The sequence below is a fragment of the Archocentrus centrarchus genome, chromosome 14 (assembly GCF_007364275.1).
Source record: "Archocentrus centrarchus isolate MPI-CPG fArcCen1 chromosome 14, fArcCen1, whole genome shotgun sequence".
Classification (NCBI taxonomy): domain Eukaryota; kingdom Metazoa; phylum Chordata; class Actinopteri; order Cichliformes; family Cichlidae; genus Archocentrus; species Archocentrus centrarchus.
In genome coordinates, this window is record NC_044359.1 from 23399781 (window position 1) to 23522711 (window position 122931).

General features: G+C 40.0%; 3 protein-coding genes and 1 pseudogene across 4 annotated transcripts; 3 read left to right on the forward strand and 1 right to left on the reverse strand.

The window, feature by feature from the left end:
- Positions 1–64447: 64447 nt before the first annotated feature.
- LOC115792406 (uncharacterized) lies at positions 64448–69509 on the forward strand. Of its 2 annotated transcripts, XM_030746928.1 has the most exons (3): positions 64494–64562; positions 64799–64931; positions 66244–69509. In XM_030746928.1, exon 3 carries the CDS (start codon positions 66397–66399, stop codon positions 68167–68169), a length of 1773 nt encoding a protein of 590 aa, XP_030602788.1. In that variant the 5' UTR covers positions 64494–64562; positions 64799–64931; positions 66244–66396; the 3' UTR covers positions 68170–69509. The 2 variants fall into 2 exon arrangements, with proteins under 2 accessions (XP_030602787.1, XP_030602788.1); XM_030746927.1 differs by having other exon boundaries at positions 64448–64931.
- A 3307-nt stretch (positions 69510–72816) lies between these two features.
- On the forward strand, positions 72817–83794 carry LOC115791618 (PAX3- and PAX7-binding protein 1-like). The gene is made up of 18 exons (XM_030745761.1): positions 72817–73244; positions 73511–73633; positions 74015–74227; positions 74534–74755; positions 74858–74958; positions 76556–76779; positions 77043–77232; positions 78249–78372; positions 79018–79120; positions 79250–79365; positions 80541–80740; positions 80838–80985; positions 81098–81219; positions 81325–81401; positions 81512–81578; positions 81844–81990; positions 82879–83033; positions 83151–83794. The coding sequence occupies exons 1-18, from the start codon at positions 72947–72949 to the stop codon at positions 83269–83271; spliced, it is 2751 nt and encodes a 916-aa protein (XP_030601621.1). The 5' UTR covers positions 72817–72946; the 3' UTR covers positions 83272–83794.
- Positions 83795–84181: 387 nt separating this feature from the next.
- Positions 84182–117975, forward strand: LOC115791619 (high affinity cationic amino acid transporter 1-like; annotated as a pseudogene).
- On the reverse strand, positions 87539–104442 carry LOC115791454 (homeodomain-interacting protein kinase 3-like). Its single transcript, XM_030745541.1, has 9 exons — positions 104035–104442; positions 90897–91116; positions 90570–90761; positions 90271–90452; positions 89968–90091; positions 89468–89587; positions 89224–89310; positions 88947–89134; positions 87539–88823 (listed from the first exon to the last, which is right to left on the reverse strand). Exons 1-9 carry the CDS (start codon positions 104118–104120, stop codon positions 87539–87541), a joined length of 2484 nt encoding a protein of 827 aa, XP_030601401.1. The 5' UTR covers positions 104121–104442.
- Positions 117976–122931: the final 4956 nt, after the last annotated feature.

Genomic DNA, 122931 nt, shown 5'->3' on the forward strand with positions numbered 1-122931 from the left:
TAAGGAAAGTTTCACCTTCCCTACATGGAAGAATGGAAAATACAGGTGGTGTGAACATTGTCATAATCAGAGATATTTTTTTTTTAGTTTACTTTAGCGTGTGATAGACGTCAAATTATAGACGTGGATAAGAAAAAGCTCCACATCCATTAAAAGCGTCTCATGATTTTGGAGACGTCTGTGCGCTCTTCACACAAAATGTGTGTCTTGTGCTATTAAGATACTGCTATTTAAGGTACAGCACCAGTCAAAGGTTAGGACACATTTACCCATTCATATAAATGGATGAGTGTGTCCAAACTTTTGACTGGTGCTGTATTTTCTAAAATAATTCTATTTTTCAGTGAGCTGTGTGGTGAAAGATTTCCGGTTCTGTTCCAAGAGGAGACACAAATCCCTCGGGGTTGCATCAGGAAGGGCATCTGGTGTAAAAATCTGCCAAATCAAACATGCGGAACTACCTGCTGTGGCGACCCCTTGTGAATAAGGGAACAGCTAAAAGTAGCTTTAGCAAACTGAGTCTTTTACAGAAATGACAAAGGCATGTTCAGACTTGCTCTGTGTTGAAAGCGATACAAAGATGTTACTTGGTCCAACTGTTACAGAAAAGTTACTAGGGTACTCATTCTGACATACAACCATGCTCAAGTAATAGATTTAAAAAGAGGAGTGTAGTGCTGAAAGCAGCTATGTAGTTCATATTTCCAATACGTATCAATATTTTTATTGATTCATTCATCGTAGCAGCTTGATCCGCAGTGCTCCCATTAGATTTATCTTTTTTTTTTTTATTTCTGCTGGGGACATTGTTTGATTACACTGGAATTTAATAATGACATGATATTTGCACAACGTGGAGAGTATCCGGCGTGCTTATTAAGGGATTTGTGCTTTTATGAGTAACATACAGACATATGAGTCTGATATGTGACCTGCTATTCTTGAAGGTCAACATGCTAATGACCATTTAATTCAAAGAGCCTACATACTGTACAAAGAGCTCCATAACGGTTTCAATTCTTTTGGGATGCGTCTGTGGTTAAGAGACATTTTTCTTTATATAAGTGACATGTACAGATCTGATGTGGTACGCTTTCTCTTTTTTCCTTCATTTAATTAATTCACAGTGGTACATGGCGACACATAGGCAGACTGGTGGGGGGATACTCTAGAGAAATTCCAACCCGCTACGAAATAACTTTTCATCACACATTTAATAAATGATTTGCACATTGTTGTCATGAGACCACGCTGTTTTCATATTTCCATTTTTAGCAAACTACAAGAGCACAATCAGGATTTTACTCATGAAGCCAAATGTGTTTATGTAGCTGTGAAAACTTAACGTACTAAAGGGTTTATTTAGTAACTGCTTTAGATATTTCAGCTGTGGTCTTTGTTAGATGGTGGAAATTGTAATTGAAAAAAAATATACATTTTGATGTTTAAGTTTTCATGTTTTTTGACCACTTTTTGTTGTCCTAAGATTGGTGTCTAACAATATTTACTTTCCCACAGTCACCCCTAGTTTGCATGTAACATGCCAACTTGTCTGCAAACACTCACCAGCTACTCTCCAAGTGAAACTATGAATAATAGCAGAAAACCAGAAAGGGAGACCATATGCCTTCAAAGTAAAGTTGGCTACAGTGCTGAGACGCAACATTTATTTTGAAGGCAGACTTACTCCATTCCCAGTTTGCCTTGCAGTTTTACTTCCACTCGTCTAGTAAGTTAGCAAGCAGTGTAACTGGTTTAACTCGACCCAACTGGTCAAGTAATTTAGCATACATGCTAATCTGAAAATGCTGTTGAACTCGCCTGTTTGATCAAACCTGACACGGCCGGACTTGACTGTCCCTCTCTTCATTATCTAAATCATCTCTGTGAAGGCTGTTTTTGTTAATGTGCCAAAGGAGTTATTAAAAGTTTCTTCACACTAAACTCTAACTCCTCTGCATCACACATCTTGGCCAAAGTGATTAGCAAGAGACAATGCGTCTGCTGAAAAGATAAATCACGAGTAATTTGCTCATTCACTTGCCCCCTCTGTTTCAGCACATATCTACACGTGTGTATAAAAACATGCAGATCGAAACTGATTTCAGAACAGTGAAAGCAGAGCCAGAAATATTGTCTTGCAGGCTGCTTATAGATCAGTCTCACATCTTTTATCCACAATGCATAAATAAAGAAAAGTTGCTGACCTCTCAGCTTCACAAGCTTCACCCATGGACATGCCTGTGAAATAAGGCCTGCAGTCAAGCAGCTTCCTCAGAAACAGTAGCCAACTAGGGTGCTTTCACTTTAGTATGTTTTAACTGGTGTCTCTTTTTAGATTTCACCGGGCTAGCGCTGCTTGTTGTTGTTGAATTAGCATGCATGACCATCTCTTTCAGAGAATCACTTGTCCCAGTATTCAAATAACTGAGACCCACTGTTACCTTCATTTTTAACAGCTGTCTCACTAAGACAGAAAGGGGCCAAAAACAGAACAGTCTAATCTGTATTGTCATATCAAAGCACAGCCTTGAGCAGAATGAAGCAGTAACTTTGTGGGCACATAATAATTATGCTTGTTTTAACTTCTTTGTGGTTTTCTTTTTTTGTTGTTATTTCTTTGTAGACCTAAGATCTCTTTGCTATTTCTGTTTCACCATCGCATTGTTCTTAATGCCACTAAATGTGATTTAGTTTCCAATTAATTAGCCTTGTGTGTTTTTCACAAAAAAGATTGTTAATGAGAGATGTTAGAAGACTTCTGTTAAATGAAAAAAAAAAAAAAAAAAAAAAAAAAAAAAAATATATATATATATATATATATATATATATATATATATATATATATATATATATATATATATATATATATATAAACTCCAAACAAAATATCTTTTTTGTCTTTGGGTCCAGATTTAGATCATGTTTATACAATGAGAATTGGAAACTGGACTCCATGTTGCATTTTTAATAGTTGCCTAATATTGTCATCTTTCTCCCTGTCTCATTTACACTTTGTGGTGCCGACGGCAGATATGTGTTTGTTTTTCCTCAGGCCTGACTGTTTATCCCATATTCAGACATGAAATATTAGGCATGAAGTTGTACAAAAAGGAAAAGTCTGTGGTTTGAAATTTTATTTTACAAATTATACAATCACTGTCACCAAATAGAACAACTTATCTTTGGGCGCGCACACACACACACACACACACACACACATACCAGGACCTCTATTTTTCTCTCCCATTGCTTAATTCAGTTGTTTTGGCTCTATTGAAGATCTAAAGAGACTGACTGAGCCACCTAGACTTCAAGGGATCACCGTGCTGCTGGATGTGGTTCTCAGTCACGCCTCCAGTAACACTGCTGATGGACTTAATCAATTAGATGGGCCAGATGCGTATTTCTTCCACCTTGGATCCAGAGGAGCACAGTAGGGATTCCATCTCTTCTTCTTCCAAGGTGAGACACACACAGACCCATAAGCACTGACTTACATATCTGACATAACAAGGGCTCTAGTGAGTTAAAGTATTCTGAAGCCCATAGTTTTTTTTTTTATTTTATTTTATTTTATTTTTTCATTCCATCAGCACCCTCCAGTTCAGTTTTAAAGTTAAACCCTGGAATTGTTTATTAGCTAACAAGCTACGAGCCAGCAAAAGCACAGGCACACCACATACCAAAACCTAGCATGGCTCCATGAAGATGCGACGCTCATTCATTTAGATATGCAAATACTAGTGCAAAAATAGTCTCTGAAAACCGGTGGACCACAATAACAGGCTGCGAATAATGGAGATGTGTTCAAAGCCCTGTCAATATTTGTTCATACATTTAATTTGCTATTCCTGTTCGAATTTATTAATTGCTGCATTCAGTGTGCGTGGAGGCTTTGTTATTGTTGTTGTCCTTTGGCTGTTTGTCTGGACCAATTATGGTTGATCCTCCCGGGAGTAGACTGGACTCTTCAGATGTCTGCTATAATCTATTGATTCCTTTCATCTCTGGTTGCTGTTGCTGGTGTTCGTGTGTGTAGCTGTGTGTGCACATGTGCTTGTGTGTGTATGAGGGCATGTTTGTCAAAGACAGATGGGGGTGGGTGCTTGTGTCTATGTGTTGGAAATGAGTCGATCTCATTTACACTGGTCTCACCCGACAAGAGAGGGAGGGTGCCTTGTTCATGCATTTGTTGCCTCTCTGTTTCCTTCCTCTTCCTTTCTCTCTCTGTTTTCTCACATATGCTTGTAGCATTCTGTCATTACCGTTCTCTGTCCCTTTTGTTGCTGTGGCTTTCTTTGCCTGCTATCTTTACATTGTAACCCTCTACGCCTGAAGATCTCTGCCTAACCATTCCCCATTCATTTTGATTTCTCATTATTTTCTATTATTCTGTCTATTTTTGTTTTACAATCCCTGAGTCAGAACCTCTTTGAATGTCTGATTCACTCACTCTTTCTGGATAGTCAGCCTTCATCGTTTCTTCTACTGCCTGTTAGATATCATTCACAGAGAAGCACCCTTTCCAAAAGCATGAGATAAAAAGGAAAATATCTTAATTTAAGACTTTACACATCAGGGTAATTCTTCAAATCAACACTGGGCATTTATATAATTAATTTTTCTAACTATATTGGCTCTGTCTAAGAAGAAGCTGGATAAATCATTCAAACAACAACAGAGCAGCTCCAGTGGAAATTAATCCACTGGAAATATGAATTAGCTTCAAAGCTCATCAAGCCTTCACTGCAATGGCTTCGCTTTGTTGTCACAATGAAGGTCAGCCGCGCAACACGATGAACTGCTGTTGAGGGGAATATGTGGATTTGTCAGGGGTTATGTGAGTCTTAAAATATGAGGATGAATTTTCAATGTCACATATTTTCTGGCTCGGTTGTCAAAGTAGAGTTGCTTTTCTTACTTGTTATGGATGTAAGATGTAAAGTTTGAGGTAAAGATTAAAGAAGTTCAAAAAAAGTAAAACAAATTACAGCACTTCATGAAGTTTAATGACCCGCAATCGTATAGCTATCAGTAACAAATGCAGCAAAGCTTCTGTGCTGATTGTAACCAAACCTAAATGCACTTCCTGTCTATTTATATTCTATTTTAGTTAGTTTTGTAAGTGCACAATACTGTGTTAAATGCTAGAAAAAAAAGCAGAAATTATTTGCTTTCAGTTAACTAAAACCTTAACGCTGGTGTGATAACCTTGGTGTATGTGAGGATTGTCTGCATCTGTCTTTGCTTAACCATAATATGAAATATTATTGTGCGCAGGAAGCTTGCCTCACATAAAAGATCTCTTAATCTTGTAATAATTCTGCAACTGATTCTCAGGAAATAAGCAGAAGGATTACAACAATGTTCTCCAGCCTCAGATGCTGTAATGATACAACCAACCGTAACCATTTTTAACACCTTTTTTGTGATTCCACCTAATCATTCAGTCATGATTTCTTTTTTCCTTGTAAGACACACACAAGGTCACACAGATAATACATAAACATCAAAATATGGTGACGTTAAACACATGACACAGTGTCACTGTGTTTGATATTAAGAAGGATATTAGCAGCTGTGGTAAATTAGCACACTGTATATGTACACAAATGCACATGCTCAATTTGTGCTCTTTGTTTGTATGTGTGTGAGTGGGCGTAGGTTTGTGCTTGCGTGTCTGCCTGTCTGTCTCCTTCTTGTCTCCATCAGTTTGAGTGATTGGATGCGAGTGGACAGGTTTCGTCGCTACAGCAGATGATATGACTTTAAGTGATAAGCTCCCAGAGTAGAAAATCAAGCACTGTCTGGTCTCTTTATCATGGTCATGATCCCATCACCTCACACTCATTATACAATTTAGAACAGCTATTTCGATCAATCACCACCCATTGTAGCATCACTGTAGCAACCCTGAGCTTTGAAAAGCCTTGGATCCTCTTTCTAAATGCAGTAACCACCTTAAAGAGAAAGAATAGAAACACAGTGATTCTCTGTCTCTCTGTCCCTGTGGCTAGTTTTGTCTCTCAGGCAAAGGTGGTTTGAGCAGTAGGTATTTATGTGCATGATTGCTTGCTCCTATTTGGACAGTTTGCATAGGCTTGGCACCTTCATGTTCAAATGAAAGGCTTTCTTTGTGACAAACACAGATAGAAATAAAAGGCAGTGCATTGCGTGGTCGGGGTTTCTTCTCATTTTTAGGCCGTTTTCATTTTGTCTACAGCCTTCTGACTTGAATTTCCCTCAGAACGTTTCCTTGTTTCATGAAGAACTTGTAAAATTCAAAGGAGCTGCCACCTTAGATTTTGACTTCTGACCTTTTATGTTGAGATAAGGTGTTGCTGTTGGATACAATACTGCATTAGCAGTAATTGCGTAGTGCTGCCTTTAAAAAAAAAACTGCATGTACAAATGTTTTCTTTCATTACATTTTAAGGCAAACATAGAGAGAGGGAACCAAACACCTCGGGGCAAAACTTGCTTCTTCAGCATTAATGTTAAAAAAAAGCTTTGTGGCAAAGCAAAGCACCATTTTTAGACTGTAATTAGAGATACTTTAATCACTTCTGCCTCCTCACACCATTTGTTTTTGAATGTGTGTGTGTGTGTGTGTGTGTGTGTGTGTGTGTGTGTGTGTGTGTGTGTGTGTGTGTGTGTGTGTGTGTGTGTGTGTGTGTGTGTGTGTGTGTGTGTGATTCTTTTCCACCTTATGAAAATCAGCAGATAAGTTGTATCCTGCCTTTTGGGCAACAGCGTCTCAATATGCATGAAACTGTACTGTGTGCACACTATTTCTAAATGGCATCCTTATATGTACTTGTAGCTTGCTGGAACCTTAGGACTGTAAGCGGTTTAGTGTAAGCCTTTGAGAAAAAAAGAAAGAAAAGAAAAAAGGTACAGGAGAAAGACTAATACAAAACTGAGGCAATGAAGAACTAAGGTATATGACCACAGGGCTGCTCTCAATAAATGGAGATTGGGTCCTATTTCAAGCTAAGCCAGTGTTGCAATAAATGTAAGAGATGATGAGGAAAGGGGGGTTTTCATAAATCAGGTAATATGATATTGTTGTGATCCAGTGAGCGCTTGTCCCTCAGTTTTTCTATAGCCTGTGCAATGCTTTATTTTTTGATGACCAAAATTTTGCCAATGAGAAGTAAAAGGGGGTAGAGGAGAAAGAAGTGTGCAAAAGGGGGATATATTATTAAAGCTATAGTTGACTTTGGCACATGAATACCCCAGAGAGTTCCTTGAGTGTCCTACTTAACAAGGTCAGGTTCACTACTGATTACATTCCCCTCATGGATCTTCTCTTAGTGATACACAGTGGTGGCAAGGCACCACTTGGACAAAGTCAGTTACTGAGTCAGTTTCTCCAGAGTGTCAACTTTGGCAGTCAGTTAAAACCCCTCAGGTAAAAAAAAAATGAGAAGAGCAGCAGCAACAGCCTGAGACAAGTTACAAAGTACAAGCAGCCATTTGGTAACCATATGACTGTCACCCCATGCACATCTCCTAAGAGGTTAGATTAATTTGTGAGTTTGGGCTTCCTCCTTGTTAGCCAGCACCCCAACCAGACCATTACCACCCTATGGCAAAAAGCAACCACCAGGTCTCAGGCTGTCTGAAGGAATAAACCATGATTACTCCTAGTTCAGAAGCACATCTTCATGAACTCTCCACATACACAAATATACTCTATATTTTTTAAATTTCATGTATCTAATAAGGGTGCTTGCAGTTAACTGTCACCTGTTTGGTTTTAATTTGGACAACAGCATCTCGGTTAATGGAGTAAGCAGATGTAGTAATGCAAGGCTTGGTTCTTAGAACCTGTCCATATTCTCACTTATGGCAGTTTTTATTTTTATTTTTTGTTACTACTGTATTTATGTATCTGTTTCATTGTTCATGTGCTACTGAGTGCAGAATAAATACCTTTGCTGCTCACATTACCTGCATCACATGTGAAGAAAAGGCTCCACAATTCTGAAAAAGTATGGCCACATTTGATTAACTCCTGTGATTCCAGGCTGGACTCATGGCCAATATGCTCAGTTATGTCACTTTTCCACTAGTACCTACTCGGCTTGACTCAACTCAACTCAACTCTACTTGGTTTTGTTTGGTTTCCATTACAACTGAGTGCTGCCTCAGCAAGGTGGACCGAAAGTCCTGTGACGTTGTTTGTATGCGACACAAACAGTCACTCCATCTAGCCTCCTCTGGATTCTGTTGTCAGTCACCAAGCACTAAAACGTCTATGTTGGTTAGTGTGTAGACATTTCCCCAGTTCCCAGGTTTCAAAAACGGCAGGTTTGATTCTTGTGAAAAAGCTGCTCTCAGTAGCTCATCTGGTGACATGACTGCCTGGCCAATCAGTGACATGCATTCTGTTGAAGTCACATTTTTGGCTCAACTCCGTCCGCTTGGAACTGCGGCTGAGTAGGTACTAAAAAAGTACCTGGAACCAGGTACTAGCACCTAATGGAAAACCCTATAAATGGAGTTGAGTTGAGCTGAGTAGGTACTAGTGGAAAAGCAGCATTAGATTTAATTTTAGGATTTTACAAAACTTTAGTAACTGAGATCAGATCTGCCTTTAAAGTCTGCAAAAAAAAAAAGTACATGTTACAAAAAGATTAGAGAGAATATAAAAAGTCTGTGAACTCAGTTTTAGAACAGCGGAGTGAGATCCTCAGTTGTGCTCAGGTTTTAATGAGTGAGTTGGAATCACAACACTAAATCGCTGTGTTGTCGCCAAGCATCCTGAGCATGATCCACTATCTTAACAAATAACACTATAAATACTAAAAGTAGCAGATCACCTGCTAAATCTAAAGTTAGCTAGATAGCTATGTCTTCATCCTGCAACTGGTCTTCCCTGGATGCAGCACAGCTAGGGCTCCTTACTGAAATTTTCTAAAAATGGTCAGCTGAAGAAGAGATGAATTAATTTTGGGAACAACCTTATAGTATGGTTGATGACTCCTGTGCAACTGATGTTTACTGCACTGTTGTTGGTGTCAGTATGGAGGCTAATGAGTGTAAGTTGGCAACTTCGTCCGCAATAATTGCTGCTTATGTGCCTCAATTTACAATATGAGTAAGATTACCTCATTAGATAGGGATAGGGATTTTACATTAATAGCTGATCTTTCAAATGTGGACGGTTTTTACTGGATTTTTCCAGGCATACTGTATGTAGCAAGGGTTCTCAGCTGACTGCACCAGAGACATAGCTGCTAAGTGACAATAATATGATTTATCTACAGTGCAAGCTGTATTCCCCAATAACCTGTGTGGTTCAGTTAAAACAAGATGAGCTCTGTTTTCCTTCAGCAGACATGCCCCCAGCACTTTGCAGCAGAGAATTCTGGTCATTTTTTCATGATTTTGAAACCTAACTTTTTTGGTTTGGTTTTTTCATGAAAATATAGCTGGTGGTTTGGTGTGACAAACCCAAAATACATATTTATGTCTAACCATTGCAGTATTTCTACAAGTTTGCTCATTTAGAAGTACTGTACAGCAGGAAGCCCTAAGCAATACAAGCAATTCTTTCCCTATAATTACGTCAAAGGGAAGGGGTATCCTACCTCTGTGCTGTAGTAGGCAGAGAATATTGAAAAACTTCTTATATTAATGCTGGTAATTGTGTAGAGTCGTACTTTCCCGGTAATTCAATGGTTATGTTTAGTTAATAAATGTAGCAGGGTATTGAATATGTCACAGTGATTGCATTCAGGCAGCTAGAGTGCATCTTTTCAATTCTTGCATGTTCTTACATCTCTGCTTCCATCACTCTCTTCTCCCTTATTATCCATCCCCTTCATTTCTTCCCAGACTCTTTTTTTTCCCCTCACTGTTGTCTTTGATAGTTCTTCTCTGTGATTCTGTTGCTCCCTGTATCCCTTTTCTGTCGAAGATAGCTTGAGCTCAGATCTCTGCTTTGGGATAACTTCATTACAAAGCAACCAGGGGAATCGAGGGAGGGTGAAAGCGAGGAAAAGGAGGAGAAGAGAGATGAGGGAGATAAGTAGCAGTGTTGTTATAAAACTGTCTGCCTTTTATGCCTTCATCTCGTCTCTCTGCTCTTGTCCTTCACTAATAGAGAGATAGTCTGGTATTAAATGAAGAAACATTCACCTTCTCCAGAGTACTACAACAACAGAAACCTCTGTTCACTATAAAAATGGAAGTTGCAGTGATGTGGAGGCAGTGATATATTGTAATTAATGCAATGGAGGGTACAAGAGATTTTTATGCCTTTAACAGTATTAACAGCTAATGCAAGTTACACTTTGATACTCGGAGCTATTTTGCAGTGTCGTATTAGCAATAATGTGTGCATCTGTAAATGTGCATGTATGCATTTTGTGTTTGATGTTTTCCCTTTTGTCTGCGTTTTTACAATCACAGTTGCCTTCAGGCAGATTAGGTCACGCAGTAACCAATCAACAAATCTCGTTCACTTCAAGTATTTTTGTTTTTGTTCCGGAGCCAGTTAATCATTTTCTTCAGTGTTTGCTTTTCAACATGTTTTCTCCTTTGCCTGCCCGCTGTCTGTTTTCTTCTATGCATCCCTTTGTTCCACTCCAGTCCCCCCTCTTAAGGCAATGCTTAATTAATGAAATATAACAGGGAAGAAGAGGACACGTGTGAAGCCCAGCCCGTTTGGATATGAAGCAGTCATCCCAGTATCATTTAAGTTACTTTAATTGAATCCCAACAGGCAGAAACAACTCTATGAAGGCAGACTCTGGTCTGTGTGTTTGAGTGTGTGCAGGCATATGTGTACATGTGTGTGGAGAAAGCTCTCAAATGTGTTTGTGGGCATACATATCAGTGTTTGCCTTGCAGCTCAGTGTGATAAGTTTCTACAGCTGAAAAGCTTTTTCTCCCAAAATGTTTTTTTGTAAACAAGAGAAATTTGAGAACACTTTGCCACAATATAGTTAGACAGTTATCTCCAAGACTTATGTATAGATTCTTCTTATGGAGTTTACCAGGGGTGACAGGGATGGAATGTTAAAATGTAATAGTATCAGCCCTACATAAAAAGGTTAATTCTATTAAGAGGAGGTCTCCACCCAAAGTCCTGTACCCTACAACTCTATGAGCAACAGAAAGACTGAGGGCAAGGATTTGTGAGTGTCCGAGCCACAGTCCAGGAGGAAACACTGAGCATCTATGATGACATCAGGAAGATGGGCCCCTGTGATGAGATGCTCCAAGAGTGCCTCAGGCAGCTGAAGATAGGTGGTCATGAGGAACAGGAGGAGAAACTATCATGGAAGACCAAGTCCCTGCATGGGATGTACCATCGACAGAAATCCTACCAGTGGCTAGAAAAGGACAGCACAGAGAAGAGGCTCTAAGCACCATAGAAGCAGGAGTTTATTACAGTGGACAGGTCCCAAGTTGCAGACTGTGCAAAGGTGTCCCTGAGATTATCCACATAGTATGTAAGATGTAAATGTTACAGCACAGTGAGAGGCACAACCAAGTGACTGAGATACTGCACAGGAACATCTTTGCCACATATAGAACAGAAGTCCCCAATTCCCAATGGGAGACGTGAGTCCTGTGGGATTTCTAGTTCCAGACATGCAAGTAACTGTTTGCCAGCAAATCAGACATAGTGGTGGTCGACAAGAAGCAGAAGACTGCAGTTGAAACAGATGTGGCAATCGTAGCACACACAAAATCATAAAGAAGGAGGACAGGAAAATAGGGAGGTTCCAGGGGTTGAAAGAACAAAGTGGTCCCAGGAGTTGAGAGCTGTAAGAATGGCTCCAGGAGACTTCAGGCACAACATCACAGGTCTTTCTCCAGAAGAGTGCAGTCCTAGGAACAGCTGAGATAATGCCCAGAACCCTCAAACTCCAAAGCCTCTGGTAGAGGACCTGAACTTAAGGTTTTTACATCAAGTTTTATTTTATTTGCTATTTAGCATTCATTTTGATATTATTTTTAAACATGCATATGTTTTCTTTTATAGTTTATAGTTTTCACTTGCTCTTTAGCTTGAGTTTATTTGACTTAGAATGTACAGATTCAAGCTCTTCAGCCAGGTTTAGGATCATGAATACAGACAAAAATCACAATTCACAGCCTTTATTGTAAAAATACAAAATTTAGTTCAGTGGACCATCATCATCATAGTCCCTCCTGTCCTCCAGCATCAACCTGCCTTTCTGTCTTTCCCTCTCATTTTTTTAACTCTTTTGTTCTCTCTCTCTTTCCCCATTCACCTTGTGCTTAACTTTTAGTAAAGGCGTGGCCTTATCCTGGTTCCTACTCTCTGCCATCTCACACACCTGCAATCAATCTCCATTCACCTCCTGCTTCTAAGCACCAGCTCATCCTCCCGTTCTCCGGCAGATTGTTCCGTCAGCTCATGTGGTAGTGACGCTGAGACTCTCAGTTGTACTTAGTAATTCTAGATCTCGTTAACCCTGATGATCCTACCAACGGCTTATCTTGTTCCTCTTATCCTCTGTCGTGGATTCCTCATTTCTGTGTCAGCCAGCAGTTCTTGTTCTCTGTTGTCCCTTTTTTGATTCTGAATCTACTAAGAAACCTCCAGAATTTCTGTATACTGGTTGTCTGAGTTCCTCTGAGTGTGTCCTTCAATCTTATTTACTTTGCACAATGAAGAAGACTTGCTGCGTACCTAGTGAGCCACAAATGTTTTGTGAGATTAAACCAGTTACGAAAATGAAAAAAAAGGATATCCAAGCCACATCTTTATGAGTATAGCTACATAAATAATTATAAATAAAACAAATTTCAGTTATTACATAAATCCATTATTTGATAAATAATCAATGTTTTTGAGCAACTCGACACATTAAAAATGACAAAACTGGTCACATTTCATTGCTGATGGCCTCCCTTTGAAGAGCAGTTCTAGAGAGAGGGTAGGAAGAGTTTGATAGACAGATGACACCAAAAGAGCTACTTGAGAGGTGAAGAAGAGGAGAGTATCAAATAGATAAGACACAGAGTTTGTCACAGTTCAGATTTTTTAAGTTTAAAAAGGAGCCCTTGTCACAGAATGAAAGCAGAAGCTAGGAGAGCAGGGTCATTTTTCAAAAGTTTTGACATCACACAAACTGAGTGTTTAATCGATGTCAGGGCTCTTATTCTTTTCTGGGGTTTTAATCTGCTGCTGAAAATACAAATAATAAAGTAAAATGAAAAGATCTGACTGCACTCATTTTGTTTCTTTCAGTTTCACATTGTAAAAGTCAGCCCACCCACCAAAGCAAACCTATTTGGTAGAACACATATATTTGTCTTAACTTTGAAATAACTTGAAACTTGTGCAGTTTTCTAAAGATTTCTGAGCTGAGCTAAGGCTTCCATGTTTCAAGATCCTAACAACACTTCATATGTTTACTACAAAAAAGAAAGAAAAGAAAAGATTTCATGCTTACTATTGTAGATTGTCTCTGAAGGAGGTTTTTACCCGCCTCAATTGTAAGGTTTTACATGCATATGTGGTCCTGGTCATACCTACTGCAGCAGGGAACATGCTGTTCTGTCTGTCTATGGACAGATTTTTTGAGGTAATGAAACTTTGCAGACGTGTACAGATGTGTACTTGACCATAAAACAAAGGCTAATCCGACTATGGGTGTGGTCCAAGAACTCTTTGCCTTGTAGCGGCAAAAGATCTCTTTTGTTTGTTTGTTTGTTTGTCTGTCTGTTTACCTGGAGGTGCTCCAGCTAAATATTTCAACATGGCATTCATGAGTAACTAAGTGCAATATTCCATTGCAACACCTTGTAGATGTGCGCATACACACGCATGCAGCTGAACTACGAGGGGTGTCGAGCCTGGAGAAGAAAAGCAAACGAGATGTTGGTGATGGCATTGTGTAAGAGACCTTGAGAGCAGTAATGAAACAGACAATGTGAACTAGGAGTACAAACATTTCATTAAAGCGAGTGTACTATTCCAGGTTCTACTGTTATTTGTGTCCTTGTCTCAATCTCCCTGCTGTCACTCATGAGCCATAAAGGCACGTACCAAATGGCTCATGGCTGCTTAATAAAAGTAAAATCAGAATCTTATTTTAATGCCCTGTCCTACACTTAGACGTTGAACTTTTAGTAAAAATGAATAAATATAAAAAAATAAGTAAGCAAAGTCACTATGAAGTTATTTCACAGGCGATAAACTGCCGTTCACAACTTTTCTTTAGTTTTGTGTCTTTGTTTCTCTGTGTATCATGCTCTTAGCTGCCTGAGACTGACTGACCTGTGAAATAGGAAGAAAAGCAGAATATGAGACATAGTTATCAAATATGGATAATTGAGGTATTCTAGCAGAGAAGGGATGTTTGCAAAGTCCATTACAGCTACGTCTTGGTACAACAGGGTTCAGCCTAATTTTTCTTCTTACTTCTAAAACTCTCCGTGACATCTTCCGCAATTTATTAGTGGCTCTTTCCCCCATATTGTTTAAAGACTGTGCAGTCTTCGAAAGGAGTGCAAAAAAGGTCCTGAAATTGCCATCTGTTGGTGCTGAGATTGTTTTGTGTGTGTGTGTGTGTGTGTGTGTGTGTGTGTGTGTGTGTGTGTGTGTGTGTGTGTGTGTGTGTGTGTGTGTGTGTGTGTGTGTGTGTGTGTGTGTGTGTCAGTTGTTTTTTTTATACCATAGGCCTGAAAAAGCTAATCAGGAGAAGGATGGACACATATTTCGTAATTTTGCTCTTTTATGAAAGAAATAGTCTAAATCTGATGGTTCTGTAACAGCAAAACAGATGATTAAAGTTTGAACCATCCATCCATCATCCCGCATTTCTTGCCATTTTTTTTACCATTTTAATGAAATAAAATTAAAGGTGTTAATGATATGTCAAGATATTATTCACTGTGATTTGCACAGGTGCAAAGAGCAGTGGTTTCTTCACTTTGCCCTAAAAATCTCTGTCCAATATGGCTATGTACTGAGAGAGTTTAAGTGTTGTGTTCCTTCTGTGGCCATGCAGAGGCTGTTGAAAGGCAGAGCCACTTGAAAACCAACAGGGCCATTAAGGTGCTTTCATCGTCTCCACAACCATTATTTGGCCAATGCATATTCAGCTGCAGAACAGCACTGACTGGGCTAATTCACTTAAGATAATTAAGTGAAGTGGGTTTGTGGTGCCATTTCACCCGTCCCTTGTCTTCTCCATCCCCTGCTTTATTTATTTATTTATTTTACATTTCTTTTTGGCACAACCCTCCAGAGTAACAATTAAGCCGCTGATCCACTGAACAATACAGACAGCATCTATCCCCTCACACACACACACACACCCCCACCCCCCACATCTTCATTAGGAGAAATTTATGTTGCAGTTGCTTTTAAAAGGGCTGGAGAAAAACTTACAGGGTTACCATGGAGATAAAAGCTGCACATGCTCCACAGCAGCCATAGGTCTTCTGATCATGACAATGTGGTGTAGTATAGCATGTGACATTCCAGCCTTACTTACTGTAAGAACACCTTGTTATGTAGCCAGGTACATTTTTCCACCCATTCCTCTTCCCTGGATAGTTTCTCCTGGACTAATTCTGCCCCCTACTGGGTCTCATCATGTTTTTATTTTTTAAATGTTATTCCAGTATTTCACTTACAGCACAATAAGCAGCTGTTGAGTACAGCTTTAAATATGCAACCTTGTCTTTAACAAGATCTCATGTCCTCTTTCGGGGGAAGCGTAGATGAGCAGCAGTATGTGCAGCTCATCTTTATAGCGTCCTTTCCTGTGTGATATTCTGTGAGGACATAGCGGTAGTAGCCATCTGTTGTGACTTCACATGCAATGCGATTTCACAGGCTGTTTTTATTGCCTGAAACTATCCTCAGTCTGCCTTTATGAGGCACAGCAAGGACAACTAGCTAGTAAAGTGTGTTTGTGAATATGTGCGTGTGCTTTTTTCAGAGAGCGAGAAAGACAGAGAGAGGGGTGGGGGGGGGGTATACCATGAAACAGAGGCTGCTCCTGTTAAATCACCCAGCTGAATACTTATAAACACTGAAATGCATCATTTGCAGAGATAGGTAGAAACATGCCACCATTATTTCGTTCCAGATACTTGACAACATTTTTCAAATATTTGTCCTCTTAACAGCTTCATAAAATAATTATTTAAAAAAAAAAAAAAAAAAAAAAAAAAAAATATATATATATATATATATATATATATATATATATATATATATATATATATATATATATTGCTTTACTTATTTTTGCCTTTGCATTTGATTTGTGGAAATAATATATGTGGATACAACAGGATGAAGTCTCACTCCCTCTCCGTGGGTTGTAATCTGAGGTATCACATAGGAAGTGGCATGTGCTGAGCTCTGAAACCCATTCCTTTAATTGCTTGTGCCACACAATAACACTTTCCCGCTGCATCAAGCAAAGAGCAGTGCAAGCACACTGGCCCAGGAGCACTTGCGTGTGCTGCGGTCAGGATTGTGGTGTGGTGGGATGTACATTCACACAACCAGCAAAAATGCAGAATAACATAGCATACATGAAGACCCTGTGCAAAGAATGTAGTATATGCACAGCACTTTTGCCGACTCAACACAAATTTTGGGCACTTCGTTTAACCTGGTGGTCAACACAGCACATGCTGCTTCCTTTGTGAAATGGCCTACAGTTCAAACAGATTAAGTGGCAATTGTATTAAGTGGCATTCAAACTCACATGTTTGAATGTGAGTGTGAATTGTCTCTATGTCTCTATGTGTTAGCCCTGGGATCGACGATCCAGGGTGTACGCTACATCTCACCCCGTCACAGTTAGGGATTAGGTATACTCCAATCCCACCACAAATGGATGGATGGATGGATAACCTCTGGTTGCCAATCAAACACAAAAGTCTGGCCAATCATTTCTGCTTTTTGTGTTCTGTGTTTTTTCAGATGTTAAAATTGTCGTCCCATGATATCAAATATTGCTGTTTTGTTAGATGACACTGGTGTTTCAGAGATGCAGACAAGGTGTCCTTTGATATCAGTCCCTTGATGCATCAACCACACCAATAAAAACAGCTGAAAACTGACAGTCCTCTATTTAGCAGCATTAAAGTCTGGAGGCTGCAGGGGTGGTGGTGGAGGAAGTCGCAAATTTGTGAGCCAGGACACCACAGTAAATGCCCTGTTTGTAAGCATTGTGTTTTGTATATCCTTTACGTTGTTTCAGTTTCATTTTAGCACAAAAAAATGACTTGCTTATGTTTAGGAAAATATTGTGTTTTGTTCCCCTTCAAAACATAAGGCCTGCATGTCAAAAAGAGACATTTACCCAGTGTATCTAAAATGTGATGCCAAGGGGTCCTTTATAAGTTTCAGCATGCTTATAAATGTAATAAAAACAGTCATTTTATTGCCATACCCCCAATGCATCATGCCACAGCACTAAAAAACACTTTCTGCATATCTCTGAGATGCCAGGGGCTTCGCCCTGAGATTGACAACAGGTTAGAAATCCAGCTGTTCTGACAGGTGCATATAAAACTTTTAAATGTGTTTAAAAAAATGTTTTTTAAATGTTCTTAGTTTTCAGTTCACAGGCCCATCTTCATTCTACAAACAGATAAGAAATCTCATGTTGGTCATTAGTCCTTATCGCTACTAAGCTTATACCTGTTAAGCTCCTAATGCAAATAGCATCTTAGAAGTATGCTCCTTTTGTCTTTCGATATTTTGATGCAAAGAGGGATCTTTTTTTTTAGCCTCAGCAGCAGGCTAAAATAGCATCTGTAATTGACATAGGGTTGTCAGTACTTAAAAATCCTGAAGCACATTACATCCTAAAAATCCCATTAAGAGCTGAACTGAATTGAAGGAACCTGGCATAAGAGTATGCTCTCTGCTGACATCTTCACTCTGATGTTAATACTGTGTTTATGTCATATCAAATTTACCATAAATATGAGTAGCCAACTGGGGGAAAATGGCCATGTCAGCCTCCTAGTGCTAATTACAAGCAGGATTTGTGGGGAACTTTGGTTAGATCTGATATTTCATTACAAGTTGCAAAGAGCTTGTCAGGTGTCAGAAAGCAAAAGACTTACTGATATCAGCGGTCTAATGTAATACAATTAAAATTATCAATTACAATCACAGGAAATTAATCAACCCTGATGTGAAAAAGTCAGTAAGGTAATTTGGGTTACACTTAACCACCACCACCCACTGCCACCCAACCTCGGTACAGACATGGAGCAGGTATAACTTATGCATTAGTTATTGATTTGAGTTGAGTTTACTGCTTTGGGAAATTTCACTTTGTAATTGTTCCCATTTCTGAAATCCTCACTGCTTGCTGATGCAAACCTGTGTCCTAAAAAATTCATTTTGACAGTATGAAGTTCAATAGCAAGCATGTTTTGAAGGAACTAGATTAGATTTCCTATTAAAATAATGAGGAAACATTATCTGACCAGTTATAAATACTCATATAAGGTTTCTCAGCAATTCTGCTCTGAACAAGGTTCAGCATTGTGACAGCTCAATTACAAAAAAAAAAAAAACTATATCATTTGCACGTACACTGACCAGCCACTTTGTTAGGTACACCTGTTCATCTGCTCATTAATGCAAATGTCCATCCATCCATCCATCCATCCATCCATAGTTAGGAGTCTATCCCAGCTGTCATAGGATGAGAGGTGGAGTACACCCTGGACAGGTTGCCAATCTTGCAAATATTCAAATCAGTTTAGTTCAATTCAATTCAAGTTGTTTTCATGCAGCGCCAGTTTACAGCAATATTCGCTTCGAGGTGAAGTATCAATTCAGTTAATTACATGGCAGCATCTTGATGCATGTAGGTATGTAGATATGGTCAAGACAACCTGCTGAAGATCAACATAAACATCAGAATGGGGAAGAAAGGAGATTCAACTGACTTTAAACTTGGCATAGTTGCTGATCCCAGATGGGTTAATCTGAGTAGTTCAGAAACAGCTGATGTTACTGGGATTTTCCTAAACAGCCATCTTTAGGGTTTACAGAGAATGATCCAAAAAACAGAAAATATCCCATCAGTGGCAACAGTAACTCAAATAACCACTTATTACAACCAAAATATGCAGAAGATCATCATTGAATGTACAGCCTTGAAGCAGATGGGCTACAGCAGCAGAAGACCACACTGAGTGCCACTTCTGTCAACTAAGAACAGGAAACTGAAGGTACAATTCCTATAGGCTCACCTTAATTGTAAGAAGATTGGAAAAATGTTACCTGGTCTGACAAGTCTCAGTTTCTACTGTGACATTTTGGATAGCTCCTCCGTGAATTGACACCTAATCATGGTGGAAGGGTTTATGTGTCCCAGTGATCCCAGGAGCTATGTTGTAAGATGCTAGACAGACCTGGCACACCTAAACATAAAGTGAGAGCACACCGGGAATGCATGGCAGATACACCAGTCCATGAGATCTTCAATTCCCACCACCAGCAGAACTTGGACAGCATTCTGAGGGAGGCTGAGAACATTGAGTCTGAATGGACCATGTTTCGCATCTCCATAGTTGAGGCTGCTGTTCAGAGCTGCGCTTGCAAGGTGGTTTGTGCCTGTCATGGTGGTAATACTCGAACCAGATGGTGGACTGGAGGTGAAGGGAGCCATCAAACTGAAGAAGGAGTCCTTGATTAGCCTGTGGGACTCCGGAGGCAGCTGACAGGTACTGGCAGACAAGCGGTGCACAGCTCGGGCGGTGGCCAAAGTAAAAACTTGATGTGAGAGGAGTTTGGTGAGGCCATGGAAAAAAGACTTTTGGATGGCCTGGAAGTGACTGAGGCAAACCGTCAGGTGACTCAGGACAGAAAAGCGGTGCTCTACTCACACAGTATATCGTGCAGATGGGGCACTGCTGACTGCAAGACTACAGTCGGACGGTGGAAGTAATACTTCGAGGACCTCCTTAATCCCACTGACATGCCTTTTTTAGCAAAAGCAGAGTCTGGGGACTGGGGGACGACTAGCCCATCATTGGGGTGAGGTCACTGAATTGGTTAAACAACTCCTTGGTAGCAGGGTCCCTGCAGTGGACAAGATTTGCCCTGTGTGTCTGAAGGCTCTGGATGTTGTAGGGCTGTCTTGGTTGATACACCCCTGCAACATTGCGTAGAGATCTGGGGCGGTGTCACTGGATTGGCAGACTGGGGTGGTGGTCCCCATCTTCAAGAAAGGGGACCTGAGAGTGTGCTCCAGCTATCGGGGGATCACACTCCCTAGCCTCCCCAGGAAGGTCAATGCCTGGGTGCTGGGAAGGAGGGTCCATCTGCTAGTCGAACCTCAGATCCAAGAGTAAAAATGCGTTTTTTGTCCTGGTTGTGGAACACTGGACCAGCTCTTCATCCTTTCGAGAATATTTGAGTGTGCATGGGAGTTTGCCCATTCCGTCTACATGTGTTCTGTGGACTTGGAGAAAGCATCGGGGTGTCCTGTAGAGGTGCTGCTGCTGTTGCGGGCCATTCGGTCCCTACAGTCCATATAAATCAATAAGTCTGACTCGTTTCCTGTCGGTGTTGGACTCTGCCAGAGCTGCTCTTTGTCTCTGATTCTGCTCATAATTTTTATGGACAGATTTTCTAAGCATAGCCAAGTGGAGGAAGGCTCAAATCTCAAATCATCTCATAGTGGTTACCTGAACATAACAGTGATTTCACCGAACTCAGATGGTCTCCACAGTCACCATTATTGCAATTCAGTAAAGCACCTTTGGGATGTGGTGGAACAAGACATTTGCATCGTGGATGTTAAGCTGACATTGTGTCACTATGGACCAGAGTCTATGAGGAATGTTTCCAGCACCTTGTTGAATCTACACCAAGCAATTCTGAATGCAAAATCCAATCAGGTACTAGCAGGTAGCCAGTGAGTCTGGATCATTTCCCTGGACAGCATTTAAAACATCCAGTTGTTCTAATAGCACCCTGCCTGAGCTCTTGCTCACATGAAACCATTTTTACTCATCATCTGCGTGTGTTTCATTACTACCACTGCATTTGTTTTGATGTTGTTTACTTCTCAGTGCTGAGTTTCCTTTACAATAATTCACAGTCAGGTAAATGGTGGCTTGTTTTTTGACCGTTACCCAAATCGCACGATGTCCAGCTGGCTGGTCGAGAATTTAATGAAAGCATATCATTGTCAAGGACACTGCAGCACTAATACACAGATAAGTTTTCCATTGCTGTAAGAGTATCATTAATTGCACTTGGGCTGACAGACAAACATGGCATTATGTCAAAAAATGTTTTTTAGTATCGTATTCACAGTAAAAAGCATTTTTGTGAGAAGTTACTGTAAGTTGTAAGTTCATAAACACACCATTTATTTGTCGTGCTTGAATGCTGATAGATGTAATCATTGCTGAAGTGAATAATAAACAGACACTACTTGTAATGAATTGCAGTGCATTACAGGAAGATAATAGGCTTTTTAGTGGCTCAATCAACACAATTAAGTCACAAAATATCAGGAAAATTTCAGTTAATAAAATATCAGCCTCTAATTAACCACATACTGTAACTGCTTTGTTTTATTCATGAACGCTATATAGTGAAGAATTACACAACTTTTCAGCCAGCAGACCAAAAAAGAAGCAATCCATATTTTAAAAAGGAACATGTAAATGTTAATAAATCAATTGCCATTAAATCTTGGAAATTAAATTAAATTAAATCAAATATGTATATTTGATGTAATTTTTGGGGGATGAATAGACATATACAAAAAGCTGTGGTGTCTGATCTCATGGCTCCTGACCGGGGCCTTCAGCTTCACAAGACGATTCAGCTCATCACACACACTTCAGGAGGGGAAGGCTACCTCAGCTTCATTCGTGAATCAGAGTCTGTGTGTGTGTGTGTGCGTGTGTGTGTGTGTGTGTGTGTGTGTGTGTGTGTGTGTGTGTGTGCGTGTGTGTGCATGCAGGCATTTATGTCTGAAACCCAGCGGGTAAGTATTTATTTGTCCTTTTCTTTGTGTGACTACTTCCACCTTTCATTGCTTACAAAAGCCCAGACTTGGTGCGTCTGTTTGGGTGGTTCTGCTTTGTATTTGTGTGTCTGATCTGTCTGGCTCATAGGAGTGAAAAGGTTTTTTTTTTTCTTTTTTCTTTTTTCTTCTTCTGCTTCGGTTTTTTTTCTGAAATGCTGTCTGTACTGAGGTCTCCTTAAACACACAATACCAAAAAGAAGTCAGGCTTTTTTTCTCTTCTCTCTCCCACATCCATTTGGTTGGTCTCTGTAAATATCTGTTCGGTCTGACTGTACTTCCTGACCTTGATGGTGAACTCTCCAGCACTGACTGAGAATTACAGGTGGCTGAGGAAAAAGGGAAGCCAAAAGCAGCTGAATGCTAAGCTGCACACATTTAACCAAGGCGAGTGAAGAATTTTGTTTCCAGATATTCTCTCTGCAATAATCCAACAAGCACATAATGGAGCATACAAACACCAAATAAGATTTCCTTGGAGGCAGGAAGAGACGCTTTGAAAGACTTCTGTGATCTAAACTGGGATTCTGCTGAACAATGGCAGTGCCCACTGCTTGTTAAAGATAAATCTTTTGAATGACAAGCATGGCAAGTTCATACTTGTAATCTGTGTTTCACTAAAGATAAAAAGAGAAGCAACTGACAACTCGGTACCAAAAGAACTGCAACATTATGTCAGTTTGTTAGTCAACCAGTTAACAATGTTCTAATTCACTGAAGCTCACTCAAGTGATGCTGCCAAAAGACTTAATAAGATTTGATCTTATAGACAAAGGGGCTTAAGAAAACGACTGCTGAGATGTTGTTATAGATACATCAGCCTCGGTTCTATATCATTACTGTTGTCAACTATGAAAAATATATATATATTTTTTTTTTTGTAAATGTCTGCATAGAGGTCTCCTACGCACATAGCATATGTTAAAATAAAAGCAAATCAAACAACCACTTTGTTGCAGGTGATAATGTCTTAAAAACATCTCACTTCTGTCAACACATCAACAGACAATATATCTGATCAGATAGATAGTTAATGTAATGTCTGTCTATCTATCTAACTCAACATTGGTGCATTAAAGTTTTCTCCTCATCGCTAAACTCTTCCTGACATTGTTGAAGAAAGTTTGAAGGCTTTCAGTGAAGTGGAGGTAAGGAAAAAGATCTTTTTTCTTAAATTTTCTTAGTGTGCATCTTTGTTTTAGGTATAAATGGAAATAAGTCACACGGTCAGCCTGTCTTCTTTTGCTTCATTAGCAAGTTATTTAATTTGTTATTTATCTGACTTTAGTGTTTTGTAGTTGCTTCTCTGTCAATCGTTATTTCTCTCACTCTCACACTGTTTCTGGCACGCACACACATGCACATACACAGCTGTCTATGAGTCCCTGGAGACCAATTTGCTCCTGCAGCTGGCATACTGTAGGTGGTACAGGCCATGGGGCATTTACCCATTTACCAAAGTAATGAGGCTTACTACTATTCATGGGTCTCTTCCTCCTCTGCTTTAAAAAAAAGCTGAAAGCTCCTCCATTTTCTCCCACACAGTGAAGTAAGAGTGTCTCTCTCTCTCTCTCTCTCTCTCTCTCTCTCTCTCTCTCTCTCTCTCTTCTTCTTTTTCTTTTTTTCTGGCCCAAACTTACTGGAGCAATTTCTATACTGAGCTGAAGTGAAATTTAGCACCCTTCTAAAGCACAATAAGAAATAGAAACAGTTCATCAAACAAGGCTGTAACGGGGCAAGAACAATAACACCCCTGCAGTCTTGGTCACCACAGAAGCACAACTGTGTGTAACCTGAAGGAAAAAAAAACATAGAAAATAGGTAGAGCAGCACATATTTTACCTCAGGAAAACAACAACTTTTGCCAAAAGCAGGGCAAGAATAGAGAAGAAGAAGAATGTAAGTATTTTAGTCATTTTTATCATTGCTAAAGTAGTTTAGCTTCAGACCAAAACTGCAGCCAGTTAGTAGGATCCCACTTCTCTGATTTTTAGCTTTTTCTCATTGCAGCACCTGACAGTAAATAAAAATTGTTCTTTGCTGGAGCTGGTAATAACAATTGCTTGTATCCAGACCTATGATTATGGGCAGGCCCAGACCTGGTGGGCAGGACTAGCCATCCTCTGCAGCTGTGAACAGTGTCAGAAGGACTGTCACTCCAGTGTGTGTGTGTGTGTGTGTGTGTGTGTGTGTGTGTGTGTGTGTGTGTGTGTGTGTGTGTGTGTGTGTGGCATTACAGTGACAAGAGGTGCTGCTCCAGTATTACAATGAGCAACAGCTCTGCTCCACTGGTACTGCGGGACTGCAGGATGTCTCTTTTATTATTTTATTTGGTTGTGGTTTTCTAATATAATAATAATAATTATTATTATTTGTTATCAGGGATATTCATGCTTTGCCATGTGTCTTGTGTTTTCACCTCCCAGCGTTAGTGGTGGAGCAGTGGTTAACACTTTCACCTCACATCAAGAAGGTAAGACGGTTTGGTCTTTAAACCTGAGGCCTTTCTTGACTGCATGTTCATGCCTGTGTGGGTTTCCTCAGGGTGCTCAGTCACATGCATGCCAGGTTAATGTGTGACTGTAAATTGGCCAGAGATATGGTTGTGAGTCTGTCTCTCTGTTAGCCCTTTGATAGACGGATGCCCAGTCGAGTGGACACCCCGCCTCTCGCCTCTTGTTTTTCTACTCTGAAGAAAACAAAAATAGTTCACCAACAAGGTCCCCTAATGAGGATGGCCACTCAGCAGGAACAACACTAGAATCCCCCCCCCATCCTACCCCCACACTTCCCACCCAATAAGCAGTGTTTTAGATCGCAGTAATGAAATAGCAACAAGTGTTGATGCTACCACAAACCTAAAAAATACATCACAAAGAAAGTGCAGCCACTATCTCACCATTTCTTTCTCCGCTCCACTCTCATGTTCACCACCTCCTGTAGCTGTTTGAACTCATCGTGCTCTTCTGGCTGTGTTTTTCATGTAATTGGATTTTATCTTAGCACAATGTAAAAATAAAATACCCCACCAGAGTTTCTTTTTTTTTTTTTTTTTAACTCTGGTATCAAACTACTATTTATGTTGTGGCTTCTGAGCTGGGTGGTAACACATGCATCTTACCTACCCAGTCAAAAGTTAAGACAAATCTTTTGCTGTTGTTTAGAAAATGTGAGTGTGCGTGTGTGTGTGTGGGGGGGGGGGGGGGGGCATAGCTCCACAATGCAGCTATTAGAATGTTGCTGATGTTGTTGTTTGTTTGTTTTGGTGAATTTGTTTGGTACCAGGAGCAGCATGGGTGAGCCTTGGAACGTATGCGCATCTTCGCAAATGCTCATCTTCGTGTTGTAGCTGTTTACTATCACCAGGGGGCAGTGTCACAAACAACCGGTCAGTGGGATACTGTTCGTCCTTCAACCAGTCGTGGAGGAGATTAAAGTTATAAAAAAGAGACCTGAAGTGAAACCAATTGTTAAAAACAATGAAAACTGTTTACACCAGCTACTTTCTTCCTGATGTCTTTTGTGCTTCTCCGCTCAGCTGAACTCCCTTTGCTGTCCAACCCCATTTTTTAAGCAGTCACCACGCAGCAACATCCCAGTCGGGGCTATGCACTGTTGGCTTTCTTTGGAGGACTGCACACAAACACGTTTGCATAGATTGCACACCTGGAGTTTGCTCTGCATAGATTAATACCTACACAATCGGACTCAAATTTGATACCATGAATTGAACATAACGTTTCAAACTGATTGTGTATGAGCTGAAAGGTTCATACACAGCTTTCAGAGCTTTTAGCTCAGAATGAACTATTTCAACCAGAAGAGAACCAGAAAACTTAAATACAATTTAATTATACACTCATCTGACACATTATGTGAACTGTAGCCTCAGTTTCATGTTCTTAGCTGACAGGAGTAGCACCCAGTGTGGTTTTGTGCTGCTGTAGCCCATCTTCTTCAAGGTTCAATGTGTTGTGGGTTCAGGGATGCTCTTCTGCATACCTTGGCTGTAGCGAGTGGCTGTTTGAGTTATTGTTGCCTTCCTATCGCCTTTAAGCAGTCTGACCACTGACCTTTGGCATCAACAAGGCATTTGTGCCCAGACACCTGCCACTCACTGTATATTCTTTTTACATAAAACCTAGAGATGATTTCATGAATGGTTGTGTGGGGAAAATCCCAATAGATCAGCCTATGTCATGAATCAGCTGTGTGGCAGGCAGGAAGGAGGACCCCAACGCAGGATACGCCGGAAAGGTAGGAAACAACTCAGCTTTATTAGGCAGGGCTAACAAAGGCACAAACAAAATCCAACTCCAAACCACAGGGAAAACAGACAGAGGCACACAGCACAGGGAAACGAAGAGTAAGGGGAGGATAAGACGACGACGCGACAGGGACTGACTGGAACACAGACAATATAAACACACTAGGTAATGAGGGGATAAGGAACACCTGGGAGAGAGACACAGGAAGGAAAGCTAAACACACTACACTAGAAATCAGACAGTACCAAAATAAGAGAGGAACTACATGAATGAACAAAACCCAATACAAACTGGAAAACATAACAAGGACTCAATGAAAACAGAAACCAAAAGAACTAAACACAAAATACTGGGCACATGGCTCAGGATCATGACAGCCTATCTGGCACCAACAACCATGCCACAATCAGAGTCACTTACATCACCTTTCCTCCCCATTCTGATGTTTAGGTTGAACTTCAGCAGGTAATCCTGACCACATCTGCATACCTATGTTAAAACACTGAGTTGCTGCCATGCGATATTTGTGTTAAACATCAGTTCAACAGGTGTACCTGTTGAACTGAAGCTGTTCTATTAAATTTAACATAAATGGCTTTGATTTTCAGGCCCCCCCCCCCATAAAAATAAAATGCCCATCGACTTTTTCCTTTGGCTGTGGGACTGCTTGTATCCATTCTGGCAAAGCATCCACTGTAGAAACTATTAATGAGCCCCTGACATAAGACGAGCCGGCAAGATAGAGGGTCCTTTATCTTGTCTCTTTATTGTAGTGACAAGTATAGAGACAGTGATGTTTACACTAGAGCAAGTGTTCCACAGCTGTTAAGCTTATTGTTTGACAGACAGACAATTTAACTGGATGACAACTAGGAGATGGAGACTTGGCATAATGAGAATTTTAGAATCTTTATTTATAAAATGTTTATTCTTTGTTTTTTTGTTTTAATCAACATGCCAATTGCTGTAAACTCATTTGTGTTGATTTTTACCCAAGAAATGCAAAAGCTGGGACAGAAAAAGACCAATAAGAAAGAAACACAACCAGCACTAAAAATAATGATCTAAAGAGACAGTCCATAAGAGGAAAGATGCATCGTATGGCACAATAACAACTAGAAACAGTGATGGTTATGGAAACACCCACATCCTGACTCTCATGCCCAGGAGACCCATAGGCATCAGCACAAATGAGCTTCTGTAGCTATTAGTCATAATAGTGGACACTATAAAAAAGGAACCAGTAGTAGGAACTGAAATCTATGCTGATGTCAGGAAGAATTTATTATTGAGTAGGTGCATGCTAAGACAGCTACGAGAGAAAAGGGACTAGAAGATTCAAGCAGAGAAATGAAAGCAGCCTGCAGTCCCACAAGAGACTGTCAGCAGCAGTCTAAGGTCTGAATCTAAATAACAGTTCAACACTCAGCCGTTTGTTTACTTGGTAGAACTCACCCTGCTATGAGAGGAATGGTGGATGAGGGCACAGTAACCTTTGTGGATTTGTAAGCTACATGTAGATGAGTTTGGAGATTTGCAGACAGGTCCAGAAAGGGCAAGCAGTGACCCAGACGGAAAGAAAAGAATATGAGCTGGATTCAGAAATGTGAAATTATACAGTAGGTTATAATTCCGTGCTGCAGTGGCAAAGTTATGTTCATAAATTGGCAGGTATCTATATGACTTATTGACTACTGTAATCAGATTCTGTTTCAAAAATGCAATTAAAGTCAATGCTTGCAGACTGACCTTTTTTTTGTATCTGTGGTGAACTGTGACAGAAAAGTGAAATTTGAGGGATAAGATAAATATTGCAGGCTTCTGTGTTTGTGTAGTGAAGGCTAGAGGATAATGAGTGATATCTTCTCTTGATCAGATCTTCTCCATTATGCATTTTTTTCCTAACTCTTCCTGATTGAACTATTAAAGCTTGTACAAATTATGATTCATTCTAACATGCTGCAAAGTTTGTGGAATATTAAATGATTGAGAGTGATACAAGAAAATATTAAAACACAATTAGACGTAAATGTCTTATACACTTTTATCCACTCCCTGGACTTAAACTAAGCTCTATCTCATTTGCATCCCAAACATTCAGTATTGCACCGCTCCCGTGGCAGTACCACAAGTCCTGTAGGATTCTGATTTAATGCCAACCAGTTCTCTATTGTAGGTTATTAAAAATCTGATCTGTGTTGATGGTGGATGCTAAGAAGAGAGGCTCTTTTAAAGAAAGTCTCAAGGCGTTTGTGTGGGCTGAGCTTGAGCAAGAAAAACAAAAATACAGATGATGAAAATATGTAAGTGGGAGATGTAAATGTCACAAATACCAATGAATCAGAGTCCTAGCCTTTACTCATCAATGCTTATCCCATCTCAAAACATTAAGAACGTGTCCTCTGTCACTCGTCCTAAATAGCAGATAGTTCCTTCAAATCCTGTGAACTAGTATTTGGCCATCTGTATTCTTCTCTGTTCTCTGTGCATGTTGCCAAAATGCCTAGATGTGAAATTTAAGCAGCACAAATGTCTCAACAAAGCAAAGTTCAAGCAAGAGCTGTGGGAATGAGCGTTCTTTTTTTTTTCACAATTTAATTCGGGGGAGTTGTCGTTCTTGTCTTTTCATTTCTTCTGATTCAACTTTTATTTAAATTTATCCTCCCAAAAGTCAAACTTTTGAAGTTGTGACTCTTGCCTCATTCATTTAAACAGGCTTTGGTCTTGCTGGGTGCCCAGATGGATTGAGTGGCAAGCCTTAACTTTAGATTAATTCTGGTAACCTGCTCTAGATTTTAGCTAAAGAAATGAAGACTTCAGATGCAAAAAACCTTTAAGTGTTTTAAATTTTTTTTTCTATCAGGCTCTTATATTCAGGTTCAGTAAGTTCACATTAATTGCAGTGAAAAGGTTTTTAGTCTCTACACTTTGAAAAATGCAATTTTGTTGTCAATTCGTTTATTTTTTAGCCACTTTGATTGTCTTTTGCAGCAAAACACACCATGATTTGTGCACTTTTTATGTTTTAATTTTATTTTATTTTTTCTTAAATCTCAAAGTGCGCCTCTTTGGACAGGACATGAGAAACTGCAGCATCACGAAAGGTGCAACTGGAAGCATTATAAATGATTATAAATGACAATTCAGACACTGAACAAACTGATCAGTAAATATCACACAATACCACACACTGTTGTTAAACTATAACAGAATAAACAGCAAACATTAAACAGAAGACATTTCACAATATCTAGACCAAACACTGGACACAAAATCAGGTTTTCAGCCCAGTGATGGCCTGATTCACTTTTGGACCTCATATTGAGAGTTCCAGTGAAAAGATACCAAATGCAAGTTCAAGACTTGGATTCAGCTCCAATTATTTTATCTGTTTGTTTCTTTTAAAACTGTTTATCAGTCTATTTTAATGGCACTGACAAAACTGACAGGTCTTCAGTTTATGTGAATGAACCTTACAAAAATCAAGTGACATGTTTTTCACTTTGTGACTAACGCACTGTCAACATCAGATGCCCAAATGTACTCTACTAAAGAGCTAAGAAAATTAGAACAAAAGGCTCAAAAGTATTAGAAATTATTGCTATTGAATATTAAGCCTTCATTTTCAGTTCTCTCTTTTCCTCCCATTCATCCTGTTTCAGTTATTACTTTTGTTTTAATTCATGATGATTTTTTTTCACAAGAATAGTGATGTCATTTTGCAACTGAATTTAAAGTCATTTCTTTCATTTCTTCACACTTATTTGTAAATCTTGTGGTTTCTGGATATCTTTATTTAACATTTAATTGGATAATTAATTTCAGAAATTGCATTAATAGGCCAGTGGGATTCTGGTAAGAAGACTGGAAATCTGGAAACCACTGTTTGCGTCCTGCTTAATTCAGTGCTTATGAGCCTGAACCAGAACCAGATCTATCAAAGGATGTTGTGGTGCTGATGCCACAGGACCTTGTGAGCATCTCTGAGACAACACAATAAATAGGAAGTCGGCAACTCAATTGTTTCATGAGCCAGTATCATCAAATGTTATTGTTTTTGTCTATTATCCAGGTAACTTCGGGGTTAACCCTGAGCTTTCTGTTTTACAAACATGGTTCATTGCTTACATACGTATATTGCTATCGTAACTTATGCTACCAACCTGTTCTAGATCAAAAGGTATGAAACCACCACTGATTAACTAATCAGTTTTCTGGAAAATAGCATCATCATTCCTGTAAGATCCTTCAGACCTCTGAATATTAGCATTTGTAGGAGGGTCTACAATAGTGTCAGACATTTCACATTCTAGTCTTTTTTCTTTTTCTTTTTTGCTATTGGCTGCAAACAATTTTACAATAATTTTATTGTTCTATAAGCACTAATATATATGATCCTAAAACAGAGTAACTATTTGTACTTGCTGACCTTCAAATAGTGTTTTTATTTACAGACACCACTGGTGCTGCAGGTAAAAGAATAAAAACTAAAAGCTGTCTTTTGAACATTAATTTGATGAAATGCTCCATTAAAATTCATCAGAATCTCCTGTGTTTTAATGATGGAGTTGTGATGCCAGCTGTCTTTCCTGGCTTCAAATAGGCTAGACTTTATTAGTATAGCAGGTGTTTTCCAGTCTTACTGTCCAAACCATTTGAAGCGCTCACATATTCATACAGCGTTTTTAATACAAAACTCCTCAACAATACATTTCCTGTCACACATACTCACACTCTGCTGATTTGTTTGCAGCAGCTGTTTTTAACCTCTTCATAGTTTTCTAATATCATAGTTTTAGCTTCCTTTGTAAAATTAGACACTCAGTAGACTTACATGCTTGTGATTGGTTATTCACAAACATAGTTATGTGAAGATCAGATGCTGCCAACCCCTTTCAGGTGAAGGGAAGGGGAAACCCTAGTTAATTTGGATGATGACCACATTTGTGCAACCGCCTATCCTAATTGGCAGTATTAAAGTAAGTGAATGAAGATCACAGAGAGAGACCCTAGGTATGTTTGACCCAGCTTGGCTCAGGCTGACAACAATTTCCCATTGAGATTGCTTAAACATGTAGTGAGGTGCAAAAGTGTCGGGTGTCAGTGGTCCGCGGTGGGTATGGATGATGGTAAATGTATGCAGTTCACAAACCAGTTCTTTTAAATCAAACAAGGGAATGAAAAATTACTTACTGCATTGTTAACATTAATATTGGTATTGGTATTAACAATGGTTCCTGTAAAGTGTTACCAAGAGATGTTGGAATAACCTATTAACCTATTACACAGTCCCCTCCACCACTATCATCAAAGCACCAAAGGTGAAGGAATATCTTTTGGAAGAATGGTATTCATTCCCTCCAGCAGAATTCCAACCTTGGAGAATCAGTGCCAAGGAGTAATGAAGCTGTTCTGGCAGCACGTGGCCCAATACCTTAATTGGCAACCTAATGCTGGTTTTACCTTCAATTTTTCACCCTTCTAATGTCTGCTACAGCATTAGAATTATTTAGAAACTGTGTTACATGTTAATTAAATAAAATTTAAATGTAATTAAGTTTCATTTATATAGCACCAAATCACAGCAAGTCACCTCAAGACACTTTATATTGTAAGGTAAAGACCCTACAATAGTTGTGTAAACATTTAAAGTGTGTGTGAGCCATAAAATAGTTGCATGTAGTTCTGCTCCGTCTGGATTCATTTCATTCTTTTCTGTTTCAACCCGTACATTTAGAAAGCTACCATTAGCATACTTAGATTTTTTCCTTTAAAAGGAAACATTTTCCTCCTTTTCTAAAACTTTGAAAAAACGAATGTTGCACGTGTCTCAACAAATCAGATGCATGAGCCCACATTACGACAGGCTGCTCCTGTTTCAGATCGCTTTGACTGTCTTTAGTGTGCGAGGCAAAGTTAAAGTTATTATGGTGGCATATACTCACACACAGACATCATTATTGTTATTCCTGCTGTCCACTGAAATCTTTGTACACAGTAATAATCACAACACTCTGGGTGTGTGATGTTCATCATCTTGCTTAAATGTGGTGGTTTCTACTGTAGTGCTGTAGTGACTTTACCACACGGGTGGCTCTAAGTTTTAGAGCTTAAAAGTCAAAGTTGCAACTCTGCCGCCATTAACTCTCGTCCCCGCTGTTTCACAAGCTCATTATTGGTCATACGAGTAAACAGATAAGTACTTTTACAACAACAGTGTAGCAGTTTCCTTTTGCTATAGGGAATGATGATTAGATTAAAGCATTTTAAGGCATGAATGGGGCAGAATTGGTTCAAAGCAGCAGATCAAATTTGTTAAATGTGATTGCTTTCTTCGAAATAATTACACGGGTTCATGATCTGGTAGTTAAAGTTTTTGCATTAATACCTGAATGAGGCTATTAATATTGTTTTGATGCTTACATACCGCTCATATTTTGTGCTTCACAGTATGGTCCGGGTCAGTTTTGACCAGGGAAAAAAAATTCCCCCATATTATCTACAATTAATTTCGAACTACAGATCTATTTAGAATGTGTAAATATCCTAACATCCTAATCCTATCCTCAATGTTTCAGGGAGCAGAGAGAGCACATTTTTAGGTTTTACAGCCATAATGATTTAATTATATTTTATTGAAAGTGAAAATGGCGAGACCTTTCTGGTACCATTGGGATTTGTTATATCACCATGTATAACAATTACAAACATTAAACACTGTCCTCACTGCTCACCACAAAAAAATCCAAATGACTAATATTAGCTCAGCATTAATTAACACTTGGAACAGTGTAAAAATTGCTTATTGTGAACTCGTCTGTGCATTCAGAGTAGTGGTAGGTGTGACGCCACAATGACCATGAGCGGCAAGGCTTTAAATCATGGCAGGCAGACTTTGTTTTTTCTCAAGCTCAATTTAGACAGTTAAACTCCATTGCCCTGTGAAGCAGGTGTGACCTTTCCAGCAAACTCAGCCAAGTACAAAAAAAAAAAGGGAGGCAACCACCAAAAGACAAAACCCCTTTATACCCAGCTGCTGACGAGCCACACCTTGCTACACAACTTGCAGGAGCACCACACATTTTAACAACAATAAAATACACAAACAGTCAGACAACAACATTTACAATTAAAATCACCCAAACATCTCCATAACCCAATATCTACAATAAAACCAAATACCCCTACAAAACACCTAAAAATATTCCTAAAAAATCCCAAACAACTTCCCCACCCAATTTCCTCCTTGGTCTCTCCCGGAACCTTTAAAAAGTGTTCAGACCCCCGGGGACACATTTGCCTGAACACACCCTGGAAGGACAAAAGAAGAAACAGGTGAGTCATCGCTACACCACAAACCCATTTGCACTATATCTGCATAAGTTAAACACACACACTTTTCTTAACCACAGGTCAATTATAATTGTGGCTAACAGTAATTCTTTATTTTACAGCATCTGCCTGCCACACACTGAGTAACTGCTCACGTGCCTGGAAGACAGAACCATACCAATTATTAAAATACTTAATAAAGAATCAATAAATATTTAAGAGTCCTTATTTTTGAGTGTATGTCAAAAATCTTGCACGTGTGGGACTTTTGTTTGTTACCCACACTCACTGAAACGGCAGCTCAGGAGTCTTTATAATCTTTTGACCCTCTTTTGATCTCTTTTTTTAATCTCAGTTTAATCTTGTTTAGTTTAGAATAATTGGATTCTAATTTCTTTATTTTTAAATTACTCAGTTGCTTGTGCTTGCAGGTCTGTGTCACCAAACACTCTGACCTCTGTATGACCTCTGTTACTTTATACCTTTGTATCATACTGTATATGATCCCTCTTATGGTACCTTCACATATGCATTGCATTTACCACTAAGCTGAGCTGATGGCTTAAAATTTGTGTTACATTGGCTGCTGCTCTCTACATGTACTATATCTCAATTAGCTACTGGTCTTTATGAGTACTGTATGCACCCACTCCCTGCTATTCTTTGTTTCTGCTGGTCACATGAATGGATATGTCACAGCACACCATGGCCATGGCACGTGCAAGTGCTCGTAGATGGCATGCTTGCGCTGCACTTTGCTTGACGCAGCATCAAACCGTTCCTGCACAGCACATGCCACAGGAAATAGCGGGTTTCAGGGTGCTGCAGTGCTGTTGTTACGTTGCATGTGTAGGTCCTTTTATGTTGTTTTTCTTTTTCACTGTTTTGAGATTCCCTCATAATCCTTCAAAGACTTGGAAGACAGATAGTTCTTATGACCGTACCAAGGTCCCCCTTGAACTCTGTCAACATGGTCCCATAAAAAAATGCACATAAACACAGCATGTGCAGTTTAACGGTCATTTTCCTTGAATTGACCCACAGTGGTGGATCTAAACTCTAGCGAAATAGATATTGGTAAAATTTGACCCAATACAACAGTATAAGACACTTTAAGCTATCATTTAAATTTCATGCTAAAAGAATGACATTTAAGGATTTTTTTCTGCTGTCAAATGTTTAAGTGTGATATTTTATTTAACATGTTGAAATTAAGGGTATTTTCTTATCTGCAAATGAAGCAGTTGTCTTTTCTGTATAATTGTGCAGTACGTAATCAGCACCAAGTAACTCCACACTAGGCAGTTTCCTGAGGTGCTGAAATCACCATTCTATCCACAGAGCAGAGAGTAACTGAGGTTAGGGTTTACCCAACCTCCAGGGTACACCTCTGAGCACACCTCAAGTTTGTGTGGGTCAGACTGTGTATAAAAATACTCTAACTAAAAATAAGTCAGTTCACAACGCTTAACCTTACCCACTCCCCTCCCCTTTTCCTCAGACTTCACACCACTGCACGATGATTATTAATCTTATTTAATGTGGTCATGACTGATGTGTGTTGTGTACTTTTAACCACTCATCTGAAAAGCACCTTCATCATTCTTGGGTCTCATTCTCATTATGCCTGTGGTTATACACTAAAACAAAATTATTGTAATAACATTGTTATTACAGTGTATTAGTCAAAACATTTGCAGAATTTCATTTTAGAAGTTGTGCTTAAACAGGGTGATTTTCTCCCACCCCTTCTCCTCATCCATCTACTCTCCGGTTCTCAAGTTGCCTGTGGCCCAGCAGCAGCAGCGGCTGCAGCAACAGTTTGTGTTGCCACAAACAGAGTAGGCAGGAGAAACCCACCATGACAGGCAGATAACAATGCTGCAACACCACACTAATTGGCCCGGGGCTTACAGGGAGAGTCTGCTGTTCAGCAGCCTGGTATTTTGGGATGTGAAAGCAGAAGGAGGGTAGTTGGGTAGGGGGAGGTAGAGTGTCAGGTTTGATCATGGATGAGCTGTGAGTTAAGTTGAGTTAAGACATGTTTTTTTTTTTTTTTTTTTGTGAGGTGAAAATAATTATTTGTCTATATGGACACATGTATGTTGAGCATGGGTTGTGTGTGCATCCCAGCCACCCATACATGTCTGCCTCACAAAGCCCTAATCAGGGGAGATGATGTTTTAGCGCAGTCTTGTATAAACATTTAAAGTTCCTGCTCATAAAGCATTTTAACACAACTTCTGCAAATATCCATTAATTTATAAATGATGTTGCTTCAGAAATCCATCCAAAAGCACATTATATTCTCAACACTACATGATACCACTAGCAATCTATTTAGGCTTACAGCCATGTACTTATCTTGTACCAATTTAACAGAATTTCTCTCAGTATTTTTTTTTTAGAAATCTTCTTGCTTCAGACAGCTGCTGGGAAAACAAACTGCTCCATTAATCATAAGCTAAGAGGAAAGCTGACCTTTTTTGACTTAAAACGGTCCGCTCGACAGCTCAAAAATTGAGTTGTATCAAAAGATTGTAGGTTTAATCATATACTGTAGCACAGTAATAAACAAGCGCTGAGACTTATGTCTGAGGTCTCAAGAATGAAAGTGGTCTGGGATTTGTGCCAGTACACTGCTCAGTCTAAAAACTAAGCTTTTGGTCTTTGTGTTTCTCATTTAGCGATCGGCCTTTTATAGTGTACATTATTCGCACAAGTCTTTTGTTGTGCTTTTTTTAACTAGTGGGAAACCAGCTGAGTTAGGAGGCAGCATGTCTAGATGTGGACATGATAGTGGATAAATATTTTTAATGCTGAACTAAACTCTTGACTCAAGACAAACAATACACAAGTGTAATGTATAAATGGCCCATTTATACATAACACTTAGTCTTCTTTTTTTATTACTATTTCTGTAAAATGCCACTTTAGTTGCACTGCTTGATTTGGTAGAGTGGTGGAGCCTGCCTAAATACAAAAGCTTAGGCCCAGACTGTCACCTTAAAAGCATGTGGGGTGGTTTTCTTTGCTTTACTTATTGTCTGTGTTGCTTTCAACTATGGGTTTGTAATGGTCCAATCAGCCAGTACCTATGTTTCCATTCTGTCCCACTTTGCTTGGTCAGTTTGATGAGTTACCTTAGTGTTTTGTTAGAAGCATTTTGAGTAGAGTTCTGTTTGCTTGACCTCCTTTAAGAGACCATTTATTTGCTAAAATTGGTTATTTTCATTCCTCTGTTTTGGGGCTCAGTGAAGCCCATTTTGAAATAGTAACCTGTGCCTGTGTGTCCTTTAAACGCCTGATCCCCTACAGATCAAACCAGCCATGCTAACAATAAACTAACAGCCACAGCCACCAACGAGGAAACAACAGGCTCCAATAAATTGTCTTTTTTCACAAGTTTCTCAGCATTGGATTTAATATCAGCTGCGCTCTTCATCTCTTTAGGATTCATCCTACCAGCCTCGTTTCCATTTAGTGTATTTTATTAGCCTCGTGTGTATTTGTCTGAGTCGCAGTAGCTGCTGTGAGTTCAGTGACTCAGCTGTGTATTTGTTTACATTTTGATTGCTAACTTATATAGATTGCTGCAACCTAGCTTTTCATTATTATTTTCCTCTTCACAGTCAGTTTAAATCTCTCCCTGACTGGCCATCGGGAAGCGCTTCATCACAGTGTATTATGATAACCATATAAAACCATCTCAGTGAACCAATAGTTAGACTGGGTTGTCAAATAAAGCATCATTATCAGCTCAGAATATATTTAAGCACCATTTCCCCACGACATATGCAGCAAAGCAGTTAGTCCATGTTAAATCGTCCAAAAACACACAATAAAACAGGGTTGAAGACTTTCAGAAGGATAAATGAAATGAATGCTTAAATGAAAGCAGGGCCTTCAACAGGGCATGAATAAACTTAGATTTTTGCAGGCTTCTTATATTTACATTTTCCCTTCCATCTTTAAAAAGCAGAAATTGGAAGTGGGTTCAGTTTCATTACTTAATTCCTGGTAATTCCTGCTGGCAGTAATATAAGTTTATGGACTTTCTGCATGTATAGCATATGTTTGCTTATCCCATGCATATGTTAATGAATTCCACAAGGAATCTAGTGCAGACTGGTCAGCAGTCATAACTCGTTTAGGCACAACACTCATTAACACCTTGGAGATGACTTAGAAAATGTATAAACCATTTTGATAACTGTAAATGCTATTCAGAGGGACAGCTGATGTTGAGATGTTGGAGACAGAGAGGCAAGGCAGGAGGAATTGTGGTCATACTGGAGAAAAGTCTTTGAAGCTGGAGATGCAGGCAGGATGAAAAGAGGAAGACCTCAGAGAAGATTCATGGATGTAATGAAGGAGGATACAGTATGCAGAGGGTTGGTGTGACAGAAGAGGATAGGGTGAGATGGAGGCAGATGATCTGCTGTGGCAACCCCTAAAGGGACCAGCCAAAAAAGAAGACATGCTATTCGAATAGAGATCTCTGCAGGGCTAGAATGAATCACAGAGATGTATCATATTTGAGACAATTTCCATGCAGTTATGTAATTCACACATTCATATTCCTTTGATATTGTACAAGCCCAGTTTCAAAGAAGTCGGGATGCTCTTTAAAATGTAAATAAAAATAGAATGCAATTATTTGCAATTCTCATAAACACTTCTTTTAATTACAGTATAACTTAGAAAATGATTAAAAAATAATAATAATAATAAACTGAGAAAATTTATAATTTTAAGATAAATATGAGCTCAGTTTGAATTTGATGGGAAAACCACATTTCAGAAAAGTTGGGACATGGCAACAAAATGCTGGGAAAGTCAGTGGTACTAAAAAGAAACAGGTTGAGGAACATTTTTCAGCTAATTAGTCTTATTGGCCACTGGTCAATAACTTGACTGTGTGTACAAAGAGCATCTTACAGAGAAAGAGTTTCTTGAAAGAGGTTCCCAGTCTGCAAAAAACTGCATCTACAAATTTTGGCACATGTTTATAAATAATGTTCTTCAATGTAAAATTTGTGAACACTGAATTTCTCATCATCTAGAGTACAAAATATCACCAAAGGATTCAGAGAATCTGGAGAAATCTCACACAAGGGACGAGACTGAAAATCAGTATTAGATACCTGTGATCTTCAGACCCTCAGGCAGCACTGCATTAAAAACAGGCATGATTCTGTCATGGGAATCATCACATGGTCTCAGGAACAGTTCCAGAAATCACTGTCTACAGTCCACGTCAACATGATCCAGAAATGCTGATTTCTTCTCTGGTCCAAAGCTCATTAATGAACTTAGGCAAAGTAGGAAACTGTTCTGTGGTCAAAGGAATTCAAATTTAGAATTATTTTTGGAAAGTATGGACACCATGTCCTCCAGACTAAAGACAAGAAGGGCCAGTTTGTTATCAGCACTTGATTCAAAAGCTTGCATCTCTGATGGGGGTGCATTAGTGCCTGTGCAATTGGCGACTTGCATATCTGGAAAGCCACGATCAGTCCTGAAAGGTATATACAGATTTTAGAGCAACATATATTCCCATGTACGTGATGTTTTTATTCAGGGAAGGCCTTGCAGATTTCTGCAAGAAAATGCTAAACTGCATACTACATCTACTGCAAGAGCATGGCTTTGTAGTAGAAGAGTTTGGATGCTGAACTGGCCTACCTGCGGTCCAGACCTTTCACCGATTGAAAACTACATGTCACAAGAACCACAACAAAGAAAACCCAGAACTGTTGAGAATCCTACATTGGGCAAGAAATCCAGCAACTGCTCTCCTCAGTTCTCATTGTTGCTGCTATTAAATTCAAAATGAGCTCATATTTTTCTTAAAATGTACATTTTCTCAGTTTAAACATTTGATATGTTTTCTATGTTCTGTTATGAATAAAATGTGTTTCTCGGATCTGCGATTCATTGCATTCTGTTTTCACACAGTGTCCCAACAGTTTTGGAAATGGGGTTATAAAAATAAAGAAGTATGAAGGGAAGGGAAATTGTTTTGATTTGGAGTACCCAATCTATTTTTTTTTTCTTTTTAATTCATTGATCTGCACTTTTCTAAGTATCTCAGATTCTATCAATATTTTGAACAATGTCAAGTATTAAGAGGAAAGCAGACGAAGGCTTGATTCAGTGAGAAGAGGGATTGCTTTAGCGAATAGCATCCATTTCTCCCTTTAATAGTCTTCAAGAATCCTTTTGGGAAGTATGAGCTAATCAATAACCTGTCAGAGAGAAAGCCTTTTCACTTTTTTGGCCAGTCCACCCGCTACTGCTCAACTCAACTCAATCTAACTCTCCACTTGTTTTCAGTCTTTCTCTCTCAAACTCGTTTTATTACCTTGACTCTATTGAGTGAGGCTGCCAGCTCAAAGAAACATTGTCCCCGCTTACGCTGCTCAGACTGTTAATAAAAGAAGGGTCACAGTGTCAGAGATGCTCAGCAAATTGGATGGTGGAAAAACCACGCGTTACACAGCGTGAAGTTAAACAAAAGCTTCACTCAGCCTTCCTCAAACATCCTCCTAACTGCAGACTTTTGTTGCAGCACTGGGTTTTGATTCTGTGAACCTTTGACATTATTAGATGTTAAAATTGATTGGAATTTTTAATTGTGTTCATAGCAACAAAAACTTAGAAGTTTCTTTTTTAGGAAAACTAATAATAAATAAAAAATCTTTCTTTTACAAATTTGTGGTTATTTTTGCAAACGTAGCGCATTTCACATCATAACGCCAATTAAGGTGCTAATGATGGTTAGATTGTGAACCAGTGTCTTATGAACGTTGCACAGTGATGCCAGTTTTGAGCAACTCATGTATGCACAGAACCTGAGGTATGAAAAACCAACACAAACGCAGGGCTGAGGCAGGATGACTGAGGGAGACAAAGACATGGAAACACAAGGAAACTGGGAAAATGTCAACACTTACAAGAAGACATTACAGCAAAAACCACAATCAATTCTGTTTTGTGAAGTATCAAAGTTTATTGCACAGTTAAATAGCAACTACATGAGCAATCCAGAACTACATAAATGTTGACTCCTATCTAGACAGATGAACGAGGAGCTCATAATTTCACATGAGAAGATGAGAAGCATAAAGTAAAGACTCGAGATGGACCCTAGATCTAAATGACTGTTAATGATGTCATCTAGTAAAGAAGCTACAAATGGTGTTTGTAAATGTATCTAGCTTCATAAGCTTCATAGATACAGTTGGTAACTTCTGACAGATGATTTTCATTCAGACAAATGACCTTCAGCTAAGGTAACCATAAGTTGCAAATCATATTTTATTTAAAGCCTGTCTGTAGATTCCCATAAATCTGGGTTAATTTGATGAACAATAACCAGTTGGGTTAAAAATCATTACATTCAAAATTGCTGTAAAAATATAGTATGTTTTAAGAAGAAGAAGAAGAAGAAGAAACAGCCTTTATTGTCCCACAGAGGGGAAATTTGGGTGTAACAGCAGCCGCAGTTATTATAAATATAAATAAAGATATAATAATTCACACTATTAAGAAAAGAATATATATAAAATCAACAAACAATATTAACCTTAATACTACTAATAATAACACTATATACAATGTACATGATGTGCCTGTGTGTTGAACCTTAACAGGCCGGACTATTTACAGTATATTATATATTATCCTACATTGTGTAGGTTATTGTGGTTTTTGTTGGGAGCAGTGATGGTTATAAAGTCTTACAGCTGCTGGGAGGAAGGATCTGCGGTAACGCTCCTTTGTGCATTTAGGATGCAGCAGTCTGTCACTGAAGGAGCTTTCCAGCTCAGCAACAGTTTCATGCATGGGATGGGAGACCTTGTCCATCAGTGATGTTATTTTGGTCAGAGTCCTTCTGTCTCCCACCACCTGCACTGAGTCGAGAGGACATCCTAGGACAGAGCTGGCTTTCCTGATGAGCTTGTCTATCCTCTTCCTCTCAGCTGTAGACAAGCTGCTGCTCCAACATACTGCTGCATAGAAGATGGCTGATGCCACCACAGAGTCATAGAAGGTCTTCAGGAGTGTCCCCTGCACTCCAAAAGACCTCAGCCTTCTCAGCAGGTAGAGTCTGCTCTGACCCTTCCTGTAGAGCGCATCAGTGTTATGAGTCCAGTCCAGTTTATTGTTTAGGTGAACACCCAGGTACTTATAAGAGTCCACTATCTCAATGTCCACTCCCTGGATGTTCACCGGTGTCCGTGTGGTGGGTCTGCGCCTGCGGAAATCCACCACCAGCTCCTTGGTTTTAGCGGCGTTGATCAGGAGGTGGTTCCGCTGGCACCAGTCCACAAAGTCTTGAGTCCACTGTCTGTACTCTGAGTCATCCTCACCTGTGATGAGGCCAACTATGGCAGAGTCGTCAGAGAACTTCTGCAGATGGCAGCGTGGGGAGTTGATGGAGAAGTCTGCAGTGTAGAGGGTGAAGAGGAACGGTGCCAGCACAGTTCCCTGTGGGGCCCCCGTACTGCAGACCAGCCTGTCAGAGACACAGCCCTGTGTCCTCACGTACTGTGGGCGGTCAGTGAGGTAGTCCAGTATCCACTCGGAGATGTGGTGGTCCACTCCTGACAGTTCCAGCTTGTCTCTCAGAAGTCCTGGCTGGATGGTGTTAAAAGCACTGGAGAAATCAAAGAACATGATCCTCACAGTGCTTCCAGGCTTCTCCAGGTGGGTCAGAGCTCGGTGCAGGAGGTAGATGATGGCGTCATCCACCCCGATGCCAGGCCGGTAGGCGAACTGCAGCGGGTCCAACGAAGACGACACCATGAGGCGTAGATGGTTGAGGACCAGCCTCTCGAGGGTCTTCATTAGATGCGATGTCAGGGCTACCGGCCTGTAGCTGCTAAGATCCTTTGGATGTTTGGTCTTTGGTACCGGTACCACACAGGAGGTCTTCCACAGTTGTGGTACTTTCCCCAGCTTCAAGCTCAGGTTGAACATGTATCCCATGATGCCACACAGCTGATCTGCGCAGCACCTCAGGAGCCTGGAGCTGATGCCGTCTGGACCAGCAGCCTTTCGCACCTTGATCTTACGTAGCTCCTTCCTCACATGATGAGTTGAGAGGGACAAGATGGAGGTGGGGGATGGGGGTTGTGAGATGGAGTCCTCAGAAGTGAAGGGGGTGGGTGATGGCTGAGAGCTGAGAGGTGTGAGGTCCCAAGAAGAAGAAAGGTTGGCAGTCATTAAAGATGGTGGGGCTGACAGCAGGGGGGACTGGGCTGGGGGAGGGGTGGGTGGGTGGCTGGTCAAACCTGTTAAAGAACTGGTTCAGGTTGTTAACCCACTCTAAGTCTCCCACAACCCTAGGGCTTGGTTTGTGGCCTGAAATTGAGTTCAAACTCCTCCAAACCCCACTGATGTTGCTCTGCTGTAGCTGGTCCTCCATCTTCTTCCTGTAGATGTTTTTTCCATCCCTGATTTTCCTTCTCAGATCCTTCTGCACGGCTCTCAGCTCCTCCTTATTTCCTGATCTAAAGGCTCTCTTCTTCTCCTTCAGGAGAGCCTTTATTTCAGAGTTGATCCAGGGTTTGTTGTTTGAAAAACACCGTACCCTCCTGGTGGGCACAGTGTTTTCCACGCAGAAATTGATGTAATCAGTGATGCAGTCCGTGATGCTGTCGATGTCCTCCCCATGAGGGGCACAAAGCTCTTCCCACACAGTGGAGCTAAAGCAGTCTCTCAGAGCTTCTTCAGTCTCCTCAGACCATTTCTTCACTGTGTGTGTCACAACTGGTTCTCACTGGAGGCTTGCCACGTGCCTGTCTGCTTTAAAACCGCTACCATTGTTCCTGTCCCCAAGAAGCCAAGGATCACTGGACTAAATGACTACAGACCTGTGGCACTGACTTCTGTGGTCATGAAGTCATTTGAGCGTCTGGTGCTGTCCCACCTCAAGTCCCTCACAGCCCCCCTTCTGGACCCCCTGCAGTTTGCCTACAGAGCCAACAGGTCTGTGGACGACGCCATCAACCTGACTCTGCACTTCATCCTACAGCATCTGGACTCCCAGGGAACCTACGCCAGGATCCTGTTTGTGGACTTCAGCTCTGCCTTCAACACCATCATCCCTGATCTCCTCCAAGAAAAGCTGTCCCAGATGAACGTGCCTGATCCCATCTGCAGGTGGATCACTGACTTCCTGACGAACAGGAAGCAGCATGTGAGGCTGGGGAAGAATGTCTCGGACTCCCGGACCATCAGCACTGGCACTCCTCAGGGCTGTGTCCTCTCTCCTCTGCTCTTCTCCCTGTATACCAACTGCTGCACCTCTGACCACCAGTCTGTCAAGCTTATTAAGTTTGCAGACGACATGACTCTCATCGGACTTATCTCAGACGGGGACGAGTCGGCCTACAGGATGGAGGTCAAACGTCTGGCGTCCTGGTGCAGCCACAATAACCTGGTACTGAATGCCCAGAAGACAGTGGAGATTATAGTGGACTTTAGGAAGCACACAGCCCCTCTACCCTCCATCATCCTGACTGACACCCCCATCACCACAGTGGACTCTTCTCGCTTCCTGGGAACTACCATCACCCAGGACCTCAAGTGGGAGCCCACCATCACCTCTGTCATCAAAAAGGCCCAGCAGAGGATGTACTTCCTGCGGCAGTTGAAGAAATTCAACTTGCCAGCAAGGACCATGGTGCAGTTCTATACTGCCATCATTGAGTCCATCCTCACCTCCTCCATCACTGTGTGGTACGCTGGAGCCACCACTAGGGACAAACAGAGACTACAGCGCGTTGTGCACTCTGCTGAGAAGGTGATTGGCTGTAACCTCCCATCTCTCCAGGACCTGTACACCTCCAGGACACTGGGGCGTGCAGGTCGGATCACAGCCGACCACTCTCACCCTGGGCACAGACTTTTTGACCCTCTCCCCTCAGGCAGGAGGCTACGGTCCATACGGACCAGAACCTCCCGCCATAAGAACAGTTTCTTCCCCTCTGCTGTTGGACTCATGAACAATTACCCTAAGACTGTTACTACCACCCTCCACAAACGCTGATGACCCTATGTCTATGCACCTGTCTGATTGCACTGATGTACATATTAGTGGAATATAGTTTACATTCTTCTATCTTTTAATTAGTCTCTGCACTGTATATTTTGTAATTTTGTAATATTGTGCTATAGTTATAGCTCTAATATCTCTGTATATTTGCAATTTGTATACTTGTATATTGTCTTATAGTTTTTATACTTATTTGTTTCTTTCTGTAAGCACGAAGTACCGCAGCAATTTCCTAATGCTGTGAACCTGTTCACCCATATGGCAATAAAAACCTTCTGATTCTGATTCTGATTCTGATTCTGTGTACCAAGGGTTTGTACACAGGCTGGAGATGAACCAGGTTGTGATCTGAGCCCCCCAGGGGAGGCAGAGGTGATGAGCTGTATGCCTCCTTGATGTTGGCATACAGTAGATCCAGTGTGTTGGTATTCCTGGTGTGGCAGGTGACATACTGGGTGAAGGTGGGGAGAGTGGAGGACAGGGAGACGTGGTTAAAGTCCCCTGAGATCAGAAAGAGGGCCTGTGGGTGCTGTGTTTGGAGTCTGCTGGTAGTAGCATGGAGGACATCGCAGGCTGCAGCAGCGTTAGCAGAGGGCGGCACATACACAGTTATCACAATAACATGTGAAAACTCCCGAGGAAGATAGTGCGGTCTCATACCAACAGCGAGCAGTTCAATGTCCTTACTGCAGAGCGTCTCTTTGATGGTTAGATGTCTGGAGTTGCACCATCTATCGTTTACAAACACAGCCAGACCCCCGCCCCTCTTCTTACCACTCTCCTTGGTTCTGTCGGCACGGATCAAATGAAAGCCGTCCATGTTTATGTGTGAGTCCGGGGTTAGCTCGGTTAGCCACGTCTCCGTCAGGCACATGAGGCTGCTCTCCCGGTAGCTCCTTTGATGTCGCGTTAGCGCCGCCAGCTTGTCCACTTTGTTGGGAAGAGATCTCACGTTTCCCATGATGATGGACGGGATGACGGGCCTGTACCTTCTCCCCTGGCAACGACGACCTATGCCCGCACGTCTCCCGCGTCTCTTCCTTCTCAGTTCGCGGGGAATATCAAGTCGTTCTGCAGGAGTAGGCACAGCGGAGCTCCCGATGGAGAACAGCTGGTCCCGAGAGTAAACAATAGGAGCGTGGCCACTCTCGCAGTCTCCAAACATAAACACCATAAAAAGGGTAAATAAAAACAAAGTTTTCCAGAAAAAAGTCTGCTCCATCATGAGGAAAAAGAGCAGAAGATACAGAAACACAAAAACACATCTAATACTAAACAAAATGAGAAAAAACACGGAATTAGTGCGGAGCTGCTGAAACTGGCTGCCTGCTCGCGCGGCGCCGGAAGTAACTGTACCAAGAATATAGCTAAACACTGTCAACGCTGAGGTCTTTGAGGAAAAAAATTCTTGGACTTTCTCTTGCAGTGGTAATAGTGGTCTAATAAAGTGGAAACAACAAGGGAATAATACCTACCACGTTGTTACCAGTATATTAAAATACTATTAGTATACTATTAGTTTTGCATCATAGGCATATGTTTGTTTCCACATTATTACCCAGTTTCTGGCCACTTATATTATTATATTATTCAGCTAAAACCATTACAAATATGGATTATTGCTTTTAAGTGGTGATTTTTACATCATTACCTTCTTTCTGTGCTTTGAGGCGACTGTTTGTTGTGATTTGGCACTATATAAATAAAATTGAATTGAACTGAATTGAATTGTTTCCACCTTATTACCCGACTATTACCATATTACTAACGTGCTATAATAGAAAGTGCTAAAAGTGATTTCACGTAAGCCAGACTAGAGTCTGTCTCACTTTGTTGCTTTAGTTCACCAGTGACTGACTGCAATAAACCCATGTCACATTAAGTCCCACTACCCAATTTAGCAGAAAATCAGCTGGCAAGAAATGAAAAGCTAAGCATCAATTATTGTAGCAACTCCAAGAGGTGGCAATAGATTATGGAGAGTTACACACTAGAAATACTAATGGGAATATAAAAGCTTTCGTTTTCAAGGAAGAATGTGCCAGAAAGTTGTTAAAAGAACTTTTTTCCACTAAAGAAAACACAAGAAAATCTTCTCCCAAGCAGAAAGTCAATCAACAAAGACGCTTTCTTTGAGTTCCATCCTGTGTTTTCACATCCGAAAAAATGTGCACCTAAAGTCACCTGCTTCTCTTCATGTTATTTTCCTAAACTCAGTCTTTCTTCTCTTGATCATTTCTGTTTGGACTATTTTTCTTAAACACTTGTGAGTTTATGTTCACTCCTTTCATTGTGCGCCTTCAGTTTTTTGTTACTCTGTTTGATTGACACTGAAGCTCAATGTGCTAACTCACTGTAGCTTGCAACATGGTCAGAAGTCATCTTATAGCAGCTGAAAACTTAAATTCTGTTAAATTTCTTTTCAGTGATCAGTCAGTGAACGCTACAGTACTGTGCAAAAGTCTTGAAGCATGCGTCTGCTTCTTTATGTTTTGCTTCCAGTGAACCACGCTTTCTTGATATGTTTTTAGAGAAGTCTCGGCCAGTAGATCTCCAGGCTTTCTGAAGGCCTTTCAGAGTTTTTGTACATTCAAATTGAGTCTAATCCTTTTACCTGACCATTTTGCTTCTTGAATGATGTATAGGTCAATGTTAAGCTGCTATCAGTCATGGATTGGCCTCCACAGAGCCCGGACCTCAACATTTTTGAAGCAGTGCAGGATCATCTTGACAGAACAGAACAATGGGCAGCCAACATCCAAAGAAGATGTTGAATGACCTTGACGTTCCAGGAATAGTTCTCCAGAAGCCTTGACAACTATTCCAGAAGATTACTTAAAAAATGACAAGATAGCTTGCCTCAGAGACTTCAGGCTGGATTGAACAATAAGGGTGATCATACCAAATATTGACTTTCAAGCTTGTTTGACTTTGCTTGCCTTATAGACTGTATTTCCATGTATGTTTACCCATGTTTCAATAACTCCCAGCATGTATTTTCTCATTTTTCTACCAAAATATTTTTTAAAAATGAGGGCTGGCATAAGTTAAGTGGTAATGCATGACGGTGCGGTTTCTTCACACATTCAGAAACATGTATTTTAATGTATTGCCAAAGAGGAAACCATTAAACAATATCCTTCCAAGAATGTCATTTGAATTTTTGTCTCTTGTGAATCCATCGTAAAGTGCATGCATCACTTTTGTTTGTTGCTTTGTTTTACAGAGCTCACATTTCTGCTTTGAGCAATGTGATGAGATGTGACAGACATTTAGGCTGCTTTCTCTGTACACAGTGCATATGTTGTCTGCCCGTGCGTGCAGACAACATATGTTAAGTTTACTGATTTTTAAAATAGCATGAGACAAGTCTTAGTACTCGCCCTGCGGGTTGCACCTATAGGGTTGGATGTGTTTAGCTGTTACAAGTCTGTAAGTAACAGTGTCACACTCATTGCTACATAATTAACCTAGCATGTGAAATATTAGTTTTCAGATTTAATGCACACATGGCATTTCAGTTGTAAACGCCACAGGAAAATACTGACCATTGTTGACTCTTTTGACAAATTACCATAGTTTCTGAGGATATGAAGGCCGTGGCTGTTGATTTTGCAGATGTACAATTAGCTGACCAAGCCACTTGGAGCAATAAATCTTTATTTTAATGACCATAATCTTTGTAGTTCAAATTGACTGAGCCCTTGCCATAGACTGGCATTAGTTTCACAGATCAAATGTGAAGCACAGTCACAAGGGGAAAAGCCAATCTCGATGCTGTTTTTTTGGGAAGCTACAATTGCACAATGCAGCCAGGTAGCAAGGTCAACAAATTTTAAAAGCTCAACCCTCTGAACATGACAAACTCTGATGCCCGGTGGCTATTTAAGATTTAAGGATTGTAATTTCTAAAACATGTATTCACATATCCTACTTTAATGCACTTTCCTCATGAAACACAATTACAAAAACATCCCAATGCACACTGCATAAAAACATCTAATATATTATAAACACACAACAAATCCCTTTAAAGGGTGAGTGTTAAGCCAGGCACGCTCCTCTATCGACCCACACAAAATGCCTGAAAGCACATTGACCATGGTAGCCCACTGGGACTCCACAGTCAATATAAACCAACAGGAGTGATGATTGATTGATCCCTTGCTACCCTACTCTCCTTCTCTGCTGCCTCATCATGCCCTCCTTCCATGGCTAGCCTTCCCTCTCCCTGCAGTCTCTGTGGGCTTGTTCAGACGTATTCAAATTGGATCAAGATCCTGTAGACGTGATTAACAATGTACACCTGGCCTGACTGCATCTCAGACCACATCCACACTATATATATATTTTTATATATATATATATATATATATATATATATATATATATATATATATATATATATATATAAGAATTCAGTGCACCATGAAAATCTCTACAGGCATTTCAGTGATGGCATCCATTTTTCCTTAAACTACCTCTTACCACCTATTATATTATTTATTGATTGATTGATCTTATTGTCGACCCCCTCTGTCCGTCCTATTGTATAAACTCCCTAGCTACTGAAGCATCATCCTTATTTATAAAGAGCATCAATGAAAAGCAAATTAGTGTAAATAGGGGTTACTAAATACTAAATACCAATGACACAGACAAAGTTCTCACCAGGTTATTTTATCTTGGAAAAACTTGGTGTTCATGTTTGACTGGTAGAATCATGGTTCCTGATGAATTCCCACCCCGACCCTTTATCAAGGTACATATTTTAATGAGCCAAAAAGAGACAGGAAGAGAGGTCAGCTTTAAACACAGTGATTAGCAGTTCAAAGAGAACAACCAGGGTTTCATCTACCTCTCCTCCCCTTGGCCCTCCCTCCCCTTACACTAAGCTGCTCTCATCTTCAAACAACCCAGGTGGAGGGTGAGGGTTGGCCTCTCCTGGGTCAACCTACAGGGAGCATAGATGGCAGGAGGATGGAAGGCTGGAGGGCAGCTTTGTTGCCTGCTTGGCCTCTCCCCTTGCTGGGCAATGATTAAATCAAGGCCCTGGTGCGAGGCCTTCTGCTGGGGCAGCAGTGGGTTTTTAACCATGCTGAGCTTGGATGTGTCCCTGAGAGGATATATTACAAAGTGTCTCTGTTGTTTGTTTTCTGAATTCGTTGTGCACCAAGGACCCTTTTATCCACACCATGGGCTTAAAACATCAGTCATATATGTCTCTTACCTGCCCAAAATCTCAAATTGTTGTTGTCAACCTGCTGGATATCAAACTTAAGATTTTGATGCTGTTGACTGATATACTTCACATAGCCCTTGGCCTTCAAGAACAAAAGCCACTCCATATAGGTGGTAGGAATAACAAAAATGTAATTTCAAGATAACGGCATGAAAACCCTTCAGTCATCCAAGTTTTTTTATTTTTTCTTTCTTTTTTTGTTATACAAACCTTGGGGAGGTCTTAATAAAGATTTTAAAGAGACCACAGAACTTTGGAAATTATAAACAGTATTGTAAAGATGAGAAAGGTTTACTCTGAATACAAAAACTATGGATTCAAACTCAGAAACAGGTGAAAAAATCTAGGTGAGGTGGAGCTGTCCCTCTAAACCTGTTATTTAATTTTATTAAATGTTATTATTTTCTTTAATTTATGTTATTCAAGCTATACACAGTTGTTGCTCAGTGGCAAATGGCAGAATGGGCTGTCACTGCCAGACAGGAACCTTCATAACTGCGTGAATGTGACGCAGTATGGTGTTGAGTATGCATGATATATATATATATATATATATATATATATATATATATATATATATATATATATATATATAAATTTTGAAGCTCTAACTCCCTCCTGCAGGGAGTGATTGCTGTGCCCCTTTTGTTTTTCCTGTTGACTTTACAGAAGGAAGAGGGAGCCATTCAAAGAGAGATTCATTCTTATGTAATAACTCTGCAATCAGAAAAAAAAAAAAAATTTTGTCCTTACATGTAAACTTTTGTGGAGATTCTGACTCCCGCCTGCAGTGTAATAGTGAGTGATTGCTGTGCCCTAGGTCCTGTTCCTGACGGGCTGACAGGAAAGCTAGGAGAAATGCATTCAAGGAGAGTCATCATTTATCCTTATGTAATTACTCAAATCAAGGTGCTGAAATATCTGTGCTCAAACTGACAGAGGAGAACGCCCCTGAAGGACTGTCTGAAACATACGTTGACTAGGAAATGAGGCGGCCAAGAAGACGGGCAAATCAGAGAAAGAAACGTGAAATGAAGAGATGTGGGGAAAAGAAGTCGATACAAAGTCAAGCAGCTTTAAAGGAGATGGTCTAATGAGCAGTCAGATACAATGATTAATCAGCAGACTGTGATGAAGAATGGGTTGGAGAAGTATAAATAAAAGGCTGTGTGTACTTTTGTACATCGTGTGAGCCGAACTGTAGCCAGATAGTTATTTTAAAGTGGATGAAAATGAGTCAATTCCCACTCGAGGATGATTTCTACTGTTTTATATGCAATGGATTGTCAATCATAGGACAATTATCTGAAATGAATTTAAATCTATTGTCTTTAATCATCAAAACTTTACAGCAATCTGCGTTGGTTGGCCCGAAATGAGAGACAGCATCTGCTGCTGAATGTGTGTTTGTTTCTGAATGTGCACGATTGTGACATAAATACTTATTACTTTAGTTTATGCTAAAATGTTGAAGTTCCTCTCTGAATTAGCCCCTCTTTCATCTTCTAAACATCCGCATTGAAAATTCTCTCTTTTCATTTTTTCCTGCAGTAATTCTCTCAAGCAAGAGTGTACTCACCCCCCCCCCCCCCCCCCCCCCCCCCCACACACACACACACACACACACCACCCCCACCCCTCTGCCAAATGAGAAGTTTAGCTAACACATCCAGCGCTAATCTCAGGACCATTATGGGCATTGCAGGGATGAAAGAATAGTAAGGGAGCTGATGAAAGGCACCAAGGGCTTTCGCTTCTTTTCCACTGTGCTGTCCGCTGATGAGGGGGTTTTGAGGATGTTTGAGTTGATCATTAGGAAGAAAATACTGCATTCTCTTCTTCTCTACATGCACTTCAAGACAACAGTTTGCGAGCAGCATATTTTTCTAATTCATCTTGCATCTCTAAGACACATGTGTTCACTTTTATAAGTTATACATGCACTCGAGTGTATGTGTGTGACTATGACAGGAAATGAATATTTGAGCACTGAGCCGCAGGTGTAGGAGCCGCAGCCATTTCTTAAGTCTTCTTGAGCACATCATTTATTTACCAGTTTGAGGCTTCAAAGAGGGCTTAAACATCATCATTTTCTCTCTGTGTTCTCTTTAATCATCTCTACCACTCCTTTTCTTAACTGTAGTCTCCATCTGCTACTCTCAGGAAGTTCAGCAGCACCCCTGAAAGGATGCTACTGTTTCTCCGTTGTCATGGGTTGCACATCAGGGTGTAACAGTTTTCTTAAATCCTCAACACAGTTTCAGTACCTAGAAGGGGGCGGGAACGAGGTGACAGTATTAGAGATATATTCACACAGAGCTGGTGGTTAGTGTTGGGGTGTGCGAGCACACAGGAGCATGTGTGTATGTGTAAACGTACATGTGAGCAGAAGTCTAGATAGAATTTTTTTTTTTTTTCTGGACAGGATGTGTAACTTTAGCTAAGTCTCCCAGTGATTAGGCTTTGATGTCGCCCTGAGTGATAGATGAGAGAGGATGTAGGCTGGAGGAGAGGAAAGGTGATGTTGCTGACACAGTAGTTTGAGACAACTTTCTTCCTCACACTTTATTTTAAAAGTCCTTGCCACTTCGCGATCTGCAATCCTAAAATGCAGCACAAAAAAAAAAACAACCCTTTCCTTAGAAGATGGGAAGAGCAAAAAAGTGAAAATGGGAGCAGAGGGGGTGGCAGCTGAAGGGAAGAGGGAAAGGGAATAAAAAAGAAACATGAAATGGTTGAAGTTCAATTTTATTCTAATGCATAAAGGAGGCATTTGGAGGTCACTGCAGTATTCACAATTATGTGTTAGCACATGGACCCTGGACATAATCAACTTGCTACACAGGGCTACAGCACAAGCACTGCTATGTGACATGACAGAGATATAAAGATACTCTTACTGACACACTCAAATGGATCATCATCCACACGCACACTGCTGTGTATTTGTGTGTACTTTTAAGTACTAACAAACACATTTCCCAAACCACTCAAATATACTGAGCAATTTGAACACATGTAACACAATTTTACTAATTTCACAACCTGAATAAATATTCGAATTTTCCCCTTCAACTTTACAAATATGATAAATTCTTGTGGCATTCTTATCCATTCATTCACAGTTAGTTGAATGTGTGTACATGTAGATGCCTGATGGTTCTGGTGGTTGTGTTTTCAGTGGATCCATACAGTCATCTGAAAAGAAAGTTGACGCAGGACTCAGTGAAAACTAAAGTACACTGTTACTACTTCCATAGTAATTAAGAAAAAAACTAACAACTAGGTACTGTTAATCAAATGCACTTGATTAACTGATTATCAGTGAGTGCAGCCACCTCTAAAAAAGCAGACATTTTGGTAATTTGCTGGTTAGGTTTAGTGTGCATCCCAGGAGTGAACAGCCCAGCAAATTCCCCCAAGTTCAGACCATGCAATGCTAAAAAAAAAACCAACAAAAATAAAAGCAAAAGTTTTATTTCAGACTCTACAGGCCTCAGTTAGTGTGTTAAGTGTTATGGTTCATGACAGTACAATCAGAAAAAGACTGAATACGTACGGCTTGTTTTGATGGGTTGTCAGAAGAAAATATTGTCTGGCTGCAGTGATAACTTTGCCAAACTGGATCTGAACAAACTACAAGACTTCTGGATCAATGTCCTTTGGACAGATGAGCCCAAAGTGGGGATGTTTGGCCAAAAAGCACAGCGCCAACACAGGATATCAGCACAAACACCTCACACCAACTGTCAAGCACAGTTTGTAAGAGGTGTTTGCATAGGGGGGTGATGATTTGGGTTTGTTTTGCAGCCACAGAACCTGGGCTCCTTGCAGTCATTTAATCAACGATGAACTCCTCTGCATGCCAAAGTCTTCTAGTGTGAGGCCACCTGTCTGACAGCTAAAGCTTGGTTGAAACTGGGTCATGCAACAGGACAATGTTCCCAAGAACAGCAGCAAATTTACAACAGGCTGAAAAAAGGACAGGATCAACATGTTGTGATGGTCCAGGCAAAGCCCAGACCTCAACGCAACTGAAATGCTGTGGCAGGCCCTTAAGAAAGCTGTGCATAAACAAATGCCTGCTAACTCCAATGAACTGAAGCACCGTGGTAAAAAAAAAAAAGAGTGGACTCAAATTCCTTCAAGCCCGATCAGGCAGTTAAAACAGACATACAGAAAGTGCTACAGAAAGCAACTGTTAGGCCTGCTGAAGGTGCTTCAACCAGCTACTATTTTTCACATGACTGTATATAATTTAAAAATGGGAGAGATGTTTTTCTTATTAGACCGAATGTGATGCCTTAATTAAAACAGATGCATTACTACAAGTACAGGCTACTGACAAACATATGTAAATATCAGCTTTAATTAATCTCATGCATGGAGGTGGATTTGTCCTTATGTTGGCAAAACAGCCATTCCAGCAAGTCCGCTGGAATCAGTGAGCAAAAATTTGGTCTGTAGTCAGTGTGTGTGTGTATATATATATATATGTATATATATATATATGTATATATATATATATATATATATATATATATATATATATATATATATATATATATATATATATATATATATATATATATATATATATATATATATATATATATATATATATATATATATATATATATATGTATATATATATATATATATGTATGTATATATATATATGTATGTATATATATATATATGTGTGTGTGTGTGTGTTTTTTAAAGTAAAACCACCTGCTGCTATTAAGCTGATGCATGGGTCTTAGAAAAGACTTTAGCTCCACCCAGGGTTCCTAAAAGCTCCAACAAGAGGCAGGGGGTTGGTGTCTGTTTCAGCTGCCTGATTTGCTGACATTTTATAATCCTCTGATAAGCGGTGAGACATCTTTCTTTTCTCCCCTGGCAATATTGGTACTGGTATTGTTCACTGTGCTAACTGGAGATATAATGTTAGCTTCTTCCAAACACTTTAGCTCAAGTTTTTCAAAGCAAGCAGGAGAATTCTCTGTTTGCAAAATTTGTGAGGTACACAGTGTATAATGACAGTAAGTCTCAAGTTTCTAATTCCCTAAGATTTCCGATCTCCTCTCTGAACACCTCTGTTTAAGTAGGTGTGCACCCCTTAACCTTTTCATTCAAGTATTTTATCTGCTGCCAGTTTCTGAAACACAAAGATTAACAGTAGCAAATACTCAGTTTTAATCTTCATAAGCTACCTTACCTGTGATCTGCCCTAAAAAGGCATCCAACCACCATTATAAGCTTGAAGCTTAACTTTGCTTCTCTGCGGTGGCAGATGTGGCAATTTCTTTCTGTGGTTTCCCAATTTCTATTTCCATTTCCAAAACTGCATCAGCTGCAGAGAATGTCATTTCATACAGTTCAGTATCCTTACATTCTTAGAATGATATGCTGTTTTAACGTGACCATTATGGTATTTTTGAAAAGTCATATCTTCTTTCAATAAGTGCAAACAGCAAGTTTTCTCTTTCCAACACAAGAAAAATGCTTTTATCTTCATCATCAGAAAAGATAGCCTTCATTCACTTTACTGGGGAATATCATTCATCAAAGATCAATGCACATGCATCACACACAACTATCAAACAGGCCCATGCTCACAATGGTCCAAAAACCCATATTTACTTTGCAATAACTGCATAAACAATACATCACACAGAAGCACACAAGCCAGAGTGACCAGTTTCAGAGAGTGAAAAGTACAGGTTATTGATCCAAACACCTCCTTCTTTTTTCCCCCAGTAGAGGAGTTGATAATATAATTTTAAAAAATGAGTTTCCACACATGTTCTAAAAAATTCGAGGGAAAGTTTTGGGTTCATTTGTGTCCAAACAGCTTGCGACCCTGGTAACAGAGCAGTTACTTATTTGATTTCATCTTGTGATTGGTAATAAGATGACCAACCCTGCACCTGCACTCTCTCCTCTGCTGGAGGAGGAATAATGCACTCTGATGGCACAAAGCATTCAGAAATTACCTCAGTGAATTCTGACCCCCTGTCAGCGCTAAATATTAGTTATCTACAGTATTCATTTGTTGCAGCTTTGTATGTATGTGTGTGTGCGCGCGCGTGTGTGTGTGTGTGTGGGGGGGGTCTATAACTTTTGCTTTTACAGCTACAGTATCCTCTGGGAGGAATGTAACATGGCTTCACTCCTACGACACTGCTTAAAGAAGATAGACATTGCCTATACTGCTTCCTTCTACCATAGCCCCCTGCACACAGACAGCAACTCACCAAGTAATGATATTTGTCTCACTGAAATAAAATGTCTTTCTTTCTTTCTTTCTTTCTTTCTAACAAACAAATACCTGAAATGATCACACAGCCTAGCAACAGCTTCCTCTTAAAGATGAGAGGAATGATTTGATGAGCCTTATGAACCTTTGAGTAGCCAGTATTGATGTAATCTATATTCATCCTGGCCTGTTTCAGATACATTGACTGGATCAGGAAATGTCATTGTATTTCATTAGCATTTATACATGAGTGAACTATGAGCCTACCTTGGCCACAAATAAAACACAGTTTTTGTCTTACAAGGGGCTACAGTGCCCCCAAGTGGTCTTTAGATGCATTCCATGCTCTTGCTTGTCTGCACAATCAATTATGTGGACCATTTTTCTTGACTTGTGGAACCCAGACCAGGCCAGTGTGGTGTTTCCAGCCTGGTTTTATCTGATGATGAGACCTAACCTTAAATTTATGTTTAGGTTACCAGTGGACAGACTGTATTAGTGAGTGCAGACATGAGGTGAAAGTTTTCATAGTGATAAAGTCTTCATAGAAACAAGAGGCACTGTGGCAGTTGCAGGATGCTCCATTCTACTCTAATTAAACCCTTCCAGTTTTAGATCAACTGAGCACTTTGAAAGAAATGTCCCCTAATATGATGGTGTTCAGCTGTATTTTCATATAATCACAAATTTTCAATAATCACTGTTTTTGTCATATTCATAGCCACAGTAATACCTAATACCACTGCAGGAGATGCAAATAACTTGTGTCATGTACTACTGGGAAACCTTGGATCCTTCCTTGTTACTTTGACACACACCAGTCACATAAACGCTGGAGCCAAGAAATGGCTCGAGGAACCCCAAGGCATCTAAACTCCCCAGAGTATCCATAAGATGCACTGCAACAAGCCCCATGTAGAAGGCCCACAACCCACAGGACAAAGTATCTCCTGCCATCATCAAGCCGCCATGACAAGATGGGTTAGGGTTTTTGTTTTGTTTTATTCTTTATGGGAAAGTAAACAATACTCATATAAACAGGTTTCCAAAGTAAAAGCCTAATTAAAATTATAAAATATTATAAAAACAAAATCATATATACATTTTCTTGATTATACCATCCAAACCTGATCAAGACCATCATTCAAACCCTGTGCCTTTATTAATATCAGCTATTGCACTTACTACACAACAGGATAGTATGTTTTATGCTTTAGAGTGTATGCATATATATCTTATGGTGAAAAATGGAGCTGTGTGACTTTAAAACTGAAATGCTACCAATAACGGGAAGGTATTTATCTCCAATCATTGTTTTAATGGCAAAGGGTCATCTTGTCGTTAATTAATCACAACATATCACTCCAGCTTCGTCTGCGGTGACACTTTAATTTCAGCAGTTATTATCGCTGCTGCGGTGTCAACTGCACTGTGTCTCTGTAATGGCTCTGTAATGACCCTGACTAACGGCAGCACACATGTCTGGCATTTATTAATGGAACTGAACATTGTCGAAGTCTCCAGTATGCATCTGCTCCATTCAGGACAGAAATAACCGCCTCTCCACGCTTCCATTGTCCATAATGTGTTTGAGATGCCATCATACATACTGTAGCAATCAGGTGCAATTTCAGAGCTAGGCATTTGAAATCTTTCATCTTCTCAAGACTATTTTTCAAAACGCTGTTGTCAGGTGAGTAGGTAAGTGAAAGAACTAGTCCAGAGATAATGAGTGGTGAATGAAAGTGAGCCAAAATGAAAGGAGGGTTTCCAACAGGTATTTACTTCTATCTACTAGGTTATGCATATTTTATCTTCTCTATCTTTCCACCTGTCTATATCCAAACATGAATTTTAATGTGAATAAGCACTTACTTGTCACAGCAGGGAAAGCACAGCTGTCAGAAATGTACCGATACCTCATGACTGAACAATACCAGAACCCTGAAATGAAAGCAGCTAAATGCAATTCAGCAGTCACTTCATTTATTGTTTCATGTATTATTTATCATTTTGCTACTGTCACGTTATAAAATGACTGCTGTCAAAAACGGCGATAGTCATGGGCTGCTATGACATAACATTATAATTACTCTCAATTAGTGAGTCCTAATTCTGTTTTTCCTCCCGATAGTGAGCACTTTAAAAGATAATCAGTCAAAAGCATATTTTACCTTTTGTCTTTATCACATGTTTAACTGAAATTTCAGACAATTTGGCCAACATATGCCATATAAATCATTCCCAACTGCCCAAGTGATATATTGTAATATAAAATACAAAATCAAGTGTTCAACATTTTTCTCTAAACTCAAATGTAGGAAAGTATAAGTTCAGTACTTTAAAGTTAGAGAGTTTGTGTCCATTTGGATTCTATAGTGGGCGCCTCTGGCTTTTTCGTTTTTAAACACGAAAACAGTACGAGTCCAGGTTATGGTGCGCAGAACTAGTAGGCAGAATCCCAGCTGAATGTTGATTTTAAACCCCCTTATGTCACAGCGATCTCACCATCAAATACATACCCCTCCAAGATTCACTCCTCACAGCTGAATCCGACAAGCGCCAGACAAGATGCAAGTGTTTGGAATTTACCTGTTACTTTATTTATTCTGGCCAGCATTTCGTACACAGTGGCTGTCACACATGGCTTCAAAAGAAAAAAAAAAAAAAAACCTAAAGGACAATGAAATTGAATGTTCCTTTTGGAATAGTGTGGCCAGATTATTGATAAGAGATTCATGGCAAAATGTGGGACAAAGGGATATCAGCATACAGGAATCAGTTAAGGTGAAGGCTTTCAAAGGGAAATGCAGAGTGGAAGTTTAACAATCAGGCACAGTCCATTAAAATCAGCTATTTAATAACAAAGCGTTGATCGGACTTTTACATAAAGCTCTGATTTTACATGAGCAGGTACGGCAGGCTACATGGCTAAGATCTTGTTTTGATAACTGACTATAAACCCCTCTAAATAACATATCACACTGATGAATGAAAACTATTCGCTGCCATAAAGGACAAAGTGGTTGTCTTTCTTGATTCAGTGTAACTGGCAAGTAAACAATAGGTCAGCATTTTTTTTAACCCACTCCTGTCCCTGTGTGAGACAGGGTTGTGTCCACCCTTCATCCGTGTCTTCTCAAAGAAGCAGCAGCATCTGCAGGTGCCAGCATGCCACACACCCCAACGGGTGTGGAACTCTCAAGCACCTCCCCCCACACTCACACACACACACACACACACACATACACACACCACCACCACCAGCTTAGTGTTGGCCCCAAAGTTAGTCTTTGAACCTTGGCAAAATAAACTGGGGGCCTCATATAAATCTTGTGGATTTATGGCTCACAGTCATCCATTAAAACAGAAGGAGTCAGAAATGAGTAACATCCAGGGGCTGCAGTGGGCCCCTGGATGTTACTGATTACAGAACAGCTTTTCACCATTTTCAGTTCAAGAGTAAATAACTGTCATAGGCATTAACATATGTCAAGTGAGTTCATTTTTCATTGTCCTGCAGCTGAACGGCCGGTCCATCTGAGGCCTCGGGGACACTGAGGCCACTGCCTGATCCCACCTGCACACGTCCAGTTTTCCTGCTTGTCTTTGTCATGTCAGTAAATTGAAGAGAAACGAGGGTAAACAAAGGAGCAAACAAACAGTGGAACTTTTAAGTGGCAGGTCATTTCAAATGCAATGTTTCAGACAGCTCAAAAGATATCAGGCAGCACACAAGTCAAACACACAAACTGTTTCTGAGCAGATCAAAAACCGTGTGTCTGCTAGTTCCCAGAGACAAATAGGGAGAAAAGATAAATTAATGTGTGATAACTTCACCCTCAGAGAAGGAGAAAGATTTTTTTTTAGTGAGACCCTGGATCGGTATGTGGACACAGAGTTGGCTCAAGCCATTTTGGTGCCCTAGGCGAATTGAAGGTCCAGCATGTGTCATTTAATACAAACATCAGTCATGCATATTTTGATTACAGAACAGCCAGTTTTGATATTTATGGGTGAACCTGATGAGCATGTGTCCCCACAGACCTGAGTGCTTTTAATCTAGCTTTTCCCTGACACCTAGTGGAGACTGACAGAAGATATGTGGTATATGATGAACATCTTTGAAAATAAAATAAAATAATGAAATATAAATAAAATGAGTTGCACAACATTCATGAAGCGATGAGGCCATGCAAACAAAAACATGAGTTACTTCTTCCTATACCCTCTCATCCTGCTGTACAACCTGACAGAAACCTCTTTTGTTTAGTTTGCATTTATTTATGAATATGAAGAAGACAAAATAACAATAACAATACAGTTCAATGGCACTACTTCATAAATTGTAGTGCTAAAAAAGTTCAGTTAAAAAGTTAAGAGTTAAAAAAAGTTTTTTTAAAGTTTTTTTTTAAAGTTAATACAGTTAAAAAGTTCCATTAAAAAAGTTAAAATGTTAAAAGTTAAAAATTTTAATGTAAAAATAAAGTTAAGAAATAAGTTAAAAATGTTCAGTCAAAGTAAATTATAAATCTAACAGAGGTCTGCGTGAACAGAAGAGGGATCAGTCTGCCTCAGCAGTGATAGCACATCTATGGCCATGGGTTCAATGGGTGCAACTGCAGAGACCACTAATGTGGATGGAGGGGAATCCACAGAAGTAGCAGGGCAGCTCTGATACCCAGCACTGGGGTCTGAGTGAGGAAAGAAGGGTTCCTGAAGCTGCGTAGCACGAAGGAGGGGATAAAGGTGTTCAAGCACTAGTAGATCATCTCCACTGTCACCAAAGAAGGTTGCCTCTGTTTGGGGTTGAATGGGTCCAGCATAGGAAGCCAAAGACGTGGATGCAGGGGAGTTTGCATGAGAAGCAGGGAGGACCTTATTTGCTTGGGGCACTGACACTGACATTTGGCCACTTGGGCTTCCTGTGCATGTTTAGATGCAGATGCTGCAAGACAAACAAAAATGCAGTGACTCTTTTGAGACTTTGAAAAACACCTTCAAGACAAGATGTTGATTCTTAAACCTGCAGTAAGCAGCATTTAATGGAAATATTGAATAAACTGAGAGTCACAGTGAGGTCAGTTCTTCGGGATATGAGGAGGTTCTGTACGTCAGTTATATTGTTTTGGAGGACAGTTGTTTTGTCATGGTGGTAACATTCACAGTGTTTTGAACATCTGTACTAACCCTGACCTTCACCTGAAGGTCTGAGTGAGCAGGGTTTTTTGTTTTAATTTGACAGCCACAAGATCTAGGGAAAATATTTCTGTAGAAACACAAATTGTGTCAACAGTTCTAAACATTGCATTCCACTCCTGTTTCCAGCATCTCCTCATCCACAATCTTCATCATGGCCGGATCAACCTCCTCAGGGACCCCAGGGCAAAAAACAGTTGGTGGGCCCCCACTGAGCCCACAGTACATATCAGAATCTTTATTCCCTTAGAAACCAAATTATAAGCACAGACACAAAACAGTCCTCAGAAATCCTAATATTTGTTTTCTGTTTGGAGCAATTTTTTTGAGTGAGTGAGTGAGTGAGTGAGTGAGTGATTGGGTGGGAAGGGCAATGGTTTGGTGGTTGGGGTTATTTATTTTTCCTGTATTTCTTCATTATTGATTTTCAAGACAGTGTACAAAGAAGGGGCGCCAGGCAGGGATACAAATAATTCCTAGGTTCTTTTTTTTTTCCTTTTTTGCTTAAGTAGCAGCTCACCCTCCAACAGATGGTGCCCTAGGAGATCACGTATCTATCTATCTATCTATCTATCTATCTATCTATCTATCTATCTATCTATCTATCTATCTATCTATCTATCTATCTATCTATCTATCTATCTATCTATCTATCTATCTATCTATCTATCTATCTGTCTGTCTATCTGTCTGTCTGTCTGTCTGTCTGTCTGTCTATGTCAGGATTAAGACTCAGACATAGTCAAGTGTTTATCATATAAATGTAATGTTTTCATGTTTCTCAGGAATATAGACAATATCATAATAATAGTAAAAAAAAAGTATAATTCAGAGTGGAACATCTTACATCATGAGATATGATTAGCATAACAGAACTTCAGAGGGATTTAGGGAGGGGTGTTAAAAATGCATTAAAATTTTGACTTGGCTGAAAAAGAAATACAATATAATATTGATTCCGTGTAGCTGGCAAGACCCTGCATGCAACGAAGCAGTATTTGCACTTGCAAGCATGCTGACGGGCTCATCCACACCTCAAACTCCACCCTAGAGTTGGACCGTGGCACAGCAAACTGGGGCTAAATACAGGTGCTGTTGACTTTTGGCTCATAACCAATCATTAAAAGGATCGATTCAAATCTTTAATTTATTGCCTGAAAGAGAAAAAAAGACAGCACAGCTGAAGATGCATTTGGTAAAAATTATTTTACGCGATCTGGTCCAGTAGGTGGCAGTATGCACCCGAACATGTACAGTTGAGAAGTGACAGTCAACCCCTGTAGACTGGATCATCTAGGGATGCTCTGATGTTACTGGTGATTTTGTTGGTATTATCCAATAGATTCTGTCAGTGTGAGCTTCCATGTAAATCCATAATTTATACCAAAAAAAAGCTGTTTTCAACTTTTTTTTCCTTTTTTTTTTTTTTTTTGCCTTACTCTGACTCATTACAGCCAAACTTGAAACTTGTTGCTCTTCCTTTCATCAACAGCAATTCAGAGGTTAAGACTGATGGTTGGGCAAAGCATGGTGACACTGCTCTGAGATTATACATTTCTCCATAATGTTTCTTTATGTTGGTACAGAAACCTGTTTGCAGCCACTGGTCCTCTCACTCATGAGTGTAAAATCAGCAGCAAAGCAGCTCCAAATACACAAACAAGCTGAAGAAAGTAACTACCCCGTTTAGCCTTAGACTGTTTGCATCATCCTGACAGAATGGACATCAGAGAAATGCCACTATGGCTCTGAAACAGCAAAAAAAAACATGTTTGGAATCAGTGGGGAACAGCAGAACAATAAAAAGCTTGTATCCAACCCTTCCTGTGTCTTCTCAAAGATGCAGCAGTATCTGCAGATGCTGACCTGCCTACAAGGTTCAGTGTCCCCAGTGTGGAACCTTGGCGCAGGAAACTGGGGTCCAATATTGATTTTTGGCAACCATTTAGAGAAGTCAGGAATCAGTAACATCCAGCGGTTGCAGCAGGTTAAAGTAAATGATCCAGTGTCTTCAGTTAATAACTACATAATTCTGAGACATTTGCATTTCAACAAAATACTGTCAAGTGAGTTCATTTTTCGTGTCCTGCAGCCGATTGGTCTGAAAAACTGATTACAGAACAGCTTTTAACCATTTTCAGTTAAAGAGTAAATAACTGTCATAGGCATTAACATATGTCAAGTGAGTTCATTTTTCAGTGTCCTGCAGCTGAACGGTCTGTCCATCTGAGGCCTCGGGGACACTTATGCCACCACATGATCCCACCTGCACATGTCCAGTTTTCCTGCTTGTCTTTGTCATCTCAGTCAATTGAAGAGGAGTGAGGATAAGCAAAGATCATTTCAAATGCAACTGTCACGGCCCCTCCTCTGACCTGCAGGGGCGGTGCTTCCTGCAGGCAGAGGTGGGCCTTGCGTAATTGGAGCCACCTGGGCTCACTAATATAAGCAGGGCTCCACTAATTATTCTCCCCTCTCTGCTCCTCCAGGTAATTTTGGTTTGTCTTTGGTTCTGGTTTGGTTTTGGGTTGCAGTATTCATTCAGCTTTCCACATACATGTCCACGCACTCATACATTGCATACACTGACCATCATGACATACTCACATCTCATATTTATCTTTCCTTTGGTTTTGCTTAAGTTTCAATAAAACGAATTTGTTGGCCTATACCTTTGTCTCCCCTCATTCTTTGTTACGGGCCGTGAGCCAGCCTGTGACACGACATTTCAAACTGAGTAACAGGACTATAATGTTATATATCGACTTTTTTTTCAGGTGTTTCAGAAAAGCCGAAAAACTGAACCAAACACTGAAAATTACGAAGGAGTATTAGGGCCACATTGAAAAAAAAAAATTAAATTGTGCATTTCGAGAATAAAGTCAAAATTTCGAGAATAAAGTCGTAATTTCGAGAAAAAAAGTCAAAATACTATTTCGAGAATAAAGTCAAAATTTCGAGATTAAAGTCGTAATTTCGAGAAAAAAAGTCAAAATACTATTTCGAGAATAAAGTCAAAATTTCGAGAATAAAGTCGAAATTTCGAGAAAAAAGTCAAAACGTCAAGACGTCGTATTACATCCCACAGGCCATGAAATTAAGTGAGGAAAGTGACCACTACCTGCCAGAGTGTGAACATTAATGAAGAGAGAAGGTAAGTGAAGTGTTCATGTTGTATTGTTGACTGATAGCCACACGCGGTATGTAAATCTTGAGTACAATGCTATTCCTCCGCTCATAATCTCCCACATAAAAAGTGACAAGCAGCCAAAATCTACTGGCCAAGCTAGCTAAAATTGCAAGATGCTATCACAGACGGTACACTTTGTTTTTATTAGTTGTCATCATCTTAAACTAATTGCTTATGTTAACATCCTGTGACTCTTTTAGATCTGTTTAAAGGACCATACTCTGGAAGAGAACCGCTTCTCTGAAACTGACAAAAATGGCAATCACCGTGACAGATTTCCTACGTGATCGGGGGGTTCCAGAAGAAGCACTCACACTAATCGAGGAGCAAAAGGTGCGATGTGACAGAGACACAGACAGGGTAGCCAACTATAACCTGCAAGTGAATCATGGTATTCTCTGAGAATGCAACCGGGGAAAAGTGTATGCTATAATAACTTAAGATGCAGAGGCCCCGCAAATTAGGTCATTTCAATATAACAGCCAGTTTTCATTTGCATTTTTAGGGATTTTATATTCAGGCTTTTCTTCCACTACCACTTGTAAATGCTCCACTGTAAAAAATGTCAATCTATTATTTATGATATGACAATGATATACAACAGAGGTGAATGAAAGACTATACAGATATATCCATACATTGTTGGACTGGGATAGTTTGGTGACTGTTTTTCTTCAATATTGACTTGGTTGCGAAATGATAGAAATAGGACACACCTAGTTAACTACTTACTAGTTTAAATACATCAATCCTTCCATTTTCTGCTTATCTTGTTGCTGTCATTCTTTCAGCTGCTCCCTTGTTCATAACGGGTTGCCACAGCAAATGGAAATACATATTTTATCTTTAAGATTTTTACACCAGATGCCCTCCCTGACACAACTATTCCTGGGATGTTAATATACCATTAATGGATTTAATGCAAGTTATTGCATTTTAATATTTAATTTAGCCATATAAGATGATAGTTTGTGGTTCTAAATTTAGTGGGCTATTTTTGTTGTTTGAATGAATTTGAATGTTTGAACTTTAAATTTAAATTCATTTGAATAATTTTGTTGGTATATTTCTACAAATTACATTTATTTTGAGGGCAGAAAGGTGGTGTGGTGGTTAGAACTGTTGTCTCATAGTGAGACGGTCTGGGTTCGAGTCCACCTTGGCAAACCTTTTTGCGTGGAGTTTGTGTGGGTGTTCTTCAGTTTTCTTTCACAGGCCAAAGACATGCACTTAGTGGGGTTAGGGTTCTATTTAGGATTTTAAATTGCCCATAGGTGTGAATGGTTGTCTCTCTCTCTCTCTCTCTCTCTCTCTCTCTCTCTCGCTCTCTCTCTCTCTGTGTTAGCCCTGCTACAGGCTGGCAACCTGTACAGGGTGTACCCTGCCTTCTGCTCTAAGATAAGCTGAAGAAAATGGGTGGATGGACATTTACATTTAATTTACTTATCTCCCAAAGTCACAAATTGCACACAAAGGTTAGGCTACATTCATAACATACAAATCATTTGCTATATAATCAACCATTTAGTATAATGACCTGAGTAAGATGCCATGAGTTTGTTCAAATGAATTTGCAGATTCTTTCCAAAGTTTTCTGCATACATATGACAAATGATCCTTATCGTGGTTTTCCTATTCTTCACAGATCGACAGGGATGTCATCTTGCTTATGGACGATTCAGCTTTGGCTAACTACATTCCCTCATATGGAGACAGAATTGCTCTTTTTAATTTTTGCAAAAATCAGAAACCTGTCTCAAAGCGAAAAATGGGCCTTTTTTAAAAGCTCAGAGAAAAAATGAAACTAAGAAAGGAAACCAAACAAAGTGAAGAGGAGCCTAAAACCTCTAAATCCAACTCTAGACGAAGAGTCATTAGACGGACTGTTGAGATAGGTTGGATACACCAAGACAATACTGAAATCAAACAGGTTAGAGCAAAGCAAGGAGGAGGGACCAGAAAAGTTGTTATGAACATCAGTGGTGGATATAATGACATCCTGAAAGAAGGGAAAAGTCTTTTTTTCCCAAATGGTGTTTCAAGTAAAGGCCATGAATCAGACTTCACATTTGATGTTTGGGATTTTCAGCAAAATTCCTTATCTGGTGACATCTCAATTGGCACAATATATGACACCATCAAACTTCCCATGCTGCGTTTCTACATTGCCACAAAGCAACAATCAGTTGTAGATGTTTCTTCTACTGAATCAGAACACACTGATGTTAATTCTAACTTTGATGGCCAGGATGACATTATTGAATTTTCTGACAGCCAGTCCTTTTCTTCGGCACCCAATTACTCAGATAATGATCAGGACAGTCCTCATCAGCAAGTTGCCTCTGACCAGTCAATTGTTACAAATCAGCCAGTCACCACAGATCCCATGGTGGCTTCAGAGGTCCATTTTATCTTACCAGAGATATTATCAGATGATGCAGTTGTTCTTCACGACTATGTAACACTGGGAGAAAATCCACATAATATCTCTGACCCAGAAATTACATTTGGCCCAAATCCAGAAGATGATTTTGATAATGCTGACACACTGATTTATCAGCCTGAAACACCTGACCATTCACCTCAAACAAAAATGCTAACCATACACCACGCAAATTGTTTCAATGATATGATTGAAGCATTTTCTGACCCAGACACTCTGACTACACAACTGACAGTGAGGCGACTACTTCCAGATAATTCTGAGGAAGCTGGTAGTGGCTCAGGGGTACTCAGAGATATCTTTAGTGCCTTTTGGCAAGAATTCTATGATCGTTGCACTCTTGGTACATCGGTGAAAGTGCCCTTCATCAGACATGATTTCAAGGCTGACACCTGGAAAGCTATTGGCAGAATTTTCTTGAGAGGATACCAAGATTGCCACTACCTTCCCATCAAGCTTGCATCCCCTTTTGTTGAGGAGATGTTATTTGGAGTAGTGTACAGTGACCTGACAGAAGTCTTTCTTCAGTTTGTAAGCTGCCAGGAGCGAGAGATCCTCAGACAGGCTTTACAGGACTTCTCTTCCATTGAAGCTGATGACCTTCTTGAGGTCCTTGACAACTATGAGTGCAGAAGAAGAGCCTCAGCAGAAAATCTACAATCAATTTTGATTGAAATTTCACACAAAGAACTTGTGCAAAAGCCAATGTTTGTAATTGATTGTTGGAGGGATATTGCAAAACCACAAATCAGTCTGCATTATGAGAAGCTAAGGAAGATGTACGATGACCTTAAACCCACATCTAAAAAGGTGACAAGGCTGTTAAAGTTTCCAGGTGATATGACAGCAAAGCAAAAAGAGGTTGAGCATCATCTCAAAAGGTATATCAGAGAACTCAATGAAGAAAAACTAGGGAAGTTTCTGAGATTCTGCACAGGTTCTGATTTGATTGTGTCAGACAGTGTCACTGTGGAGTTTACAGTAATGTCTGATTTTACAAGACGTCCAATAGGACGAACATGTGGCATGTTCCTACAGCTACCTGATAGCTACGAAAATTTCCCTGACTTTCGTGCTGAATTCAACGAAATTCTTGAAAGCAACATTTGGGTGATGGATATTGTGTAGCATTATTATGTGGCCCCTTAGCCATAATTCTGGCTATGCTGTTGCCAGGCTAATAAGTTTAAAATGGTGAAAAAGATCACAGCCTTAGTTAACCGATAGAAACACCTACAACTGTTTATTTCCTTTTCTTAGGTGTACTTTGTCTTCAAGTCTCATCTGTTCTGTCCGGTTATACTAGTGGCCTATACTGGACTTTTTTGATATCTGTTTTTACAGGGCCACTTCAAGTACATTTCTCACAAGCTGGGTTCTAAGCTATCAGCAACTGCATATCTGTTTTAAAAGGTGCTGAATTGGAAATGACATGTCTTTGTGTGTAGATGTTATTACAAAATTGTAATAAGTGATTCATATAAAATAAATGTAAATAACAGACAGTTAGGACCTTATTGATACTTTTCAAATCTTCACTGACAAAATATTGTTGGATTGAATCTGCACTTGATATGGTAGGTGAGCATCATATTTTATTTAAAGTTATTGTAAAATAAAACCAACATGTGCAGACTCTTGTGAATAGACACGTTTACATCTGTTCTAAGCAGCTACAGCAAGCTAATGTGAATACCAATTACATCCTCCAAGGGATTCCTATGCTTTTCAATTGGCTAATCAATATTTGTGAATGTGCACATGTAAGATTTCCTGTTCATGTGACATTTCCCATTGTTACATCTTCAGGGTTTTATGTTGCTTAGTATGTTCATAATTTAGACAATGTATTTTTTCTTCATATAGTCACTGAACTGCATTGAACTGCTGCTGCAAAAATGTATTTCAGTTTTGTGCCTTAGGATATGGTTTCCCAAGTACACACAGGACAACTGTGATGAAGCCACAAGTTTTACATGATTGATCTGTAACTGCACAAATCATATTAATTCTGGGAGTATGCCATGCTATTTTTTTTTAATTTTTTTTGTCATTTTAAAGTAATGGAAATTGTTATTTCTTTTTATGTTATCTTAATTTTCTTTACAAATGCACCAAAGAATGTTCATAATTTGATGTTTTTAAAAGTGCACCAGTTTCATTTCTGTATGATCTGTTTAACAATCAGTTAAGTTAATAATCAAGACTTAATAGCTAGTTGATAGCACAAAAAGTTAGTGAAATAAAGAGTTTTCTATTTAAAGATTTTGTGTCTAGTGACTGGCACCTGAGTAATTTTGCAGGAAATTAAGTGCACATTGCATCCTCTACAATACAATCTTTTAATACTCCAGCATGTTGTGCCATTGTTACAGACAATATTCTTGTAGACTGTTATGGTAACCTTCATGTTGAGTCAGTCCTTGACAGTTTAACACAAATTAAATTGAAGAATAAAAGCATAATTAACCCACCACAAATTATTTCAGCCTTCATATATACATCGCTCCTTCACAGCAAACACTGATTAAGGTAGTCAGAGGGGAAAGAAGGAATACTTTCATTGTGAAAATAAAGTTTTACAAGTAGGCCCATGTTATGGGTAGAAATAGCTTTTATACTCTGTTAAATTGTCCACATTTAGAGGACTTCATGGTTTCAGTACCAGGCTTCTGAAATCTGACAGCTCACACCAATTAACGTCCTTAGAGGACTATCCTGCCTTAAATATTTAGCAGTATTTCATTTCTTAGTAACAAGTACAATTCAGCAGCAGAAAATGCATCTCTTGGAGCATCCCATCCTTTTTCCTGCATTAGAAGACAGCAGAGATCAAATACAGTTTCATCACAGGGGTACTGGCTTTTGGGGGTGCACTCCTCCTTACATAGGGCCAGCTCCTCCAAATCAATAGTCTTAAGACAGTCTTCAGCGCCATGCATCTCTGGAAGTGTGTACATCAAAACAGGACGGCCTCCAGTCACCCCGTGACCCGCCTTTGGCCTTATTTTGTGGGAATTCCAGGTTGTCACGACTTCATTAAGTTCGTCCTGAATAAAAAGATAACGAAAACATCATACTGAAGCTTTTAATTTTTCTGTTGCTGCTGTTGCGCGCATAGTCCTAATAAAAATAGTCAGGTGTGCGAATTTTTTGAGAATTATGCGCTCCAATACCAAATATTAATATTCCAAATATGCTCTAATTAAAACAATGCTGACTTTATGATGGAAGATGTGGATAACGAAAGCAAGGGTAATGAGCTCGGAAACGTACCTGAACAAGGTTTAGGAAGCAGAACTGAATTAAGCTTTTATCCAAAAAATCACCGGAGAAATGCCCATCATCTTGGAGAGTTTGGAAAAGATTGATCCAAAACTGTGCACTTTGTTTTCTCAAGATTCCCCACCAAAACTCAATACGCTGGTTTGCGGTGCTGCGCCCATAGACAAAACTTCGATCTCTTGCAAAACTGTCAGTGTGGTTCCTTCGCAAAAAGACAAGCATGTTTTCAACATGTCCATTTTCTGTCCCCCTGTCAGCGCGCAGACGCTCCGGACATCCTCCCAAGCGCGCAATGTGATGAAGTAATCAGCAATCACCTTTGGGTCGTTGTTTGTTCTGTAGGCTTCCATCCACACAACATAGCGACTAAAACCATCAATGCAGCCATTGATGCCAATGCCATAGGGCTTCAGTTTATCGTACGAATCCATGTGCCACAGAGGATTTGGGCCTTTATTACGGTAATGCCTGCGTCTCAGACGGCGCGCCCGCCTGAGCTCCACACCTTCAGGATCAAACAACTTGATCAGCTGCCTTATTGTGTCTTGTGATGCAACATACCCCCTCTGTAATGCACGAAGGTGTAACCACCGATATCCTTGCATCTGTCCGTTGCCAGCTATTTCATTTTGCACAAATCCGGACAATTCTTCCAAATCTGTGTGATTTTTCCTTCTGACTAGACACAGATTTCTGCACCATCTCTTCAACGTCCTTATACTTATAACTACATCGTGTTTATGCGCTAAAAGAGAAAGAATTTCCTTATTACTAAAACCGATTTTGAAATATAGTTTCACTAACTCATCCACGCAAGGCATACTGGAGAGGGTATAGCAGACGTCGCGTGGCAGCTGTTTGACTTGAAACGACTTTATTCTCGAAATTTCGACTTTATTCTCGAAATAGTATTTTGACTTTTTTCTCGAAATTAGGACTTTATTCTCGAAATTTTGACTTTATTCTCGAAATAGTATTTTGACTTTTTTTCTCGAAATTACGACTTTATTCTTGAAATTTTGACTTTATTCTCGAAATGCACATTTTAATTTTTTTTTTCAATGTGGCCCTAATACTCCGTCGTAGAAAATAGTTTAGACAAAAATAAAACTTTTGTTAAATAATGATGGAGGCCATTATTTTAAGAGGGTGACAGTATGCAAGTTTAATACTGGCATCTGTTTATATAAAATGCAAATGTATAAAATGTAAAATGCAGTAAACAAGGCGCAATAAACCTTTGAACCAGCACAGGGTTCATCTGAACACAAAGAAAATAAATCTACTGTAGCTCACAATACAAGTTGTTATTTGACTTATTTCTAAGTGAGCCATTTCCCACCGTGGCCCCTCTACACCAGAATGTGCTAATCTCCACTTTAACTCATTTAAATAGTATATGAACAACAGTTTGCTAACCTGAAATTAACCCGTGAGCGGAAAAATATAATCCTTGTGTGGGAACCAGACAGAGCGCATGCAGTAATCACGTAGCACATGAAGCTGCTGATCAGAAGACTATAAAGTTATAGTTTGGAGGAAAATAACAAAATAATGGCAGTGGTATTGGGGAAGCACTACAAAAGGAACACACTCACATGAAACACAAATTAAAGAGGAAAAAACAGCAGAGAAGAGCAAATAAGTAGATTCAAAATTATTTGCAGCCACTTTTTATTGGGAAATTTAATTGGACATTATAGTCAGTGTAACAATGACAGTGAAGCACATCCTGGCTTCATGCAGGGTGATGGATGCACGTCTGCAAAGGGTAGGGCGTGTAGAGGGCAACGTTAAAGATTTGTATCAAATGACACGTGACTACGCTGCAGTGGGTACCTTATCAATATGTGGTTCTTTAGCTTTGCATTTTCATTATAGGCACCATTATCGTATTGCATCGTATGATATTAGAGGTGACTTTATCTTTTTAGGGAACAATTACGAAGTGAAAGAAAAAATAAAGGTCATGTTAAAGCCTGCTTGAATCAAATTTATTGGTAGTAATTTGGCAAATAAAACATACAGCAGCCCAGCAGCTTTAAAAGTAGTATAAATAAATAAATAAATGCCAGTTTCCATTTAGTTTTGACTGAAGGCACCAATTAGTATGAGACACTAGAGCACAAATATCTCCATGCACTGTTTTTATTCGTGACTTTTCCTTACTTGGATTTGGAGCTCCAAAACTAGCTATTTGTGTGCATACGTCTACAAACTTAAGAGAACACGTTGCGAAAAGAAAAAAAAAAAAGCCAGGTTCATTTTCATGTTGCTGGAAACCGCATTGAGCCGCTGGAGAAGACCAAAAGAGCCCTAGTACTTCCAAACGTGGTCCAAAGATCGACGGCTGAAACTAGGAGGCAGTAACGCAAGGTAAAAGAACAACAACTCCCGATAAACCCCAAAAGAAGCAGCAGAAGAAGAAGAGGTCGCTTGATAGCCGAACAACCAATCATAGCCAAGTAAATCTCCTGTCCATCACCGGGGAGCTCACGGAACGTCTCTCTGAAACAAAATGGCTGACATGGAGAGTGTCTATGGCATCTTTCGGCTCCAATTACATTTTTAACATGAACCGTATTTGCACGTGCACTGTTGCATTTAGCAGGTAAACAAAATGTTCAAAAAGGCGAAAAGAGCAAACTTTAGACGTCGGAATGAGTCCGACGAGGATGAGCAGGAGGAGAGTCAGCAGCCGCAGCTGGCGCCCACAATGTTCGGGCCTACCGAAATCCCGTTTATGGAGACTTCCAGTAACAACGCTACCGGAGCGCCTAGCGCTACAGAGAGCTATCATAGTAACGGCCTTCAAGCTAACAGCTTGAGAGCTGTCAAGAAGGAAAAGAAGGGCAAAGATACAGCTCCCGTGGTTGGACCCACGAAAGCCAGTTTACTGAGTTTCGTCGATGATGAAGGTAACTTTGGGAGCCAAACCAATGCTAAGCTAGCTAGGCAGTTCACATTAGCCGGGGAAAACGTGTAGTCTTGGGAGGTTTATGGATTATTGTTACCCAACAGTTTCTGCACGCTTTACGATAATTATATTTCTAGTCCAAGTACTATAGATAGACACTTCGTTTAACGAGGAGTTATTCTCGAGACCACCAAGCTAATATGTATCTTTGCATCATGGTGAGCGGGACTCATTACTGACTGTGTGCTGTGACTTGTTTGTAAACAGAAGGATCCGAGGTGTTCCGAGTGAAGAAATCCAATCACAGCAAAAAGATTGTGAAGCAACTCAAGAGAGAATACAAGGAGGATTTGGAGAGGTCTGGGTGTATCAAACAGGATGTTAAATCAGGTGTGTTAGTCCACAGTGGAATGCATCATGTGTCATATTAGCCGTGTAATACCTTATCTACTACTAATCTACTTATTCCAGCCACAAATACGAAGTAAGGTGAAGCAGAATTAGGAATACTGCTATAGAAAATAAAAACAACACGTTACTGTGACATTGAACAACATTTAGGCAAATACAGCCATTACAGCCATTCCTTGTGCATTTATTACATAAAAAACTGTAAGTAAAATACAATTTCAGTAACCATTAAGACTTCTTATATACCAATTTCTGCAGTGTTAGGGAAACAAAATGGCAGTTGTGTGATCACCCACATGTCCAGTGTAAATGATCGTCTTTCCACTTGAAGCATCTTTTTCCAAATTCCTGTTTTTCTAGATGCTCCACCTCAGCCTGCAGTTGCCATTAAAGAGGAGGTTGCTAGCAGAGCAAGTAGTGAACAGGGAGAAGAAGAAATGGAGGTGGACAGTGCTGATGAGCAGGAGGAAGATGCACGGAGTCAGGGTGGACAGACACACAGTCAAGTGTCCAAGATCAACAGCACAGGAGCGACATTCAACACACTTTCTTCACTTGGCAGCTTGAGACCAGGTATAAGATACACACTTGCACTGAAATACCTCTCTGATGTGATTGGTGGCATCACAGGAACCCTTTTGTGACTTTTATTGCTTTTATCACAGTTTTGTAGTTTTTCAGTGTATTGTGTAACAAGGAATATCAATGAATTTGAATTTGATAATCTACGAGAATAAAGGTGCACCCAGTTGCATCTTCTGATCTGTTGGGTTAGTTTAACTGCGTTCGCACTATGCCTCCCATTGTGAAAGACATGTTGGTTGTTGTTTGCACAACTGCATAAGAATTTAGAAGAAGACTTATTTGTCTTTACCCCAGGGGAGATTCCTGATGCAGCATTCATCCATGCTGCCAGAAAACGCCGGCAGCTGGCTAGAGAGCTGGGGGGTGATGCCCCTCTGGTTGACGCAGAGACTCCAAAGAAACGTCTGGTACGAGAAGACCAAGATGCCAGTGACGACGAAGATGAGGAAGAGAAGAGAATCCGCTTCAGTGGAGTCAGAAACAAAAGTCAGAGACAAAAGATAGCTGAGGAAATAGGTACCATACTTAACTATTCTACTCGCTGTCCACTGATTATGTTGTACTGTTCCCGGTATGATTTTTTATTGCGGCATCAACATCCCTTTCATATGTGTACAGGTATTGAGGGTAGTGATGATGAAGCACTGGATACAGGTCAGGATGAGGAGGTGAGCCGTTGGGAGCAGGAGCAAATTAGGAAAGGAATCAGCATACCCCAGGTAAGATCCTGAATCTCTGAACACTGAATGATGTCTGTGTTTTTACTTATTGCTTGATCCTGTGGTGCCATTGTGTTGCTTACTAAAAAAAAAACAAGTGGGGCTTTCCCTTAATCAGAATTTTTCAAGTTGAATAGATTTTGTCAGTTCGATGCAGCAAATTGAATATTTGCTCTCTCATATGGATATATTGGAGCGATGACTTTAGATGTGTGTGTAAAAGCATCACTGATCTTTGTGAGGCTTAACCTTTTTAAAGTAATTTCCCATGTTTGTTGTTGAACTGTACAGTGCTGCTGTGACTTTATTGTCTGGACGAACTTTGCAGTGACAGGCAGAATTGTAATTCAACATGAACTTGAGAAGTGAGCATCACTAGAGTTGGTCGTTTCCCACCATCCTATTACCCATGTCACTTTTAGGTGACCCACAATGCTACACACGCCAAACCTAAAACCTCAGCTAGTAACAAGATTATTACTCCACATTAGAGTTCAGCTTCTCTCGCTGGTTGACTGTGAGTGCAGGTGTCACATGTAAAGGACATAGTGAAAGAATCTGCAGTTGAAATGGGGTCATTGTCGTGTATAGCATTGACTCCCAAAGGCCACCCTAAAAAATGTGATTTAATCATCATTATTCTAGTTCTGAAACAATTAGTCAAGTAAAGACTGTCCAGTTTACATAATGCCCAGCAGTCTGTTGTATTTAATTTAGCTGTTCTTGCTGTCTGTGACTCAACACTCAGTGTTTCGCTTTCTGCTCCTGTTTTTGTTGCCCTGAGCATGAAAAAAGCAAAAGAATTTCCCTCTAAATTAATAAAGTTCTTATCTTAATTTAAATTACATATTGTAGGGCTGCCTATTTATGGACAAAGTGATAATTATTATTATTTTGATCAGTATTGAGATGACAACTTGTCACAGTTATTCATTGATTTAGTGACAGAAATGTTTTTTATGTAGACAGAACGCTGCTTTCACATCTGTACAAATCTTTGCATCAAAGTAAAGTTACTCCTCCTTATTCACCTAAATTCAATGCATCTCTTAGGAGAAAAATACAAAGTAATACATTTTAAAAGAATTTACCAAAACTTACCACAAATTTCAATCAACAGGGCCGTGCTTTCAGTTTGACATTGTGCTGCATTTCTGTTAATCATCTTTATAAATTAATCTTAGCAGACAAATAATGTGTGTTCACTTGGCCTATGTGCATCTCCTAGAAGCAAAATATAAAGTGTTTCACTCCATTCATTGTACCTGCATGAAACTCGTAGCAAAGTACTCAACAGCTGTGAGATCGCTCACAGCTGTTATTCGTGTTTTGATTGCATTGATGATTTCAGTGCATCTTTGTGAGCTGAATGGATACTCTGAAACACTGTAAAGACATCTGAGTTGGTCAGTTCACGTTAGCTTTGTTTGTGGGTTTTTTTCCTTTCTCTTGATTTAGCGCTGATTTAGGGAAGGCTTGATTTCGTTTTGCTTAATTGTGCCAACCTAATATACTGAATAGTCTGTGGGATTGAAAATCTATCTCTTATCATTTGTGGAAATTTGTGTTTTGTGTTTTCTTTGTTTCTAATGACTAGGTCCAAAGCAGTCAGCCAGAAGACAGCACAGTCTACTACCAGAACAGCTATGAGAGCCAGCCCTATAGCTCTTCCTACAGCATGCCTTACACCTACACTACCGTGGCCCCACAGACTGGCAAGCCAACTGGACGAGCTGACAATGGTTCTGTTCACTATGGGGCCGCTATTAATGATCTAACCCCGGTATCCATTGATCTGGTAAAGAAACGCCTGCAGGATAGGTAGGTTCAGTAGAAGACTGCAGCAACGTCTGTTGTCAGTCATCAGCTCAACTGCTGCCATCTGTTTGCTGCAGTCCTGATGACCCATACGCACTATCCACAGATTTAAGGGCCAGAGTCTAGTCTCTGTAGTTGTTTATTGTTTTTGGTGTACTCTAAACATCTTTTATCTGCATTGTTGGTAATTAAGTTTACACGAACTTTGTTTGTCCTCAGTTCCATCTAATTCATTCTCACTGTGTCCCTGTACGTCGTGTCTACAGGCTCAGCCAAATGCACGCAGGCCACAATGCAAATGTCGACCGCTACAAACAGATCAAAGAAGACCTAGCTGCTTCTGAGCGTACCATACAGCAGCTGGAGGGCTCATCCAATGACAATGCAGAGCAATATAAGTTCTTGCAAGAGATGCGAGGGTATGTTGGAGACTTGCTTGAGTGTTTCAGTGAAAAGGTAAGGGAGAATTCACCTGCAGTCTGATTAGCTGTTTCCTGTTTTGTGTCTGTGTTATTTCTGACTACTTATTGTGGATTTTAAAGGGATACAGTCTAGCAGAGTGCTGTCTTGTTTAACATTATCATAATAACTTATTTGTTTGAACTGTTTAATGATTATGGCTAGTTAACAGTGCTAACAAGCAAATGACACAGCATATATGTCGCTTGTAGCACACTTAAGGTATTTTTCAGTTCCTTCAAATCTGCTTTCATTTAAAAAATACATTTATGGAAGTATAAATATAACTGTTCTTACTTAGTCAAGATTCAGGTTGATGAACGTTATCAGCTGCTTAAACAGAAATAATCTGTACTAGTTATTGCTCGTAAAAAAGATACCAGAGTTATTAAAATTGAATTGGAGCTTCAAGAGAATTTAATACAGTGGCTTAGCCAAGTACGTATCAAAATATACCATCTTAAAAAAAAGAGTCCTTGGTAAAAGACAGTGTCTCTCACACAAACTATATATTTTTTTAAGTAGCTCAACTTCCAGTGCATGTCTACACAGAATAATTTAGTTTTGATCTTGCAGCATCTATGTGGAACAAAGGGCGAACTGGCCTTCCCACTGCCAGCATGTTTCCTCAAATAATCAGTGCTCTGAATGGGACACTAACCTACCATTGTCAGCATGAATTAATGTGGAGTCCTTTCATGCAGCATATACATGTCTGGAACATTATATTGTTTGTGTTGGGTAGAAATTATTAACCTCACTGTACAGAACTTTAACTTGACCTTTTGTCAGTATTTTTAAATGTTTAAACTTATTGCTAAATCGAAGTCCTTAAAGTTCAAGCATTGCTTCAAAGATTTTTGAATGTTTTCACCCAACACCACCAATATTTTGGTTCCAGTGTTATATTGGCCATCACGCTTCTTTTATCCCCCCCCCTAGCAAGACATCCCTGTGACTCGGAGTCCCACTTTTGCTGGGTCAGAGGTCACAGAAGGCATCATATTTTTCAGGTGCCTGCTGTCCTGGAGCTGGAGGCTGCCATGCACCAGTTACTAAGGCAACGGGCCGCACGACTTGTCCAGAGACGACAGGATGATATTAAAGATGAATCGTCGGAGTTTGCAAGCCTTTCAAGTCAGTCCATCTTGAAGGTTTTTATGATTTATTTGAACAGCCTCATTAGCTCTCTGTATGTGAGTGTTGTGTCTGCGGGTGTTTGCAGTCCACATTATTGTATCGCATTACATTTCTCTCATGAGTACCATTAAGGCTAAATGGTGTGGGTTGAGTGGATGAACATGTACGTGTATGGAAAAAGTTGTGTTGAAGGAGCTGTTTGGACCACCCTTTATTGGCTGAGTCTGACAGTCAGCCTGGTGTTTGTAACTCAGCTCAAGTAAAGATGACTGTGTAAAGATGACATTAAAAAAAAAAAAAATGTAAGTGACATGTCATCTGTCACTTTGACTGTACCATAACTGAAGTTCCAGCCTGGTAAGTAACTGACACCAAAAAGTGATTGATACAAAAATGATTTTGGATCAAATATGTCTCGTTACCAGTGATGCCCAGTAGATGGAAAAGTTAGAGCAGTATCTTGAACCTGCTCGATAAGTCTAAAACAGCCTCTCATCTAATTTCAATTTTTGATCCTTTAATTATAATTGCTAATTTGAGTACCCCTGTTTTAGTATAGGATGAGTTCCCAGAGTAAGACTGAGGTTATGGGTTGGCTTTGCTTTTCATAGCTGGCTCTAACACTGCTCCTGTCTCTTGCAGATAAAGCTGTCATGGCTCCTAATCTAGACTCATTTGGCCGAGACCGTGCAGCATACCAAGAGCACAGTCGTCAGAGGAGGATAGCTGAAAGAGAAGCACGAAGGTACCGACTGTCCTTGTTCTCAAATTCCTGTCTCTGATGTGAGGGTGTCATCTTAGTGCCACGTTGGAAACAGGCAAGTTCTGCACTTGTTTTTAATTTGGCTTCCTTTGCGTTTGTGAATGGATACAGAACACGACGGCGACAAGCCAGAGAGCAGAATGGAAAGAGGGCTGAACATAAAGAAGGCTTATCATCTGATGATGAGGAAACTTCTACTGACATCACCAGCTTCAACATGGAGAGAGGTATGTTACTGTAAAATTAATTAATTAATTAATGCACTTTAAAAAAAAAAAAAAAAGAAGAAATTTAAAGTGTGTATACACACACACAGACACACTACTCCAAAAAATTAAAGGAACACTTTTTAATCAGAGTTTAGCATCAAGTCACTTAAACTTCTGTGATATTGATCTGGTCAGTTAAGTAGCAGAGGGGGTTGTTAATCAGTTTCAGCTGCTGTGGTGTTTGGTAAACAGGAATGGTTTTACAGCTGGAGGCCACTGACGTTTTTTTTTTCCTCCTCAGCTTTTCTGTTTTTTTCTCACTAGTTTTGCATTTGTCTAGGGTCAGTGTCACTACTAGTAATATGAGGCGATACCTGGACCTTACAGAGGTTGCACAGATAGTCCAACTCCTCCAGGATGGCACATCAATTAGTGCTGAAATGGACTAGCCTGCCGCATAATTTTTTCACTTTGATTTTTGGGGTGCCTTTGAAGTCAGCCCTCTGTAGATCATTTTTACTTCCATCAAATGATGCGGCATCATTTTGTTCCTATCGCATTACCCAGTCTATATCAGTATAGATATCCAACATGATTTTTTTCTCCATTAAGATCTGATGTATTTTCAAATTGTTCCTTTAATTTTTTTTTTTTGAGCAGTGTATTATATAGGTTGCGTAACACGTTTATTAGACAACTTGTCAGTAAAACAAGAAAACAGATATTTTAGAAATCTGTTCAAAACTAACAAACTGAATTTATGTTTTTATACTCAAATTTCAGCCGACATCTGGACACAGTAAGATGTGTCCAGATGCCGGCACACGAAGATTAATCAAGCATAACATTCGACCTCTAAAATGAATTTTTCTGTTCAGGAGTGCAAGTAAATAACTGTAATTTGACATCTTAATCAAAAATATTAATGTGCTTGACAATTTTTTTCTGCTTTTTGTAAAACAGTAAATTTGAAAATTCATGTTTAACAACAATCATTATATTTTAGCATTAAAAATATAATTTCAGTTAAGGAGCCTTGTGCATACTGGTGGTTTAAACATTACAGAAACATGAAAAAATGATTTTGGTAATTACCAGTACCCAATTATATTGAAGAAAATTTGTTAAATGTCACTTAACAGGCATGATATTCTGTACTCAGGCCTAACAAAAAAACTTTTTGTGCTACCCAGATCGTATCATCAGGGACAGTAAGAAAGTATTTGAGGACGTTGTGGAAGACTTTCACTCTCTTGACTGCATCAAATCTCACTTTGAAGTGTGGAGGAAGGAGTATGCTGACTCCTACAGGGATGCTTACATAGGTCTCTGTCTGCCAAAGCTCTTTAACCCCTTAGTCCGTCTGCAGCTGATTACATGGAACCCTCTTGAGGTAAGCCATGTCTGTATTTTCAGTGTAACCAGTGCCTTTTTGAAAGGAAATTGGATGAGAAATTTTGAAATCTGTTTTGTGTCTCTTCGCTGTGCAGGCGCAGTGTGCAAACTTTGAGTACATGCTGTGGTTTGAGTCGCTGTTGTTTTACGGCTTTGAAGAGAACAGCACATTACAGAAAGGAGATGGAGATATTGGCCTGCTGCCTGCTATTGTGGAGAAGGTCATCCTCTCTAAACTGTCAGGTAGAGAGAGTACACACAGCACATAGCATACGCAGACATGTCCTTGGCTTGCAGGCCAGTACAAACTATCTAATAATATATCTATTTCTCTCTTATTTTCTGAATGTGGCAGTCTTGGCAGAGCAGGTGTGGGACCCGCTCTCAAGCAGTCAGACGACCAGGCTCGTGAGCTTCATCCACAGACTGCTTAAAGGTTATCCCACTGTGCTGCACGGGGACAACCGATACACACAGGTACTCCATGCACTTGTGATTTTCTTCAAAATACCCTGGCTTTTAGGCTAACTTGGCTTTTTAGAAGAACTGCTGTCATTATCTTGGATCCCCCCCCCCTTTTAGGAGCTGTTGAAAACAATCGTCTTACGGACCAGGAGAACTCTGGATGAAGATGTGTTTCTTCCACTCTACCCCAAAAAGTATGTTTTTAGTAATAACAATATTAACATTTGGATTCCACTTTTAATTTTTTCATTATGTAAAAGAAGCACTTAAACTGCTTAAATGGACCTCTTTTGCTTTTATTCAGCGTGCTGGAGAACAAAAACAGCGGTCCCTACTTATTCTATCAGAGGCAGTTCTGGTCCTGTGTAAAGGTAAGTGCAAAAGGGAAACAAAGATGAGTTGTTGGTATTAATGGTGGTGGGGTTTTGTTTTTTTTTTTCTCTTCATCCAGTCACTTGCTACTTAGACTGACAGCATCACATGATTAACCTGCCTGATTGTTGGAGATCACATAATAAGATCTGTATAATTTGAAAAGCAGCTATAGCAGGCTGGTATTAAAAGTATCTTGACACTGATGCGCTCTTGTGTTGCTGCCCTTGAGTACAGTCTAACTCTTGTCCCCTCCATGTGTAGCTCCTGGGCAACGTCCTGCAGTGGGAGGGCATCTTATCCAATTCCTGTCTGAAAGACCTGGCCTTGGACAGTACTCTCAACAGATATATCCTCTCTGCGCTGCAGACAACGGATACATGGGAGGAAAATATTCAGAAGTGCCAAAAGGTAGACAAAACATGCACAGTTTTCTTTCTCAAATTCTTTACAATATATTTTTAGTTGGGATGGATGTCATTGGAATCAATAGGGTTTTTTTTTCTTAAGAGAAACATCAGATTAAACTCCATCACACATTTTTAATTTGTTTTTTAATTAACATAGCAAAATATGCTTCCACTCATGAACAGATGTTACGTGTGAAAACATTGTACTGATGTAAGTCTGTTTGTTTTTGAGGGAAAAACTGAATTCAGGACTTTTCTCTCTGTGTTTTTACCTGTGCAGTATTAATAGTTCTACTCTCCTAACTGCTTTTAAGCACTTCCAGTTAATTTGTTTTAAAAGTGATGTATAGCTGTTCAGACTCAGGAACAGAAGGGGAGATTAACATGTGGCAGGATAAGAATTAGTGACACACACCTTTGGTGCGTGCTTATTAAATGTCTTCAAAATAATATATTTCATGACATACCTGCTACTTTATAAGTTGATGGAGGCTCACAACTGCAAGGCGGTAACTGGAGTTTGCTCGTGTGACGAGCTGTGACATGAGAGCAAGTTATTGGAAAAGAAATGACATCCATTATTTAAACTCCACCTTACATATTCAATATTTACAACCATGAGAAGACAATCAAATGTGTCAGGTGAGCTCATTCTAGTAAAGAGTAAGCATGTTGTAGCTGTTATGACTGCATGGTCAGCTGCTACTTTTGAGACACGTGATTCCTGGAAACTGGCCCTTCTCCTGGGGCTGTTACATGGGAAGTGGTGGTATTTCATACTAAGCTTTTCATGGCGGGGTTAATGTGGTTTTTGCTCACGTGGTTACCTTTTTTAACATTAGTGACTCATTGAACACAAATCTAGCATTTAACTCTGGGTCCTTTTCAGGTTGTGGAGTGCTTGCCATCGCACTGGTTCTCTGGATTGAAGGGCCAGCAGACGTTGCCTCAGTTGGAGCCATTCTGTCGCTACCTCGCCCACCTGGCCAACTCATTGCACCGCAGCACTTTGAGCGCGTCTGATATTGAGCGGCGCACTTCAAAGTAAGGGGTTTTACGTGGCTCTGTACATACAGCTTGGGGCCTTGAATTTACTAATAGTTGTAAGTTGTGATGTGCATTTTCCATATTACTCAGAATGCATCTCGTATCTTCCAACAGGGAGCTAATCAAAGACGTTGTGAAGATGTTGGGCCAAATGAATGCCCTGGACCACATCATAACTGTGGCAGCAGAGCATGGGATTAAAGACATCAAACCACTTTTGGAAGTCAAATCATAAGAGGACAAGACTGAGGCAACTTTTCATATGGATTTTGTTGTGTTCAGCCAACGGATCACCCAACTTAAAAACTTAATAGTTGCCACCGTGACTGAAAAAAAGACCTTGTTGTAAATATTGTGAATATTGTATAGAAAGGTGTTGTTTATACTGATGCTGAAAAAAGGCCTTGTATTATCAGCTCATGAAGACTGTTCAGTTGTACTACATGCTGGCAATACTTTAAATTCATAAATATTGTTGATGGATTACTTTTTTGGGGGGGGTGCGGACCTCTAAATGAATACTATTCACAGCAGCTCTGTACAGCAGATCCTTCTTTGCCACAGGAGTTAAAAGGCAAAGACTGGTGTCCCAACATGTGTCCTAACAGTCTAGATATATTTCTTTGATTCCTGCTTCATCCTGTTAGTACTCCTCACACCTCGATGTTCTCATGATCTTAAAGAATCTGAGCTTCAGATTTGTAAGAGTTCTGTTTTAGTAGTTTATTTGCCTGTGAATAAAATGCACATTTGAATTATTGTCTTGCTGCCATTAAGTTTAAGCTGTGCACCACGAGGTAGTGTTTAAGTTTTGTAAATATCATAAAGGAGCAATCCAAACTTAAGTCCAGTGTTCTTCGCTGTAGGTTTTGTTTGGGTTTTTTTTATGCTGAGTGAAGAAAATAGGCCTCACTGCTTTATTAAAGATATTTGACATGGAAAGGAATTTTTAGAATTGCACACTGCCAGTTTCCAAACTCTTACGAAAGCTCTTCATATGAAATGACACTTTCTTGACTTCAGCCAGCTGCCACATGTGGGATTTGATCTCATCCAGTGCAGCCAGAAGGATATTGCACAACAGTAATGAGCGGGTGGGACTGTGTTTTTTGCCTCCCTATCCCCCCTCCTCCATCTCAGTTCCCTAAACATAGCCACTCCAAACCTGAAGATATCTTTTCTACAGTTAAAGACCAGACTTTCCTAACCAGCGTCGTGTGAGAGAAGAATTTTGGCTTCTACACTTTCCTCTGCTTGGGCCTCTCAGGGAGACTAAAAATCTTAGCTCTCCTCCTCATGAGCAAACGCCGCCTTAAGGTAAAGTCCAACTTACAACCGCTACGTAGCGACAGCATGAAAGTGATCGACCACTAATTTAGCAGTACTGTACGCAGACTGGACTGGTTTCCCAGTTAGTGCTACTAATCTATCGAGAAATGCATTTGCCTGTGCACACTGGAGTACAAAGGGGGTGGGTCCATGCTGCGAACACATGCTCCTTTCACTCGGATCCTATTTTAACTGCTCTGTGCTGCCGTCTCCTGCAGTTTCCGTTTTCAAGCAACTTATAACCTACTTAGGAAGGCTGCATAGTTTGAAAAGAAAATTATACAAAATCAGTTGTAATTCCCGGAGACTGCTGGATTTGACTCTGTAAGAGCTGCAATCTAAGTTATCGAGCGGCAGCCAATAGGCCCGACGCATGTAAGGAAGGAGGTGGCTGCAAGATTTTAGGTACTGCCTAAAACTATTAGTGTGTCTTGAACCCGAGTGTGTTGCGTGGAGAAGGTAATCTTCATTAGCAATCAATAATCTGACGATGCTCTTCCTCCTGTCCTCTATAATTAATTGGTCGAAAGCGCAATAGTAAATAGTAAATCAGATTATTTTCTGTTTCCCATAAATTTAATGGTCACCATTACGCGATTTACTCCGGTGTCCAATTCTGCAATAACCCTGTCTACTTTCCACTATGGCAGCACATAATCACTCACGTTTGTCATCCTTTTCAGAGCAACCAATTCATCATTTAGAACAGCTGTCCGGGAGTGTGGAGCCAATGGAGCGCAATTTCTCCAGTTACCAACAAAATCCACAATTAAAATCACGCAATACTACTGCCGATTTTCTCTGTTGCTTGCTGCTGAAAAGCTAAGGGGAGACAGCAACCAGTGTTGCCAGATTTTGCGACAGAAACGAACAACCAGCTCTATGAAAACAAGCCCAAAAGAAGCCCAACTGGCAACCCACAACACTGTGTAAACCTGAGGCCGCTTTTAAACAGTATAGCTCTATAGTAGTATAGCTCACTTCTTTGTTTTGGAGCAGTAAAACCCATGGTGCTTAGCCTCATAGAAGAGGAGGGTGCACAGTTTTTGTGTGTGTGTGTGTTTCTCTGTATCAGCATGTTGAACTAAACCAGCATGGTGAGCACATATTTCACACTTGCAAAATCTGGGGAATGCCTTTGGTACGGCTCCCATTAGAGAGGGGAGGTGAAGGAGCACAGGGGGTGCCTAATCAGCGCCGTTTCTCTGTTAATGATCATTTCATATGCACAGCTGTTAAATACAGAAAATGCGACTAGAGAAATAATTTCGTCACATCGTTTGGGTGCCCACTCTCTTGTGCGGCGCCACTATGCACTGCGTATAGTGCATACCCACTTTTAGCGCCACTGTCTCCCATCGGAGCTCGGATCCATTCTGTAAGTGCGCTCTCTTTCTCCCACTCTTTATTATATTTTTTTTTTTCTATATTTTCCCCGCTTACTGGAGTTCATTCTTGCGCTGCCTCCTCACTCTGGGCTGTTACGAGTGTTTGTTTGGGTGTGCGCCCGGTCAACTTGTTCAGGAGCGATAAACAGGAAACGGGGGCTTGGAAGGGACAAACTGCCTACCACTCCTCTTTTGCTTTATTATAGGGCGCCGAGAGATATTCAAGGAGTTTCACTTGGAAAGAAAGTCAAGCCCAAATAAGCAACTCCACGTTCAAAAACAAGCCCAAACAACCGCAACCCGCGACTCACGAGATTTGCAAGCGACTTTAGAAAAAAAACAAGCCCAAAGTCGCTTATAATAAGCGGACTTGGCAACACTGACATCAACTGATAAATTGTAATTCTTAGTCGGGGGAAGGGGCGGGGGATAATTAGTAGGCTTTTAGTTTGAAAGCCAGTTACGTCCTTTTCATTTTATAAAATTAAGTCGGGGCTTTTATTTTGAAGCTTCCATGGGTTTTCGGTAGGAAGATAACTAGGAAAATTATCAGCGGATTTCGATGAAAAATTCGGGAGTTGCGGGAGGTGTTACAAGTAACAATTGATTAAATTTTGGTGGCGATCCGGATCACCACCGGGATACAATTTATTTTTATTTTTTTAACCATTGTAAGATAGGGACAATATTCACATATTTGTGCTCTCTCGAAAAGTTATGAACTAAAGTTCATTAAACTTTGTAGAAATGTTGCTTAGGGTAACACGAACACACAGTTTCATTTTCACAGTCAAATGTCAGTTTTTTTTAAATCCCCAACTCATCATTGCTGAAATTTTAAATTTTCAAAGTGAATTTTTTCATCTATAGAAATGCAATTTGGTATTCAGGTATAAACAATTAATGTTGAAAATTGTCCTTTTTAAATTAAAATACTGTAATGCAAAGTGAACTACAAACCCTCCACACACAATTCATATCTGGGCAATTTTTATTTATTCATTTATTTTGAGAATGACATCAGGGCACATAAAATATATCCAGACTATAGATGCCATTATCTGTTCATGAGGATCTCATTTTTTTAATATAAACTCAAATAGTACATTTTATGGAAGAAAACCTCATTGACCTTTGGAAAACATTGCTAACCACATCATTATTTTAAAGTAACTTAGTAATTAGTAAAACAATTTTAATGTTTTAATATTGTATCGTTCCACTCTTTAGGTAATACAGTTAAAGATAAGTACTTCATACAACTACATTTCAAGGAAAATAACTCAGTGAAAACACTAATATTAAATGATGTAAGTTTCTTGACCATTACAATGAGGGAGATGTTGATTGCTTTTAAATGTATGATTTATGATTTCATTCTTTATATATATAGTAACTGGTATAAATAACCACCAAGTTCTACTTGTCATGTTTTCCAGTCCCATATTTTTTGGCGTAATCCTGAGTGGAAATGGCTCTCTGCAGCAGTGGTGCTCTGCCAAAGTGTCTTGTGGATCAGTCTGAATAAGGAGGGTGTGAACAAAAATATGGATGCTCCCATTTCAATCCAAGCCTCTTAACATGGTTTTCCCCATGGTTAAGCTCTCTCTTCCTTTGTGGTGTCCTGTAGCCACTGCTTGAGTAAGCCAGCTCAGCAGACTAATGGAACCTCTTTAGGTCACAATCTGACCTTTCAGATTTTTCAGAGATGGTTATTCTTTTGCTCCCATCACCCCCAATCAGCCAGCATTTCTTCTTTTAGTCTCCAGCCTGAAGGGTAGGCCCTTAGTAGTATTCATCCGTACACAGTGGCTCTCTGTTAAGGCGCTGCGCAGGGCGAGTGCTCCTGAAGTAAAGGTAAAGGTGCACAGCTGGAGGGCGAAGATAATATTTCTGGCCAGGGCGGGTGGTCCTGAAGTAAAGGCGGACAGCTGGAGGGTGAAGATGACCTTGCAGTGCAGATTGGGTGGTCCTGAAGTAAAGGTAGAGGCGGAGAGCTGGAGGGCGACGATGATATTGATGTGCAGTGCAGGTGGTCCTGCAGTAAAGGTAGAGGTGCACTGCTGGAGGGCTAAGACGATATTTCTGGCCAGGGCGGGTGGTCCTGAAGGAAAGGTAGAGGCGGACAGCTGGAGGGTGAAGATGACCTTGCAGTGCAGATTGGGTGGTCCTGAAGTAAAGGTAGAGGTGCACAGCTGGAAGACAAGGACAATATTTCTGGCCAGAGCGGGTGGTTCTGAAGTAAAGGCAGTGGCGCTCAACTGGAGGGTGAGGACGATATTGCTGGGCAGGGCATGTGGTCCTGGAGTACGGACAATGACGCCTCACTTGGGTGCCTCCCTCAGCTGGACAATCAGGAGGACATTGCTGGGCAGGTTTGCTAGTATTGGAGGAAGGGCAGTGGGGCTCTGTTGAGGTGCCATGCTCAGATGGAGGGCAAGGAGGACTTTGCTGGGCAGGTTGGCTGGTGTTGGAGGAAGGGCAGTGGGGCTCCATTGAGGTGCCATGCTCAGCTGAAGGCTGAGGATGATTTTCCTGGGCAGGTTTGCTGGTGCTGGAGGAAGGGCAGTGGGGCTCTGTTGAGGTGCCATGCTCAGCTGGAGGGAGAGGAGGACATTGCTGGGCAGGTTGGCTGGGGTTGGAGGGAGGGCAGCGGGGCTCCGTTGAGGTACCATGCTCAGTTGAAGGGTGAGGATGAAATTCCAGGGCAGGTTGGCTGGTGCTGGAGGGAGGGCAGTGGGGCTCTGCTGAGGTACCATGCTCAGTTGAAGGGTGAGGATGATTTTCCTGGGCAGGTTGGCTGGTGCTGGAGGGAGGGCAGTGGGGCTCTGTTGAGGTGCCATGCTCAGCTGGAGGGTGAGGAGGACTTTGCCGGGCAGGTTTGCTGGTGCTGGAGGAAGGGCAGCAGAGCTCCGTTGAGGTACCACGCTCAGTTGGAGGGCGAGGAGGACATTGCCGGGCAGGTTGGCTAGTTCGGGAGCAGGTTTGCTGCAAAGACCCACACAAAGCTGCACGACTATTTGAAGTCACCATCTGACAGATGGCCATCTTCTGAAAGCAGGATTTTACACTGCAAAACAATGAATCAGATCATATGCTAAATTATTTGCTCATCTGAATCTGAACACATTTTCCACATGTGCATGTCCAGTGGAACATTAAAAGAACAAAAAACTGTGAAATATTGTCTCACTGGGAGCTGTAGTGGTACAAGCACGTTATGTGCACCATTTTTGTGAAGTCATGCTCCAGCACTTGACTGGGTGTCATCCGTTTTTCAGGATCAAGCGCAAGCATTCCTTTCAGCATCTCGACAAACATCAGCAGATCGCACATTTCTGCAGCTATATCTGCAAATTTCCGATGACGGATGACCCAGTACTGAAACATTAAGAAGAAAAAAAGGTCACCTAAAAGTTTTGAGTGCTCTTTTTAAAAATATAAACAGAATGGTCAAAAACTGCACCTACATGCTTGAGGTCATCAAGAGATGTCAGCTTTATCCTCCTTTTCTCAGTGAACACAGTCCCTGATTCACTGGCAAACTGTTCAGGTGTCTAAAGACAGGGAACTTATTATTGGACAAACAGGCTAAGATATTTTACAATATGAAAAAAAAAAAGCTAAAAATAAAGTGTTAGAAAATAATTGTGATGTTTATTGTAGTGTTTACTGGCATACGGTATTAACCAGCAATGGTGAAATGGTAGGTACCTTGAGTTTCCACGTGTTGGTGGTGAAGTCTAACTCTAGGTAAAAAAAAGAGGCAGTCCTTAGTCCGCAGTCTAGCAGTTTGCCTGGTGGCTGGCCCTGAGTCTCCACTATATGCCTCATCTGTAAATACATCAGGCCATTTAGTCAAACTGGCAGTCCATGATAGACCAAGTGACAAATTTTATAATATACTGCAGGGATCCTCAAATCCAGGCCTCGAGGTCCAGTGTCCTGCAGGTTTTAGATGTGTCCCTGATCCAACACACCTGAATCAAATGGTGGAATTACCTCCTCGGTATGCAGTTAAATTCTCCAGAGTCTTGCTAATGACTTCTATATTTAACTCAGGTGTGTTGGATCAGGGACACATCTAAAAGCTGCAGGACACCAGATCTTGAGGCCTGGATTTGAGGATCCCTGATATACTGTGTTAATGATCACATCAATAAAGCCTGAAATCAAGTTTTTCAGAAGAAAGGAGAAGCAGATGTCATACTTACCACCTCATATTCATTGCTGCCAGGGTAGAGTAATGAGCCAAGGAACAGATTCGCAGCAATGCAGCCCAGAGACCATACATCTATGGCCTCTGTAAACGGAGCCCCCAGAATAATCTCCGGGGACCTGATGGAGGACAAAGAAAAGACTGAAATTGTCACATCTGTAGTCAATATTGATAATTGGGATAACTGATTTATAATGCAGCTGAGAAACCACTCACAGAAACACTGGAGGTGTGTGTGACTGTGTGAGTATCCAGTACGCCTCTAATACAAAGTTCCACTTTGGTTCCAGGTACTCACCGGTATGAACGGGACTGAATGCGTGAGCCCACTTTGGCAGATGAGACGTCGCAGGCCAGGCTAAAGTCGATCACTTTGACTCTATAAGGCTCCTGCTGATGGTTGACAAGCATCACATTTTCTAACTTGAGGTCTGCATGTATTATTCCTACAGACTTCATATGATTAAGAGCTCTCGCGATCTGAAAGGGAAAAAAAAAAACAGAAACCAAAACAAAGGATACACCATGTGTTAATATTTAATCAGTATCCAGCTTAAAGCCATGTTTTAATGTAGAGAACAATATAGTTAAATACACCTGCTGGACGATGGGTCTAATTGACTTTAGACCAAGTGGCTGGAAATGTCTCTCTTTCATAAGTTCAAAAAGGCTTTTGTCCAAAAGCTCAAACTCGAGATATACATGTTGCCGATTGGTAAGGACTCGGTTAAACTGAACCAAGTTGTATTTGTGAGAGTTATGCATTTTTAACTTCTGCAGGGCAGCCACCTGGAAACATGGGTTACAGATGTGTTTTATGTTAGCCTCAAATACAGATTTTATAGGCATTTCTTCAAATACAATTGTTGGATTAACTGAAAAGCCACATTTTTTGAGTAACAAACTCTATTGAGCAGTTCCTACCTCCATGTTCACCAGCCCATTTCTGAAGTACTCATTTTTCACTATTTTCACGGCTACAGTGTTCATGTCACTCAGCCTGATGCACTTTACAACCACGCCGTAGGTTCCTTCGCCCAGGATAGCTAATAAATGGTAATGTGCGAATCTGGTGAGGGGCCTGCCTGTGGGGGGTAACTTGCTGCCCTGGGCAGAGTGGGGGGCATTTCTGACACCATCAGAGCTGTGAAGAAAATGAGGCAGACTTCAGCTTTGAGTTGTATATTAATACTGTAACAGCATCATCATCAAATCATTCTTTCACTGGTTTCAGCAACTGACATTAAAATTGTGAAACTCTTCATTTCTTACAGTGTAGACAGTAAAGCTTCATGATAACCGCAGGTGAAATTACAGGCAAAAGCAATGCACTATGATCGCAAACAGATCTTTTCCATCTTTTGTCATGAGCTGGATGAACAGAAAGCAAACTATAAATACTTGGCAAGCTGATGTCACTTGAATTATCTCAGAAGTTTCTCCTCAACAGTGACTTTAATATAAAAGTCAAAAGTTCTGCAAAATATGAGTGCATTGAGTTTTCAGTGCTGAAATATGAAAGGTTTGGTGAAACAATTTTCTACATTCCATCATAAGATCACAAGTCACGGGTCTGAAAAGACTTAGATAACTGAATAAGTCTTATAGCTGTTATTAATTTAAACTGCCACAGCCTGGCTCAGACTGAAAAACAAAATAGAGACCAGAGGGGTATACTATGAATTGAAATTAATGGCTTGGTGCGCTGTGTTGAGCTTAAAGTCAGAATTTTCTGTGTCACAAAGTAGCTCTCTCTACCTGGTTAAATCACTGTGATAACTTATGCTGAATTCATAACCTGGTCAGGAGCAGATTATCTTCAGAGTTTCTGTTTAAAATTGGCTGAACGCGCCATGTTTTCACTTATTTTCCTGTTTACATGTTTTAAAGCACAAAGTAGAGTCTCATCTTGGGGAAGGTGTTTTAAATCTGCAGCTTGTTACGCTGTACCCTACTGCCGTCACAAATGAATTCCAGCTGTAAAGTTGCAGCAGTACAAACATTCATTTGCTGATGTAGAAAATGTATAGATGTTTTTGTACTTGGAGAGTTTAAAACTCCAAAGGGAATTCAGTCTTAGGCTTATCAGGGACAGAACAGCAGCAACTTTCTGCAAACCAAATGCAGGCCAAACTGAGCTCAAAACGGCACAAATCATCCGCTGGAGGCAGCTTAGTGACCAAAAGCTCCAAAGAGAACAAGTCAGTGACTTAGTGCTCACTACGGCTGCTTAAATCATCATAGAACATTCTACTCACTACACGTCCCAAACCACACCAACACTGAACCACTGATTGACTGTTTCAAATCAGAGGAGTCAGTTTTTGCCTATCAAGTAAATCAGAGACAGAGCCAAGCTCACTGGGGCCCAGGTGAAGAATATGCAGCTAATCAAGCTATCAATTTTCATATTCTGATATGACATCACCTGCTGTAAATAAACAAAGCATTATAACAGACTGTACTCCAGTTCTCAGTTCCAAAACATGCCTCTGTGACTGTTATACCGATACACATTATACCATTAGATTTTTTTATATGCATTCATCTAAAAGCAGGATTTTACTGTCATTGTTCGTTTTTATCAAATGATTATTTATTAGGACTGCCACTAATGATTATTTTCATAATGGATTTGTGTTCTTATTTTTTTTCTCCATTGATTGATTAATTCTTTTGTCTCAACTCATAATCCAAAGTGGTAAAGGCCTCAGAGCTACACAGTGTGATCAGAATGATCAGTTATCCCATCAGTTATCCCAAATGAACCAACATTTCCTTCTGGCAAAATCCAGATTATAACTTATAAGAAACTCGTTAAATTGCATCGTCTAGGGACACTAGACGATGCAATTTTTGGAGAATTTGCAGTGGCATTGTTGCTACTACCAGACTTGCTGAAAACTGAAAAACCTAAATAGGATGCTTTTATTTTGAAAAGGTGGCACCTTAAAGTATGCTGAAAATCTCCTGTAACTTCTCTAACTTTGTCTCCATTTCTCATCCGTATGTTCTAAAAAGGAAAGTAGTCATTGGCATCCAAATTGTGTGGTAGGCTCTCAGACTTACTATGCAAGAAAAAAAACCTTTCTGTTATAACAATTTTCAAGAGTTGTATTATAAATGAGCATATACAGTGCACTGGCATCTAAAAAGACCTAAAAGGAATAGATTGATCTGTGGCAAATTATTAAACAAGCAACATAAGAAGCAATATTATGTTTGTACATAGGTTTTGGCAGTCAGGCTAGTTGTTTCCACCTTTATATACATCACTGAGACAGAGTTTAAGATTAAAGGCTAGTGGTTGCACTATAACTAACACTATGAGCTGGTATTTTCAATTGAGGTTCATGAAAGTTTGCTGCTTGTGTAATTATAGATGCAGTGAGAATCATGTTCCTCATGCTGCCACATATTGTGACATCTTAAAGCCTTCAACCTGGAAGCAGCGAGAGGACGTTCAAGAAGGTGAGCTGCTATTCTCCTGCTATCCTACTACTCCTTCATGTAAAGAAAACACATTTTGTTAGTGGAATTAACAGTACTTCATGGTCAGGCCTCACGTTTGTTAGACATGTACAAACTGGACTAATTGATAAAGTAGTGATTAGGCTCAGAGGCCCAGGCAAACAGTGCATCTAAAATAACTTAATAAGGCAGTTTATAAGGTTTTTTATTATTTTTATAAACAATCAGATGCCTCTCCAGTGAAAGTCTAATCCTGCTGATGAACTCCATCTCCTCTATGTTGGACTCTAGCTGGTAGTGCTTGTTCTGCTCTGCAGCCTCTGTGAGCTCAGCGCAGACAGACACTACAGATTCTCAACAGAGCTCCAGAGCAGAACATTTAGCTACAGTCCAAAACGGTGGAGTTAGAGGCTGTCCAACTACAGGATGATATCCACTCTTGGGAAGCAGCTGAGTGATTTCCAGTGATCAGACTAGCAAGCCAGCTTGTAGGGAAAACAGGAGCTGGGAAGGTTCCAGGCTAGCTGAGGAGCAGTGACTGAACTTAAGAGCAATGCTGAAATGAGTCAGTAAATACACTTGGGAGGCCATATACCTGAATCATAAAATCTCTGCGTGGAAAACACTGATTCTTTATTATATAAGAGCAAAATATGAATTTTAGAAAAGCTGACTGTTTTCCTTTGTTTTGTTCATTTAAACTGTCATCAATCATTTTGATTTTATTACTCTCAAACTGGTGTCTGAATGTCATGAAACATGTTCTTAAAATTAAAATACATAAGATCACTATTAAATTGAAAAGTGTTTTTGCTTCAGTTTATGACCAGTTTCTTTTGCCTATAATTTGTAAGAAAAATTTAATGTACAGGTCTGCTGTAATAAACTTACTTTTTATAGAAAATATCATTATTTCTGCCATTACTGAATTAAAAAATACATAATGAGATTTACACAAAAATTATACTTTTATGTTCCCCAGTGTAACCACTTAGAATTTTAGCTCATTTCAGCCTCCACTGATAAATAATGGCCATCTTACAGGTATAGCAGAGATGTTTTACTGTGTTACTGGTAATACAAACCAGTTTTACCACTTTTATTGTTACATGTAACTCAAAAAATGCAGGTCCTTCTAAGTCTTTAATGAATGTAAAGCTTCAGTAAAGGCAAACATGTTACAAGAAATATCCAAGTTTTTTAATAAAGCTATGTACATGTTGGTCAGCTAGAGTTTTGAAATTTCATTATAATTTCGAAAGGATGAGCAATTTTACACAAGGAATGACTAAATGAGCCAATACAAATGGCTCCAAAATGGATCCGGGTCAGATTAGCTGGGGCATAAAAGGATGCAAAAAATATCCAGGCCTGATGTGGTCTAAATGATCCTTATTTGTTATGGGTTCATCCTGCTGTGGAAGCAGACTGCAATCTGAACCTGGTTTGTGGATCCATTACAGAACCAATGATATCTCTGGGTTGGATCCGGTCCAGAGCCATTTAGCTATTAAAAATGTGCCTAATACCAGGATTGAAACAAAGTAACAAACTAAACCAAAGTACAGGATCTGTCCTGTGAACAGGCAGTGCTAGTGTATTAAATGCGTAGAATAGTTTTGCTATTACTGCAGTGAGTTCATTTTATCTTTACACTTATTCCCTCTAGAAAAGCTGATATCCTCATTATACAGGAACATAACATCAGCAAGAGTTCATGTTATAATGGCTTTTAAAAATGAGTGATTTGACCTTTCAGATCTAGATAGCTGCAGCTCAGACCTGCTCCACTCACTCTAACTTTAGCACCTCTGAAAGTAGGTCACTAGTGGTCAAGTCGTTGACTGTGTTAGGATATCTGCATCTCCTGCTAACTTAAATAAGTGTGTGTATGTGTGTGTGTGTGTGTGTGTGTGTGTGTGTGTGTGTGTGTGTGTGTGTGTGTGTGTGTGTGTGTGTGTGTGTGTGTGTGTGTGTGTGTAAGCTTTCCAGGATCACTGAGTTTATGAGGACTGCCTCAGCATGAAAGGCTTATTCATATTTCCTCTTTACTGTGTCTCCAGCTTATGTGTGGCCTCTATTTATACACATCACAGTTACGATGAAGTAACACATTGTGTATTCCTGCTTTGGGAAGTGACTTGTTGCTGAAATGAGAATTACAAGAAGATTCCAAGTAGAAGCTTTGTATTGAGTGGGTAGGGATTTCTGTGACCTGTAAGTTTTTGTCAGATTTTAAACCTGTGCTCAAAGTTCTTTGTAATACCTCAAATACTGGTTGTGCTTTAACTATCAGTATTTTAAATTTGCTGCTGCTTTTTCCTGGAATAACCTAGAGAAGGACCTGAAACTGTTAGAACCGGTTACTGTGGCATTTTAAAGGCTCAACGACTGCTCTTGAAGTTGCTCTTGTTCTTGATTGATAAATAAACTCAAAATTTTAATTGAAAACTGCTTAGTGGAACACGCCTTTGTTTTTGTTTTTATTTACATTACCAGGAAATCAATAGGTCACACATTAACAATTTTCTAGCTTTTTATTCTCTTTTTTATTCTCATGAGCTGGTTCCTGAGCTACAGTACAGATGCAAAGTTTCCAAAAATATGTTTATTTCTCACCTGTGTCAGGAGAGAGGAGGAAGAGTAGGACTGTTATTACTTCAGGCAGCCCGGCACTTTGCCAGCCTTTTTTTTTTTTCCCCTTTCTCACATATGAAGCTAGAATTTCACTTTTAGTTTGACTTTAGAACATTGTGTCCACCAAGTCAACCAAGCTCTTTAAACAGGCTTTTACTTTTACTTATTAACAGTTGATTTGCTTCTGATATCTTTCCAACTTGTTTCAAACATAAAATCATTCAGCTGCTACTGAAAAAACACAATTACCATCCCAAACATTCAATGATTACAGAACAATTTGTAAAATATCTTTTTTTTCCCCCTAAAGTACTGGAAAGGGCCATTTCAACTCACTCAATATCTTTGATGAATAGTGATGATATTTTGAATACTTTTTAGTCAGCTTTAGAGTTTACCATGATGACTGCTTAATTTCAGTGCTTTTATATTTGAGGACTGCCTTTGACAGGCGTGCTGTGTCAGAAACGTCGGGGGAGTAGGACTGTTAATCACACAGTGGGGCACTTTGCCATTTTTTCCTTTGTCACAAGTTTGACTTTATAGCATTTTGTTGTTTTTGGCTTCCCGTGATCTGATGAACTCAGAAACTAGAAATTTGACTCCACTAAAGTAAGAAGACTACATTTTGCTAATGCTGACGTGATTTTAGAGTAAAGCTTTCCGCCCTTGTGGAAACATTTTGTTGCTTTAAGAAACACTTGGGCTTGCCGTAGTGGCTGAGTGTTACTGTATTATGTACTCATATAGTTCTTTGACCACAGGGGTGGTGTCACCTGTTGATACACATTGTTCACTATTACAGATGACAGCTTCAAGGTGACCCTGTGGGATACTAGTTAGTCATGGTGTGCACGGTAGATCAAATGATAGATGCTGTCTATGCTGGTTAATTAAGATGATACCAGGGATTCACTGCAATGTCAGTAGATTGTTCAGAGGCATCCTGCTTCTACAGTCTCAATCACAACTGAGACACACATGACTTCAGACACTCGTCTTCCCTGAACCTGTGGGAGTGGTGTTTGTCTGTTTTTACAATAAATGTGCTACGTGTCCTTTTGGTTCTCTAGGAACTTTTGTTGTCTGTAGCTTATTGTGTTGAAGGCAGATAAAATAAACTCTTCGCACAATTTTCTCTCTGTTGCTTTGTCAAAGTGGGACAGGGTACTTATGTACAACTAGAACTAGTTGAATCATAATTTTAGTGTTAAAGCTTTTACTGTTAAAGCTTCCACTCACTTCTAAGGTTACATTTATGCCTTCATCTAAACCCAGAGAGCCTAGATGTGGAGGACATATTTATATCAGACCACAAGGCAGTTGTTTTTAATGGAACTCCTTTTGCCTCCTGTTCTAAAACCTCGCCCTATCACTGTCTCCTGCTAACTTTACTGCAAACAAATTCAGTGATGCTATTGTCAATAATTCTTTTCCTGTTAACACCCCCACCGAATCCTGATGAACCGCCAACCCCCTTTATCTACTTCGTGTAAACAGGAACGCAGAAAGTTGGACTCACCCTCACTACTCTGAAGGATTTTACACTTTTTTTGTATCATGTCATTTGTCCTCAAAGTATGACTCATACCAGAAAATGATTTGACATCAAAATGTGCAACAAAATGTTTCTACTTTAAATAACAACACTAGTTACAAAACACTGATCACTATCCTCGAGTCAAAATAGTTTCTCACCTGGAGTTTTCCACTGTTACAGATCATTCAACCAAATCTTTAACATGATCCTACCTGCTGTTGCTCATTTATTTCTTTTATTTATTCACACTTCCTTCACTTTTGCTATTTTTCCAACTTGTGTTAAACAAAGATTCATTTAGTTGCTACTGAAAAAGCTCAATCACCATCCCAAATTATTAAATGATTAGAGAACAATTTGTAAAATATATTTTTTTTCCCTAAAATACTGGCAAAAGTAAATTCAGCTCATTTAGTATCTTTGATGTATAGTAATATTTTGAATACTTTTCAGTCAGGCTTTAAATATTCCATAGGATATTTTTTATAGAAAGGTACACACATACATGGCTGATACTGAAACTAGGTCTTGTGTAATTAGCTCAAAAAGACTCCTCAGTTATACTACACAGCATAGCCTATTAGGTACAGAAATTGTTGACATGAATTTCTTTTTGAAAAATGCATCACTTCTATTCAGCTTTCAAATAGACTCATCTTTGCCTTACATTTAGGTCTATATATTTTAGGACAATGGCACAGTGACAATGCTGAGCTGGCCAGTGCCCGCTTCCTTCTTTTTAAGAATCTACCAGACTGTTGATTTGGCCACTCCTGGAACTTTTGCTTTCTCTCTGATAGGTTTGTTTTGTTTTTTCAGCCTAATGATGACCTCCTACACTTGCATATACATTGCTTTCAACTTCACATCAACAGTTACCAGTGAATAGCTACGTTTGACACGTGGAACCAACTCCATGCCTATTCTCTCATTATTGCAATTAAATTTCAAGGGAATAAGACTCACGTGGCTATAAAACCATTTTTGAGTCTCTGGTTTGAGTTATTTTTTTAATGCACGTTTCCTGTCTTTTTGACATCGAAGTTAACTGAAGCAGTTGTTTTCTCCCAAATTGCAGACTACCAGTGTCCAAACTCTCACGAGGTGATAATCGTGAATTTCTATTGATTTTCTATCTGTTTCTGTGAATTTCTATCTGTTATTGATTTCAGCAGTTGCCAGGTATGTGAGTTGATCATCGAGTGCAGTTTCAGCCACAAGGTTACGGTATAATAGTAATAGCTAATAGTAATGAACGGGCAGGACTGCGTGTTTGCACCTCTAACTCCTCCTCCATCTCAATGAGTTAAATAGAGAAATCCCAAACCTCCTCACAGCATCTGAAGACCACCAAAGTGGGACACAGAGATTTTGGGTTCTACAGCCTTGTCTGCTTGGGCTTCGCAGTGAAACGGCCAATACCTAAGATCTCCTCCTTTTGCCCCTACGTTAAGGTAAAATACTACTGTTGTAGTTTTATAATTGCTGTGTTGCGACTGCATGAAAGTGATCAAGCACTACTGAATTTCTAACTTAGTAGTACTGTACCCCAGGCTGGAATGATTTCCCGGGTAGTGCTAGAAAGCTTTAGAGAAACACATTTTCCTGTATAAAATTGAGTAAACATGATTAGGAACACCCGGTGGTCTGTGCTGCCGTCCCATGCAGCATCTCTGCGAGCATTCAGAATTTCCTTTTTCATGCACTTGTATCCTACTTTGATTCACACTTATTTCCTAGACAAAAGTTCCTAACGCTCATTATACAGCAGCATTATTAACAAGTGCTATTTAAAGCATTCATGTTATAAAGACTCTTAGCCCTAGAACACTAACATAAGTCTTACATTCACATGGGTGAAAATCACCTGAGGTTAGTGTTCTAGGGTTAAAGAATGAGTAATTTAGATGCAGATAGCTGCAGCTCAGACCAGCATGAACTCACATTTTTCCTAAACAATGTGTAGCGTCTGTTTACACTCATCAGAGTTAAGACGAAGCAAGTTGCAACTGGATTTTGACTTTGACTTATCAAAGCAGTGTGAAAAATATCAGCAACTGTAGCTCTAGTAAATATGGCAGTGTGTATAAAATGGATCAGGAGATAATTAAGAAGAGTACCAGCAGGGGCGGCTGGTGGATGATGGTGGTTGCACAAGATTACCAAAGTACCAAAATGCAATTTAGTGAAGTATCACTATATATATATATATATATATATATATATATATATATATATATATATATATATATATATATATATATTCCAATTTAATTCAAATCTTATATATCATATGACTGTGTGTGTGTGTGTGTTTGTTTAGGTGTGTGTGTGTGTGTGTGTGTGTGTGTGTGTGTGTGTGTGTGTGTGTGTGTGTGTGTGTGTGTGTGTGTGTGTGTTTGTTTAGGTGTGTGTGTGTGTGTGTGTGTGTGTGTAGGTCATTCACTGTCCCTCAGGTGCTGGCGTGTTGATATGTACATATATATACAGTATATCAGGCAGCCAGATATGCCCTGTCTCCTTCTCCTCGGAGAAGGAGATGTTGAAGGATGTTGTTAAGCTCATGGAAATTTGGAATTACAGAGCTGAAGTGGTCAAAGTAAGTGTTCCTAACTTCACTGAATGATCTGCATTTTAGGGGGAAATGTGTCTCACCTGTCAAACAGTGATCACATGTTCTGTGTTCTTGCAGTTGCCATGATTTGTTTGTGTCTCCTTTGTTTGATTGGTCAGTTTATATTCACTTACAGTAGGATCTCTGCTTTCTGTCGCTGGCAAATTAGAGATAGTCTGTAAATTTATAATCTCTGTTTGGGATCAGATGACACTCTAACTTGCTTTGGATTTTAGTTCATTCTTTCCACATAGGCTTCTTTGCATTGTGTTATAATTTGGTTTACTCTGACTGGTGTTTGGAAAGCAGCATTTTTGTTAGACTGGTCAGACTCATCCCTTTGGTTTGGAGGGCTTTAGAATGGAGGGTGTCTTGGGGGCTGGATTTAAGGTTGAATTTAATTGAACTGAATTTAGAGCTCTTAGAGCTTTTTCTTTTTAATTTATTTTCACAGCTGACCAAACTACAACTGTTCTTGTGTTATCTAGAGAGACTTCAAAAGAAAGAAAAATATATAGCTTTGTGTAAAATTTATTTCTAATTATCAAGTGAATTATATGTAAAATACAATAATATGCAACAATAAGTGTGGGAAGGAGGAGAGCAAGTGCTGTTATAGTAAAGCCAGTGAAAAAGTTTGTAAAGTTTGATGGGTCAAGCTTGAACAGTATGCATCTATGGTGTGAATTTGAACATCCTGGGTGAGATAATTCTCAAGTTATGACATTCACAAGATTTTCAGAAAATCCTATGGTTCCTACTCCCCCCTGGTCATTCGATAGTACCAGCCTGTGAAATTTTCCTGGATAGAAGCCTGTCTTCACTCTCATCAAAAAACAAGAGAAAGTGGTGTATTTCCCTGAAAATGTTATTCAAAAAACACAAACAACACAAGCTGTTGGCTATAAATTGCTAATACTGGGTGGTATTAGCAATTTAGTTAGTATTTCCATTAGTATCTACTCAGCGCAGCGCGCGGTTTGAAGGTGTTTCCATTAGTACCAGGTATCAGGTACTTTATTAGTACTCACTCAGCCAGAGTTCCAAGCGATCCAACGTGATCCGAAAATGTGACGCAGAAGAACAGCATGCCACTGATTGGCCAGGGAGTGTCGTCACTAGTTGAGTCATGAGAGCGACTCCTTCACCAGAATCAACTGCGCCATTTTTAAAACCCAACAGCAAGAAAATGGAGGTACGCAAAGCACCGGTTGAATGCCCAGACTGACAGTTTGCAGCGGTAGTTTTGCAACAAGAGAGCCATCTGAAACGCACACACAGCATACATATTATAACCCTATACTGCCCCTAATAGCCCTGAACAGCTGGTTAACGCTGAGTGCTGAGGCAGCTGCTCAAAGGAAATCTGAATTACCGTAATTACGCAAGCGTTTGTCCTATCCAAAAATTCAAAAGGTTTCCAAAAGCTGAGAAACTGCACTTCACAACCAATATAGGGTTATTATGCTAATTGTTGCCGGAAGTACGCAAACAGCAGCACTTTTGAAGTACATTGAGTCGATTATGGCATGTTCGGCGGTATAGAGTAATAATTAACAATGATAACCTTCATCCATTAAAACATTGTACGGGGGACTTATGCATGATGATGATATTAAACTGGCATTAGCTATGTTAGCTTGCCTATATCTCATCCATTGTTGTGTTGTGTTTTGAGCCACATACAGATTACGTCAAGAGACTACTGCCCGTGCTGTTATATCGACTCCACCCACATCGAAACAACAAACAAAACAAGCCCGTGGCAAGTCATGCCAAGTCGAGTCGACCCACGCTGAGTAGATACTAATGGAAATCTGGCATACAACAGCAGTAAATTTAGATCAGAGTAATGAGTAATATCACAAACTAACCACCTCCTATTATCAGTTTTAATTCATTTTTTATATTAATGAATTAATATAAATATGTAACTACGCATACTTGTAAGTCATTTCAAACCGAATTTCTGTTATTACTGCGGCCCCCCTGCAGTACCTTCGTGGCTCACCAGGGGGGCGCGGACCACACTTTGGGAACAACTAATCTAAAACATTCAAGCCTGACAAATATGTAAAATCAGAAAGGGGGCATATACTTTTTCAAGGCACTGTACAAAACTGCACAAAACCAGACATACAAAATGACCCTATACTTTCAAACAGAGAGTGAGATAAAGTGAGCTCAAACTTTCATTATTTACACTGATGCATCAAAAAAAGATTATAAAAAACTTAACACACACATTCACTGAAACTGATCACGAGCTGCAATGATTTAAAACAGATTTATCGTTTTTTAGATCGACCTGGTCCCAAAGTAGAACTGACAATTTTGTTAAGAGAATGAATCGTGCCATGAATATTAAATATCTTGCACGTGTGGTAAATGCGTTTTACTTTCCTTTCTAGAATTTTTGTGTTTACCTACTATATATATAAAATCATTAACTGCAAATTGCGCTACATTTGACAAACTTAAACATTTAAAGTTTACATTTAAAAACGACGTGTCTTATTTCGTGCCTGATGTGGTTGTGAAAACTGCCCCTAAGAATATGTATAAGAACGTTTATTTGTATGAGAGGGGGAGATAGTAACAGGAGTGCGTGACTGGCACGGATTCATGACTCAAAGCTGTGAGCGCGGTGCCAAACCTTTGGCTCTGTCCTGTATCTCTTTACTGTGTCCTCATGCTTATTGTTTAAGGGTGCCGAACGCCACATATTTCTGTCCTTTAGTAATTACTGGTATTTTTTGATTAAATGGAGTCAAACTGAACTGAAGTGAAATGTGTAGCGTCGAAACGAGGGGGAGAACAATCCCGATGCAAGACGTACACGAGAATGCGTTTTGTATCTGGGTTATTCATGCAGCGTGTTTTACATGCAGCCAAGTTCACTTTTACAGCGAGCTGATGTTATTACAAGCCATTAGCCACATTTCTACACAGAGATCGGTCAACAGTGAAAACGTCTTTGCGCACACACAGATGTTTCCTACCTCTCGCGATCGGTGCTATTACACATCATATCGAAATGTTTGTCAAAATGCACTTTACTTTGTTAGTGCCTTAGATTAATATCTGAATCTTAGAATATGTAATATTGTCTTTAAGTGCCTACAGCCTGGCACAGCCTGCAGAAAAGAGCAGAGCGATGTACGCATTTACGCACATGGCTCAGCAACACTATCGTAATTAAACTAGGGACAGCTCGGATCTGACGTTAAATAAAGTTTTGTGCTCTTCACACATTGTACAGTCCCGCTACTACACACAGATTTCAGGTTTATAAGGTGGAATAATTTGTAATAACAGAGTTCTCCTCTGGATAAATCCTGCATCACCAGGACCTGACTCACAGGTCCCGGAGATTTCTAAAACACTAGCGCCACCTGAACAGATTCATTCTCCTCCATTTTCCTCACATTTATCTGATTTGCACTATGTTTTAGCAATGCTGATCATTTTTTAAATGAACTGACTGTGTTTTTGTATATGAATTACTCTGTTAAAATAGATCATGCAAAACTTTCTCCTGCCATCGCGCATTTTTGAGGGAGTCTGGCCTGCTGCCATTGTGTTTGTAATGTTTACTGATTGCTCACATCAAGCCAAAACACCGGCAGGCCTCCGTATTCATGTAACCTCCTGCATACTTCAACTGTTTATCGATTTTGCGTCATACTGAGTCAAGAGAGAGACAAGCATCAGCGAGGCTAATTAAAATGTGCATGAGATGCTTTGTTTAACAGGAATCAGGGAGACAGAGGAGGGAGGCAATGAGATGTCAGGCTTACCTTTGAGGAGCAGCCTCACCCTGGTACCTTATCAACTTCTCTTCCCCTGGTCCGGTGAAGATCCGCTCAGCAGGCAGCTCAGCCATTTCCTTTCCTTTCCTCCGGTACACTAAAACGCACACTTGTCACAGAGTTTGTGATAACTATTTTTGCTCTCAAAAACTAACACTGCAAACTTAATTTTTAAAGTTTCACCTTGTTTGTCCTGATGCTGCGATCCAGCTGTCAAACACTTCTTCCAGGACTGCAGCTGTCTACGCTGGTGACGGTTAAGCTGGGGACGCTTGTTTTACGTAGCTGCAAAGCTAAAGATGCGCCGCCCCTGTCCGAAATTGAGGCTTCATCATTGGGTGCAATTAGCATACACGTCTGTAAACGAGGCCTGCTATATTTCATGCAAATATTTCTTCATAAATAGTTAACATACAGTCAAGCAACTAATTCTGGCTAGTTTTATACGGTAGCAACCTGCGTGCTTAAAAGTTTATCGGCTAACGGCTATCCAAAACAGGAGAGCGGGCCTGCCAAGCTAACGCCACAAAATTTAATACAGTCATAATCCCATACAGAGGACTATGCTTTTTTTTCTTTTTTCTACCAGCTCTGTGGTGCCTCTCATCAAGCTGACAGCAATAAATGTATCCAGCACTGATAGTGGTAGTTATTTCCACTGTGTGCTACATTCGACACATTTCTACATTGTGTCTTGATAAATATTTCAGACTATCAGCAGGAGTCAGCACAGGAAACATGGGGCCTAAAGTGAATTCTTACCTACACTTGTGGTGAGCTGGTAGTTTTAAAACTGAGTAACACAAAATTTTATCATTTTGGTGTTAATTTGAACCAAGTCTGGAATATGTGATCCCATCTCCACATCCTGCATCCAAGGACAGGAAGAAAAGAGGGGAAAATGGATGAATTAAATAAATAATCTGCCCCCCCTCCACGCTAATGCCCTCCACACTTTACTGCATGAATTTTTAGCCCCAGTGCTCAGCAGATCTTTCATGATCTAGCAAAGATAAATGGAAGCTGGTGTCTGTGCAAAGGCTGTCAAAAATAAACCCATTTAGTTTAATTTTTTTTTTCTTTGTCCTGCTCTGTGCTGTCACTGTTCCAAGTAGCACCAAAGTTTTAAGCAATCTGAAGATAGATGTTTAAAAGATGTTTAGAAATATAAACATATTATTTCTGGCTTCCAGTGATGTGATAAACTAATGAGCTTGAAATTTGACTTTACTAAAGTAACTAATGCCAGCCTGAGTTCTCCCAATGCTTAAATGATTTTGGAGTAAAGCCTTGTGGAAACATTTTATTTCTTAAAGAAATATTTGGACCTGATGCAGTGGTTGAGTGTTACTTTTTGGTCCATAAACATGGTGGCACCTATTGGTATACATTGTTCAGTCAATGACAAATTCAAGGTGACTATCTTGTTTATTCAGTGAATAGCACAACATTTTTACATGTGGAGCTAATGTGTGCTGGCTAATTACGATGAAACCAGGATGTTATTGCAAACATAAGCAATCAGATAACACTAATATTAATAGATTGATTATTGCAGGTGGCCTCTGGGAGTAACTAATATTTGCAAGTTGCTTCTCACCAGCTTCGTATCTGCTCCTACTCCAGCTGGTTTGAGTTGCAAACAGGAAAAAAAAAATCTCAGTGCAAGATGCATCAGTAACAAATTTTTAATAATTTATGATTAAATTATTTCAGCTGAGATATAGTTTATAGACCCCCCCCAAATAAACTCCGCATAATTTTCTGAACCTCTCTCAGTTGCTTTGTTAAAGTGTAGCTTATTCCAGCTGTTTAAACATTCACGTACTGTCCTACATCACCCATGTATGTATAACTAGAAAAAGTTGAATCATAACTTTAGTCTGTTAAAGCAGCCACTCATTTCTAAGGTTACATTCTTGTTCTGAGCTAAGTCCAGAGACCCTCGATGTAGAGGACAAATTTATAGCAGACCACAATACAGTTGTTTCAAAACTTCACCCCAAACTTCATCACTTTCTCTTTACTGTGGACTCTATTGCAAACAAATCCAGTGATGCTTCCTGTTACAACACCTGCACCAAATCCTGATCAACTTTTAACCTCTTTCAATAATTAGTGTTGTGTTGCTAAATTGAAATGCAGAAAGCGTAAAACTAACACTATTCCCTTCCTAATTATCTAGATTGTTTAACCCTCTATTGGGCCATTTTCAGTCCAAAAATAACACTTATCTCCATCACTTCAAACAGGAATACAGAAAATTGGATTGTGAATGGAGGCTAACTAGAATCACAGTAACCCTCTCTCACTGCCAAAGAAAAACACGGCCAGTTTCAAACCATTAATCATTCTCCTCTAGTTAAAATACCTGCTGCACAGATATCACATCAACAGATAGTAGCTGTCATCGCTCACTTTATTCTTTTACTTATTAACAGTTCTTTACTTCTAGTATTTTTTCAACAGTTTTTAGATAGAATCATTCTTCTGCTACTGAGAAAGCTCAATTAGCATTTGCAGGTGCCCCTTTGATTGTTTTCAATGATCAACAGAGGTGACTGCTTAGTGTTGGTGCTTTTATATTTGTTTACTGGATCCAACTGACCATTCTTTTCTTGTGCTCTGTCTAAGAACTTGTGTTCTTAGACGCCCTTCTCTTTCTAAATAGTTTTCTAATATTGTTTTTTTACATTAGCCATGCTCATGAATTTAGCACATGGCTGAAGAAATAGAGAAACAGCATTGGTGTCTGCATGTTCTGTGCAACAGTTTGTACATTTCACACTGATCCAGTAACTTTTGGTCCTGAAGGAGTTGTGCTTCTCATCTTTGCAGCTGGTTCATTACCTGATCAGCTTGTGAAATGTTTCTTTTTGCATAAGATGGCATGGCCATTTTACTCACTGTGCTAAACTTGAAAAGGAGCAACAGGCTGCTGCGCACTTGTGCTCAGCGCAGTGCCCTGATCTGCTGGTTCATACTAAGAGAGTGACTGCTCTTCAGCTGTCCCAGATAGCTCAAGTGCAGAGGCAAACTGGACTTTCAGTAGCAGTCAAAAATTTGGACTGTATTGTCCAAACTTTGTCTCATCTGTCCTTTGTGAAATCACCACTTGTACAGGTATACAGATCCATGATCTTCTCACAGTGCAAAACAATTAAACAGTGCAAAAATTCAACCTACCCCTATTTACATCAATATCCTGTAACTTGGCAGTTTTTGTTGCATGAAAGGTTTGCATACTTTTATTGAATACACTAAAGTTGTTCACGTGAAAAAACAAGCTGATTCTGTAGGGCTCAGGTAAGAACTTTTTTTTCAGATTTTGTTGGATTTATGCAGAATGACCTTTATGTCTTCTTAAACATAACCATTTCAAATGTCCAGAAATGTCATATGGATAGTCTAACTTGATTGGTTGAAAGGGATCACACCCTCTTTCCTGTTCAGTTCCCCCCCTTCCACTTCTTTAACGTCTCATCCAAAGTACTCTGCCAAATCCTTTTTAAATTGTCACTGAGTCATATGAATGGGGACCATACAAGTGTGCTCTTATAACTTTAACATGCAATATGCAACTCCAACACTGTTACATGACACTATGCACATCAAGAGTTATTACTGTAAAAATGCATTGATTAAGATTTGCATGGTCATCCAACATCTGTTGGATTTTACCGTGCGTGTGTGCATGTGTGCCTGCTGCTTGGAATAGCCAAGCCATGTGATTCTTCCAGATTCTATTTCAGATCGTCCTACTGTCAAAAGCTCCACAGTCTTCACAGCAGCTTAAAGAATAGTTAACAAATGCACAGTTTAATCCTTCTGTCATCAGTCTTCCAAAATCTCCATTTAGGTCAAGAGTTGAAGTGCGCCTTTAGGTGGGTTTGAGTAAGTACTCCATGTTCTGTCTTTTTCTTTGTAGGAATAGCTTATTTTGACATAATCTTCAGCAGGTGTAGTTTAGGTTGTTTTGACTTTTTTTTTGAGGGGGGTGGGGGGAGTTGTGACCCCTGACTGACCTGTATACCCAAGCCAGTCAGGGTTGTGTGGTATTTATAGGTCACTTGCATTTGTGTGTTTATTTGTTTCTGTAAAGACTTCATTACTAGTCCCTAAATGTTTCCGTAGTATTTTTTATATTTTTATTACAAACTTGCATTTATGAGCTTCCCAGATCTTAGAATAATGCAGCGACTGCGTACTGTAATAATCAGCAGCTTGTTAATCTTGGCAGCAATGTGGAAGAGTCTTTCTGCTCCTGGTTTAGTCCAGTATTATAATAGATTATTTGTATAACAGTTTTTTCTTCACAATTTTTTTGTCTACACATTTTAACCATCCACTTCCTTTTGCTGAATATATGAAATAATGTGTAAATGTCCGGGGAAGCGGGGGGGATTTCTGTCTGACAGCAGTAGTCCTTTTCCAGTCTCATTCAGGGGGAATGGTAACCGAAATTCACATTTCACTTTGATAAACTGAAGGTTTTTCCCGACACTACAATATGCCATGTACTATACAAATCATGCACAACAATTCTGTAATTGAGGGCCACAACTAACACTTATCTTCATTACTGGCTGATTATTTTCTCTGTTAATTTTTTGTCTGTTAATGTCAGAATCTTCCAAAGTCTTAAGTGATAACTGCATATGTTGGTTGGTTGTTTGGTTGTTTGGTTGGTTGGTTGGTTGGTTGGTTGGTAGTTTCAGCTTAATTAGGGTGGGCAATTTGATGCAGCAGGAAGCACAGTAACTTCACTGTACCAGTACATTAGGTTCACAAATAATTCAGCTACTTATTAAATTATTCCTTATATATTTGTTTAATATATAAGGAAAGATTTAATGTATTTTCTTCCACTTTTTCCCTGGAAGATTGCAGTTTTGAGTTCAGCCACATGATACTGCCCGTGCAGGGTTTTTTGTACTGAGCCCTAAGATGTTATAATGTAGCTAGCTGCATGTGATATTGTATTTCTTTATTTATGCTATATTTTAAAGAGTCATCTCAGTCTGCTTTAAATTAATTTTTGCATGGTTTGAATATAAGTGCATTTATTAGACATTTTTTAAAATGTAATCCATACCTAATGTGTAATATGCTAGGCTGGAATATTGTATCTTAGCCTGATTATTTTCAGAGGTAAAAAAGACTACAGAGTTGTCACATTAACTTGTCCTTGGGTGGAAGTTTACGTGAGGTGTGACAAAACTGCTGCACTGTCCACATAACCTCTCAGGGTTCATGTCCTCGGGTCAACGTGTTCTCACAAGGTCCCTGTACACGTGTCGTGCTGCTACTGAGAATTACTTACTCTCTGTTACTTGTGTATACTTTGAGCAAACTGTCTGACCCAAAGGCGGGCTAAACAGTAACGGTCTTGGCAGACTCTGTTGCTTTTTTTTCTGCAATGAGTAACACACTGTGAGCTTCCTCATCATCTATCAGAATGTGGTTCAGGGCGCTTTGTTGAACTGTCCATTTCAGAGGGTTTTCTTCTTCTCCTGTTATGCAACTTATGTCAGCAACATGTCCTGCAGTAAGCTTGTCTCACTTGTTGTCTTTTGGCAAACGCTCACACAGTGTGGATTTGGACTGTCTAGTCTAACAACCCCACGAAACCATGTTCTACTTGCAGAGCTGAATAAGCCCCCCCACCCCCAATGTTTATTGTATTGCCACTCTGTAATCAGTATTCACACATGTGCAAACAGATTTATGCTGTGCGAATGTACCAGTCTGTTGCACTTTTTTGTGTATATTTGTGCTCAAGTAATCTTGGATGCTTGTTTCCATATTTCCCTCCCTGCAAATACTGTGATGAAAATTTCAATGTGAGGAAACATATTTTGTTAAAATTACTGTCCTTCATCTTTTGCCTCTTTGCCTGCCATTAGGGTGTGACCTCTGAACCCCTGAAGACCAGCTACCCTCCCCTAACCTGAGGACACACTGTGATCCATGGCTCTAGAGAGTCTTCTGCACGCTGCTTCCAGTTTCGGGAAGCAGCTGGTGAGGGTGAAGGTGATAAACTCAAACTCAGAGGACTCCCGTCTGTCCCGATGCCTCAACACCTTTGACCTGGTTGCCCTTGGTGTGGGCAGCACATTGGGTGCTGGTGTATATGTGCTTGCTGGTGCTGTTGCAAGAGAGAGTTCTGGTACATAACGTTACTTTTGATAATGAAAACACATCTAGTGAGAAAAACTTTAACGTTTTTCATCACATGATTTCCACTGCCTTCCACAGGTCCTGCTATTGTGCTGTCTTTCTTGATAGCAGCCGTAGCCTCAATGTTAGCCGGGTTTTGCTATGCTGAGGTTTGGAGCCCGTGTCCCCAAGACGGGTTCGGCTTATCTTTACTCCTATGTGACTGTAGGGGAGCTGTGGGCCTTCATCACTGGATGGAATCTCATCCTCTCCTACGTCATTGGTAAACATAAAGCAGCACTGCATTTACTGCTTTGTTTTTTTTTTCCCCCTTTTGTCTAGTTTAACATGATGTACAGGAAGAAAATTGTTTTCTAGAACTGTTTTTTCCTTCATGCCAGGTACGTCCAGTGTGGCCCGTGCATGGAGCGCCACCTTTGATGAGTTGATAGGGAACCCCATAGGGCAGTTCTGCAGGGAGTACATACCCATGAATGCACCGGACGTACTGGCAGAGTATCCTGACATATTTGGTGCTTTAATAATAATCATTCTTACAAGTAAGAAAACCTCTATAATACTAACACATTTGAGAAAACAAGTTTTGTAAAAGGTCTTTCCATGAAAGATTTCATTTTCCATTTCTTTGTCTTTTCCTATTCTAAGGTCTGCTGGCATTTGGGGTCAAAGAATCAGCAATAGTGAACAAGGTTTTTACTTGCATCAATATACTAGTCTTGCTGTTCATGGTGATCTCTGGCTTCGTCAAAGGCACTATTAAAAACTGGCAGCTAGACCCTCAAGAGATCCTACATGCAAATTATACAACAAACAGCAGCAAGTAAGGATATGGTCTCTACTTTGATACATCTAAATTGTTCTGAATTCTTATGTATGCATTTAATGCTGAATTTTTATTAGCTTTAAGTGTCTCAGTTATTCTAATAACTGTGTTCACTGAAAACATTTTTAATATGGATGACCTTTTTAAAGAATGTCATCTAATGCTATATTTAGTATTCCCCCCCCCCCCCCCCCCTTTGATCTAGGCTGACAGACATCCTGCCGAGCGCAGAGAGTTTAGGAGTCGGCGGCTTCATGCCATTTGGATTCGCAGGCGTCCTGTCAGGAGCTGCTACCTGTTTCTATGGTTTTGTAGGATTTGACTGCATTGCTACCACAGGTTGGTATTGGAAGCAACCCAAAAACACAAACTCTTAAACTCTTTTTTTTTTTTTTTTTTTTAACTCCCCTCGCTGCACCTCACACAGTTTCACATACATTTCCCTTTGACTGCCTCATGGGTGTGTTTCCATTTTCGGGGGAGGGGGGCATTCCAGACTTGAGCTTGTCTAAACATCCAGAAGTATTACATAACAGGGGGCAAAACTGAAATTAAAGATGCATTTTACTGCATTTGGCCCATTTCTGCTATTGTTTGAATGCCAAAGGCTGTGATGCAGGTTCTGAGAGTATCGTACAGGGTTTTGGGAGAAGACGTTACGAAGACTTTTTCCCAGAATTTGTCCAGAGTTTGTGAACAGGTTTGTTCCTTCGTACATGTTTAATTGCTTCAAGGTTTCTATGTTGGGAAAAGGGAAAGTTTACAATTTTTTTTCAGGTCTGCCTGCTGTCTTGAACCCACTGGCTTTTCCCACCCCCATTTTCCTGAATTTTAATTGGCTGGCAAGTTGAGCAGTTAACCCTGAAATTATTACTTGAGTTTGGCTTGTAGGGGTATATGTATCACACACACACACACACACTCACAAGCAGCCTTTAGCCATTATATCATCTCTGTGCATGTGTGTGTGTGTGTGTGTGTGTGTGTGTGTGTGTGTGTGTTTGTATTCTGGTGAGGGTTAAGTTGGCATGAAGCCATAATTCCCCCTCCCCCCCCCCCCCCCCCCCCCCCCCCCCCCCCCCCACACACACACACACACACACAACATACACACACACACACACACACACATATACTTTAGGTACATATACCTAAAGTATATGTGTGTGTGTGTGTTGTCCACACAGCAGTATCCCCTTTCATGCTTAGAAACCTCTTACTTATTTATATCTCATATGCTTTCTCATGTAACTTTCAGTCTCCTACATTCACTCCATCACTAAAATGTAGCTTTACTACAGAAGAAGGCCTGATTAGATAATCACCTGCAGTCTGAAGACTCCACAGAGGAAATAAGCCAGTATGCTATGTACAGCTAGGAATATGTTCAAGCTTGTAATGTACTGGGAGTGGCTAGTAACAAACAAAGAACGGCATAACAGAGGGAGATGGAGAGATTTGGGAAAGATTTAAGAAGGTAAAAGTGATTCCACTATTATTTAATTATACTTTTGGTAAAATCTTATACGTGCTTCTTAATGCTACAGGAGCACCTTTGCTTCAAGATTATGTTACCTGTCTGAATACAGGCCCGCACCCTCTTACAAAGTCTAAATATATGATAAATGACTTCTATCCAACGTAATGACTGTATTGTGTACAGTGAGAATGTTGAAAATGAGATTTCTGTTTTAAATTGTAATATTATATAATTCTAATAATAGAATACTGTGTGTGTGTGTGTGTGTGTGTGTGTGTGTGTGTGTGTGTGTGTGTGTGTGTGTGTGTGTGTGTGTGTGTGCAGAACATCATGTATTAACTGAAGATATTTCTGTACCCACTGAAGTCATATAAAAGTAGAGCTGCATATTTCAGCCCTTAACTGTATCTGTATATGATCTGGCCCAGGTGAAGAGGTGAAGAACCCCCAGAGAGCCATTCCTTTTGGCATCGTGTCCTCATTGCTCATCTGCTTTGTGACTTACTTCAGCGTTTCTGCTGCTCTCACCCTGATGATGCCATATTACCTGCTGGACAGCAACAGCCCTCTGCCCACAGCTTTTAATTATGTGGGCTGGGCGGAGCCAAATACGCTGTAGCTGTAGGCTCTCTTTGTGCTCTGTCTACAAGGTAAGAACTTTGAAATAGCACACCCTGTACTACAGCCTTGTTCTGATTAAACTCTGAGCGTTAACCTCTAAAGTAAGCAACTCTAAAATTTTCGGTTAGAGAAAGCTGATCAGAGTTAGTTCAATCAGCTCTGAGTGTGTTCCTCCTGAGTTAACCATGTGCATGATTAGTAAAAAGAAAGCCCCATATCAATCAGATTTTGACCCCCACCCACCCCAATGTTAGCTTAAGATTCACCATGACAAGTATTCTAGTGCCTGAAGAATATAAATTTGGTGGACCATGACATTTATTCAGCATTGGCGACCTCAGTCGTCAGTACCAACTGAATCTCCTGAATAAATGAAGCTGGAATCCTATCGAAAAAATTTACATTTGATATTTCAATTGAAATATTCAGCTGTAACCTGAACCAGAGAGGACAGCATTTATTAATAGACATGTAATATTAGTTTAGGCCCAGTAAAAGTCATTTTAGATTAATGCGCGCCGATATTTGCTTGAATACAGACTGTGTGAGTGAGGAAATGAAACTGTGTCATTCAGCTGCAGCAGGAGGAGAGGAACTTCACTGAGTTTGTTACTGTTACCCCTGATAACTGACTCAGAGTTTAGTTTCCCTCAACCCAGGATTATCAAAACTCAGAGTCTTCACTAAACCTGTTTTCTGGAGCAAGGCCCAAGTCTGCTATTAGTCCTAAATGCATACTTGTGTACCCTAGTTCTATTACAGATACGATGCAGACACACACACACACACTCAGATATTTATGTTTGCGTTGGTGAGTGAGTGTATATTTAACTTCAGGAAACATCTGATGCCTTGACTAAAAATAAAAAGTGGTGCTGCGAATATAGCTGCACCGTCAGCGTAGGACGGTGATTAGTAACAGGGACTCAGACAGGCTAATATTCAGTTTCTAATGGCTTAAATGATGGGTTCTTACATACTGTGTTTATAATAGACATATGAATTACAACTTAATTCTGAAAAAGCTGGAACACTGTTTAAAACGTAAATACAAACAGAATGATGATTTGCGAAACTCATCAAAGCAAATTTCATTATGTGAATAAAATATTTTTTTAAATTAATCTTTTTTGGAATCAGGTTTGTTTAAAATGTGTGCACGGTATGCATAAGTATCTCCATGTTCTGTTGTATATCTTAATCTATATGTAAACTGTCTGATCTTCCTTGCATATGTGTGCTGTTGTCTTTGGTCATGTATGTTTCACGGCATTCTCGTGCGGATGCTCTGTATTTTGGTCTCACCTGCCCATGTTAGCCTGCTGGGTTGCCTGTACCCCATTCCTCGTTGTGATCATGGCTATGGCTGATGATGGGCTGTTATTCAGCCCTTGGCCAAGGTCAACTCCTGCTCCAAAACACCGTTACATGCAGCTTTTGCCTCTTCCGTGTGTCAGGTGAGATCCTAACACGCATGCCTTAAAAACAGTGTCCACATTTACCGAAGCATCTTTTCGTGCTGCCGGGTCTGAGCTGCTCGGGGTTAAATGTCCCAGCCTTCCAGTTGCAGATTCAGTTTAAATGTATTTTTAAGCAACCCTGCTAGAAGTCAGCACTCAAGCATGAACAGGCTTTATTAACTGTCTATTAATTACATGGCCAGGTCTCAGTGGACAGTTGCTATGCATGTTTTTTTCTTCTTTTGGGAAACTATTTTCTGTCTTGCATCTCGAGATGGAGATATATACCGAAACTACACCAAACTAAAAAACTGCATGGTTAAGTAACCGCACACACTTGTATGCTGAAGCGGAGAGGAACAGCACGTGGAAAACACTGACTCATGAAGGGAGATAAATTCTACGTTCTCCCTTACTGCCAGTCTGGCATCCTGCTGCATGTTCTTCACCCCAAATCTTGCTAACCACATCCGTCTGCCTTCTCTAAATCTTCCCCCTGGCGCCCACTGACCTTTCCAAATTCTTGTCGCTCACACTATGCAACCACTGCCATCGCTATATGATGTTTCCTCCTCACTCCTACCCCAGTCTGTTGGGTTCCATGTTCCCCCTACCTCGTATCATCTATGCCATGGCGCGGGATGGCCTGCTCTTCTCCTTCTTGGCCCACATCAGCGAGAGAAAATCCCCCGTAACGTCTACTGTTGCTGCAGGGGTTACATCGGGTAAGATGAAGAGGGGGGAAATGCATGAAATAAGAAAACAAATTCCTGCATTGGAGGACACGCAAAAGTTGAATAGAAGAGAACCAGAACAATTTGAAAAGGAGTGCAGCAGTTTAACTGTCAGCAGTGACTTTTTGATTGTTGAAAATCAGAGAGTCAGAGAACGGAAAAATTAATTTAAGGGTTAAACAGGGGATTGATTTTCCTACCTGTGGGAATTTTTGCCACCTCTATACTGTACTCCTGCCATTACCAAACCGGGCCATGTTTAAAACTGAAAGCATTTATTGCCAATCAAAGTCTTTAATCACAACTTTAATCAATAGTTCATTTTGATCTTTTGTTGATTTGTTTGTAGAGACTGATTCACCATTAACATCTTTTCCCTTTAACACTTCATAGCCAATCCGTCATTTTTTTTCCCCCAACAGAGACAGAATATAAGATACTTCCCACATAACCATAGTGTCTTTACCTTGCAGGGTAACAAGACACAATATAGCACCTTATGAAGATTGTGGTCATGAAGTTTTAGGGAAATGTCAAACTCAGTTGCAAAATTCTAAATTAAAAACATTTGGAACAGCAGGGGGCCATGACCCACACTACTGCGAAAAGAATATCTACACTCGAGCTAACTTCATGAGGCTGTACTCCGTGGCAGTCCTTCGCTCACAGTGACAGTACAAGCATGCTGAATTTAGCAGACACAGTGTTCACCATCTTAATTCATTGTATTAAAGAGGCAGCATAGTTAAAAGATACCTGTGGAAAATAATCCTAAGGATCAAACAAGCATTCTAATTTTTTTTGTTTTCCTCTCATTCTTGTACCTCGAAGTCTTCATGACATTAATGTTCGAGCTGAAGGACCTTGTGGACCTGATGTCAATAGGGACGCTGCTGGCCTACACGTTAGTGGCTGCCTGCGTCCTCTTGCTCAGGTCAGTGAGAAGATATGAGCCTGAAGGATTTACCCTGGAAACAGTTTGAATGTGTTTATAGTTGTTGATGGGTAAAGGTGAGGTGTAAGCATGCTGGCACTTCATGTTGAAGTTGTTCCAGCCTGAAATCGAAACACTTCTATTCAATTTTATTTATGTAGCACTCTACATGGTGAGGTCAGGATAATATTATAGAGAAAGCAGCTTACACTCTGCATTTTTATTTTTGCCAGCCAGTGAAGTTGTTGAAAGCAATTTCATACACACGCTCACGCCGACTGATGCTGTTGCTGAAAAAGTTTGAAGCTCACTTAGTTTTGTTGTTTCAGGTACCAGCCCAGTGTGGCGTATCAGCTGGCCAGTACCCAGGAGGAGATGGAGATGAATGAGGGCACCATCTTGCCTGGTGTGGAAGAGAGGCTCAGCTTCAAAACCTTGCTGTTCCCAGACAACCCTGAGCCATCCAAACTGTCAGGCTTCACTGTCAACATCTGTGTCTTCCTCCTTGGTAGGTCATTGAATCAGGACTGCCTTAAAACTGCAATAAACTCAGATAAGTAATTTAAAAAAACAAAATAGAGGCATTAGATCAAACAAGCTAATCTAGGTGATGGATTATCACATGGATTTATTTACAGTATCCTGTTTTAAATCACTGTAAAATAACATTTTTTGTCATTTTGCAGGAATGCTGATTTTGGCATTCAGCATTCTGGCAGTCTATGGAGATGCTGCTGTTTGGAACCACGTAGCCCTCATTGTCATCTTCATGACGTGTCTTCTCCTAGTCTTTATCATCTGGAGACAGCCTGAGAACAAAACTAAACTCTTCTTCAAGGTTAGGTTTGACATCTTTTTCAGCACTACCTCTGGCACCTGAGAGTTCATGCAAACTATTTTCCCCTTTTCTGATGTCTGTCTTTCTTAGGTGCCAATGGTGCCCTTCATTCCAGTGATCAGCATGTTTGCCAATGTCTACCTGATGATGCAGCTGGAAGGACGCACCTGGACAAAATTCTCAATATGGATGGCCATAGGTAGTTATACGCCATAATTTCTTTCAACTGCAAAAATTCTGCTCACTATAATTCCCTTGGATGATACTCAAAGGTCTCTTACACACAGCTGGTTGTTTTGCAAATAGATAGCTTTTACGCCTAATTATCACACAAACAATGTTGTGGGGTTTTGTTTGTTTATTTTGTATTTTCAGGTTTTGCGATCTACTTTCTCTACGGTATCCGTCACAGCACCCTGGCAGCTGCATCGCGCTCGTCTTCGGACACAGAGATGAATGGCTTAGGGCTGAACCACAAATCAGAATCAGCATCACCAGAAAAGGAAGCCTTTCTCTCTGATGGCATTGATGTAAAGGAAGAGAACGATGGAGATTTGTAAGACGCATCAGATCATGCTGCTTCCAGGACACACAGTCACAACAGCCAGCAGTCAGTCTGTGTCAACTCCCAGTCCTTCACTGGGAGTACTTTCTTGTGGGGGAAGGTAAAGATAAATACCTCATAAAATTCAAAAACCTCTGACTTTCCTCTTCAGCTGCCGGGAGAACACAGACAACTGATGGGAATACTCAAAAACAGACTTCTAAAGCCATAAGTGACATGCTCTGTCTTTTGCAGTAAGGTTCAGATTTAGATCAGGAAGAAGGGCTTATGTTGAAGATATGGAATATACCAGTGCATCAATGAAGATTCTCTTCATATTGGGTTGTACTTTTTAGAATTTCCCTCTGCGATTGTTATTCTTATTCTTAGTCACTTTTACAACCTGTGTCTAAGCCACGTTTCTGGCAGTAGGAATACATACAAAAGCTGACCTATGGGTGCCAAAAAGGTTTGCAGTGATGGATTTTTTTTTTTTTTTGTCTGTTGTAGTTAAAGTATATGTATATATTATGTCTGAGTTTTTTGGACAATGACACATTTTTTTTAATTTTGCCTCTGAACTCCACCAGTGTTTCCTCTCTTGAAATACTCTGCCAGGACTTTACTGCGGCCACCTTCAGTTCTGCTTGTTTGTGGGTCTCTTTGCCTTCAGTTTTGTCTTCAGTAACTGAAAAGCGTGCTATGTTGGGGTGAGATCAGGTGACTGAATTGTCCATTGAGAAACTCTTGGGTTTCTTTCGCAGTGTGCTCCTGTGAGGCACTGTCCATTGTGCAGAATTTGGCTGAGTCTGTGCAGAGAGTATCGCCTTGTACGCTTCACAGCTCATTCCGCTCATCCTGTATTTCTTTTCATGAAGGCATTTCTTCTCTGATGTCGCTCTGATTCTCTTTGATCGGTTTATTTTGGTTTCTCAGCTGATTTTTGATTTAAAATCCACTCTGGTGGCGTACAGAGTTTAAATTACAAAAAAATGTGTCATTGTCCAAATACTTGTGGACCTAAGGGTGTCTGGATAAGTTTTATCATCAGATAACACATATCAGTATTAAATACCAACACACTAAATTGCCAAAAGTATTCTCTCATCCATGCAAATTAGTGCATTCAGGTGTTCCCATCACTTCCATGGCTGCAGGTGTATAAACCAAGCACCTAGGCATGCAGACTGCTTCTACAAACATTTATGAAAGAATGGGTCGCTCTCAGGAGCTCAGAGAATTCAAGCATAGTACCGTGATAGGATGCTACCTATGAAACAATTCCAGTCATGTAATGTCCTCGCTACTAAATATTCCACAGTCAACTATTAGTGGTATTATAACAAAGTGGGAGTGATTGGAAATGACAGCAACTCAGCCATGAAGTGGTAGGCCAAATCACAGAGCGGGGTCAGTGGATGCTGAGGCGCATAGTGCACAGTGGTCACCAACTTTCTGCAGAGTCAATTGCTACAAACCTCCAAACTTCATGTGGCCTTCAAATTAGCTCAGAACAGTGTGTAGAGACCTTCATGGAATGGATTTCCAAACTCAAACAGCTTCATCCAAGCCTTACATCACCAAGCGCAATGCAAAGTGGATGCAGTGGTTTAAAGCCTGCCGCCACTGGACTCTAGAGCAGTGGAGACATGTTCTCTGGAGTGACAAATCACACTTCTGTGTCTGGCAATCTGATGGATGAGTTTGTGCCTGTCTGACTGCATTGTGCCAAGTTTAAAGTTTGGTGGAGTGGGATTATGGTGTGGGGTTTTTTCAGGAGTTGAGCTCGGCTCCTTGGTTCCAGAGAAATGAACTCTTAATGCTTCAGCATACCAAGACATTTTGGACAATTTGATGCCCCCAACTTTGTGGGAACAGTTTGGGGATGGCCCCTTCCTGTTCCAACATGACTGCACACCAGTGCACAAAGCAGGTCCATAAAGACATGGATGAGCAAGTTTGGTGTGGAAGATCTTTAACTGGCCTGCACAGAGTCCTGACCTCAACCTGACAGACCTTTGGGATGAATTACAGTGGAAACTCTGAGCCAGGCCTTCTCCTCCAACATCAGTGTCTGACCCCACAAATGCGCTTCTGGAAGAATGGTCAAATATTCCCATAAACACACTCCTAAACCTTGTGGAAAGCCTTCCCAGAATACTTGAAGCTGTTATAGCTGCAAAGGGTGGGCCGACATCATATTAAACTCTATGCATTAAAGAATGTGATGTCACTCAAGTTCATGTGCGTGTGAAGGCAGAGGAGCAAATACTTTTGGCAGTATAGTGACCTAAGTTCCCTGAAAGCTCCCAGTTCTTATTTTGCCGGCTCACAGTATACCGTTAAATGCTGTTCTAACAGTGCTCCATTACAAGGTTGAGCTTGCAAATTACACTTGACTTGTCTGTGATGCCATTGCTTGCTAGCAGAAGTCCGTGATCAGCTCAGTGTCTGCATGTATAAATAGGGCTACAGTGATTTGTGCCTTACCATTTACATGTCTGAAAGGATTTTCATCTATGCCTTCTGAGGCCCAAAGCTCAGTCCTCGCGTTTGGTTGTCATGGTTCATTTTTAATGCAGTGGTAAGTTTTCTCAAGAAGCAATCATGAGCGATCATTAGACAAGACAATAACAATTTCTAATTTTCAGTTCATGTCCTCTAATGTGTGACAGTGGATTTTAGCAGTGCTGGCTGCTGTATCGTTACATTTGTAGTTTGTAGCATTTATTTTCTAATAAAAAAATAAGATAGGCCAAATTTTTAACCATTTGTTTATTTTTTAATCAAATGAAATGTCTCTTTGGAGGAATATATTTGTCCTCAATTGATTTTTACATGTTTTCTCAAGTTCATTGATGTGTTTTAATACCCATGTTGAATTTTTTCAAATGTAATCGGATAGAGTTTGGCCCACTTTTGCACCGCTGTCATTAAAATATGTGACAAACACAAACGAAACTTAATAAAAAAATTTGATTGTATTATCAAACTGGCTTGTTTCATGTTTTATTTGTTTAAACATGGTGTTCATCGTGTAAATTGTGGCCTCGTTTTGAATGAAAGACGCAGTGAAGCAGTGCGTGATTCTGAGGCATCATGTCCAGACATCCCATAGCACATCTGTTTTTCAAAACATCTGGATTTTAATCTGAGGCATAAAAAAGTGTTAGTCTATAAACCAACAGATGATGTCACATCCTTTATGTACCGTCTATGAACCTAGGTAGGTACGAGATGCCATAGAGCCCTGAGAACGTCCCTTTTTCCAACTGTACAACCACATTTTTTTTCTTTTTTAAAAAGTTATTTTATTGTACACCCAAACTAATCATGACTCTAGTAACACCAGTGGAAATAGTTTATTTTTGTGCTGCTCTGTCTGGAGCACGTATTTCCTTGTATATAGTAGAACCTTTGATCACCTGTAAACACACTTTAATGAGTAAAACTGACTGCAGGTCATCATGTAAATCCTCACCAATTAATTGGATACCTCGCAATGTAGCTTTTGACAGAACAATCATCAGTAACATTACATTATTATTTCAGATGCACTATTTAGACACATGTATTGGGCCACACGTTACACCTACAGGAGATTTCATGACATCTCATTCTCAACTCATGTCCCCTTTGCAGCTATAACAGTTTCCACTTTTCTGGAAATGCTTTCTACAAGCTTGTTTCTGTGGGAATTTTTGCCCATTCATCCAGAAGAACATTTGTGAGGTCAGACACTAATGTTGGATCTCTGTTCTAGTTAATCCCAAAGGTGTTTGATGGGATTGAGGTCAGGCCTCCAGTATGTCTGGGCCAGTCACGTTTCCACAAAGTTGGAAGCAGGGAATTGTCCAAAATGTCGTGATAATGGGAAGAATTAAGATTTCCCATCACTGGAACTAAAGGGCCCACCGGCAGACAAACAATGAGGTGTAGCCAAATATTTTTGCCTGCCACTGTGGCTCTCTTTAATTGACTATATGTGGCTGACAAATCCAGTTTTTAAGCTTTGCAATCAAAGCATACAAAAAAATCCAACTTCCCATAATTTTATAATAAAAACCTAACTGAAGGAAATCACATGTATTGTGAAATCTGTCTACTGTTTTTGTCCTACATGTTCTCCTAAACTTCAGTATTTACTTATATATTATAAAAAGAAAGAACTGAACACAATTTATTGAAACACAGAACTTGGGCAATAAATTACAAACCCAAAACAGTTATGACGCTTTGTAAAAGGTAAATAAAAACAGAATGAAATGATTTGCAAATCTCAGTCTCATAGGCAATCATCTCATGATGGATGGTTGGATGGATGGATGGATGGATGGATGGACTGAGAAAATGTACAATTTTAAGAAAAATATTAGCTCATTTTGGATTTGATTGCAGCAACTTGATTTAAAATCCTCCTTGGTGGTGTATAGAGGCATAAATTGTGTCACTGCCCAAAAACCTATGGACCTATCTGTATATACATATTCCCAAAAATCCTGCACACAGACTGCTACTTTGGTAGCAGTGTCAGTATGTATGCCTCATATGTTTAAAATGCATAAATGATTTATTTAGTTGCAGATCTTGCAGTCCAGCTTTTCAGAATCCAGAATCCAGAGTTCTAATGTATTTATGTTGAAATCCACTCATTTAACAGGGTGGGTAGACCTCTCATAAAACCTGCTTCACGCGTGTTCCAGCAGAGGACGCAAATGTGTTAAGAAAGCCGGGGCCTCTGAGCAGAAAGATGCTCAGCCAGGTGTCGGCTGCAGCATCAGCACCGCTCCTCCTCCAACTCCCTCCACCTCCTCCTGTCCGCAGTACCTCTCTCTCCGTGCGTCGTTCCTGCCAGCCAGAGAGAGCGAGGAGGGAGTGGGAAGACGCGCTTGCAACTCCTGCGTTTTTGCCGACATTCTTCAATGAATCAGCAACGGAGAAAGCTGCAGGTAAGTCGCACGACTGTAAACACCCAGCGCTTATTTTGCTTGGAAGGCCAGCACCGATTTCCTGAAGAAGTGTCGCACGTATTTTGCTCGTAGGATTTCGGGTCTTGCTGCTGACTCGTTCTACCAGCACGATTCTCGGCGAAATGCGGATCCAGTGAGTTTAGGGGGTTTTGTTTTTTTTTTTTTTTGGCAGGCGCGATTCACGGCAATGTGCAGGAGAATTTGCGACATTTTAGCTCAATTCTACGCATAAATATCTGTAACCTCCAAGTTGAGCCTCAGTGTTGGAGAGAAAGTGAGGTCAGGAGGAAGAGATGGTGTA

Coding starts and splice junctions, on each gene's coding strand:
- LOC115791618 (XM_030745761.1), top strand. CDS start 72,947: ATGTTCAAAAAGGCGAAAAGAGCAAACTTTAGACGTCGGAATGAGTCC. Junction 79,121..79,249: donor GCTGAAAGAGAAGCACGAAG/GTACCGACTGTC, acceptor GAATGGATACAG/AACACGACGGCGACAAGCCA. Junction 80,741..80,837: donor TTACATGGAACCCTCTTGAG/GTAAGCCATGTC, acceptor TTCGCTGTGCAG/GCGCAGTGTGCAAACTTTGA.
- LOC115792406 (XM_030746927.1), top strand. CDS start 66,397: ATGAAACTAAGAAAGGAAACCAAACAAAGTGAAGAGGAGCCTAAAACC.
- LOC115791454 (XM_030745541.1), bottom strand. CDS start 104,120: ATGGCTGAGCTGCCTGCTGAGCGGATCTTCACCGGACCAGGGGAAGAG. Junction 89,588..89,967: donor GCAGCAATGAATATGAGGTG/GTAAGTATGACA, acceptor ATGTATTTACAG/ATGAGGCATATAGTGGAGAC. Junction 89,311..89,467: donor CCAACACGTGGAAACTCAAG/GTACCTACCATT, acceptor CCCTGTCTTTAG/ACACCTGAACAGTTTGCCAG.